Source organism: Oryza sativa, chromosome 4 (assembly GCF_034140825.1).
Source record: "Oryza sativa Japonica Group chromosome 4, ASM3414082v1".
In the NCBI taxonomy this organism is placed as follows: Eukaryota; Viridiplantae; Streptophyta; class Magnoliopsida; order Poales; family Poaceae; genus Oryza; species Oryza sativa.
Window position 1 is genome coordinate 15,605,197 of NC_089038.1, and position 122,043 is coordinate 15,727,239.

A 122,043-nucleotide genomic window follows, 5' to 3' on the forward strand; every position below is an offset into this window, starting at 1 on the left:
TTAATCTTATTATTGTCCACTCTGAAATTCATTGTGGGAATTCGATGTTATATGGTTTAGTTAAGCTGAAATTCACTATGCGAATTTGCTTGGATATATAAATTTTTAGAAAATCATGAGCTGCAGTTAGGAGTCCGTTCGTATCAAGTTAGCATGCAAGTTTTTTTACAGAGATTTCTTATATGACTCCTTCTGAATTTTCAAAAGTGAACCAACTTAAAACCTGACTTAAATACGGATCTGTATTTTCAAAAGCAAACAAACTAAAAACCGACTCATACACGGATGACGTACAAAATTAACGGTAAAAACATTTTATAGTAGTAGAGAGTTGCCAAACTTAAAAACCGAGTCATATACGGATTACGTACAAAATTACCGGTAAAAGCATTTTATAGTAGTAGAGAGTTGCCATCTGTGTTCTCGCTGAGCTCCTTGAATCGATCCCAAAGGGGTGTCTCCTACATTGTGCAGTACAATTGAACTGACCATGAATTTAGCCCTCACATCCCACAGCCAATCCATTCATTAATAAACAACGAAATCTTAGCTGCTTATATAAAAGGTGATTACTTTTTTAAAAAAGTTGGCACCTCAGGTGTAACATCTTTATTTATCATCTCACGTCATTTGAACTTAAAAAAAAATACTTGCATAAAATCTATAACTAATATAAATATTCCTATTTTTCCGGTCGTCACATCTAATTTTCGTCAATACACAATCCGATTCGGTAAGCAATAGCCATGGAAAAAATTGCAAAAAAAAAAAAAATCGGCGGCCGGCGCCGACGCCGCCTCCACGCCATCCGGGCCGCCGCCCCTCCCGCTCCGCCGGGACCGCCGCCGCCGCACCTCCCCAGGGGAGGGCGTCGCCGGCCCTCCCGCCGCTGCCACCGCCGCCGCTCGCTGGGGGGGGGGGCGCACCGCCGCCGCTCGGTGCGGGGGAGGCACCACCGCCGCCGCTCGCGGGGAGGCACCGCCGCCGCCGCTCGCGGGGAGGAGGGCGCCGCCGCTCACTGTGGGGGAAGGCGGCGCCAGCGCCACACCCCGCCATCGTCGCGCTGTGCCGGCTAGAAGGGAGGGACGGCGTCGGTGGCGGGGGAGTCGGCCGGCTGGGGGAAGGGGAGAGACGCCGGTGGGGAGAGGGAGAGGGAGAGAGGGAGGGGCGGTCGGCTCGGCTCGGCTGGGGGGAGGGGGTGAGGGGAGGGTGAGGGGGAGGGTTAGGGTTAGGGTTTCATCAATTTTAATCTGATCTGAGCTGTCCATCAAAACGAACGGCTGAGATCGATCGAGGGTTAGGGCCGCACGTGGGCCGGCGGTCCACTAAGTGAGAGGAGGAGTATGGGGGTATAAAGTAGCTCTGTTCTCTTGCGGGCTGAAGAAGAAAATGGGCTGAAAAAGGCCCATAGAGAAAAAAGGATTTTTGTTTAGATTTTTATTTCAATAAATGCAGAAATGATATTTGTATTATCAAAATTAGCAATTAAGCTATGTAAATTCCAAGATAATTTCAATGAGTGTAATTAATATAGAAAATTTAATAAAAGTTAAATCCAACCATAACATTTTATTTCTTACACTTACTTTACTTATAAATTAATTTAATTATATACCTACCTACTTAAAAAATACCTAAATATTTCAGAAAATTTGTATTTCAATTTAATATGTTTTAATTCAATTTTATCTATTTTTTTCTTTTCATTGCAACGCAATACCACTTTTGCTATAATTTAAAAGAGTGTAATTAATATTGCAGAAAATTTTATATTTCATTAAATTACAATTCATTTTTTTCATATAAATAGTTCAAATCAAATTTCAGTCACCATATCATTACCCGGTGCAACGCACGGGCATTTTGCTAGATCAAAGTACATTGAGTATAAAAATTTCACTGGTATTTTATTAGACTTGCCTACATAAAAATAAATATTTTTCTTCATGATACAAATTTTCATCCATCGTCTTTTTTAGCAGATTAGTTGTCTAAACCAAATAACAAACAATTTCTTTTGAACAGATTAATTGTCTAAACCAAATAACACTTTTTGTCACTGTACACACTTCGTAATCACCCGGTGCAACGCACGGGCACTTTTGCTAGTAAAACAAAACATAGGAAATGCCAATAAGAGTAAAGCGGACCAATTAGGGAAAATCTTATAAGGTCTTAGAAAAAATTGGTTCTTCCTTTTCACCAAAATTGGAACACCCGTTACCATATTCCATTGCGTCATTTTTTAGTGCTTAGATGCTAATACCCTTCAGGTGGCATTATTAGTTTCACTACATCATGCACACAAAAGACATAACCCACTAAGGTAGAAATATATAATTGGTTTAAAAGTTATATTAAACTTGATATTCACTTTGTTTTTTTCTTAAAAAAATACTATGGGTCTAACACATCGTAGGGAAGCAGGGTCTAGATAAGTATTCGAATTATGTCAATATGAATCAGTAAGAGGGATTGTTAACTTCATGGAACAACTAAAACATAATTATTTGCAATAATAGTTTTAAAAATTTTGTTAAAAAAGAGGGAGCCCATAAACATTCCATTTGAATAAAAACTACTTGCTTTTAATTTACACTTACCTGTTTCCAAAAACAAAGTATACTTTTCTTTTGAATGATAAGTCAGATCATAGTTAATTTCTTACCGAATGAATATTGTATAGTATGTAGTATAAAGCCAACGAATAGCTTAGAAAAAGTTACCCCAGCAATACCGATTAAGAAGGTTTTTCAGACTAGACATAATTTTGAAATATAGTATGAATAATCCAGTTGATGGTATATAAGTCTCTAAAGCTGACAATATGATACACGCCCGCACATTTGCGCGGGCTACCTTCCTAGTTTAAGAAACTGTTGGGAACAAACTCGATACAAATTGGTAGAACACCTGGAGAATATAATAAATAAACAAACTCGACAAAGACAGGGTTTTGGTGCTGTCAAGCAGCAGCATTTTCTGGTTTATACTCAATTTAAAATAGCAAATCAACATACATATCATGGGAGGGCAATCCCACACGCCAAGCATGCCACGCAACTAGACGCACTCCGGCTTGAACCAGCAAGCCACAAGCAAATACAGACGCAACAAGATAAGGAAAAAAAATAGAAAAAAAAAGAACCAACAAGAAATGTTCCATCAGAAACAAACTTCAAAACCATTAGTTCATTACAAACAATCTAGATCAGTCATATGCTGAACCCAGATAAGAGATAAACTTGATATATCCACCAATGACCAATCACTGTAGGGACTTTAGAGTTGTTCTTCCAAGTATATGAATCTTGTATGGATCGATCATCGATGTCGGTGACCGTTGTAGTCAATTGAATCTACCTGCAGTTGGAATTATAGAAGAAATATATCAGATTTGCAGAAAAGAAGCTGTGCCCTTTCAATATGCTCCATATATGATAAGTTCACAATGCACTATAAAAACAGGTTCTAGTTTTTGACCTCCTGGTATAAAAGTTTGAATATTTGGTACAAACATATAATGTCTGACATATGTACATGTCTATATAAATAGAAGGCTACTGCAGAACACTATACCATTCCAACAGAATAGATTATGTATAACGACATTAGCACGGTATCTTAGTTAGATCTGATATTTTTGATACTAGATAGGTACTAGATCTGGTACCGTGGTACCAGACACAATACCCATAGGTATCATATTTGGTGCCAATGATACCAGACATGATACTGCATGGTACTAGATCCTGCTACCTAGGTACCATGCTGACATCATGATGATGTCAACTATTCCGTTAGAACAGTATATCGTTCTGTAGTATTCTGATATAAATAGCATGCAATTAAAATATCAGAAGAACAAATAATTTTGAAATAAACATTTTCATGTTTAAATATATCTAAACTTGGTGAAAGGATTCCATAGGTTATGAATAAAAATAATATAGATGCATATGGGTTGCACACTAGTAAACTAGACCATATAGCCTTTGCTTACCGTACTACTAAGTAACCTAGTTTCTGTGTATCTTTTCTACACCTCCATCTTGGTGTGCGCATATAATTGTTGCTGATTTACTATGCAGATAAACAAGGAGTACCAAATGACAGCAGGCCGCCATTAATAGCCAGCACTCAAAAGTTAGCCACTTAGCTTCAAACAGTCTTATCATTTATTTTTTTTTGCCGAACTAATATTTTGGTGCGACTTTTCATCAGATATTTTACAGTGCTGGAACTTCAAAAGAGTGCAAAAATAGTTTTTCTAGGGGAAGTATTGAGAGTTTAAATAACTATTCCTGAATCCTGAACAGTGCCAATTAAAATGTAGGGCCTGGGTACTGTGGGCCTGCTGGTTTCCTATTAGTTGGAAAATACAGATAAGAATAGTTTGTTTCCTTGCTAATTTGGTTTCCCTCAGATATATTCACATGTATTAAAGATAAAAATTACATTGTAGATAGAGTTTTATCTTGTGGGGCCAAGCCAAGTAATCTGTACAAAAAGGTAGAGTGCTAGCATGTATAACTATTACTAGTAAGCAAGCAATGAAGATGAATTAACCTAGTCTCTCCCCCTTTCTCAAAATTGTTCATCCAAATCTATGATCTCCCATCATGTACATACATACATACACATACACGCACACACATATATATATACCTCACTATGTTACCTCTCAATTAACACTAAAAACATTTCTAGTTCCCAAGGTCCGGAGAAAACCACGCAAGGAAAATTAACACTAAACATTTTACGAATTGCACTTATATTCTTCTCTTACCAACCTGTTACAACCAAGAATCGCATGCCTAGTGGTATTGCTAGCCATGCAATTCATTTCCAATAAATCCCTAAATTTCAAATAGGACCTTTACTTTATTTCCCACTATACACCACTGTCCTCCATAACTTTATTTGGGGTTTCTCAAAAAAAAAAAACTTCATTTGGAAAAATCAACCAATGATGGAATCAGCATGATCAACAAAATAAAGAGGAAAATATAATAAAGCAGTGTTGCAGTAACGGAAACAAACTTGAAATGGAATTCTGTTATACTAGCCATGCAAATCTATAGAATATTTTTTGCTTATTCGCTTATAGAGGTATGTGGATAGATTTGACCTGAGAATAGAGCCTTTGGTCAAGGCCTTCTTATAGTATTTCGCTGACTGCCGCTTGTATAGCAATGACTGATCATAGCCACCTTCTTTCCGAGGCCACTCTAGGTTATCCCACCAATCCTTCTCACAGTATACTATGGGTCTTGGTTCATGTAATCCTTTGACGTCAGGCAGGTGTCTAAGACTACAACAGCCCCTGATCAAGATGGTCTCCAGCATGGGAGCTGACATTATTTTTGCCTCACATATCCCTTTCAAGCTGGGAAGCTCATGCAGGTGGACGTGCTTCAGCTTTGGGAAATCAATAGCATCATTGCTTACTGTCCCCTTGGAGTTTGCTGTGTTCAAAGGGAAAACATATATGAGGCTGGTGCAGTACAGGATCTGAATGGTCTCCAAGCTTGGTAAGTTGTTGGACAAGGGAAGTACATGGATGAGCCTAGGACAGGAATCCAGATGTATATACTGCAGTTTCTTGAAGGAATCAACATTTACATGCTTGACTTCCATGCTCCAAATGCAGTGGGCTGTTTGGAGATGTGATGCCCAGAATGTCTCTAGCCAAGAGAAGGCTTTGATTTGGTCATGGTCTCTGAGTTTGAATACAGAATGTAACTTGGGGCATCTCTCAATACAGCACCACTTAATCCGACCCCAATTTGATCCAGGAATACAAGTCATCCAAGAGTCATCATGCACGTTTAGAGAGTGTACAGTGTCTATGAAATTTCCTAAGATATTGTCATTCCCCTGCAATTGTTTTCTGTTTCTGATCTCTACCTTGCAGCTTCCGTTGCACTTTGACTCTAAAGGCAGCCGCGGGCAAGGACAAATCACAGGGGCAACACTAAGTGCAACAACTCTGTCAAATATATCACTGTACATATTCCCTGCAACTGTTCGATCAACATAGGCACTACTGCACTGCTTACTTTCTCCTTCATCTTTGCTATAATTAACAAAAACAGGTGAGATGCAGAAATGCACATGGTGACTTTGCATTGCAAACAACTGTAGAAACCGAAGAAGCCTAGGATCCATGATAACAACATGTGATTGGAATAATTTATCATCATCCTGGACAGGTGACAAGCTATTTTGTCGTTTGCCTTCCAGATGTACTCCAACTGTATCTACATGTAACTCATCCAATTGTGGTTTTGTAACATCTGACCACTTTATTGCACAAAGATGCAGACAACCAAACAGAAGAAGACGATTAAGTTTTTCTGCCTGCATGGCATCCAGGTCAAGTTTTTCCAATATTGTGCCGGAAAGATCCAATTCCTCAAGTTTTGGCAGTCCACTCAAGATTAGCTTTTTTAACCGGCAACATCCAAATAATGAGATTTTTGTAATATTTGCTGCCTTTGGATACTGTTCTGATGCTGCAACTAAGCTGAATTCCTCAAGTGATACCGGAAGGTTGCTATCAATGACAGAATCCAACCCAACACAACCATCAAGAGTGACAGTCTTCAGACATGTTGCCTTGGACAGGTCAGGAAAAGCTTGCATGGTAGAGTTACCTGACAAGTCTAGAATCTCCATCTTTTCCATACCTGAGAATATGAATGTGAATGGATCCTTTTCATCTTTGGTTGCCGTATAGTCTTGATCAATCATCTTGATTACACGAAGCTTCTGTATCTTGTTATGCTGCCGTTTCCAAATATGTCTCAAGTTGTGCGGTTTCACTCCCTCAACATTGAGCTCCCTGACATTGTTCATTTCCTCAATCATCTGTGGGGAGAAAACCCACTGTGTGTACTGTAGGTCTAGCACCCACAAACCATGAAAACAGTTCCAAGACTGAACCTCCTCTCCAGCATCAATGTTCAGATCAAGGCAGTTATCAAGCCCAAGGAATCTCAATCCGCGGCAACAGAGGAAAGGAGGTGAAGCAAATCTAAAAGTACAGAGGCTAAGTTTTAGCACTCTAAGGTTCTCTGCATGTTGAAACATGTCATTATAATTTTGTAAAAGATGTGCAAGGTTGAGCTTTGACTTAAAAAAATATTCTACTAGTTCCACCGTGTCTTTTGATTCTGTGTCAATTTGGTGTGCTGCCAAGAAAAATGATGACACTGTTTGAGCCACTGCTGAGGCAGCCAGGAACCCATAATTACTTGAAATCAGGTGATTTGTTGAAATCCAGTTGTCAGTGTTCCGCATCATGTGGTAAAGTCCAGGGTCGTCCCATTCTTGCCACATCTCTTGTTGTAGAGCATCAGCAATCTCCCATTCCTGAATGATCCCATCACACACCCAATAGTTTGAAGCATGAACTGCCCAGTCATAGTCAATGATGTCTCTGCCAACAAAATTAAGTTTCGATATATACAACCAACATTTGGCAATTGTTGTTGGGTGCAGCTTGGCTACTCCGGAACATGTGTTGGAAGCAATTTCTGCCGCCTCCTCACACAATATATCCCACCAATGGCTTTGATCCTGGAACTCCATCCCATATATTTTGTTATGGAATTCGGCAGCAAGAAAAACATCTGCCACTTGCACCTTGTCCTGAATTCTGGTACTCAGCCGAAACCTGCCCCTGAAGGTCCACAATATTTTGTTTCCCTTATACGGTTGATATAGAGGCAGACCAAAATTAGTTACATCTTTTATTTCATTATCACTCCCATTATGAAAAACCACAAGAAATCTTCTACTCATTAGGACATCATTAACAGCTATTCCAACATCATTGATCACGTCTCTGGAGCTTTCATCTTTTCCATTGATATCATCAGCCTCATCCTGCTCATCAATAAGATCTTTTGCTTGGGTCATCTCTAGTTTCTCTGCAATTTTCCTCTGCATTTCCCTTCTGCTTTTCCACCTCGAGCAATCAATGTGGATTATCTTTTCAAACTTCAATTCTGGGTCTGCGATCTGGACCGTTGTAAGCCGTTTGGCAACAGCTCTGAGGACAGCAGATGCACCCAATCCTTCCCAACCATCAAAGTAGACCACATTTGATACATCTGATTTCTTTAGTTTGTCAATTATACTATCAACAGCCTCAGCAACATTCTCTGCGGTAATTACCTGCAGTGGTTAACAGTAATTAACTGAGGTTAGCTCAGCTCAGCTGGGTTGCGTACAAAGTAACACGACTGTCTAGAAGAAGAAAAATCAAATGAACACTATATTCAGAGAAAAAAAAATGAAACTATATATTTAGAGGGGGGGAAATCCTTATTTGCTATACTCCACTTTGAGCTGTCACCAAACTAGGTATGCTGATGTAGGCGAGGCTGGTGATGTGGAGACTTGTTGCCGCAGCCACCGTCCCCCACCTCGTCCATGGCTGGCGCCGCCTCCCCATCCTAAGCATCATCGCCCAGATCTAGTTTGGTGTCAAGCGCATGCGAATGGCTGCTACTTGGGGCCATCAGCAACTGGATGGCAACTGTGGCGGGCTGGCGGCAAGGTCAGGAAGCCGATGGAGGCGGGAGAGGAAGAGTTGATCAGCAAATGGGAGACGAGGATGGGCGGCCAACGGCCATACTGCCCATCAGCCATGGGGATGGGAGAAATAGCAAGAAAGAAAATGAAGAGGGAGGAAGGCGATGGTTCATGGAAATTTAAGTATTTGCTACTATTCTATTTATCAATTATCCAAATGCCAATTTTAATTTTGTGCTGGTAAATTTAACGCCCCGCGCTTTGTTACGGGATATATATTAGATAGCGTAGAAATAATAAAATGATTTGGATTGAAATATCGTGAAAAAGATGATTTGGCATGTGCATATTTATTTTGGGAGTACCTATAGAACATTTGACATTTTTCTAGGAGAAAAACTTAAATGTAATTACAATCTAACTAGTATGTAACTAGAGGTTTACTCTGATCTAACAAAAAGTATCTTGAGGTATCAGTACCTCACTGTATCAAATCGTTTCCGATCGTTGGATCCAACAATGCCCATCCTGTCCAGTGAGATCCAACGATCGGAAACGATTTGATACCGTGAGATACCAGTACCTCGAGGTACTTTTTGTTTGAATAGCGCAAATCTCACGTAACTAAGATGTACTTACTCCGTTTCACAATGTAAGTCATTGTAGCATTCTCCACATTTATATTGATGTTAATGAATCTAGATAGATATATATGTCTAGATTCATTAACATCAATATGAATGTGGGAAATGCTAGAATGACTTACATTGTGAAAAGGATAGAGTAATTTATATGTAAGAAAGTTTTGATCGAAGGCGGGACCTCGAGCCCACGAGTCGCCCACGCGCCAGCGGCTCGGGGGCAAACCCTAGCCGCCGCCGCCACCCACCCTCCTCCCTTCTCTCTGCCTCGCCGCCACCGGAGTTCACCGCCGAACAACCATGCGGGGAGCCAGGATGGCGGGCGGGGCCATACCGCGGCGACGCGTCGTCACTGGCACGAGGGAGGCGGGGCGAAGCGCGGAGCGCGGTGAGCCGAGCGGAGGGCGGCGCGCTCGATGGCGAGGGAGGCCGGGGATCCGGCACCGCGGTGGCTAGATCCGGTGCTCCCGCGGCCGGATCTAGCTGCACGGCGCAGGGCGACGGCTCTATCATGGGCACGGAAAGCTACGGCTGAAGGCCGCCAGCGGCGGCGGCAGCGGCACGAGGGCCGCGTGCCGGCGAGGGGAGGACTGTCGCCCGCTTGGCAGCATGCTCGTGCCTCTCTCCGGCCGGCCTGGTGGTGTGCGCGGGGAGGAGCTGTGGGGTGGTGGACTGGGCTAGCTGGTGGCTGAGAAGATGATGTGGTGGTTCAGCGACGGTTGTTGTGTGAGGTGGTGGTGGCAATGGATGGAAATCGCTGGCGAAAGCCTTGCTTAGCACTTGGCTGGCATGACGACGGCGACGCCCTTTGGCGCCGTTTCCTTTCTTGGAGGCGTAGTTATGGCATTTTTCTTCATCGCTATCAATCTCCAGGTGAAAACTATGTTCCGGTTTCCGGACGGACGGTGGCGGCGTTTCATGTCGTATCCTTCATTGGGGCATCGTCTTGGAGAACCTTACCCTTGCTTCGATTACTGTTAGCGAACTCCTGTGTCAGCTCGAAGCACTAGATGCCTAGGTTTTGGCGAGGCCTTCTCCTTCCTGGCTCCATTCTTGTATTGGTGGCATCCAGCTTCTTCATTTGTCTCTGTCAGGTGGAGTCGAAGCTGTAACGTCGTTGGGGTGCGACGTTGCTTGGCAACGATAACATTTGCAGTTTCTCTCTAGGGATGTTGGTGTTGCCAGTGCAGGTTTTGGCGCCTCAGGGGCTTTGGCTGATGTCTAAAGTATGAGCTTGCTGTTGTTTTGCTCGTTTTGGCGGTGCCTCCAATGATGTTATGATCGCCGTGGAGTCGGAGCTCTGGGTCGCTGGGCGGCAAAGGTTGGCAACGATGACACGTGCCTTGTGATGTCAAAGTTGTATGCCGCTTCTTCAGCTTTTCGACATCGATGTTCGCCTTTGGATTCTGCCGTCGTAGTTTGGTTAGAGTTGTGTGGTGCTCAGTGTGTTGTGTTGTTTGTACCGGTCGTGGTTGAGGGGCTTGGCGAGTCTACTTGCCGAGAGGTTATTTTTTCTTTTTCTGTAACCCGTCTAGTTTTTTACTTCTGCTTAATTGAAATATAATTTGCAGTTCCCTGCCGGTTTAGTTTAAAAAAAAATTATATGTAACTTGATCATTTCCTTTTTCAAAAAACACAGCATCCCAAGTGGCTAGTGCCGTTGACTTGCAAGCAGCAAGTCTTGAGTTCGATTACCAACTTGCGCGTGGAAAATTTGTAAGTTTTGAGGAAATAAATCTTAAAATAAATTGTACATATATTTAGTATATGCTTAAATGTTGAGTTTTGTGTGCTTTACGGTAGAGCCAAAGCTCAAACGATGAGAACCTTAGCCACGTACTCCTTTCGTTTTTTAATATATGATGTCGTTAACTTTTAGATATTTATCTTATCCAAAAACTTTGTGCCAACATTTTAAAAATATAAGTCATGCTTGAATAACCTTAATCATAAAACATCATAAAAAATAAATAATGATTATAAAGACGAATAGTCAAACATATTAAAAAAAGTTATTTGTATTATATATTAAAAAATGAAGGTAATACTACTTAAAAACTTATCAGTGTTGGACAAAAATAGCAACACACATAGAAGAGAGAACAGCAGGACGTGCTGCGTCAGGTGGCATCGCGTCCAGGTGAGCCCCGTCATACATGAATCGATAAATCATCTTGTGCATAAATCATATTGAAAACAATATTTTTGCCAATAAATACCTCTCGGAGCATAATGAATTGCCCTCAAGACCAGCAAATCAGGGCAAGTGGAACCCAGATCTCACCAATCAGCATCACACCCTACAAAAAGACATGCATTCAGTGTTGGTTTCTTCGAAAAATTTAGATCGGTTCTCCAAACAGAAAAAAAGATTGAAATTTTACTAGTTAGAGAGAAGGGACAGAAGAATCACTTCTCATTTGGAGCTGGGAGAGAAAGGGAGAGAGACCAATTAAGAAATGATAGTGAAATTGAGGCAATAAGCAAAGTGCGTGTCTGAGGATATCAGGCAGAAGATAGATGGAGCTTAGCACCAGTGATCGATGCAACTGGTATGAATATATTGTCCCTAGTTTGAGTTTCGCTCCTTTTAACAAAGCTTCTAATGCGTATCACTTTTGAACAAAGCAAAAGGCAAAGCTCTAGCATCACTTGTCTGGGTAGTTTATACCTTACTTCCTCCGTTTCACAATATAAGTCATTCTAGCATTTCCCACATTTATATTGATGTTAATAAATCTAGACATATATCTATCTAGGTTCATTAATATCAATATGAATATGGAAAATGCTAGAATGACTTACATTGTGAAACGGAGGGTGTACTTATGAGCAACAGGAACAAATTGTGTATTGCCATATACGGAACACTAACACACCTTTAAGAAAGCGAATTACGTGATGTACTCCCTCCGTTTCAAAATGTTTGACACTGTTGACTTTTTAGCACATGTTTGACCATTCGTCTTATTCAAAAAAATTTATGAAATATATAAAATTATAGGTGTACATGAAAGTATGTTTAACAATGAATCAAATGATATGAAAAGAATAAATAATTATTTAAATTTTTTGAATAAGACGAATGGTCAAACACGTACTAAAAAGTCAACGGTGTCAAACATTTTGAAACGGAGGGAGTATAAAGTTTTGAGATATCATTGAACACCTCCAAAAAAATTCTTACAGTGATGCATGCTGCGCCGATGAAGAAACAAATCACAATGGTAGCTGTAGATGTTACTTTCTCCGTTTCACAATGTAAGTCATTCTAGCATTTCCTACATTCATATTGATGTTAATGAATCTTACATCAATATGAAGGTGAGAAATGCTAGAATGACTTACATTGTGAAATGGATGGAGTAATTATTCTCTCTATCTTTATTCTCTTTTCGCTTTACCAAAAGAGAATTGGCAACATGATGACAGAGGCTCGAGAGAATGAAGACAGAGTTAGGGTGAATTCTTTTGTGTTTGTGTGTGCGCGCGTTTTTGAAATCGAATGCTTTTCCCTGTTCATTGATCTAAAATTTGCAATATGCTGATGATAATCGTTCGGGATCGGATGCCTCTTCCGAATGTACTTCTTTCCATCCAACATCGAATGTACTAATTCTTATAATAAACGACTACAATCATGTTAGTTGCAGTGACCTAAATAGCACTCTAAAGTCCTGAGTTTAAATCTTCATATGAGCGAATTTCATATTGGATTGTTTGAGGGGCTAAATTCTCAATTTAAAAGGTTGCATATTTTATTTGGGCATCATTTGATTTTGGCATACAGATGGCTTTGCCCAGTAGTTTAAATTTTATAAATAACAAAAAGGGTCTAGAAATACAAATACAAATTACATGGGAAAAAAAGAAAAACTCAAAGCTTTATGAAGATTATAACCTATCTAAAACTCTCTTTTAGATCATTATATTCATCCTCCAAGATACAAGAGAATCTCATTCTTGAAACTAGCTAACCATCTGTCGACATTAGGTGCTAGGTGCTCAAAAAAAATTAAGCATTCCGCTGCTTCCATATATGTCAGCATGAAGATTATTACTATCTTCAAGAAATCTTTCATTCAAAAGCACAATCTTGCAAAAACTTTCATCTTGGTAGAAAGACAATGACGTCTTCCAGGAAATTCTAAACTTCCTCCAGTAGGGCTTACTAAAAGTGCAATCAAATACATTCTTGTTTCCCCTATCACCACTCACTCACTCAGGCAAAATATGCACATGATAAATCCGTGTCCTGTGGAGCACAATGTTGATCATGTCATTGCACAACAGCCAAAGAAACACTTTTATCTTTATGACACATTTTGATTTCCATTTGCATGATAACGGCCTTGCATGGCTGCTTAAAAAAAACAGGCTATACATTCCCGAATTTTTTTAAAATAGTAATTAATAACCTGAAAATTAAATTAATAGTAAATGAAAGGTTTAATTCACTGGTGGAGAAACCCTTTGTAGTCCCGGTTCGTAACCCCCTTTAGTCCCGGTTTCCAAACCGGGAGTACCAATCCGGGACTAAAGATCGCTATCTTTAGTCCCGGGTGAAATAACCGGGAGTAAAGATCGATCTTTAGTCCCGGTTGGTAACACCAACCGGGACTAAACACCAACCGGGACTAAAGATGGCTCAGCCACGTGGCCGGCTAAGCCATCTTTAGTCCCGGTTGGTGTTACCAACCGGGACTAAAGATCGAGCTGACCTTTTTTTTTTTTTTGCATGGCCCTGTTGCTGCATGGTTTATATATATATATATATATATATATATATATATATATATATATATATATATATATATATATATATATATATATATAAACCATACATATATATATATGTATATATATATATATTATATTATATTATATGTATATACATGCATAATATATATGTATTTATACATATATATGTTATGCAAATGCATATGTATATAGATATATATATGACCAAAATATATTTACATTATAGAAAATGTGTACACATGCATATAGAAACATATGTAGTCATGTATTAATTACAATCCATTATATGTCCTAGCTAGCTACGATTTCGACGTAGTAGTAGTCGCTGCTAGCTCAGAAGCTAAGGACCGGTGAATTGTGTTTCCGTCGTAGTAGAATTCACCCTTGGGATCAAGGATTTCTTCGTTGATGAATCCCATGAGTTGTTCTTGAACCACTGCGATAAATTCCTTGTGTGTGGTCAGGTTATCCCTCATGCGAATAAACTATATGAATGTATGAAATTGATTAGTAATTAAACAAGAAATCGTTACGTAATAAAATTTTGAATTTATTTGTACGTACATCGAGCTCTCTTGTGGTGATGATTTGGTCTGCAAGGCAGTGGCAATACTCACACACGTAGTAGCCGCACAAGTTAGTTCCCTGCTTTTGCTTTGCGCACTACAAATAAATGACAAATTAACGGCGTGAGATCTAATTAATATACAGTTGTATGTATTAATTTGAATCGGAGAAATATAAATGTAGAGCATGTGTACTCACAGGAAATTTGAACCTCCGCCTAAGTCTTTCTCTCCAGTTGCCGCGGACCAAATGACGTAACCGATACCAAGCCCTACATGGAGTTTAAAGATATGATTCGTAGTATAAATAATTAACATAACAAGAATTTCTTAATTAACAGAGAAACTTATGCCAGTACCTGTCTATAAGTTCGAAAACCTTGTCAAACGTAGACTCTTTTTTATCCATTGAGTCATATACATTGACGGTGCAGGCCGACAGGTCGAAGAATAAAAGCACCCAGTGGAATCTGCAATGTGCGTGGGATGCATTACATATGAAACACTTAGCAAGTTCGTACGGGAATGAAATTTGGTATGTAGGAAGACAGTAAAATTAAACTAACTCTGTGTTGTACGGTAACAGTATGAACGTCTTGTAATGCTGCGCCTTCAGGAGATGGACGAGATTGTCCTCTGTTTCCTGTTTCCTGCGGATATTGGTCGAGCATTGCAACGTTTACTCTCCGAGGGTCGATGAATCCAGTATCGAAAACCCTCCGCCATCGGGCCCTTTGAATCTCCATTCTACAACGATAAAAGGGAGTATTTTATTTTATATAGTCTACTTATATACAAGGACCTAATTAATTAAAGGAGACGTAGTAATTAAGAATTATAATTGAACAATATACTTACAAAGTCCAGCAACTCATAATAGAGACGTCGAGGGCGTCCAGCTGGTATACTTCGTAGATTCCCTTGAAATTGATCCAGAGAATATCATCTCCTTGCAAGAAGTCCAAGTCCCTGATCCTCGCTCCGATCATCTCTCTACCGGTGGCGCTCATCTCCACGTACAGCTGATGGAACCTGTACATTTGTGTGGGTAGGGACTGCACCAGCTTGGGCTTGACAAGCGATTTACCGAGTTCGTACATGTATTTCAATTCCGCCTTTTCTATTGGTTCAACTCCTAGCAATTGATCCGTAGTTAGACCGGTGTCAATAATAAATTCTTCTATCGTCATGTCTTTCCCGGTCACCAACGGCTCGATCTCCTGGTTTGGTTGCTCTCCAAGCTGAGGGACTGGTTTAGACTTTCCAGAAGATGCTTTCTTCAGCGTTCGCTCATAGTCCGATAGCTTGATGGCCTCCTTGACAGGTGCAGACATACCCCTGAAGAAGTTCATGACACTGGGGTCTATAGGAATCTTCTTTTCTGGACTTCGAGGCTTGAATTGTCTCTTGACTTCTGATGCAACGTGTCACACCCTGAAAATTCAAAATATATAAATTGTTGTTTAAATGGAATTTTTAGAATTTATTTTAAAAGTCTTGAAGAGAAGATCTAATTTTAATTAATAAATTCCAATATAAAATGGGCCCAGATAAAATTTCATTAAATACTTTGCTTAATTCTATAATTCCTAGATTTTTCTGGGATTTATTTGAGCTAAGGAAGTATTTTTAACAAATGGAATTGCATTTAAGAAATAATTTAAATTGAAAAAGGTTTTAAAAAGTCTCTTTTGGCTTTGGGCCCAAAACCTTTCTCTCTCTCCTCGGCCCAGTCCGGCCCAGTCCGCCGCCGCGCGCGCGCGTCCGCCCGCTGACAGGTGGGGCCCACCTGTCGGACCTATCGTCCACCTTCGGCCACCGCCGCCCGAAACTCTAGCGCCGCGCCGCCGCCGTCTCCTTCCAAATCCGGCCGCTCCTTTCCGTTTCCGGCCGAATTGATAGAGGGGAAATGATCTTCTCGATCTCCTCTACCTCTTCTCCTTTGGAAACATCGGCTAAATCGGTTTGGAAATCGATGGATTCGAGTTGGATTCGGATTCGTTTTTCCCGAAGTTTCCTTCTCGTCGCCGGCCGCCGTGGGCCTTCGCCGTCGCCTCCGAGTCCCTTTAAAAGGACCCCCCGGTGTCTCCTCTACTCGTCGCCACCCTCGCCTTCGCCTCTCGTCGCCGGAAACGCCCTAGCGCCGTGAGACCTCGAGCCGCCGTCGCCGCCGTCGCTCCAGCCGTGCGCCGCCGTCGTTCCCGTCGTCGTCATCGCTCGGGAAGGCCACCGTCTTGGTCGCCGTAGCGTCGCCGTCTTCGTCCGCCCCTTCGCCGCCGCCGGAGACCGCCGGAGCACCGTCGCCGTCGTCAAGCCGAAGAGCGCCGCCGCTTCTTCTTCGTCGCCGTCGCCGTCCGTTGATCTTCCGCCGTCGCTTTGGTCGCCAGTGAGTCCGCCGTGCCGTCCGCTACTCGTTGGTGCCCTCCGTTCGTGCCGAAGCGCCGCCGTTCGCCGGCGGGCTTGTGCGTCCGAGCCGCCGAACCGCCACCGCCGGTGGTGACGTCATCGCTGACGTCATCGGGGCCGTTCGCTGTGAGCCGGTCGTGGACCGATCGATCTCGGCCGTCCGTTTTGGATCGATTGATCTCGGCCGTCCGTTCGTGTGAACCGCCGCCGTGCGCCCGGTCCACCGAAACCCTAGCCCGCTGACGTAATAATCCTCCTTTTCCTTTTCAAAAATAATTCATTATTGCGTCATAATTCAATTAAAATCAATTTAAGTGTTTTAATCCGATTTAATCTTCAAAAATTCATAACTAATTCATCTTAGCTCCGTTTTAGTTGGTTCAAGTCTCTAAATTTTTCTAAAATTGAGATCTACATGTTAAAAATATCCACATGTACTGTTCAAGCTTGTTTATGTGCTGTTTTGGTGATTTTGCTTCTTTTTGTTTAGATTCCGTCGTTTCCGGAGAGTCCGTTTTCGCAGGAGAAGAGTTTGAAGAGTTCCAAGGCCAGCAAGGCAAGTCACACAGATCCCAAACAACCCTTTGAGCATGTTGATCCTATTTAAAGCTATTGTTTCTATTCAAATATTGCATTTGTTTTCGAATGTCATTGGGTGGAATTAACCTATTGTTTGTTATAGCCCTTTTGTTCTTGATTACCTTATTCCTTGATACCTTGGGTTATTATAATTTGACTAGTTGAGCTTTATTTATATTGGTTCAACTAGATATTAGATATAATTGCTTAGCCCTGCTTAGAAACATTAGCTCACTTCTGGGATAAATTATGACTCACTATTGCTTAATGATGGCTTAATGATAGTTCACGATGGTCAATCGTGATTGGTTAATTAATTAATGTGCCAACTAAAACCTGGTAATGGTGGGTTGTGAGCACATGGTTTTGATGGTCGTGCTCATGACAATTAAGGACCAGTTCACGAGTTTCGGTTGTGAAACATTAACCGTGCCAACCACAAGCCAGCATGGGCAACGGCTTTATCTTTTGTATAGCATGTTTCATTGCGGGGCACCAGACTGAGAAGTGGCGGAGATAAGCCCACCGGGGTCGCTGGGGAGTCCATGCCTTGTTTATAAGGGGGTGATTATGATCCAGGAAGGTGCGCTGCGGTGGATTGTGTTATGCAAGGGGTATTGTCACAACTCCTTTCCGAGGTACCGTGGTGGTATTGAGGCACATGGTGACATGATGAGGGGTTGTGTCTTGTGGGTACAGTGGTACACCTCTGATCAGAGTAAAACTATTCGAATAGCCGTGCCCGCGGTTATGGGCGGTCAAACAATGTCTTTCGTGATTAGTCTCACACTTCTCACCATAATAGAAGATGCTATAACTGGTAATAATTTGATTAGCTCCTGGTTTGGAATGGTATATTCCTGGTTTGGAGATAGAACTGTGCAGCCGGGATGGTTGTTCAGAATGGTTGGGCCTATACAACAGGGTATGTTGTATAGCGTTGGATTAATATTGTTTAATTACTTAACTGTTTTATTAAATTCTCAAATGTTTGCTAAATGTTGCTTTTGCAAATGAAACCCTACTATGCCATCCTTTGTTATCCTGTGCACTTGCATATTTGCTGCGTGGCTTGCTGAGTATGTCATATACTCACCTTGCAATCATTCATCAGAGGAAGAGTTCTACAATGAGGCTGATGGTGTGGAGGATTAGGTGTAGCCTTGGTCAAGCTGCCTGTGGAGTGGAGCCGTCTGCGCCGTTTATTTTATTTTTCCGCTGCTTAGATCTTTATTGATTGAGATGAACTATCTACCTCTGTAATGACATTTTATTCGTTTATTAATTAGAGTAATAATTGTACTCTATTATCAATTTGTTATTGTGTACCTCGGCTGATTCCTGGACGAGGGTTCACACACATGTAAGCGTTTGGAATTTTGGATAGAAATTCCGGGCGTGACAAGTTGGTATCAGAGCCCCCTTGACCCTAGGTTATGCCAAATGGTTACCCATAGAAGCCCTCTAAAAATATTGGAAAAGTAGAACTGTTCTCCTCCCTTTCTCTTTTAATTAAACCAAACTAATGGCACATGCACTTCATAATCTCTTTTAATGGTTCTCATTCAAAATTTATTCCAGTGTTATTAGTACTGTACATCTATTACTATATTAATGGCTCATTTTCCAGCAAAAGTTTTACAATGTTGTTTTATTTAATCTTGCTGCAACAAAATAAATTTAGCAAGTTGATTTTATAATTTTCTTTTATTTCTTTTGAAACCTGATGTTCAAAAGTACAAAATTTGTAACCTTGTTTCCAACTGTTTCAACTTATCTTGCAAAGCTTGGTTTACTTTATTTACTTACCTTTTTACTTTGATTTTCTAAACTTTATTCAAATCAATCCAAAAACTTGTGCTATTAATTGGATAAATGTCTTAACTCCCTCCTTTCACTTGTCTTTAGATGCCGCGCTACAAGCCTGAGTACTTGTTTGATGTTGAGGGTTTTGTCCAGGAGTCGCGTACGATGTCCTTTGTCATTGGATTTGGGACTGCCCCTTTTTATGCCCAGATTCCTCATGATCGTCATGAAGAGAAGTGCCAAGTCAAAGTCACCTTGAACAGTAATAGTGAAGATATCCCCTCAGTGATGTTCGAAGCTAGAGGAAGAAACTACATCCATGCATGTCAGGAGGTGGCAAGGATCGCCATAGGAGAGCTCCGTGATCGCTACAGTGATCAGTTGGCCGACACTGAGTATCGTTACCATCCTCGCCAACCCCAGGGAAGTGACCGTGGCAGCTACCTTGAGACTGAAGGAATTGAGAATGATGCTACTACAAGACATTTGGTTGAGATGCTGTGGGCTATGGATGAAAGTCGTGCGGAGACTGTGTTAGCAGCTCAAGATCGTGAAGACCGGAATCGTGGTAAGATTTGCAAGCTAGAAGACAAGGTGGATCGTTTGGAGAAGGAACTAGCCGCGTTGAAGGGAGAAGCACCGCCGCAGAAGGCCAGGATTCGTCTCACCGCAAGGAAGAGAGCTCTATTTGTCCCTCGCTATCAATTGGCGCCAAAGGTCCGTGTGGTGGAGAAAGAAGTTGCCCCAACCCTAGCAGATTCCCCGGTCACCATCATAAGTGATGATGAAGAAGAAGGATCCAAGCGCAACCATTCCAAGATTGAGTGGGTAGCTACCCAAGATGATGAAGACGAGCCGAACGAGCCTTCAATCGACCTCCGATGCTCGGAAGAACTAGAGTGACTTGTTAAGTCGTTGTCTTCGATCGTTGTGTTAGCTTGCTTGTTTTAAGTTTGGTTGTGTGTGTCTCGCATGTGATTTACATCAGTGGTGGGATGTAAGTGCATGTGTTTGTTTTCTTTTGAGTGTTAGGAAGGGGGGCAGCCGCCTCCGCCGGATCTGGGTGGGGCACGGTCATCCGCCGCTGAGAGCCCGCTGTTCCCTGTTGCCCGCCACCGCGAGCCCGCCTCTCCTAGTCCACTGCCGCTACGCGCCTGTGCCGTCGAGCCCGCCGCTCTTGGTCGCCCGCCGCTGCATGCACGCTGCCGAGCCGCGTGGTGCCGCCGGCTACGCCCGCACCGTCCACGCCCGGGAGTGAGAGGTAAGAGAGTTAGAGAGGATAGAGAGATGAGAGAGTGAGAGAGAGCGTAGAAAGGATAAGGATGAGGATGGGTGGATGAGATGAAATTTTGAAGTGTTGAGGAGGGAAAAGAGGAGGAAGGATAGACTTGTAGGCAGGTTTTTAAGAGGCCCGCATGTGAAAATCGATTTTCGCGTGCGGGCATTTTAAGAGGCCCATAGGCGAAAATAGGCTTATTTTTTTGTGCGCACCCTTACGAGGCCCCTTGCGAAAATCAATTTTCTCGTGCGGGCCTCTTAAGGGTCCGCACACGAAAATGGGAGGCCAATTTTTGCGTGCGGACGTGAAAACGGCCTGTCTGTAAACTAAGTAGCTCCTCGTCCAGGAAAATCGTTTCTCTAATACTCCCTCAATTCCAAATTGATCTACATATAGTTTTTAATGATCTACATATTTGTGTTAATTTATTAGGTCTATTCGTTATTTGTGCATTGGAGTAAATGAACATTGATGCATGCATCCATGCACACAAGTATTTATAGCACACATGTAATATCTTGATTTGCTATTGGCTAGGAAATAGTGGGGATGGTGCATGTATCGAGTTTGTTGCTAGAGTAAATATAGTATTAGAGAGTTATTAGTTTTTCTTGATTTTGGTGTACCTATGAAATATGTTGATCAATTTGGAATGGAGGAAGTAGTGGGCAGTACTGCCGCAGCCAAACTTTGTTTTTGGTGACTGGATTATATTCGGTAAACTATTTTCATACCTTAAGTAACATCCCCTTGTTTTTCATATCACTAAAATAGCTATCAAATAATTTGAAAAAATTAATATGATAGATCAATATGAAATACAAATTTAATAAACAAAAATAAGTATAACTGAGTTCTAAATGATATTTTGGTCATTTTGTAAAAACTACAGACATAATTTCACGTTTACCTGATGTGATGGCAAAAAAGAAAGAGTATTATTGCACGTAAGATGGCATGTTGTTGAACTATTGTCTATCAACGGTATTTTACAATCGTACACTTCAGTTCTAATTCAAAAAATTTCACATACAAAAATTTCTTCAATGGACACAACTCACCCGAATGTGAGGCTGGTGTTAGTTGATTGAGTCAGCCCATTCCCAGAGAGTTGATTATAGTGCACAAGATCAGTGACAAAGGCGCCTATTGTTGATCCACCATCAGCATAGGTCGCGATGAATGGACAAAGTAAGCTTGTGTTGCATTCTGGCTGCACATCCCTATCGGGCGAAGTGCAGAACATATCATCACATTTCACCACTTTTTAACTTACTGAGCTCCTAGGGTCATATAATGTCAGCTTTTTCTGCACACAAGAAGATGTACGACAAACCATATTATCATTCAGAATTTCACATCTATAATGTACAAAACCCTAAATGGCAAAAAGAATTTTTGCAAGGTACTGAAAAATAAACTCTAAACCTACCAATATATCGCTCTTGCGAGGGCATTGCTTGCAGGGGATGCAGTTAACCCAAAATGCACTGCTGCCAGTGTCCACCTGCACATAGTATTCCATTGCGGGTGTCCCAATCCCTATCTCCGTGTAGTATAGTCTGTGTCAAACTCTATCAGATCGTAATAAGCCAACCTACCAAGAAGAAATGGATAGAACCAAAGGAACATTGAAGCATATACCCTGTGCTGGATGTGCTGATGCCACCAAGGCCACCAAGTGAGAAGTCCGCAGCCACAAGGCGACTAAGATGGCGGTTCCTATCGTGGGTTTGTAATGCACCTATGTCACTCCCCTTACACCCACCGCCCATGATAGAGAATTTGCGGCGCACCTGGAATAACCCAATGGCCACGGTACCACGAGTAGAGGATGCTACCAATAGGGCCGAAAGGATTGCTGATAGAAACAAAGGAGCCATCTCTTCAGCAAAGTATGTACCATTCTTTTCCTTTATGTTTTTATGAAGCTTTAAACAGTAATTCTTGGTTCGTCATCTGGTCCTCATCCATCGCAGTGGACTGTTCTATGAGTTTTAATATGAAATGGGGTACGAACATGGAGCCAAAAAATGCGGGGAGCCATGAACAGGAAACATCTAGTGGAAGAAGTCAGCAATTGTTCGCTGGGAGAGTCAGGGAAAATAGGAAACTACGTGGTTTTTGCGGTTGAGAGTGGAATTGTGCATGGGGCTACGGGCATTATGCAGGCCATCCATTATGTCTGCAATTTTTGCACCTATTTTGAGAAAGGCTCCCAGGTCTAAGCTTCTTATCTTTAATTATGGTTATGAAAATGCCATGCATGGCTCTCTTTCTTTTTGGGAAAGAAACTGCTAATCTATGATAACTAAAGAGTAGTGATTGGCTGCCTAAACTAAAATCTAAACGTATTACTGCGTAGTCTATGAAGTTAGAAAACTAATCCCAAAAAAACTATGATCCTGGCAATCTGACTACCTCAACTGCTAGTTGGAGAGTGGCTTGGCTACCTGGACTGCTCAATTCTGTTCAGACCATCAGCCTAGTTACCATAGACTTGATGAGAAAAAATAATTTTCTATGTCACACCATGCCCCAAAAATTCACAAACCAGAATTCCAAGCAGAACGTGCATTAAACCACTATCCAGGAACAGCTAGGGTAGTTGAACTAAGCATGGCTAAGCAATTCCTAATCCAACATCTAGTCATGTTACATCCCAAGTTTACAAAGGAATAAGGTACAAAAATAATAGGGCTGAGAACAGTAGGTACAACATCCCATTTAGTAACATTATAAAACAATGCATAACTTAAAGGAAAACATAGAGCATTTGCAATATGGGATCAATATATTCAAGTGACAAGGATGACTTGCCTTGCTCTGCGGCTAGAGGGACCTTGGCGACTATCTTGAAATACACCGGAGCGTTGGGAGAGCCGAAATCTATGTGACATACAAGGCAAACAATACAAATAGGTTATAAGACTACTAAAACAGATAACAAAACCATTTTTAATGGATTCTTCGCTTTTTTTTTGATTTACTGAGACTTGAATGGGCTTAAATGGAGCACGAATGAATTGTCAATGAATTTTAGAAGGTTATCTGTGTTTTTACTATAAACAAAAAAAGCCTTAATCGATTTATTGCGCAATAAAGGTCCTGGATGATGTCATCGGAGAGGGGTGGCGCTGACAGGTGGGCCCCACATGTCAGGCTCATAGGTCATAGGCTCATGGTGAACCAAGTCCACGGAACCGGGGATGGGAGCACCACGTGGCGTCGACGTGGCGGCCACGTGGATGGCCTCGTGGGCGGCAGCCGAATGGCCCCGATCTACCGAGTGGTAGATCGGATGGCTGGGAACGCATGGCGATGCACGGGCATGGCTTGAGCCAGCCCGGTGGGCATGGCGCACGACGGCGCTAGTGCGGAGCGGGCAGCGGCAACCAGCGGCAAGGGATGGCGCGCGACGGCACCGCGGCTAGCGGTGGCACCATGGCGACATGGCACCGCGATGCGACGGCAACGCGCAAGCGGCTAGCGGCGGAGCGACAAAGAGAGAGGAGAGGAAGGGGAGGGCCTCACCGATCACAAACAAGGATGGTGAGTGACGGAGGGAGGTCGGCGAACAGCGGACGACGTCAGGAGAGACCTAGTGTAACGCCCTGAAAATCGCTCTAAATTTAAATCATGTTTTAATGAATTTCTAGAAATTTTAAAAGCCTAAAAGAGCCTCCAACAATTAAAATTCACCAAGATTTATATCAAATTGGCTTGTGGGTATTATTAATAAATTCCCCATATCTCAAAATGTTTAACCAATTTTTACTTGAATTTTCAGAGCATCCTAAATAATTTTAAGGCAACAAAACAATTAAAGAATTTTATAAAATGGAAAAGCTAAAAGAAATCCTCTTCCTCCTGTTGGGTTGTTTCCAGCCCATCTCTCCCTCTCTTGGCCCAGCCCAGCCGCCCCCTCTCCTTCCCTCTCTCCCCTCCCCCTCCCAATCCTTGGGCCGGCCCAGCTGCTCTCTCTCCCTCGGACTCAGAGACAGGGGTGTTCCACTCGATGACAGGTGGGTCCCACCCGTCATCCCTAACCTCCAGCCCTCTCTCTCCTCTCCGGCCGAATCTACCACATGTCCACCTCCGATTCGCCTCCTCCACTCGCCGTTTCATCAAATTAATTGAGGGGAATTAATTCCCGCCTTATCCTCTCCAATACCCCCATAATTTTCCACTCAATCCCCGTTTATTCGTGGTGGATTTTGATGATGTTCTTTAATGGTGAGCTCCACCATGGCCTGCGTCGGGCTCCCATCGGTTGCCCATTTGGCCCAAAATAGCTTATTTGGCTTATTAGAAAATTAAAATTAATTTATAAGTAAAACTTTTGTAGATTTGTTCGTAGCAACTTAAAAGCCAACATTAACCAAAATTACGTTAAAAGAATTTCAAAATCAACTTCAAAGTCAAGTTTAAAAATTCAAATTTTGGCTTATTCTTTTACTGTTTAGGCCAAACGATGGGGCTGTCGATCGCCCTACCCGGCGTCTCTCTCCCTCCCCTCCAGCCTATAAAAGGTACCCCCGACTCCCTCCTCTCTCCCCTCACACCGCCGCCCTCTCCCTCTCCTCTCTCCGCGCCGCTCTCTTCTTGTGCCGCCGCCGTCGCAACTCCGGCCGCCCCTCGCCGGTGGTCGGAACCTCATTGGAGCCCAGCGTCGCCACCATCTGCTTCGCCGCTTCCTTCTCTTCCCCGTCCTCCCCTCCGTCGAGCACGAGGACCGCGGGAACGATGACGACAACGACGACCCGAAGCTTCTCGCCGTTTCTTCCTCACCGCCAGCAACACCGCCGACCTCTCGCCGCCGCGTCTGCTCGGTGAGAACCGTCACCTCCTCCCTTTTCCGTTTTTCCTCTTCCCGTGCTCCGTTGCACCATCGCCACGCCGTTGGCCGTTGCCGGCGTGCCGCCTGGCTCGGGTGCTTCTCCTTCCTGGCCGTGCTTGTGCGCCGTGAGCCGCCCTCATGGTGTACCGAGCGGCTGCCAAATGGGACCCGCCCGTGGACCCCCTCTCTCTCTTCTCTGTGCAATAAATCAATTTCCTTTAGAAAAATAATTCACAAAATTGCAAATTTCCATTTAAACAGCACCTAAACTTCAAATGGCCATATCTTAACCGTTTGAACTCCGAATTAACCTGTTCAAATCTCTAATTTCTCCTAAAAATGAGTAGATCCCATTGATGTGCCTTATTGCTTCTGTTCATATGGTTTTTATTAGCCTTTTTTATTTCTTCGCGTTGGTCGTGTAGATCCTGCCGTTCCAGAAGATCAGCTCTTCATCGCCGTTGACGCCGAAGACTTTGTGAGCGATCAAGGCAAGTCATATCTATCTTGAACATGTTGAATCCCATATTGTGAAAATTATGTTGTTTTACTTATATTGCATTGCTTTATAAATTATAATGTTCATTATTAATATTGTTTTATTGGTTATTCCTATGCTCTTTGTTATGGCCATGTTATTGATTTCATATCCATGATTGTTGTGAACCCTAGTAAAATTATAACTTGACTAGTCTAGTGCCCTACATGATGGACTGACTAGTTGCTTTAGGTAAATGCTTAGTCCTGCTTAGTTCCAACTTAGAACTTTTGGATAAACTAGACTATGGTGGTTAACAACTAAAACTGGATTAGTATTGGACTATTGACTGGTTTGTCAATAGATGGGTGATAAAATTCTTTGTGCAACTAAAACATCTTTTTGGGCTGGGCTCGGGGTGCAAGCTGATTACTTTGGTAGTCGCACCCCGGCTAATATAAGAACCGGTCTTTGGGCCTCTGTTGCAAGGCATCTTCGTGCAACCACAAGTCTAGTGGGTAAGACCTGACTGGAAGTTTAGATCTTCTCAAAACAAAGACCATTGGTTGGAAGGGTGTGGGGCCAAGATTAAGGCCGTTTTTTCACCGGGCGCAAGGGGGGGCCTGTCTCATCCCGGGGGATCCGGCAACCTTTACCTTGTCGGGGACCGGCGGGCGGCGAAACCTCAGCAGGTTCTCCTGTTTTGGGTAGACCTAGATGGATAGTCTTGTCACGACCTCTATCCGAGTACCGTGGTGGTACCCGGCGCGTGGCAACGCGTGTTGAGGTTGTGTCTTGTGGGTAAAGTTGTACACCTCTGATCAGAGTTAAAAACTATTCGAATAGCCGCACCCAAAGTTACTTTTGTTTTACAAAACCTTGGGAGGGTGAAATCATGATGATGTAGTCATGTGGTGATTAGCCTGGGTTAAGGCAGGTTCGTTGGCTCATGAGACCTTGATGATATTAAAATATTGGCTTAGAACAGGATCGTGTTTTAAAATGAGCTTTAACCTGATTAAAATGTTTAAACTATGGCTTTCTGCAAAATAAACCCTATTAGGCCATTTTTCTTGTTTTCCCTATGCATTATTATTGCATTTCCGGTGTGACTTGTTGAGTACGGTGGTGGTACTCACTCTTGCTCACAAAAATAATCCAGAGGATGGACCTGAGAAAGATGAAGGCTTGGATCTCTAGTTCGCTCCGCCGTCGAGTGCCTGTGGCTGCTGCTGTTCCGTAGTCTTCCGCTATTTTATTTGTTTATCTTTGAGCGTGAGGACCTAGAGTCGCCCATGAAATAAAGTACTTCCTTTACGTTTCCGCAAATAATCAACAATGCTATGTGTACCTCGCCTCCTGGGACGAGGATTAATGCACTGAGCGTTTGGAAATGGTGTATATTTCCGGGCGTGACACCTAGGGAACACAATGAGAGGGGCTAGAGGGAGATTAGAGGTCCGTGGTAAGCTAGGGTGTGCCGACCAAAGGCGGCGGCCATGGAGAGCTCACCGACGTGAGGGGAGTGGGCTCCGGCGACGAAATTTGACGGCGGAGGGGTGGACTATGTGGCCCTCGGGCTTGCGAATCCGACGGCATCGACGGCACGGCCCGACGCGACGGCTAGCAGCGGCTAGCGGCAACCGGAGTGTAGGAAAAGTGGCAGTAAGTGGGTGCGACGGCGCTAGAGCGGAGGAAGGCACGAGAGCGATCAGCGGAAAAAGGAAAAAGGGAGAGGAGGAGGAGGGGTCCATTTATATAGGGGCGGGAGGTCAGGAACGGCCGGGAGTGGCGCGGATTCACCGGCAAAGTGGGGGAGGTACGGGAGGAGAGAGAGAGGTGGGATTCAAAAATTGAATCCTGGCCGTTTCCAGCGCAGGCGTGGGCCGGAGAGGGGGTAGTGGGGTGCGGGGAGTGGGTGGCGTGCGCGGGGCGAGGCCATTGTGGTGCGGTGGAGGCTGGACGTGGCCCTAGAACAGCGGGAGCGGCAGTTGTGGGAGGCGGTGGCGGCCTCCGGAGGTTGGGGGAGGACCCGACAGGTGGGCCCCACCTGTCAGCAACCCCAGGAGACAGAGGAGGGGCGCGCGGGCTGTTGGGCCTCGGCCTGAGGCCAGCCCAGCGAATGGGCGCTGGAGGGAAATGGGCCGAAGGCCCAAGAAGAAGTAAAAAAGGAGGAAAATGAAAAAGAAAAAGGGAAAAAGGAATTTCCAGGGATTCTTTAATGCTTGTGCTCGATTTAAATTGACTAGTCGCCAACCCGTGCGTTGCACGGGCTCATATTATTGATAGAATAAATGATAAAATTTTTAATCACACGCTAAATAGTTGGTTACTTACAAAATTACAGTTGCTTGATCATTACTAATTTGATGTTATAAAATGAAATTATTAAAAATACTAAATGAGAGTTTGCGATTTGTCCAACTTAGTATTTATTAATTTTGAATTTTAAAATTATAACAATTTATACAAACTAAAAACTAAACAATCCATGGTATTTTCAGTTTCATGTTTTATTTAACACAAATTCATGATACACATATGGATGATCATTACATTCCTTAGGTCATATACATACATATGCGTTTTAACTTGCAGTTATATTTTGTTGTGTCAAGAGCAAAACTTTCACAATTCGAAATTCTCTATATTTATAAATTCCAAAAAGGGATTAGAATGAACTTTATTTCACAATTTTAAATACTTTATTTAGTATTTCATTACTTAAATTACTTTGTCAAAGAAGTTCAATAGCAAACTATTGGTCCAACAGTTAAAGTTTTAGACATATTTTTTGCAAGCATATTAAAATAATGTTAGAAAATACTATATTATTTATACTTAATATATATCTTTTAATCCTTATTTAGATGCATTAATTAGCTGCTGTTGTGGAAGTCGGCCTTAATTCAATGTTTTATTTTTGTGTTGAAGGATAAAAAACTAATGCAAACAATAATTATTCTAGTTGCATGTAGAAAATTCAAGTATGTTGAATCCGTAAAAGAAAAATATGAAAAGATTATTGCTATATTCCGATCGCCCTAAATTAGAGGAGAGCAGCAGCAGCAGCATGGGCAAAAATGCGAGTATGTTGTTAGTGTGAAAGGAAGAGTAGAAGATATGATGAGTATACTTCAGCTGCATGAATATTGGCGTGGCCTAGGCCATTCAAAGTGCTTGAAATTTATGTACATTTTGGAGTGACTGAAAAATAGGCAGACTCATATATAAACTATTATAACCGAGTCAAAATCAAATAAACACTTGGTGCACTATCATAAGATTCAGTATTGCTAACTTAATCTCCATGTTTTGAGGTGGCTTTGTATGGCTCGATCTATCTATGTGATCGATGTTAGCATTTGCCAATAATCTTTTTTAAACAAAGTATGAAGTTAAAAAAAAAATTGCACGGACTAACCTTGTTGGATTAAGCCTTCAACATCTTGATCCTATACATGCACCATGTGTCTGTCTTAGTCCGTCCATATGATTCAGCCAGGCAATTAGCTTGGCTGATGGATACGGACTGAAAAAAAAAAAAGATAGACATATATATAACATCAGGGTTAATCGATAATCAATGGCCTTAACTGAAAGCATGTTGTTAACAAATTAAGGGTACATCTCTGGCAGGGATAGTCAGCCTTGCGCTGAGCCTCTCATGGTCAAATCCATGATTGTTTTTCTATGCGCTGAATCAATGGGGATACGGAGAAATTACTCACAATGAATCATGCATACATGCATTTGCCTGCAACAACAGCCTGCAAGGACATGGCCGTGTGGTCAGCGTACATCGTCACCGGCATATGAAGCAGCGGCGCCCTAGGCTCGCACCGAGATGCCACAGCTTTGGCAGGCGCGGACATTGCAGCGGCAGAAGCCGAGGCGACTCGGCGACATCGACGTCGAGTGGCGACTTGATGTGAGCATCGGCGTAAGCTGCATCGATGCTTTCCATAGACGTGAGCGGCTTGCCTGAAGAATTAATCGTCTTGCCGCGCTGGCTTTGATTCCTTTTCCATGTCTCTCTATTGACGCCCAAGGTGTTGCATGCTTCGTTGATTTTCTTCTCTTATTGTGTTGTGAATTATAGATAGATCTAATCATGTACTTAACGCTCAACAGCAACAGAAATATTATTGCCTCTCGCATATCCTCTCTTATCTGTTCCTTCGTGAGGTGGTGTTAGATTGGTTTAATTTACACGTGGCCCACAAAGTTAAACACACATGGAATTTACAATCTACAGGGATGATAATATCATTTATTTAATCAATGGCCAGATCTTTCTGATTAACGTGAGAGTTCGTAGAAAGTGATTTAATCAATGGCCAGATCTTTCTGATTAACGTGAGAGTTCGTAGAAAGTGCCCAATTAGTATAGGTATAGATGGCCAGATCTTTCTGATTAACGTGAGAGTTCGTAGAAAGTGATTTAATCAATGGCCAGATCTTTCTGATTAACGTGAGAGTTCGTAGAAAGTGCCCAATTAGTATAGGTATAGATAGATAGATAGATAGATAGATTGTATCCAATGCATACATAGATTAATTAAATTTAATTGAACTTACTCAATTCGAAGCATAATGTCACGGATCTTGCTTATCCAACAACTTGTTTGTGTTTCTTCGATTTGTCCTATGTAAGATGCTAAGCCAACAACATCTGCAAAATGAAACGGTGAAGGTTATGTATGTGTTAATTAATTTGGATGCTAGTAAATAATGTAACTAAACAACATATTACCAGATAAATATGTTTTGCTGTATACTCTTTTGGAAAGACTCTCAATGGTTGAAAATCTAAAGGTTTGTTCTAGTTTTGGTTTGTTTTCTAGGGTTTTGATCTCCTGAACTTTGGCAGTGTTTTGAGAAGTTGAGAATTTTGTCATTGTGAACTGGACGATATTCTGCTACTGAAGAAACCTTGAAATTAGATATCATGGACACTGATCCTTCTTGAATGCCCTGAACCTATTGACCTGAAATTTCTTTACAGTAGCATGCATCATGGTGTCATTCAATAAATAATATAAGTGAGAAGGCAAATGTAAATATCAACATTATTTGTGAGAAGAACAGTTATGCTAACCTCTTCATCAATCAGTATCATGTCAAGGCTAATAAGCTCGTTGCTGTTAGGATTTATGGCAACCCAAAGTCTAATTACCCATTGTTAACAGCTTTCCATGTTTCCTTTTCATTGTTAACAGCTTGAAGCATATCACATGCCATTGTAGTTATCCTTCAGTTTTGATAAAAGGAAAAATAATTTTGAATCAGGCAACCAATTTATATGTCAATGGGACCATGTAGTAAGTGAGTCTATAATCAGCAAAAGTTGATATGACGACAACGGTTTAAGCAAATGAATATAAAAAAATGAATATTTTCGGTTTTGATGAAAAAAAAACTCTCAATTAGGCTACTATATAATATCTGTCTATGGGACCATCTATTAATTAAACTACTTATTAGGAAAAAGGTGATATAAGGATCATAATCCAAATATATTTTATCTGCTTCTTCTACCATTAAACACAACCTCAAAAGTCAGAAGTGCGCTTTCTTTATTAGGCTTTTAACCTAGTAGTTTGTTAATATAGCTCAACAGCAATAGTGATAGTGTCTTTGGTCTATTATTGCGCTATTCAGAAAATTACCAGTAAATTTTAACTTCTAGTACAATTAGATAACTCGATTCATTGTCAAAATCACAATCGGTAACATAGCAGTAGAATATGTTCGTCAGAATAGCAAACAGTCCATTCAACAGGCAAAAGATCAGCAAATAATTCTTTATTAAAATCAAAATCACAAATCGAGTCCCAGTTTCGATGAAATACCTTTGTGTATTACAGATGCGGCGGAGACGGATGCAAGTATGCTCCTTTTTGCCAACGCAACGACAAATATGCGATAGTTGGGAAAACGGATGAACTGTGGAACAAACATACTGATCCCTGAAATTTATAGGATTATTAACGATGGCGAAACTGAGTCTTGTACGGATCGTATCGTTGCACATCAGAAATCAAATTTGATTAACGAAAAGAAGCACCCTATCTGGAGTTCAAATCGGAGTCTAGATCGGTATTGTTAAATATGAGAAACTGATTTAGATTAGGGAAGAGAAGCACCAGAGTTCCAGTCGGAGACGGTTCGCTCGTTGATAAAAGTCATCGCCGCGAGAACCGATGATCTCCAACTCGCGCTCGCCGACTATCCCGCGAACGGAGAGACGGAGAGCTGGATGCGGCGCGTTGAAGATAAGGTCGACCAATGCTTCTCCTGCTTCGTTGAAGATAAGGTCTCAGTCTTATCTGCCTAAAATCTAGTAAATGTGCTTGTATAGTTACGTAGATTTTGATAGAACCCGGCCCACAAAACAGTTTTTAGACGCAGCTATTAATCCAAGCCCACATATAACTAAAACTAATAAAGGCAGATCACGTGAAAAATCTACGGTTTAGATTAAATCACTTATTTAACCAACGGTCAAAATTCTCTGATTAACGTGGGAGCTCGTAGAAAGTGTCCAATTAGTATAGGTATAGATTAGAATTATCTCCAAGGTTTTGAAAATTCCATTAAAAATCATGTTAGCCTATTTTGACATGTAGAACTCAAGAAATATTCCACATGCCATTTTTTATTATTATTTGCATTTATTACTTTAGAGTTTCACTCTTGCCATTAAACAATTGATTTTCTTGCAACAATTTATTAAATTATTTTAGGCTTAGGAGAACAACTTCAGGGTGTGACAACATCCTAACCTTATTGCAATCAGTTATCATTATTCCTAAAATAAACTAATATATGCAATAACAGTTTAAATAATAATCGTTAGCGTCTAAATTTATTAACTACAATCTTGATAGATCTAACCTAACTCAGACAATATACACTGGTAGAGAAGTAGTTTGTAGTCCCAGTTTGCAACCCCAATTAGTCCTGGGTTGCATACCAGGACTACGAATCCGGGACTAAACATCACTATCTTAAGTCCCAGTAGAAATAATCGGGACCAAAAAAGCATCAACACCAACTGGGACAAAGATAGTAGTGCCATGTGAATGGAAACGCCACCGCACTCCCCGCGCGACGGCCGCGCCGGCCTCCGTCGCCTGCCACCGCCAGGCGCCGACCTCCGTGACGTAGAGGAAAAGCAGAAGGGGATGAGGGAATCGGAGGAGGAGGAGAAGGAGATCTCAAGAAGGAGTGGAGGAGGAGAGGGGATAAGGAGGAGCGGCGTGTGCACGGGTGGCGCTCGTGTAGATAAAGGAAGAGGGAGAGAGAGCAAGAGATGCCCAAGATGTGGGAGAGAGATATTTAGTCCCGGTTGGTATCACCCAACCGGGAGTAAAGTTCGTTGACCGTGTGACATGGTCTGACGGTTATTGAACCAATACTAAAAATGATCTTTCATCCCGGTTCCCGATTGTTGTTACCAACCAGGATAAAAGATCAAAAAGTACCCCTGGGCTTTTGAATCGGGAGTAAAGATATTTTTTAGTCCTGGTTCCTATTCTAACTAGGGCTAATGTGGTTTTTTGAGTAACCAAGCAAAAATGGTTTCTCCATGCAGCAACAGGGCCATGCAAAAAAAAAGGTCAGCTCGATCTTTAGTCCCGGTTGGTAACACCAACCGGGAATTCTACATATGTATTGAAACATATATATGCATACATATATATATGTATATATATATATTATATTATATTATATGTATATACATGCATAATATATATGTATTTATACATATATATGTTATGCAAATGCATATGTATATAGATATATATATGACCAAAATATATTTACATTATAGAAAATGTGTACACATGCATATAGAAACATATGTAGTCATGTATTAATTACAATCCATTATATGTCCTAGCTAGCTACGATTTCTACGTAGTAGTAGTCGCTGCTAGCTCAGAAGCTAAGGACCGGTGAATTGTTTTTCCGTCGTAGTAGAATTCACCCTTGGGATCAAGGATTTCTTCGTTGATGAATCCCATGAGTTGTTCTTGAACCGCCACGATAAATTCCTTGTGTATGGTCAGGTTATCCCTCATGCGAATAAACTATATGAATGTATGAAATTGATTAGTAATTAAACAAGAAATCGCTACGTAATGAAATTTTGAATTTATTTGTACGTACATCGAGCTCTCTTGTGGTGATGATTTGTTCTGCAAGGCAGTGGCAATACTCGCACACGTAATAGCCGCACAAGTTAGTTCCCTGCTTTTGCTTTGCGCACTACAAATAAATGACAAACAACGAGAGATCTAATTAATATACACTTGTATGTATTTGAATCGGAGAAATATAAATGTAGAGCATGTGTACTCACAGGAAATTTGAACTTCCGCCTAAGTCTTTCTCTCCATTTGCCGCGGACCAAATGACGGAACCGATACCAAGCCCTACATGGAGTTTAAAGCTATGATTCGTAGTAGCAATTAACATAACAAGATTTTCTTAATTAACAAAGGAACTTATGACGGTACCTGTCTATAAGTTCGAAAACCTTGTCAAACGTAGACTCTTTTTTATCCATTGAGTCATATACGTTGACGGTGCAGGCCTCCAGGTCGAAGAGTAAAAGCACCCAGTGGAATCTGCAATGTGCGTGGGATGCATTACATATGAAACACTTAGCAAGTTCGTACGGGAATGAAATTTGGTATGTAGGAAGACAGTAAAATTAAACTAACTCTGTGTTGTACGGCAACAGTATGAACGTCTTGTAATGCTGCGCCTTCAGGAGATGGACGAGATTGTCCTCTGTTTCTTGTGGATATTGGTCGAGCATTGCGACGTTTACTTTCCGAGGGTCGATGAATCCAGTATCGAAAACCCTCCGCCGTCAGGCCCTTTGAATCTCCATTCTACAACGATAAAAGGGAGTATATTATTTTCTATAGTCTACTTATATACAAGGACCTAATTAATTAAAGGAGACGTATAGTAAGAAATCTAACTGAACGATATACTTACAAAATCCAGCAACTCATAATAGAGACGTCGAGGGCGTCCAGCTGGTATAGTTCGTAGATTCCCCTGAAATTGATCCAGAGAATGTCATCTCCTTGCAAGAAGTCCGTGTCCCTGATCCTCGCTCCGATCATCTCTCTACCGGTGGCGCTCATCTCCATGTACAGCTGATGGAACTTGTACATTTGTGTGGGTAGGGACTGCAGCAGCTCAGGCTTGACAAGCGGTTTACCGAGTTCGTACATGTATTTCACTTCCGCCTTTTCGATTGGTGCGACTCCTAGCAATTGATCCGTAGTTAGACCGGTGTCAGTAATAAATTGTTCTATCGTCATTTCTTTACCGGTCACCAACGGCTCGATCTCCTGGTTTGGTTGCTCTCCAAGCTGAGGGACTGGTTTGGACTTTCCAGAAGATGCTTTCTTCAGCGTTCGCTCATAGTCCGATAGCTTGATGGCCTCCTTGACAGATGCAGACATACCCCTGAAGAAGTTCCTGACACTGGGGTCTATAGGAATCTTCTTTTCTGGACTTCGAGGCTTGAATTGTCTCTTGACTTCTGATGCAACGTAAGCGTCAAGCTCCTCTTGCGTGCAATCGTACCCCGGGTCCTTGTTCTTGGCGGCGTCAACTTTCGCCTTCTTCGTTGCCCTTGTGTGGGTAGGCGGTGGAGCTGGGGGGGCCCTTGACTTTGAAGGTGCCGGAAGAGGAGCTTGCGGGGGAGTAGGTGTAGGAGCATGAGGAGGAGTCGGTGCAGGATCCTGAGGAGGAGTCGATGCTGGAGCCTGAGGTGGAGACGGTGCTGGCGGAGCATGAGGAGGAGACGGTGCAGGATCCTGAGGAGGAGATGGCGGAGCCGGAGGAGATGGTGCACGAGACACCGCTTGTCGCCCAGGGAGGATGATGTACCGCCTGCGCCATAGAATAATGGCATGGCATGTGTCTCGTAGATGCGTCTCACCGTCTTCTCCAGGGTAATCCAGCTCGAGGTCCTCGTACGCGCCTTCGACCAACTCAACTTCGACCTTCGAGTATCCTGCTGGAATCGGCCTGCAGTGGTAAGTACCTGAAGGGTCCGTTGGGATGGCCATGCCCGACGCCACCTTCATGTTGTGAGAGATTATTTTTTAGTAATCAACATATATAAGCAGCAACTAGCGGAATGGCTAAATCTTACCTTTATTGATAAGTTCTTCAAAGGAATATGCAGCTCACATGGTGTCCGCTGAGTGATGTCATCAACGGGACAGGTCGATTCATCCTGTGTTTGCATGGCGTCCATGCTCTGTGATCCTACCTGCCCCGTTGAGGCGCAGCTGCTACGGTTTCCTGACGGGCTCACCATTGCAGGAGGAATGGTCGGCTGGGGATCATGGGACCGATGTGCGGCCATGCGTTCATCAACCTTCCTTGCCACCTCCTCTTGCATGTTGAGTTCATAGCTCGATACCCGGAACTCTAGCTCTGCAATCTTCGCCTCGGTATCTCTCTTGCTCCTCATCCGACTCCTGTACGTGTGGATGTCCTCCTTGAAACCAATCTTCCAAGGAATCACCCCTTTCCCCCGTGTTCATCCTGGATGCTCTGGAGTCTGCAGGGCGAGTGTCAGCTCGTCTCTATCTCTGTCTGGTCGGAACGTGCCCTGAGAGGAGGCTTCCACTGCATCTGTTAGTCGTCGTGCAGCCTCTCGTATCTGATCGCCGAAGACCAGTGAGCCATCAGCTGGGTTGAGCGTTCCACCGTGAGCATAGTACCAGAACTTCGATCGTTCCGGCCAATTGGCTGTTGCCGGTTCGATACCCCTCTCAATCAAGCTAGCCTCCATCTGCTCCCACTTCGGCATCGCGACGCTATAGCCTCCTGACCCCAAGTGGTGATGGTACTTCTTCTTGGCGGCATTTTCTTTGTTTCTTTCCATCATCGCCTGCCCTTGTTCACCTGTCTTATATGCAACGAACTCGTCCCAGTGATCCCTTAGCTTTGGGAATATATCGAAGTTCGGTGTCTGCCCCTTCAGTATATACTTCTGGTACAGATCTCCCTTGAAGCTCTGAAACTGTTCTGCCATTTTCTTCAGAGTCCACCTTTTCACTTTGTCCTCTGTACCCGCAGGAAGGGTGAATGTCTCGAGCATTGTGGTCCACAGCATCTCTTTCTCCGAATCTGGGACAAAGCTCTCATGATCTCCGCGTGCCCTTGTTCTTCGCCAGTACACCGTACTGACAGGCACGTTATCCCGCACAACCCAACCGCTGTGATGTACATAGTTCTTGGCGGCTTCGGCCGGGGCACTAGGACGTCCATCTTCTTCCACTTCCGTTATGATGTGCCGACCCTCAAGCTTCTTCGCTGCACCTCGTTGCCCACGTGCCCTCTTCTGTCCAACGGAGGGTTGACTACCACTAGCCTCCTCCTGGTTCCCCTCCACATCCCTTTCCACGTGCCCCTGCTGGTTCCCCTCCGCATCCCTCTCCACGTTCCCTTCCTCGTTCAAGTACTGGTTTGGATCCTCGTTCCCCTCTTCTTCATTCCAGTACTGGCTGCTTCCCTCCGCGATTGTATCGTACAACATCTGTTCCTCATCGCGGTCAGCCATCTGTTGATACAAGAAACATCTGCTAAGTCACGAGACATTTATGTTTTAACAATCTAAGTCATGTATGCTAAGTGTAAATGTCGTACATTAGAACCATACACAACCTTACGTGCTAAGTCTAATTACAAATCGTGATATAAGCTAAGTCTAGGTGACGTATATTATACAACCCTAGCTAGTAAATAATTATATACTAAGTCTAATTACAAATAAAATAATCTTATATTAAAACTCAAATAATATTACATGCTAAGACTAAAATAGTCATGTATATGCTAAGTGTTTCGTGCGTATATGCTAAGTCTAATTAAGACTACAATAGTCAATTGCTACTTGTCGCACCAATTCCGTAGTCAATAATTACATACTAAGTCTAATTACAAATAAAGTAATCTTGTATTAAAACTCAAATAATATTACATGCTAAGACTAAAATAGTCATGTATGCTAAGTGTTTCGTGCGTATATGCTAAGTCTAATTAAGACTACAATAGTCAATTGCTACTTGTCGCACCACTTCCGTAGTCAATAATTACATACTAAGTCTAATTACAAATAAAGTAATCTTATATTAAAACTTAAATAATATTACATGCTAAGACTAAAATAGTCATGTATGCTAAGTGTTTCGTGCGTATATGCTAAGTCTAATTAAGACTACAATAGTCAATTGCTAGGAGTCGCACCAATTCCGTAGTCAATAATGTCATACTAAGTCTAATTTGCAATAAAATAATCTTATATTAAAACTCAAATAATATTAGAACACTACACAATCTTATATGATAAGTCTAATTACAGGTCTAATAATCTTAATTAATTGCATTACAAATATAACAATCATTTATATTATTATGTCACTTGCCTACTCCAATTCCTTCTAGGGCTAGCTCTTCCACTCAGGCTTGACGGACGACTCCGACAACACGTCTTTTCTGCAAGATACAAAAAGATGTATTAGGATAAATGCGAAGTAACATATATATATATATATATATATATATATATATATATATATATATATATATATATATATATATATATATATATATATATATATATATATATATATATATATATATATATTGCATTTCACGTTAACGTTCGTCCTCGTTCGTTCGCTCGTTCACGTTCCCTAGCTCGTTCACGTTCGTTCGCTCGTTCTCGTTCACGTTCGTTCGCTTGTTCTCATTCACGTTCGTTCCCTCGTTCTTGCTTGTCTTCGTTCGATCGTTCTCGTTCTCGCTCTCGTTCGTTCGATCGTTCTCGTTCACGTTCTCGCGGCAACGTACGTTGACGTGTTCGTTCTCGCTCTCGTTCGTTCGATCGTTCTCGTTCTCGTTCACGTTCTCGCTCTCGTTCGTTCGATCGTTCTCGTTCTCGTTCGTTAACGGCGGTGTGGCGGCATCGGGGCGGCGGTTGGCGCGGCAGCGTGGCGGCGGCGGCGGCGGCGTGGCGACGGCGGCGGCGGCGTGGCGTTGCGAGGCCGTGGCGGCGGCGGCGTGGCGTGGCGGCGGCGGCATTGCGCGCGCGGCGGCGAAGGCGGCGGCGGCGTGGCGACGGCGCGCGGCAGCGGCGTGGCGTTGGCAGGCGGCGGCGGCGTTGCGCGGCGGCGAAGGCGGCGGCGTGGCGTGCCGGCGGCGGCATTGCGCGCGCGCCGGCGAAGGCGGCGGCGTGGCGTGCCGGCGGCGGCATTGCGCGCGCGGCGGCGAAGGCGGCGGCGTGGCGTGCCGGCGGCGGCTTGGCGCGGCGTCGACGGGGCGCGTCGTCGTCGTGGCGCGGCGTCTCGTGGCGGGCGGCTCGACGGAGAGAGATCGAGATCGGAGAGATCAAGATGAAGGGAGATCTGGCGGCGGCGGCTCTCACCCCAGAGATGCGGCGGCAGCCGAGGAGGCGGAGGCGGCGGCGAGGATGACGAGCTCGAGACGACGGCGAGATACGGCGGCGTCGGCGCGGGGATTTGCCCTAGGCAGTGGCGGCGAAGGAGAGAGGCCGAGAGAGATCGATCGGCCGAAAACGTCTAAGTGTTGGTGAAGAAGACGAGGGCGCACCGGGAATATATATACCCCCGTTTTTTTACTCCCGGTTGTTCTCAACAACCGGGACTAAAGATTATCTTTAGTCCCAGTTGTTGAGAACAACCGGGAGTAAATATCTTTTCCCGCTATTTCGAAATTCTTTTTAAACCCGGTTAGGGATAAGAATCGGGACTAAAGATTATAGCACTGCATATGATTTTTGCTTACATATGTGTTTATAAAATAGAGGTTAATGCATTAACATTATTTAAAGTACAAAGATTAATGACAATTACTTTGAAAAATTATTTTTGTCTGTAATAAATTAAGTGGATAAATCGCAATAAGCAAATATATGACTTATAATTAATAAAAATTCCAATATATATATATACTTAGCATATATATGAATGATATTATTATATTGGTAAAAACTCTAATTAAGATATGTATGTACATACTGCATGATTTAAAATTAATAAAAATTGTAATCATCATATATACTTAGCGTAGGAATTATATTAAATTAAATGCTAAAAACTCTAATTAACATATGTAAATGCCACATGCATGATTTAAACCTTTTAAAAATTCGAATAGTCATATATAAGTAGCATATGAAAGATAGTAAATTAAATTGTGAAAAACTCTAATATATGAATGATAGTTTTAAAAATATATTAAATTTGATACTTTTAAAAATTCTCTAGTCAATTATAATTAGCATATGAATGATAGTAAATTAAATGTTAAAAACTATAATTAACATATGAAATTGCCACTTGCGTGATTTAAAACTTTTAAAAATCCTCTAGTCAATTATAATTAGCATATGAATGCTAGTAAATTAAATGTTAAAAACTCTAATTAACATACATATGAAATTGCCACCTGTGTGATTTAAAACTTTTAAAAATTGTAAGTATCACATATAACTAGCATATACATGATTTAAACTTGTTGAAACCTCTAATAATCGTGCGTAATTAACATATGCCATACATCAATTGATTTATATGGATAATCAATACATCCAAAATAGTTTACATCGTGTACACTATAATTACGGCATTACATCGGCGGTGACGGTTGACCGCACGTACTTTCTCCTCACTATTGTTCCCTCCTTGTGATCGCTGCGTGAGTAAGGGGTGTCTTCATTTGATAGGAGGATGCTAGGGTCAATCGTCACCGTGAAAGAGGGTTGCCCATCCAACTGATCGTAATCCTCGTCAGTCTTGTCCTCAACTCCGACGATTTTTCTTTTGCCTGGGAGAACCACTTGACGCTTAGGCTCATCAGGCCCTCTGCCCTTCTTTCCTTTGCTAGACATGTCCTTCACGAAAAAGACTTGCGTTACATCATTGGCAAGGACAAAAGGTTCGTCCGAGTATCCAACCTTGTTAAGGTCAACAGTTGTCATCCCACTGTCATCAATCATTACGCCTCCACCAGTCAACCTAACCCATTGGCACCGGAACAGAGGAACCTTGAGAGGACCATAGTCAAGTTCCCATATGTCCTCGATGGCACCGTAATACGTGGCAGTTGTTCCATCGTGTCCCATGGCATCGACACGAACAGCGCTGTTTTGGTTCGTGCTCTTCATGTCTTGGGCTCTCGTGTAGAATGTGTACCCATTGATCTCATATCCCTGGAATGTCGCGATCGACCCAGACGGTCCCCTCGCCAGGAAGGCAAGTTGTTGGTTGATCGACTCGTTACCCATGAGATGTTGTCGTAGCCACGCGGGGAAAGTATCAATGTGATGCCGTGTAATCCATGCATCGGACTTACCGATGTTCCTGGCGCGAACTAGAGCCAAGTGCTCCTCGATGTAACGAGCTACCAATGAAGAGTGTTGCAGAACAGTGAAATGGGCTTTACGGAATAAATTGTTGTCTACCGTCATTATTGCTTTCCTTCCGAGAGTTCCCTTTCCCCGTAGTCTCCCTTCATGGCGTGATTCAGGTACCCCGATTGGGCGAAGGTCTTCGATAAATTCTACGCAAAATTCGATGACCTCCTCTGTTCCATAACCCTTGGCGATGCTTGCCTCTGGACGAGCACGGTTACGAACATACTTCTTCAGAACGCCCATGTACCTCTCGAAAGGAAACATGTTGTGTAGGTACATAGGCCCGAGAATACGGATCTCTTTCACAAGGTGACAAAGCAGATACGTCATTATATTGAAAAATGAAGGTGGAAATATCAACTCAAAACTGACGAGACATTGCACCACTTCATTCTGAAGGGCTTCTAATCTATCCGAATCGATGACCTTCTGCGAAATTGCGTTCATGAATGCACATAGCTTTGTTATTGTTGCCCGGACATTGTCTGGAAGGATACCCCTTATTACAACTGGTAGCAGTTGTGTCATCAACACGTGACAGTCATGAGACTTTAGGTTTGTGAACTTCTTCTCCTTCGTGCTTATTATTCGCTTGATATTCGTGGAGTATCCAGACGGTACCTTTATGCTCTCCAAGCATTCAAACATACTTTCCTTCTCTGCCTTGCTAAGAGTGTAGCTGGCTGGACTCAAGTAATGGCTTCCTTTCTCCTTTGGTTCCGGGTGAAGGTCGCCGCGTTGTTCCATATGCTTCAGATCATTACGTGCTTCCAGTGTATCTTTCGACTTTCCGTATACACCTAGGAAGCTAAGAAGGTTTACGCAAAGGTTCTTAGTGAGGTGCATCACGTCGATTGCGTGGCGTACGTCCAAGAATTCCCAATATGGTAACTCCCAAAATATAGAGTTCTTTTTCCACATCGCCGCGTGACCATCTTCGCTCTCTATATGCTGGCTTCCAGGCCCCTTTCCGAACACTACTTTAAGATCTTTAACCATAGCAAACACTGTTTTCCCGCTGCGATGTTTAGGCTTCGTACGGTGGTCGGCCTTATGTTCGAAGTGCTTGCCTTTCTTCTGTACCGGGTGGTTTGCTGCAAGGAATCGACGATGACCCATGTATACAACCTTCCTACATTGCTTAAGATACGTACTTTCTGTTTCATCCATACAGTGAGTGCAAGCCTTGTACCCCTTGTTGGACTGTCCGGATAGGTTGCTAAGTGCAGGCCAATCGTTGATGGTTACGAACAGCAGCGCTCGTAGGTTAAACTCCTCCTGTTTGTCCTCGTCCCACACGGGGACACCTTCCTTCTTCCACAACTGTTTAAGATCTTCGACCAGTGGTCTTAGGTACACGTCGATGTCGTTACCAGGTTGCTTGGGGCCTTGAATAATAATCGACATCATTATGTACTTCCTCTTCATGCATAGCCAGGGGGGGAGGTTGTAGATACACATCGTAACGGGCCAAGTGCTATGGCCGCTGCTCATCTCTCCAAAAGGATTCATGCCATCCGTACTCAAACCAAACCGTATGTTTCGTGCGTCCTCTCCAAATTCTTTAAATTTTCTGTCGATGTTTCGCCACTGCGAACCATCGGCGGGGTGTCTCAGCATCCCGTCCTGTTGATGCTCTTCAGCGTGCCATCGCAACATTCTAGCATTCCCCTTGTTCCTGAACAAACGCTTTAGCCGTGGTATTATAGGGAAATACCACATCACCTTAGCAGGAATTCTCTTCTTTGTTAGCTGCCCGTCAACTTCTCCTGGATCGTCCCGTCTAATCTTGTATCGTAGTGCTTTGCAAACAGGGCATGCTTCTAGGTTCTCATACTCCTCACCGCGATATAGGATACAATCGTTCGGACATGCGTGAATCTTATGAACTTCCAGTCCTAACGGGCAGACTATCTTCTTAGCCTCGTACGTAGTCTCGGGCAATTTGTTTCCCCCCGGAAGAATGTTCTTGACGAGTTTCAATAAATCGCCAAATGCCTTGTCACTAACCCCATTTTTTGCCTTCCATTGCAACAACTCCAGAGTGGTATCCAACTTTTTGTGCCCCTGCTCGCAACCTGGGTACAACGAAGTTCTGTGGTCCTCCAACATCTTGTCCAATTTATGGGCCTCCTTTTCACTTTCGCAGTCCTCCCTAGCGTCCTGCAACATCTGACCAAGATCATCCGCAACGTCGTTACCATCAGCAGCTATTTCCTCCTCGCCCGTTTGATTTCCTTCAAATCCAACATACTGAGCAAAGTCCGGAATATTGTCGTCTTCCACTTCATCTTCTTCCATTTCAACACCTTACTCTCCGTGGGATGTCCAACAATTATAGCTTGGCATGAACCCCGACTCAAACAAGTGGAAATGAATAGTCTTGGATGCAGAATACTCCTTCTAATTCTTACACTTATTGCATGGACAACAAATAAAACCCCTTTGCCTGTTAGCTTCGGCCACTCTCAAAAAATAGTGCACGCCGTCAATAAACTCTTTGGACCGCCGGTCAGCGTACATCCATTGCCGATCCATCTACCTGAGTCAAAAAAACCGTACACAAATAATTATTCTTACAATAATGACAGTCATACAATAATTATAAGATATCTTTATTCATACAAAAATCATAAAATATTACACCAAATAATTCTTAAAAACTATTTGTAAAGTTTTAAACTAATTTTAATGTGTTTTACTTCTTTTAATTTTCATTTTAGTTTGTTTTCTATTATTTAAGATTAACTTTCACTAGAGTTTTCCTTCTCAACTATTTTATAAAACCTTGTTTAGCAAATGAACTAAATTTCTATATATTCTTTATTCCCCACACACATTTTCTCTCTCATCAACTTACAACTAAATTTTGGAGACAAAAAAAGTGTGCAAAACATAGGTGCAAATGTAGTATGACAAAAAAAACATTGGAGGATAAAGTTGCAAACCTTTTAGGCACCTCCGATTTGTATGTAATCACCAAAATAAATTCAATAGAAATTTTGGCATGACCTCCCCTCTTTTTTGAAGAAATTTTGAAACTTGCTCGGGCAGCTGAAGGAGGAAGAAGACATATATATAGGGGTGGGACTTTAGTCCCGGTTGGTAGCACCAACTGGGGCTAAAGATCACCGGGATCTTTAGCCCCGGTTGGTATTACCAACCGGGACTAAAGTTACGATCTTTACCAACCGGGACTAAAGATCCCGGGGGGGCCTGATATGACCTGACAGCATTCGAACCGGGACTAAAGATGAGGTTGGTAACACAAACCGGGACTAAAGATCAAATATGCCCGTTACCCTTTTGAACCGGGACTAAAGATCATCTTTAGCCCCAGTTTTTATTGCATCCGGGACTATTGTGGAAATCGGCCGACCGACGAAAGAAGGTTTCTCCACCAGTGTGTATTAAGTTTTGCGTTTATGTCCAGTCTTGGTATTAACTTGTGATTCTTCGTTTTGCAGTAATTTTGTTCAAGTTTAATCCATCCAAAATTTTTATAATACTTCATCCATCGGATTTGGAAGGATTCGTGTATTTTTTTTTTCTTGATACATTATAATTTGGCTTAAGTTTGACATTTAGTTCACATTTATTGAAATTCTGAGATAGCTGGCTTTTGAGGGTGTTTTCCTTAAACCATTTATTAGTTTGCAAACCCTTTGGTGGAGTTGTTTCTGGGTTAGTGTTTGACAAAAATTTATATTAAAATTTATCGAATAAATATTTCAAATAACAAACATCAATGTGTATTAATAAAAAAAATATTTTGGCACATGCAGCGAGATTGTATGATATATGGGCCCAAAATTATCAAATAATAAACGTGTCCGAATATACCCAATAATTGGACTCGTTCTTTTCGAATAGAAAATGTTGGTGAAAACAGATTTTAAATTTGATGCGTAGTTTAAACAGTTTTCAGGCGTTCAAATAAGAGAGTTTGACTAGTATTAGTTGCTCGGTTGGAACCGATCACGTGTATTACGCTGATTATCTCCAGCGAGAAGAAATTAAAAAAATCAAATGCAGGGCCCACTGTCATTAGCAGTAATACGTGACTTTCTTTAGCAATCGGGTGGATATGCTCCTCCTTGCGTGTTATGCAGATAATCAACGGATTTCGCTGGCTTGTGCTAGAATCTCGGAAGGGATTAGGCCAGGGCGCCATCGCCTCGCCTCTGCCTGTTTAAAAGGTGCAGTAGACGGAGAGACGGAGACTTGAGAAAATACACAGCGACGAGAAAAACAGAGAGACTCGCTCCTGAGAAATCACAGCCAATCCATGCGCGCGCGCAGTGGAGATCAATGTTCAAACATCCCTTGTCATCAAGCTGATGTCGCAGGCGGAGATGATCATGTGCTAGAGTAAATTCCCTATATGCACCTTAAAACTGACTCAATCCCTTCCATGTCCTCCAATTTTGTGTGCCCTTGAGATTTCGCTGTGATCCCTCCCATGTCTCTACCGTTATTTCTCACAGCATTGACTGGTTAATTTACCTGGAGATGTCCATTATACCCTTAAGAGTCACAATATGACTAAGCATTTTAACCAAGGTTGTCATTACGCTAATTTTCTCATGATATAGGGGAAAGGTACACACTAAGTACATGTCACCACGGGAGGAACGACAGCGACAGCCACGAAAGAAGAGCGGCGGCGCTGTGCGCCGCCCGCGTCGAGGGGAGACGAGAGATTGGAGATTATTTGGGGATTTCCCGCTGTTGCTGGCTTGCTGGTTGCTACCTAGGGTTTCGCTAGGCATTTTGGTCTTTTTAAAAATTACTGACAATGTAATGGATGTATACACTGATAGATCTAACAGATACCTAATGGTAGGGACATGGGAGAGAACACAATAAAATCTCGAGGGTACACAGGGGATTGGTTAAACTGGAGGGCATGGAAGGGATTGAGTCAGTTTTGATGTGCATACAGGGAATTTATCAACGTGTGAGGTGGTGAATAAATTCCTTCAAAGATTTTGGTAAATTTGTCATTTTACTGGATGATCAAAGTACCTCTTTTCTTCATCAACTTGAGCGATCTAGAAATCAGATCATTCCTTCCTTCTTGAATTGCAAACTTAGGTATGTCTAATCGGCGGATCGGACTATCCTCGTGTTTTTATGGTGCACATGTCGGGAGCGAGTCCACTGGCAGATATGTGTATATATCGGGATTAAAAAGAAAACGAAAAAACCTGGTCCCAAATCATCACACGTAACTGCAATTTGGAGACTGAAGAGACTGACACGCGCCATTGCATGTTCAACTTGACTACTCGTTTTTCACCTCCCCCGCAACTCCTCTTTTTTCGCCGCGCCCTGCTGCCCGCTGCCCGCAACAGGAGAGCGAAGCAAGTCCACGAGGCACCTCGACTCCGCGAGCGCCGCCCGCGCCTGCCTTCGCCCACGCCCACCGCTGGTCGCCGCCGCCGCCTGAGATAAGACGATGAGTTCGTTGTCCGCCATGCGCCCGCGTCGCGTGCCCACTTCTCTGACTCTCCCTCCGTCTCAGCGTCCTCGGCGGCCGGCGAGCCGGCGACCGCGCCCATTACTCCTCTCGTCGATCGTCATCATCAACAAATGAGTCATGCTGTCACGAGCGTCGAGCGATAGCGTCTCAGCCTCAACGGCCGAGCGACGACCGCCATCGACACTCGACCGTCGAGTCGTCGACCCTGCTTCTGACCATCGAATCAACGATCGGTGACTCGGCGCGTTGGATGGCATGGCATTGTGTATCGGAATCGGAGGCCGCTGGACGACTTCTGTTTTAGTTCTTCTACTTGTGTAGCCTTTTCAATTTTCAGTTTTAAATTTTAATTCTTATGCGTTGTGAGATTAAATTGTACTACTATATTGTAGATTGCTAACTGTGGAGACATGAAGAAAGATGGAGATATTGCATCCATTTTAAAAAAATACACAACAAAGAAGAATACTTTTAAATTGTCTTCTTCCTCGATTGTGGTAAAGGAAACACACTGAAGAGCAAGACGTCAAGGTATATGTTTGATCTATTATATTATCTATACTTGTATGGTATTTATTAACATTGTTACATTTACGATGTTTAGAAAAGATTTTTAAGTAGGACCACATATCCTAAATTCTAGAGGAGCGAGTCCCAAATTCCTGAAGAGAAACATCCTCCGTACAAAATAAGCAAGATGCAAGGAGAAGTGGAGATTAAAAATACATAATTGACTCTATGTCCGAGACCGATGAGACCAGACGATGCATTGGCTAAAGCTGACAAAGCTATGGCCACCACATTTTTCTATTATCGACAAAATTATGACCGAGCGCTAGCAATGCTAGGTTGCTATATTATTTATACGTCCAAACAAACAGGAACAGATGCACCGTTGCTAGGCACCAACGAGGCAAAAGTCATCCCCTCATTCCGACACCTGTTTCATACACCGATGTAATAATAACGTATCGATCATGACCGGGTTTGGCAAAACAAAGCCACTTGTTCTGCCATACACCATTAAATCCGCACCAACCTCAACCTTCGGCGAGCAAATAATTTGGAAGACCATGATCACAAGTGCAACTTAATCAGAGGTGTTCCGTAGGCACTGGGACTTAGCGGACTGAACGTAATATCCAGTCAGTGTACCTTTCTATTAAGTATCCTCGTGAAGGCAACATGAGAACTCGTGCAGGAGCCCTCCTATTTTTTTATACATTCATATTAATCAATCGTGATTAATAAAATATACAGGGTTTCTCTATTTCCGTGTGTTCGTTATTTTGTTTTAATCAAACAATTTGTATTGTATATTTTGTCAAATTTTGGGATCGATCCAACGATTGGTATCGAAAAAACACATATTTTTAAAGAAGTATTGACTTGTTTTTAGACCGATGGTCAGACCATCCAGGTCTCAGTCAAACCGACCCTAGAAGGTTGGATAGGCTGCTCGACGTGTGTTCTATTGGCTTTTGAGATTGGGTGTGTTTTAATCTATCAAAGTTTGATTATTATACTTATGCTCACATAATCTACCATGCATCTCGTTTTGTAGGCTTAGTTAATTGTATTCGAACCTACACAAATACTATGTTTAACCATTTCAATTCATGGATTTCCCGTGGAAGTGATGAAATGAAAGTAATTCCCATTCTGATCGCATGGAGAGGCTAAGAAATTGTATTGTCGATGCATGTATAAATCCGTGAAGTATTAAATGTTTGTAGTAAGTGTAATTGTTGGATCCAATACTTGTTGGCACTAGGATATGATGCACGGTAAATGGAGTCATGTACTCACGACTTCACTAGCACAAATTTTGTGCTAGCCCCCTATACAATTCTACTGTTCATACTATATACTCCCCCCATCCTAAAATATAAACATTTTTAGCATAGTAACAAGTCAAATATTTTTAACTTTGATTATTAATAGAAAAAAAATCAATCATATAAAATTGATGTTACTAGATTTATTATTAAACAAATTATCATCATATGTAACTCTTTTTTTAAAACATTTTTCTTTTATAGATATTATTGGTTAAAGTAGCATATCGGAAACCATGTCAGAGTCTAAAAACGATTATATTTTGAAACGGAGGGAGTATTTATCAGTGTATAGCATGTGTACACATAACCATTGGATAAATGAAATGGAGCTGTGGTGCATGCACACCTGGCGAGATACATCGAATGGACTCTAGCCAATCGACAAAACACACTAATGTTCAATCGCGTAGGAAAACTAGAACAGTAGAATTCCATATGAAAATTCATTATTGTTTCATATCAAGACAGATATAGTGGAATTATATCTTCTATGCAAATCAAATACAGATCTTATCAGGAAAGGAATTGGAATCATAATAATTGGGTGAAAATAGAGTGTACGTTGTGTTAGAAAAGTAGAAAGTTCCACACCTTTGTAACCAACAACATAACCAGGGGCATCGGCCATTGAATTCTCCATCCCGAAGAATGGTAACCTCCTTGAACAGTCTATATTGCCCCTGTCTTTTCGTCCTTAATTTTAATGCTAGAGGAACCTAGAAACGAAGAAACAAGTCAATTACACATAAATTAAATTAGTTAACAAGTCATTAGATATTATTTTCTCTATCCCATAATATAATATTTGTGCGCAATTTAAGATTTAATTTTTAAAAAACATTTAACTAACAATTAATATAACATGAATTGAATTTTATTTGCTGAAAATAATATCATTCGATTAACATTTGAATTTAGGTTATATTTCTGTTGGTATAATACAATATGAGAAAATATAAGCTAAAAATTAATTTTAGAGACCGTACCGAGTTTGATCATACCTCATATTATATAAGCTAAAATATAGATAAATGACACACTAGTAAAGATTAGGAAAGAAATACGAGCCTACGTAAATGACGGCAAATGTATTATCCCCCTCCCGCTCAACTTTCCAGCCGTGCATGCCTTCACTCTTTTGTATGGATGGAGTGCGAACAGCGGAGAGTAGTTGACGGACAGCGGCGGCAGCGGTTCCAGTGACTACAGCTTTGGTGGTGGCATTGGTGATTGCGATGTGCTGATGGATAATCACATTTTGTGAAAGGACATGTCATGTTTTGTGTGACGAACAAGTGATTTAATTATGAGAAAATCACTGAAGATTAAATCAATTTCTTAGAGATAAGGAACAATCTATAGGAAAATTATAAAATATTAAATTTCCAAAACCTAGGAAATTAAAGCAAAATATAAGATGTGAATGGTTCAAATATAAAACCTAGTTAGGAACTTCCGATGTTCAAATTGGAAGTTCAGATTGTATTAGCACTATCAAACGGTGAGCTCTTTATGATCCCAAAAGTCAGAAGTTTCCACAAGTTCCAATCAGAACTTCCGGTTTTTCTTAATGTTATTAATTAAATGCTGTATTTCTGCACAAATTTCTTCTTCCGACCCATCAAGGAATTAGAACTAGGTGGAAGTGCACCTGCAATTTTTTTTTATCAGAGACAAGTTCTGATTTTGCCCTGCGATTTCTTCAAATTGCTACACAGGCCAACTGCTACCTGTGTCATCACTGAGCTCCAGTTCGCACCAATATACCCAAGAGATTTCTCATCTGAATATGATTATTGGAGCGTTGTTGGTCGTGCCTAAAATTTGGGAGAGGGTTTTGGTACCTGTTAGAGAGCTTTGTTTTTGATTTATACCAAAGAGTAAATCTCACTTAACCAAGAATATTATTATGAACTAAGTTGTAGAAAATCACACGATTTTTGTCATGTAGCACGTAACTTTAGATATTCTGGCCATAAAGTTTCACAAAACCACGGTATTGATCATTTTGACTTTGACCAACCACACTTTTAAGTTCTACAATCACATCTTAATTAACTTTATGAGTGTTTTATCCATTATATAAATGTTATATGCACGTAAGTAAAGCTTTTTTAAATATGAATATAGGAGTATACAAAATTGGGTTCTCTAAAATTTTAGAACTATAATTTATAATTTTTGAAGTTATATGTCATGTACTAAGATCTTATGGTTTTGTGCAACTTGGACCATATATTATAGGAGGGGTTTTATGAAATTTAACTTTTGGGAACATGTTTATAGGACTCTTGGAGATGTAGTAGCTTTTCTTTTCCTAGTCTTATTGCATTCTGCGAACCTTATGTACGAAACAAAAATGTAACAGGCTGTGTGTAGTCGACCATCCTTTAATCTAAAATCACACTTCTTTTTAGCAATTTTGGAAAAGAATTTGATATATGTCGCACAGAAATTAACCTTTCAAAGCATAATTCGGATGGATGATCATGCACCGTACTGTACATGCATTGAGTTAATTGATCTCCATGAAACAGTATATTATATATATGTATTGCATTCTGTCGATCTTTGGATAAAGTGGTGGTGGTTGTTATCAATCGATCGGTTTATTAGATTTTACTATATGCCCCTTTAAATATGTTATAGTGCGTAGCCCGGCCAACCAACCGTGAGCCACCCAGGTCACATTGGGCCTACTCCACCACAGGCCCAACCGGAGCCACAACTTTAAGTTCTAGGGCTAAACCACCCAAAAGACTAGTCTGATGGGTGAGGACCGTCCCCACCTTATAAGTCGTGCTCCCCCATCATTAATTACCGATGTGGGATTAAACCCAACAATCTCCCCCGTCACACATCGGGCCCGACAATCTCCCCCGTCACATCAACCCATGCGACCTCAAAGACTTGCTACCTGGCCTCAGGCCCAACAATCTCCCTCGTCACATCAACCCATGTGACTCCGAAAACTTGATACCTGGCCTCTCCACCATGTGACCAATGGAAATTGTGCCGGATTCCAAATATGGGCTCTGATACCACTTGTTAGAGTGCGCAACCCAAACCACCAACCGTGGGCCACCCAGGTCACACTGGGCCTGCTCCACCACAGACCCAACCGGAGTCACAACTTTAGGTCCTAGGCCCACACAACCCAAAAGACAAGTCTGATGGGTGAGGACCGCCCCCACCTTATAAGTCGTGCTCCCCATCATCAATTACTGATGTGGGACTAAACCCAATAAAATACATTCCTACGGGATTTATAGAAAGAGAGAGAGGGAGAAAGTTAGTTGCTTTCGTTTATATATATATATATATATATATATATATATATATATATATATATATATATATATATATATATATATATATATATATATATATATATATATATATATATATATATTACAAAATACCCGTGCGTTGCAACGAGTGAAATCTATTTTAATCATATTATTGTTATATGGTTTAGTTAAGATGAAATTCACTATGTGAGTTCGCTTGGATATATATTTTTTAGAAAATCATGAGCTACAGTTAGGAGTCCGATTGTCTCAAGTTAGTATCTGATTCTTTATAAATAGATTTCTTATATGATTCCTTTTGTATTACCAAAAAAGTGAATGATCTTAAAAACCGACTCAAATACGGATATGTATTTCCAAAAGCAAACGAACTTAAAAACCGACTCATACACGGATGACCTACCAAAATACCGACAAAAACATCTTCAATTTTTATAACCGACTCAAACACGGATGACAGACCGTGGAAACATATTCAATTTTTATAATAGTGTGTATATATATATATATATATATATATATATATATATATATATATATATATATATATATATATATATATATATATATATATATAGAAAAACTATTCTACGCCCGGATATAGAATAGTTATTCTATACCCCCCGCCCGCCAACCCACCACCCCTCTCTCCAACGGGGCAAAACCCACCCCCCACCTCGGTCAAAGGTCCCCTACCTCGGTCAAACCAGCCTGGTGCTTTCCCCGCCACCTCCACTCTTCTCAGCTCTCGTCTCAGAACAACGTAGTAACGTGATGTTCATCGTGCAGTAACACCATGTCTTACTTGAAGTAACGATACTCCAACCCACCTCCCCTCTCTCCAAGGGGGCAAAACCCACCCCCCACCTCGGTCAAAGGTCCCCTACCTCGGTCAAACCAGCCTGGTGCTTTCCCCGCCACCTCCACTCTTCTCAGCTCTCGTCTCAGAACAACGTAGTAACGTGATGTTCATCGTGCAGTAACACCATGTCTTACTTGAAGTAACGATACTGAAATATCATCATAATATAGTCATGACGGATCTACTTTTGATAAACATTTTTTTTTCTAACATCATGGTGCAAACGGGTTTTAAAAATAGTGCATGATGTGAGAGATATTACCCTTCAAAGATTGGTTTTTTAAAATTTAACTCTCCACAAGCAGTAATACTATAACATAATTATTACTATTGTCTACTATGTGTTACTGCAACCACATCATATCGTTACTACAAGATGTAGTAACGAGTATAAGTTGCACAATAACATAGTGTGTTACTGTAATTACTTGATAACGTTACTGCAAGGATATATATAGTAAGAAAAAAAGTGCAGTAATGTAGAGAGGGGAATTGGCTCGCTTTACTCGTGGGGCAAGGGTAGAGCGAACCTTCAAATATTGGTCTTTTGAAATTTAACTCTCCACAAGTAATAATACTATATCATAAGTGTTACTACTTCCTGTTGTACGTTATTATAATCCCATCATGATGTTACTGTGAAAGTGTGGTAAATACTATAAGTTTTGCAGTAACAAAACTTATTACTGCAATTCTTGAATAGTGTTACTACACAAACTTTGTGGTAACGTGTACCTGCCATGTAGTAACACTTACACTTTTGTGCAGTAACAAGTATATGGTTAGCATGTATACTTTTAACCCATACATTTTTGTTTCGATTCCTTGTTTACTACAATTTCACCATGATGTTATTACCAAAACTACAGTAACGTCCTATATGTTTGGTAGTAACATATACTTTCACAGTAAATGAAAATTTGAATAGAGGGTGCGTCGGGAGGGTGAGGGGAGAGAGGTAAACCATCAAGTAAATCTCTATGGAATCGTTAAGCAGATGTAACATTAATCTTGTGAAAATTGTGTAGTAACAATAGTTCTTACATGACGTAACAACATATGTGTTTTGCAGTAACCAAGCATGTTACTGTAATTATTTCGTGATGACTTTACTACGAAAATGTAACATGATTGATTTGCATCTTTGATGGTGCTAGAATGAATCTACCATAGGTTATTCTTGGTCAAACCCCTATGCGGACACAACGCTCACCTAGTTAAAATTGTGTAGTAACACTAGTGCTAGAGAGTAGTAACGGCTTATGTGTTTTCCAGTAACTAAGCGTGTTACTACAATTCTATAGTGATGTTACTACCAGGTGCTAGAATTAATCTATCATATTTTTGTCTTGAATAATATAAACGATAGGTGATATCAGCAGCAGGATTTAATAGTTAATTTTAATGAAGCTTGAAAACAAATAAGCGTTAACTTTTTAATAGAAATCTCTACTGGATCAAGTGGTTAGAGTTGCATACTATGAAATAGGAGGTCCTGAGTTCGAACCATAACTTCTCTGTTTCTATTTTATTTTTCCACTAGGAGAGGGAGGACCGACCGCTTTTTCTGGAGGAGGGCTGACCGCCAGTTTTTTTATTTTTCCACTAGAAGAGGGAGGACCGACCTCTCCACTAGGAGAGGGAGGACCGACCGCTTTTTCTGGAGGAGGGCTGACCGCCAGTTTTTTTATTTTTCCACTAGAAGAGGGAGGACCGACCACTTTTTCTGGAGGAGGGCTGACCGCCGGTATTTTTTGGAAGATGAGGCCGGCGATTTTCTTTGGAGGGAGGGAGGACCGACCGCTTTTTCTGGAGGAGGGCTGACCGCCGGTTTTTTTTGGAAGATGAGGCCGGCGATTTTCTTTGGAGGGAGGGATCGCGACTCGCGAGATGGCTGGTCGTGGGGACGACAAGCTAGCTTGAGCTGAAGTCATGTCGCCCATGCCTTATTTCAACGCCGGCAACACCAAACCCGTTGCGCTGCCCACTGTTGTGTGCTTCTGTTGTTGTTTTTGCTACTATCAGCCAAGGACATAGGAAGGCTAGGCAAGGAGTAGGATGAAAGGAAATATCGAGCAGAGAAGGACAAGACGAAGAACAAATTTTGAGATTTCTTTCGGTTCTCCAGTTCGATCACGAATCAATGGGTAAACCTCCGGGGAGAGGGCTATGCGTTGGACGTCCGATGCTCTAGGGAAAAATCGGACGCTACTTTTAAACTGATTTATGTGCAAAACTACTTTTAAACTGATTTTTCTCTTAAATTACTTATCCAAATCATGATCCGATTACACCATTAAATTCGTTGCAATTAAATCTTCAAAACAAGACCACATATGGATATATTCCGATGAAAAAAAAATTTAGCTTATTATTGAATTATTTTTAAATGTTGCACGATGTTCCATCAGGTATATCGGAATTGTTTCACTAAGTAGATCAAAAATGTTTCCCTCGTTTAAATCTGGTGTTGTTTCACCTTATGTAAAAACAATGTTTCAGCAAATAGCGGAATAATGTTTCAGTTCACTACAATATTAGATCTATACATAGTGAAACATTATAAGTACACTAGGTGGAACATTTTTCGGTGAAACAAAAAATGAAACGAATTTCTTTAATTGGAGGTTTCCAAAATATGTGGGTTTTTTTGTTGCAATGAAATATTTCAGTTCACTGCAACATTAGATCTATCCATAATGGAACATTGTGAGTGCACTAGGTGAAACATTTTTTGTGAAACAAAAAATAAACCAAATTCCCATAATAAAGGGTTTCCAAACTATGTGGGTGATTTATTGCAACGGCACGTTCCACTGCAACATTTGATCCGTACACAGTGAAACATCATGAGTACACTAGCTGAAACATTGTAAAACTACTAGTTGAAACATCAAAAGAGACCACATGCAACATTAAAAAAATCAATAAAAAAAATAAAATACTTTTTTGTCGAAATATAATCATGTGTGGTTTTGTTGTAAAGATTTAATTGTAATGAATTTAGTGGTGTAATCAGATTGTAGATTAGATAAATAGTTTACGATAAAAAATCTTTTGAAGAAATAAGCAAAGAAAAGATTCTTTGCATGCTGCAGTGGCAGACGGCGTCCGATTTTTCTCCACCCGTCGGTCGTCCAGGTGCGAGCATTTTCGTAAACCTCCTGCTGCTAGATGCATAAATTTGAAATAGGAATGGCTATTGGTTGCTAAATAGTTAATCAAATTCATTTTTCCATATAAAGTACTGTTTTGAAATATGGTATTTATTCACAGAGAATTATGATTTGTATTCTAAAAAGAAGTTAGTCCTTTTTTTTTACGGGAGTTAGTCCTTTTATTGATGATATATTTCTAGCGAAAACTGGCTTCTTTCTATTCGGTAAGTGTTTTAAAAGTTATAATTGAAACTCACAGGATCCAAAACCTGGTAGCAATTCTTGTTGTTAACTCTTTACACGATTGATATAAAATAGAGTTAACAAAATGAATTGCCTCTATTTTATATTGGATATCCTCTTAGCACATTTACAACAGAGGAGTGGCCTCTGGGAGAGACACTATAAAAACCGATTTTTCTGAACATAACTTTTTTTAAAGAGGACATAAAAACAGGCCCGTCTGACTGCTGCCACAGTGCCAGTTAGACCGACCCTGATTCCGAGTCTGATTTAGTGGTTCACGGGTTTTCTTACTTGGGCTTGATATTATATATCTAATTTGACGTGAAAAGGACCCTGTGGAGCAAGTCCAATCCTCCTATAAATATATGGGCTAAAGCCGATTGAAACAACAACCAATCAATCGTCAAAATCAATTTATTACCCAAACCCTATATATTCTTCATTTGGGCTAAAGCCGATTGAAACAACAACCAATCAATCGTCAAAATCAATTTATTACCCAAACCATATATATTCTTCATCTCCCTCCTTGCTACCTATACCAAAGTCTATTCTCCTAAACCCCCAATTATTCATCGTCTCTTGTCTCTATGGTGTTATAGGACGTCCTGGCTAGCCTGCTGAGCCTAGGACAAAACGGTGCACATGCACCCTGACAGGGTCCCTCCCAAGTGTTTGTTCAGCGGCATCTACCCAATCTCTACGTAGGCACATCTCAGGGTGTTGCTGCAGGTTGCATATAACGTGCTCAAGGTGTCGCAGCGTAATTCTACATCAAAAGCAGCCAGTATAAATCCCTATGCAAAAATCCATTTTCACAAACAGACCTATTAAGAGACACTCCTTAAAAAATAGGTCTATTTTCGCTGATGGTCCAATTAAGAGGCCCGCCTGCAAGTTTTCACACCCAGCCGGTTCATACTTCCTTTATGATTTACTCCCCCGTCCATCACCTCTCCTCCCGCATCTCCTCTCCGTACTCCCCCCTTCCTCTCCCTACCACGTTTGGCTCCTCTCAGCTCTACTGATGATGGGAGCGTGCAAGCAAGCACCAACGGGTGGTGGCACCGTCCTTAGGAGCGGCAGGAAGGGGTGACGATGACTAGGGCGATAGTGATGGAGGTGGCGGCCTCAAGGCAGCGGATTAGGTGGCACCGCCCTTGGCCCCGGGAGAGGCGGATCCATCATCACCGGGCAGCCCCGCTACGGGATCCGCCTCTGCCGACAACACGATGGGCGACAACAACAACTGCGTGGCTACGGTGACTACGACAATAGTAAAGGCTTCAAGGGGAGAGGATCCACTCGTCCCAGTCTCAGGAGCGATGCTGGTGAAGGAAAGGCAAGGGATGGCAGTGGAGGTGCAGGATCCACCGCCCCGCCCTGCGATGGGTGGATCTATAGAGGGTGGTAAAGGAGTGCTGAGGAGAGGCGGCAACGGCTTCTGGGGCAGCGACGATGACATTGGACTGTGCCGGCGACGACGACAGTACGAATGGGAGCTCAGGTTTCTGGATTTTTTTTTATTTTTTTGTAGATGGACGGCATTATGCAAAAAATCTGTTTTCGCACACGGTTCAGCCACCTGTTTGGGAAAATACCAATTTTCATAGACACCTCAGGGCAGGTGGGCCTCATAGTTGTTTACAAATTTATGTTTTGACCGTTTGTAAATATGGTTTCTGTAGGAGAGAACATGACTCGTAGAACCGTAGATGAGACTATTGCACAAGTCACTTCCTCTATAAAATTTTGCATTCCAACCCTTAACTATTTCACCCTTTTAGTCCCTTTATTTACTAAAAATGTTCAAATTTTACACTACAAACCTTATGGCACTAAGTACTATCATACATGTACCATTTCCTTACCCTTGTCCCACTGGCCATTCTCGAAAGCATCACATTTTCCTTACCCTCATCTATCTCCCTCACACAATTACTCCACTCACCGCACATTGGACACTGATCCCAAATCTGCCTACACACTAACACCATCGCCATCCCCATTTCCTCCAAAGCACCAGCATCGTTGTTGTCCCTTATTGGTGATATGCCCTAGAGGCAATCACAGAGATGATTGTGAAACATACTTTGTCTAGAATTATAATGAAGTGTTCCTTGAGATAGATAACTTACTATTGATCAATGAGTATGTGACTTATTTGTGATACTCTTCATCTAATATGCTACTATTTCTAAATCATCCTTGATTGTATATCAAACATGGTATCATGATTCTCAACAAGCATATTGGCTAACTTTAGGTTGTTAAATGCTACTGCACGTAACTAGATGGCTATAAAGGAAGTCTCTAGGTCTGTTATGATATATGTAGTGTGTGTACACGAACCTATAGGGTCACACACTTAATGTATTGAAATGACTTGATTGGATAGAGATCCAATAGTGGCTCCATATGGATAGGGATCTAGGTAAGCGTCCTAATGGTCCTTGGAGGTCCAATTAGAAGTTCTATGCATTCAAGGGCAACAGTTGAGGGGGTAAATGAGACATGCAAGTACATGAACCATCATGATAAACCCTAGCCGCCCTTGCACTCATGAGCCAAACACTAGCTGCAGGTAGACGTGTTTGCACACAACGTTCCACGCCTAGATGTGTGGATAGCAGTAGTCACTCCTATGGAGTGTGAGGTGCGAGGAGAAAATGTTAATGCGAGGAGGATATGATCAAGTTGTTGGGATTGACTACATCAAATATGTTGTCCGACAGTTTGTTGAACCGGTTTGCTGTGCTCCAAATCTTGTTCCGCTGCTCGGCATCTCGTGGTTCCTGGTTTATATGGTAAGAAATTTTCTTTTAAACTATCATAGCCTACCCATAACCCTGCATACCCATCTACTCTCACGTCAGGACCGTCGTTGTCCTCCTCTACTCCCAAATCACCACTGCCATTGCCTCCAACTACTTCGATTCACTGTGAATGCTGCCATCCTCGTTTACTTCAAAGCTTTGAGTCATCACTCTTCACCAATCACCACCACCTCCCCACACTAACCGTCCCCTCCCATGATTGAAGGTCTTGTGGTAACATGGATGACGGATCGTGAGCAGCACTCCATGGAGTTTGTGCATCGGGCTGATGAGCTCTGTGGTGCCGAGGGCTGCTCGGCTGAAGGACGATGTTGATGGCACAGATCAGGCGATAAGCTTGGCAGTGGTGTGTCACGCTTGACGGCTGTGGCACAGATCTGGCAAAGAGATCGGCCGATAAGCCTTATATCAATGCAGATCCAACAACTGGCCCAACAATGGTGCAGATATGGTGTCAACGTGAGCAGCAGGGTGGCTGTGGTACTGATCCAACAATGAGATAAACACCTGGAGATGCTTGCCCCCACTGAGCTCTCCCCGTGCCGTTTCCTCTGTGGTGTTTAGCATCGTTTTATTCTCCAAAGGAATGTGCCTCAGTGAGTGTACCCTGACACTACTGCGAGCCACTGCTTCCACCTCCCCTCTCCTCCATGACAGCATGCCTCCTACATGGACTTGTGAGGCCACTCGCCAACATAGTGCAATGTAAATTAATATATATAATTTGAGTGGTTTAAAAGTTATGACAAGAACAATAAGTGAACATATATAGTTTTGCTAGTTTCTCAGAACTCAGGTTTTTGGGCTTTCAAAATTTATATTGACCATTTTAGATGTAATATTTTTCACGAGCCTGACAAGAAGTAGATTTGTTCTTTAAGTTTGAAGGGTTCTGGTACAGCTGATAAGACTTTGGGATATTACCATCTTTAAGTTAATTGTGACATGAACTTGTTTTATGTGTGATCATTCAGCAGTTTTACTCTATTCAATTCACAATATCTATTTTATGTTTTTAACCGACCTAACTATTTTATAATCCATATGTGTATCATTATTATTGTTTATTATTGTTGCATGCTATTAATCCTCTTATATGTCCATCTTTTCAAGTTCATGATGTTATTCTCCTTAAATAAATTAAGTGCCACTTATAGTCATGGAAGTGTATCTTCGGTTCTTTATTTATGTTCATGTTGCTAGGCACTGGGAATGTTTACTTGACTTCAACGGTAAATGCTAAAATACAAATCAAGATTGTCCACAATAGAAACTACTATTTCAGTTTATGTTTGATTCATATAGAAAATATTTTCTTCTAATTCATGTTTGTCTAGGATGGAAACTACTATATCATTAACTTCCGTCTTTTTCCACTGAAGGAAAAATGTTTCACATAAAGGAAATTCAATTGTCTGTTGTTATAAAGGAAATAAGAATCTTTTTATTTGTCAGTTGTTTATTTGTAGGTCATTGTGCGTATGTTTCAAAATACTGAATTATACTTGCTATTTTTTTTTTGATTTTGCAAGTTATTGAATACTTCTACATATAATTTTGTAAAGTTTTAGGAATTGAAAATGTTTGTCATATTTAGGTCTGGAATTTGTTGTTTGAACTTTTATCCATATGAAAGAGACTATATTTTGACTAATTAAGAGTGGAGTTATTAGAACTATAGGATTGCCACCCAAGGAATCTAAACAATCCCTTTTAATAAACTCTAGACATACATTGGTTTTCTCTTTGTTATTTGGTGGCTACCAGAGGCAGGAAAGCCCGAATTCAGCGAGCCCATGCTCATGTATCAGCGCGAGGAGGTTGCCCTTTCTTTCTGGGCACCACTTTTTTTTCTCTACATGCTTTCCTAATTTGGAATGTTTGTACAGCTAAAGTTTATACAATCAAAGTTTATAGACCAAGTTTATACAATCAAAGTTCATACACCCAAAGTTTATACACATAAAGTTTATAGACCAAATTTTAAATGTCTGACAATTGGATTCAAATATTTCATACAGAATTTTGCTGCATTGAATGTTTATACACATAGATTTTATGTGTATAAAGTTTATACACATGAATATGTCTGAGCAGATTTTTCTTCTTTTGTTAGTATTTTTTTCCTTTCTAAAAATATATTAAATTCTTTCTTGAAAACCATATGATAAGAGGGGGGGGGGGGGGGGGCAAAGCCGTGCGTTGGGATGGGGGAGCACGTCTGTGCACGGTTGATCACATGTTAGATCCCCATTAAAGCATGCGTCCAAGAAAATATGGGCAACCGTTGTTGCGAGTGGGTATGCAGCCTAGTATTTGCACTTATATGCCTGGTAGCACCTACTAGCTCATGGGTTCAACTCCGGTGTGAATTTTCAGAGTTGGTTTAAGAAAAGGTCATTCGCTGATCCCTTGAACTGACCTACATATAATTACTTGCCGCCGTCGCAAGCAGCAATCCAAGGGCACACCGGGTGCACCAGCAAGTTTCCTTTTAGTTTGTCATATCCCTAGTTGGTAATTTCCTGTTAATTAGGTTATAATTTGATGTACTATTGGACAATAAATAAGGAATAAGAAGAAACTATCTCCTTCCTTGGACGGTGTTCACAGCATGATGATCCCTTGTCATCATGCTGGTGCCTCAGCATCCTAGGGCACTAGGGACTAAGCCTCCTATTGGACGCTCGTACAACATTTGCAACCTCATTCACCACCTAAATTCTATCCATAATATATTGGTATTAGAGCACTCTTTCGCCGCCACCATCTCGATGTTGACAATTGAAGGCATAGTACCCCTCTTCGCCGAGATGGATGAAGTCTTGAGTTAGTTGTCCACCATAATCTACATACTGGACAGCCATGATCTCCACTTTCACAAAAGATGGATGAAGTCTGGGGGCATCTATCCACCATTAACCGAATACTAGAGAGCCACGATCTCCACCTTCCACACATCAAGAAGCATGGCTCTGGTAGCGGCACAGGAGAGGAGTCTTTTGTTCCAAACCAAGATCAGAGCACCAGTGGCAGTGGTGTTCTGCGGAACAACGAGTTAGAGTTCCTGGACTTCGATATGTGAGCAGTTCCTCCACGGGTGCAAGGTCATGGAGGAGGACATGCTATGGCTGGGTTCTTACCATACGATTGGCAATGCTCAATGTTAGAACATACACTTCGACAAAGAGGAGGGCGAACCATGCTGGCCACACTTCTCAGAAGGGGTGCGCCACATTTTCACTTCGGACTAACAGCCACAGATCTTCATCATTGGTCTTGGTGATCCCCTAAGTTATGAGTATTGACATCCATCTTCAAAAACTAGACAATCTGGGGGAGACAACCACCAACTGCACACGTCATGACTAAGGGCACGTTAGCGACTTCATCAGCATCATGATCGTTGACCAAACTAACGTTGTCGGCTGTCAGTGCAATAGCGGTGGACAGCCAAGCTGTGACCGGGGAATCAGCAGCATGGTGGCAGCGACCACTGTCGTGACTGACATCTACGACTGCACAAGCGGGTTCGTCTATTTTGGTATATTTTCACCATTTGTAACCCCCTCCCACCTCCCTCCGAACTAAATCCACATTTTTAGCTATAGTTCGTCTATTTTCACCATATGTACACTCTCCTCCTTCAAAACCCAGGCACCTACATAAGCCTAAACTCAGTCCAAAGCAGAGTAAAGAAGCAAGTGGTGACCCCCCCCCCAACCAAATTTTGGTGTAGCTTCGCATGGGAAAAGCATGTTGCTCGAGATTCGAATGCCACACTACAATCCTTGGTGGATTTTGGTTAGGCGCATTGCTTCCTGTTCACGGAGGCCAAGGCTCGTCTCTTCCTGTGCACGGATTTTGGTTAGGAGCATGTCCATCAACGTTTCAAACCAAGAAGGTTGGCATGAGTGTCCAAGTCCAAATGAACAACCAGGGGAGGATAAGACATACATGATATTTTAGTGTTAGGCTTGACGGGGCCCACCATATACCAAGTATTATACGGAGTCAAGCCTGATATACGGAAGGTATTCCGAATAAGGAAAGAGAAGCAAAGTCCTACATGGACACTATAAGGACTAGTCGGATTGCATCCAAACTTGTCTTCCTAGTTCTACTTGGACAAGGGGCACCCAGGGATATAAATACAAGACCTCCTAAAAGGAGAGGCGGCACATCTAGACAGATCAATAGGAGTATGGCTATTACCTGTCTGTTAAGGTGCCTGAACCTATATAAAATTCCTTGTCTCCCATCTCTTTTACCTCAATCTCGCGTATACACTAGCATCAACGATCTGCATACTCTACAAAATATCGTAGGCGGGTATAGTCCATTAACAACGTCCATGTTACTTCAGCCCTTATGAAGTCTCGGGCATTTCATCAACAAGGTGGCCTACCACCTTTATCTGTTAGCTGACATCGCAGTGTGCTGAAGTGCTTCCATTGTTAGAATTACTTGCCACCATTGCAAGCTGCGATCCAAGATGCACCAGCCACCAACGGCATAGCCGTCACATCCAGGATCAAGCTTAAGTTCATTTTAATTTGGTGTCCCTAATTGGTATTTTTTTACTATTAAGAGTAACTCCACCCCTAAAAAGGAATGGATTGTGGAGGATAATCAAAGGGATAAACAAAGGTTTTTCTCTTTCCATTCCCTTCTCACTCTGGCCTGGTGCCTCAGCTTCCTAGGGTGGTAGGGCCTTGGCCACTAGTTTGGCAATTGTACAACCTTCACAACCTCGTTCACCTCCTAAATTGTAGCCGTAACACTATCATTGCCATGGCTAGCACAACCAAGATGCAGGGGTATAGCTAGTTCAGCATCCAATGCATACTCCTTACTCCTTGCCAATGTCTTTATTCGTTGCCTCCATCTACAAGCCTCCATGCATCCTTCCTAGTGGGCTGAGGCCCTCGCTACCACACTTTATTGATAAAATTTGAACGAGTTGAAACTTACAGTTGTGCTCTGTCCAGCTAATGGCTTGCTTTTCCATGTCATAGACGACCACCTTATTTGAGATGATCATGTCTGAAAAAAAACAGAACAATGGCTCTAGCACAAAAAAAAATATGAAAAAGGAATTTTCTTTTGGACAGTGATATATGCAAACCTCCCAAAAGGATCTTATCCTTGTGTCCCTGTTTTCCAGCATCTTGGAATCCAAAGCAATACTGGTTACCCTGCTCCAAACAAGTCTAAGTGTGATGAACATATATCTCTAGACTTGCACTATAAAATATTAAGCAAAAGCATGTATACCAAACAGAGTAGCATGCATGACTGAAATAACTAACTGTCAGTTGATTGAGAATTGCAGAAGTCAGAACTCTTGTCCTCTACACATTTTCATGGAGATTATCAATTGGTTATGTGGTGCATCTAGTTACTTGGACCAAAATGGGACTCTTCACGTATGAAACAAGAACTAAAATTTGACAGCTGAAGGTGAAACTCTAAACCGTACAGTTACTTTTGGAGATATCATCGTCTATTTAATGTATATAGATTATTTATTATCTCTCTTGTAACTAATTAAACAATTCTCTACATTATACTGCCAATGGCGATGAGCCTAAGTTACTCTGTCAGTACAATTAAGAAAAAAATATGACACGAAGTGCATATATATTCAATTTAGCGAATGTTTGTTAATGGGTACCCATTATATGACTAGCACATATATCTATGTAGCACAAGATGTGGCCCGCAATATGTATGGGATATAATCCATGGTTGGACTCTGAACTATTTTAGCATCATATAATTGTTTCATGTTTCATTTTTGTGATGTGTTGATAAATTCATCCCAAATTAAAGAGTCACATTCTAAAATGAATAATAGAAATAATTAAAAGCTTAAAAGAAATATCATACACTAAAACATGTTCAAGAAAAGTTTGAATGTGGCTTAGAGTACCTTTCTTAAATCCTCCATGCTCTAAAATGTCACCTCAGTTTTTCCTTGATTTTTTCAGAGCATCCTAAACTATTTTAATGCAACAAAAAAATTTCAGAGTTTATGAAAATAAAAAACCTAAAAACAAGCATGTCCTCTCTTTGGGCCAATTCTATCCATCTGCTTCCTGTCCTCCTCCCTCGGCTCATGAGCAAAGTCCCCTCCTTCTCCTGGGCCTCCCTTGCTCGGCCTAGGTGGGCACGGCCCAGCTAGCCCAGGAAGTCGTTGCATCATCGTCTTCCGCCTCCAATCTGCTAGTTCAGTTTCCCTCTCCTAGCTAGCACTAGCACCACCACCGAGGTTGATCTGCCTTGCCAGACGTCTCTCCTCCAAATTGATTTCAAAAATCATTTCCCTACTTGCATCTGTCCAATTCTGCCATATTTTCCCCACTATTAATTTGGCTTTATATCGCGGATTTGAAACCTCCCAATTCATAGCCGCCGTTAATGGCCTATGGCTCCTCCCACGACCATTCCCCTCCTTCCTCTCCCAGCCTATAAAATGGCGTCGTCTTCCTCCCTTCCATCCATTTTCGCAGCCACCTCGAGCTCTCTTGCTCTCCTGGCATCTCGACTGCGCCGGCGAGCTCCGGCGCCCTTTCCAGTAGACCGACCCAAGCCACGTACGGAAGACCACAGCGCTGCCACCCCTGGCCGCGGATTAACCTCCTATAACCCAGCAACCCCACCATTTTGCCTGGAGATCGCCGGAAGTTCCTCCTTGCTAGTGATCAGAGAAGAACGCCGTCTTCTTCCTCCTTTGGCAGTCCCTCCCGCCTTGCCAGAGCACCGCCCCGCTGCATTAACTTGTCTCCCTTCGATGTCAGCCTTCGATTCCCTTGTCATCCTCTTCCTCAACCGTGCGTTCTTGTCAAGTGAAGACCATCGGAACGCACCCGCGCCATCGACCCGAATGACATCACCACTATCTTCCTCTAGCCACTGTCCCCTCCTCGTCCAAGTGCTTCCCGTCGTCACCCTCACCACCATCTCCCTCAAGTCCGCAGCGCCAATCCCTCCGTTGTCCCCTCGTCGTTGACCAGTTGCTGTCGTGGCTGCTCAAGCTCGCCATTGTCTTCCTCGCCAACAATTCCCTCCTCGCTATTTCGGTTGTCGACATGTTTGTGGCGAGAATCTGGTTTCCGCTCTTTCCCTCCTATTTTCCTTGCCTTAGGTGACTACCGGTCATGTGCCGCAGTCGCTGGTTATCGTCTCCATCCACATGTAGCTGCGTTTTCACGCACGTGACTGCTTGTTTGGTGTCATGTGGGATCCAGTCTTCAGTCTTTTCTCTGAGGCTTACACGTAGGTGCACTTTTCCCGTGGATCGTCTCGGTGAACCTGATCCACGATGAACTAGCCGTCTGACCCGTGGGTCCTGGTTGTCAGTCACTCAATTCTTTCTCTCCTCGAGCGATGTTGTGTTACACATAATTTATGGGAACAATAATAATTAAACAATTCGGAAATCTTAATTTAAACTACAGTTAAATTTTGGATGGCCGTATCTTGGCCATATGAGCTCCAACTTGACCAGTTTAACTTTTGTTATAACTTAAATTACCCATGTATGTTGCTTTTATGTCTTGTTATCATTTATTTCTTAGAGTTGTGGCCTTGTTTTGTTGCTCCTATGGTTGTTGTCATTTCGGAGGTTCCAGTCATGCAGTTCATGTTCGTTGCTGAAGTCTCAGAAGTTTGTTTCGTTGAGCAAGGGAAGTCACACTCTCCTTATCAAATCCCAATTTACGGAAAGTATTTTAATTTAAATTTTTGCATTCACTTTTGTCGGTGACATGGGGCCGGGGGTATCGTGACTAGAGGCTTGGGTAGCCGCGGTCGCCTACGTGGCCTGACCCCCTCGGGGGGTCGGGCCCGAGGGTGACGTGGCCACCCCCCCCTCTCTCTGTCTCCCCGAGGGGTCGGGCTGCTCCCGTTTCGGCCCCGAGGGCTGGGGCGCCCCGACCCCCTGCGGTGTTGGCGCCACGTGTGTAGGTTAGGTGAGCAGCAGCGCTCACCTAACCGCATTTATAGCAGGTTAGGCGAGCGCGCTACGCCGCATTCAATGCGGCGCAGCGCATGCTTACCCGGTCCGTGACCAGTCGCGGTATGTGACCGGTCACAGATCGGTCAGATCGCGGGATGGGTGGCAACAGGCGGCCTGTCGCGCGCCTCGCCCTGTCCCGTCAGAATGATGAGAGCTTCCTGGCTCTCGTCTCTAGCCGGAGCTGGCGTGCTGACTCCTGGAGTTGGTATGTCAGTCCCGGTCAGATCCATTCTAGGCTTCAGCACAAGCATGGCAAGGAAATCGCTGGCCATTAAATGAAGGTTGAAATGGGCGTCCCCCGGAAAAGCGGACGAGCGGGGCAAGAGACGTGCGCTCTGCTTGTCAAAGGTCACTTCCGGCTGTAGACTAGCCCTCATTATAAAAAGAATGTTTCCTTTCTTAGGCAGCTAGAGGCCCATGTGGTGACCCCTAACCAGATAAAAAAGGAGGCCCAGGCCTAAGGAGGAGGGAGAGGGATTTTGGGAGGAGCCTGCACTCTCGCTCGCTCTCGAGCTCACTGTAATCCTTCACACACAGATCCACCAGAACACAGGAGTAGGGTATTACGCTTCTCAGCGGCCCGAACCTGTCTACGTCGCCCGTGTCTTGTGCGATTCTTCTCGCTGACGTTCCTCAGATCGAGGGCGAAGAACCTCACTCAGCGCCCCCGGCCGAACCGACAAAGGGGGGCCTGCGCGGTCTCCCGGTGAGGAGCCCTAAGCTCCGTCAACTTTATTAAGTTTATTGTGTTATAACTGTTTTACTTAGCCTTTCCTATATTTTTTGTTATTGCCTTATTTATTAAATATTGAGTAATTACCTTTGACAACCCTAGAAAACCATAACTATCTAGTGACTACTCTATGTGCGGTGCTTATTAGAGATTTTAGGATTATGCTTAGCAATGCTCTAAGAGAAACATATAGTTGTTTCCTAATGATCTAGACTTTGGGAATAACCATATAATCTTGATTAATGGTGGATTAGAGGCTTGTTGTTAGCCTGCACATGTTGGACTTCTTTTCATAATTCTCAAACTTGTTTTAGGTTGGGCTCAATGTGCTTGGTTCTGTTAGTCGCACCTTGGCCATCATATATAAGGATCGTTCTTCGGACCTATGTTACAAAGCATATTCCTTACAACCACATGTCTAGTGGGTAAGGCTTAACTCATAGCTTAATATGGTCAGAAATAAAAAGACATGGATGATCAGAGTATAATCTATTCGAATAGCCAAGCCCTCGGTTATGGGCAAGCTTAGCAATGTCCCAAGTTAGAGATTTTATTTAATTAAACTGGAATGATTGGAACTGCAATTTGATGGCTTGGGTTAACGCATGTTCGTGCAAGTGTGCAGCTTGACTAAAAAATTTGACTAGATTGGGATCATGCTTTGAAATGTGTTTTAAAACTAAACTATTTAAAAATGGGTTTTATGCAAAAGTCAACATGTATCATTATTCCTTGTACCCATTTGCATTATGTGTGCATTTCTTGGTGTGGCTTGCTGAGTATGGTGGTTGCACTCATTCTTACTCAATCTTTCATCCTGTAGTCAGACAAGCTTTGAAGAAGTCATAAGTGGAGTCCTAGCTTATAGCACTGTTGAGCGCCTGTGAAGATGGAGTCATACATCCTCTAGTCCGCTGTTGTTTTTCTTTTGTTGACAGACCTAATGTGCCTATATAATAATATAGATATCATCGTGATAATTAATAAAGATGTGGCTTTTGTATCAAGTCTGTTGTGGTGACCACGGATTTTCCTACGACGGGGATTAATGCACTAGCGTTCGGAAAAGGTATTTTCTGGCCATGACAAGTTTGAAGTGTTAAGTTGTCAGAATTAATAAGACAAGGCAATACCAATTTGTGAACAAATTGTTATACCAACTTTGGTAGAGCATAGGGGTGAAATGTCATTACCTCATATTCAAGAAGGTAATCATATGGATACACGTCCAGGCTAAGATCATTCTCGAAATTGAAAGTTATCTTTGGAAATTTATCATCAACACTGCACAAGAAAACAACAACATAGTTAGAATAATCACAAAGTAAAATGGAATAATTATATTCTACCATCTGAAGACTAAGTTGCATATAATATACCCCATCCCTCAGAACTATGGAACAGTCTAAGTAATCCCAACATAAATAGGAAACCCTCTAAATAAACCCCTACTGCACTTTTGACATAGGTTTTGCTGCTGTAGCAGATGAAATAGCAGTTTATGTGTCTTTTACCGAGTAAATCGTATAATGAAAACAATTTCCACTACTGCTTCTCCATCGTACCTTATATTTTGTCTGAAACTCATATAGAAAAGCGAAAGTTTCTTTTACTTTTATTTTTACTCTAAGGTTTTGGTAATTTGGGCAACTTCACCCATTTAGAGTATTATTCAAGACTTAAAATTGTACATAACAAAGCTTCGGTTTGAGTAGGCAGCGTTCTTTATTAGGTTATGACCCAATGGGAATTTTTAGAGAATTACTGGTTTTCCTCACGTTCAACAAATGGATAGGATACTTGGGTATCAAAACAGTGGTAATGTTAGCGGACTACTAACAAATTGGAGTTATTTGATGGATAAAGTGGAATTCAGAGGCATTGAAAAGATTGAATTAACTCAATATGAATCCAATGAATCTTCTGGTATATAGTCCATTGGTGAATATAATGTCTCTGCACTATAGATTTTGTGTTATAGAGTATACCTTCCAAGAAAATGAAAACATTCAAAATTGTACATAGCACCCAAGGTTATATCCGGATGCTTGGCAAATACCTGCAATTGGTTGAGAGTTATATGTAAACGTAATTGCAAACAATTCTACCACTAGAAAAGAATAGCAGGTCTTTTGCCATACCGCAAGTATTGTTGGAATTAATGAATGGGCCTTAGCCCACTCGAAGATTAATTCTTTGGAAAATCACAAAAGCCCACCTCATGGGATGGCATGCATGTGGAGTTTAGTACCACCTTGCTTATTCTAGGAGAGGGGGACCTCCTTAAAAGGGAGGATGCCCTCCTAGCCACTTGAAGCATGTGTGGTGGAGAGAAGAGGGGAAACACACGCGCGCACTCGCTCGCCTCGCCTCGCCTGGCAGGGCAGGCGGCGCGCGTGCACGACGTACGCGTCGAATGGTCCGAAAAAAGTTGGCTCCTCACCCTTGCGCAGATGCAGCCTCCTTTTGCAGTTTTGTTTTGCTGCAAATTCGGATTCGTTTTTGTTTTGGAAACGTTCCGAAAAATCCGGTGCGTGCAAACGGCGTGGAGTCCGGATAAGTTACGCGCGACTTATCCGGTTCGGTTACGCGCAGTAGAGATCGTGCGGGCGCCCTGATCAAGCGACCCTTCTCTATATAAACCGACCCGCCGTCTTCACGCAATATACGCGAAATCAATCTAGGGTTTGCCTCCTACTCTGTACTGCGCCGTCGCTCGTAGACTACTCCATCCCGCTCGCCGGCGTGCACCAGCGATCGGGAGAGCAGGTCTCCGGAACCTCTGCCTTTGACGTCCTGCACCGGGAGAAGGCGGCAATAAGGTTTTTGGGAAGCGCTTCGCGCGACTGCTCCCTGTTCGTTCGCGACGGCTCGCCTTCCTCTTCGCTCGCGTGTTTCGTGCCTTCGTAGACACCTGCGAAAAGTTTCGACCAAGCAGCCGGTCTTTTCGTCACCTCGGTACGTGTTCAATATGTTGCGCATATTTGATCTGTTCATGTTATACTGTGTAGTTTACATGTGTAGATCTAATGATGCGTTCATGCTAGTTTTCATCTGTAATGTCATGATTTATTTATGGAATAAATTAAATCATTATATGCCTATAATCTCAACAGTCCAAAAACCTTATTATAGGCACTGTGATTTTACTATGGCTGGTTTTGCCGATGCACTGAGGCCGGATAAATTCACCGGTGTGCATTTTAAGAGATGGCAGATCCGGGTCACTCTGTGGCTGACAGCTATGAAATGCTTCCGGGTGAGTACTGGCAAACCTGAAGGAGTTCTTACTGCTGAACAGCAGAAGCAATTCGAGGAAGCCACTACTCTCTTTGTGGGATGCATTCTTAGCGTTCTTGGCGATCGTCTGGTCGAGGTGTATATGCATATGACCGACGCTAAGGAGTTGTGGGATGCACTGAATACTAAATTCGGTGCTACTGATGCTAGCAATGATCTGTATATCATGGAGCAGTTTCATGACTACAAGATGGCTGACAACCGTTCTGTAGTCGAACAGGCTCATGAGATACAAACCATGGCTAAGGAACTCGAACTCCTTAAGTGTGTCTTACCCGACAAATTTGTGGCTGGGTGCATTATTGCGAAACTACCTCCATCTTGGAGAAGTTTCGGTACTGCACTCAAACACAAGAGACAGGAATACTCCGTTGAGGGGTTGATAGCGTCTCTTGATGTTGAGGAGAAAGCTCGGGAAAAAGATGCCGCGTCTAAGAGCGATGGTGGGCAGTCCAGCGCCAATGTTGTGCACAAGGCCCAGAACAAGAGCAAGGGGAAATACAAAGCTCAGCAGACCACCAACTTCAAGAAGCAGAAGAAGAACAACAACAATCCTAATCAGGATGAGAGGACTTGCTTTGTGTGTGGCCAAGTTGGTCATCTGGCTAGGAAGTGTCCACAGCGCAAGGGGATGAAGGCACCTGCAGGGCAGACTTCTAAGTCTGCTAATGTGACCATTGGCAACACTGGAGATGGAAGCGGGTATGGTAATTTACCTACTGTTTTTTCAGTTAATCAATCTACTAATTGGTGGGTTGATACTGGGGCCAATGTACATGTTTGTGCTGACATCTCATTGTTTTCTTCTTATCAGGTCGCACGGGGTTCCACCGTCCTAATGGGGAATGGGTCACATGCTTCTGTTCATGGTCTTGGCACGGTAGATCTGAAGTTTACTTCGGGAAAGATCGTGCAGCTGAAGAACGTGCAGCATGTCCCTTCTATCGATAGGAATCTTGTTAGTGGCTCCCGTCTGACTAGAGACGGATTTAAGTTGGTTTTTGAGTCTAATAAAGTAGTCGTGTCTAAACATGGATATTTTATTGGTAAAGGTTATGAGTGCGGAGGCCTGTTCCGCTTTTCCCTTTCTGATTTCTGCAATAAGTCTGTGAACCATATTTGTGGCAGTGTGGATGATGAGGCTAATGTTTGGTATTCACGTTTATGTCATATTAATTTTGGCTTGATGTCTCGGCTTTCCAGCATGTGTTTAATTCCTAAGTTTTCCATTGTCAAAGGTTCTAAGTGCCATAGTTGTGTGCAATCGAAGCAACCTCGCAAGCCTCACAAGGCTGCCGAGAAGAGAAACTTGGCACCACTAGAACTCCTACATTCAGATCTTTATGAAATGAATGGGGTGTTGACGAAGGGTGGAAAACGATATTTCATGACATTGATTGATGATGCTACTACATTTTGCTATGTGTACTTGTTGAAAATGAAAGACGAGGCTCTAGACTATTTTAAAATTTATAAGGCAGAAGTTGAAAATCAACTTGACAGAAAGATAAAAAGGCTTAGGTCTGATCGTGGTGGAGAGTTTTTCTCGAACGAGTTTGACTTATTCTGTGAGGAACATGGCATCATACATGAGAGGACGCCTCCCTATTCTCCCGAGTCTAATGGGATTGCTGAAAGGAAGAACCGCACACTGACTGACTTGGTGAATGCCATGTTAGACACCGCGGGACTGCCTAAGGCATGGTGGGGGGAGGCATTGTTGACCTCAAATCATGTGTTAAACAGAGTTCCTAACAGAAATAAGGACAAAACACCATATGAGATATGGATTGGTAGAAAACCATCACTTTCTTATTTGCGCACATGGGGGTGCTTGGCGAAAGTCAATGTACCAATAACGAAGAAGCGCAAACTTGGACCTAAGACTGTGGACTGTGTCTTTCTGGGATATGCTCATCATAGCATTGCCTATAGATTTTTAATAGTTAAATCCGAAGTACTGGACATGCATGTTGGTACAATTATGGAGTCTCGTGATGCTACCTTCTTTGAGAGCTTTTTCCCAATGAAGGATACACATAGTGGTTCGAACCAACCCTCTGAAATAATTCCCAGTTCAATCACACCACCAGAACAAACTGAACATACACATGAACTTGTCTCTGAGGAGGATGTCAGTGAAGCTCCTCGAAGGAGTAAGAGACAAAGGACGGCTAAATCTTTTGGTGATGATTTCACTGTGTACCTCGTGGATGACACTCCTAAGTCAATTTCAGAAGCATATGCATCTCCTGATGCAGACTACTGGAAGGAGGCTGTCCGTAGTGAAATGGATTCCATTATCGCTAACGGGATTTGGGAGGTGACAGAGCGACCCTATGGGTGTAAACCTGTGGGGTGCAAGTGGGTGTTCAAGAAGAAGCTTAGGCCTGACGGTACTATTGAAAAGTACAAGGCTCGGCTTGTTGCTAAGGGCTATACTCAGAAAGAAGGCGAAGATTTCTTTGACACTTACTCACCTATTGCTAGATTGACCACAATTCGTGTGCTACTTTCCCTAGCAGCCTCACATGGTCTTCTCGTTCATCAAATGGACGTTAAGACAGCTTTTCTTAATGGAGAGCTGGATGAGGAGATCTATATGGATCAACCTGATGGGTTTGTAGTTGAAGGTCAAGAAGGCAAAGTGTGCAAATTGTTGAAGTCTTTGTATGGTCTGAAACAAGCTCCTAAGCAATGGCATGAGAAATTTGACAAAACATTGACATCTGCAGGCTTTGCAGTCAATGAGGCAGATAAATGTGTGTACTATCGCCATGGTGGGGGTAAGGGAGTTATTTTGTGCTTGTATGTTGACGACATACTGATATTTGGGACAAACCTTGAGGTGATAAATGAGGTTAAATCATTCTTGTCTCAAAATTTTGATATGAAGGATTTGGGAGTAGCTGATGTTATCTTAAACATTAAGCTAATTAGAGGTGAGAATGGGATTACACTCTTGCAGTCCCATTATGTGGAGAAGATCTTGAATCGCTTTGGCTACATTGATAGTAAGCCTTCTCCAACACCTTATGATCCTAGCTTGTTGCTTCGCAAGAACAATAGAATTGCTAGGAATCAACTGGAATACTCCCAAATTATTGGCTCGTTGATGTACCTGGCTAGTGCAACTAGGCCTGATATCTCCTTTGCTGTGAGCAAGTTGAGCCGATTTACCTCTAATCCGGGAGATGATCACTGGCGTGCGCTTGAGCGAATAATGCGCTATCTGAAAGGTACTGTGGAATTGGGGCTTCACTATACTGGGTATCCTGCGGTACTGGAGGGTTATAGTGATTCTAACTGGATCTCTGATGTGGATGAGATCAAAGCCACTAGTGGATATGTTTTCACACTGGGTGGTGGTGCTGTTTCATGGAGGTCTTGCAAACAGACCATTTTGACGAGGTCAACCATGGAAGCAGAGCTAACGGCACTGGATACTGCTACTGTTGAGGCAGAATGGCTGCGTGATCTATTAATGGATCTGCCTGTTGTTGAAAAACCGGTGCCGGCTATCCTTATGAACTGTGACAATCAAACGGTAATTGTCAAAGTGAATAGTTCTAAGGATAATATGAAATCGTCTAGACATGTGAAAAGACGATTGAAGTCTGTCAGGAAATTAAGAAACTCCGGAGTTATAACGTTGGATTACATCCAAACAGCGAGAAACCTGGCAGATCCCTTCACGAAGGGACTATCACGAAATGTGATAGACAATGCATCGAAGGAGATGGGTTTGAGACCCATGTGAGTTATACTATGGTGGTAACCCAGTCTATGTGATCGGAGATCCCGTGAATTAGATCCTGGGAAGAACAAACCATTAGTAAACTAGAGGAGAGTACCAATATATATACCCTCTCCAAGTGAAGATGCATGTACTCTCGTGAGCTGCAAGGCAGGTTGGCTATGCCTTAATGAGTTCTGTTGGCTTTAATTAGCGAAGATGTTGTCCTGCAGAGCATTCTTGAAAGAACTCACCTTTGTGAGCTTGACTGTTGGTCGCAGTCTATGAAGATTTTGGGTGAATCTTCTAGGAAGCTTACTAAAGACCTAGGAGTATGACTTATATGCTCTACCCGAGGGGTAGTCTACAGACGGTCTAGTACCAGATAAGACTTTGAGTGAAACTTGCTTGCACAAGACTTGCAATTCAAGGCGTAGTCCATTGTTCAAGTTGTGAGTAAGTGTAGCTTGGAGTTCTAGGTGGATGTTCAACCTTAATTGGTCTCCATCGAACCGCTGGTATATAAACAGTACATTGGAAAAGGCAAATCTCAGTGGGATTTTGAGATTTGGTGGGGGATTGTTGGAATTAATGAATGGGCCTTAGCCCACTCGAAGATTAATTCTTTGGAAAATCACAAAAGCCCACCTCATGGGATGGCATGCATGTGGAGTTTAGTACCACCTTGCTTATTCTAGGAGAGGGGGACCTCCTTAAAAGGGAGGATGCCCTCCTAGCCACTTGAAGCATGTGTGGTGGAGAGAAGAGGGGAAACACACGCGCGCGCTCGCTCGCCTCGCCTGGCCTGGCCTGGCAGGGCAGGGCAGGCGGCGCGCGTGCACGACGTACGCGTCGAATGGTCCGAAAAAAGTTGGCTCCTCACCCTTGTGCAGATGCAGCCTCCTTTTGCAGTTTTGTTTTGCTGCAAATTCGGATTCGGTTTTGTTTTGGAAACGTTCCGAAAAATCCGGTGCATGCAAACAGCGTGGAGTCCGGATAAGTTACGCGCGACTTATCCGGTTCGGTTACGCGCAGTAGAGATCGTGCGGGCGCCCTGATCAAGCGACCCTTCTCTATATAAACCGACCCGCCGTCTTCACGCAATATACGCGAAATCAATCTAGGGTTTGCCTCCTACTCTGTACTGCGCCGTCGCTCGTAGACTACTCCATCCCGCTCGCCGGCGTGCACCAGCGATCGGGAGAGCAGGTCTCCGGAACCTCTGCCTTTGACGTCCTGCACCGGGAGAAGGCGGCAATAAGGTTTTTGGGAAGCGCTTCGCGCGACTGCTCCCTGTTCGTTCGCAACGGCTCGCCTTCCTCTTCGCTCGCGTGTTTCGTGCCTTCGTAGACACCTGCGAAAAGTTTCGACCAAGCAGCCGGTCTTTTCGTCACCTCGGTACGTGTTCAATATGTTGCGCATATTTAATCTGTTCATGTTATACTGTGTAGTTTACATGTGTAGATCTAATGATGCGTTCATGCTAGTTTTCATCTGTAATGTCATGATTTATTTATGGAATAAATTAAATCATTATATGCCTATAATCTCAAGAAGTATTAGTTCTGAATATACAATCTCCGGAAGGTACACCAAGGTTGTACCGCTATCAATGAATGTACCCTTTGTTTTGGTCGTTTCAAAAATATTGGCTGGAAGCTGAAATGTTGTGCCAGCAACATCGATCGACTTGAGGTTCACAAGGTAATATACCTCACTATGTGATAGAATAGTGAATTGATGTGAGTTAGTGTGTGTGGTGTGTGAGTGGGCTCAAAAGTTCCAGATGCCTTGCTGCTTTTAATTTTCAGAAGATACAGATAAACATGATAAGTACTTCTATAAAAACTATACATATTCCCACAAATTTGTAAATCCATGCTTTGGGTCTAGTGATTATTATACAGATTCAAAATGGATACTATAGCATTAGTTTGGTGGAAACAACAATAGAACCAAACAAGGTTGGTTATGATCTTTGTGTTGGAATCACGAGCCTGGGTTACACGCAGAAAGACATGTATTCTCAAAAGGTTACAACATGTAAGAAGGCATACGTGCACTACAATACAAATTGATATTATATGCATATATCCCTACTTGTCATAAACCCAACATCCAACAGGGACTGGTGGAGAGCCAAGATCATGTACTAAAGTATATAAATAGGTTTTTTTTAAAATTATAGTTTAAGGTTCTAGCGATTCCAGCCTAACAGCACCCTTCAGTCCATGTTGAAGACAGCCAACATAAATTTTCACATAGCTCTGTGCATTCAAAACTTTGAAACATTGCGCCTAAAAAGAACACTCAAGAACAATAACACATAATTTTTTTTCACAATGTTTGTACCAGAGATGTACCACTTGACACAGTTCATGTTTAAGTGGATAAATGCATCATATTTTAGGGGGTTGATAAATGCTTCTTAAACAAGTATACCAGAAGAAGCTATAACCAGGGTAAAATTATATGTATTTAAAGTAGATCCAAATTAAATTGTGACCATAAAAGAAACATAATAATTAATAGCAGAGAAGTACATGGTTAACTCACTTATTCTTTACTATAGGTGTTGTTTTTACTTTTGGCTCCACCACTTCTCCTATAGCAAAAATTCCACCACCATTTGTGGAATCAAGGCAATGAGAAAATATTTTCTTTGTCTTCCCTGCTGCAGCCAATTGTGATAGCAATGTCTGATTTGAATTGCCAAAACCAATAATTCCATCAATCGCTAGTTCTGAATTGTTTAAGCTTCCAGTTTGTTGTTAAACCACACCTAGAAGCACAGGGGAGCCATTTCGTCGAATTATTATCACGGATTTGCCCCACGTCCCTAAAAATATGTTTGCTAAAAAATATTCTTCTACTGCATAGGATAGATTACTTTCCAAGCCATTTGTTAAGATTGTTTCTCAAGTAGACAATCCACAAAAATAATCTAGTAATAATTTGTTTCAAACATGGCCTTAGTGGGCCAACTTATATAGTACACATTCTTAGATAGCACAGCTACGATAAAACACAATTAATACAGCCTACCCACCTTATGGAGAACAAGGCATAAAAAATATCAAAATATACCTATGACCGCCATAACCAATTATTGTCATGTGATGAGTTCATCAGAGATTTACATGAAAAGAAAATAAATATATTTACACAAAACCCATAACCGGCATCAACGCCAATTTCTAAACCAGCAGAGGCCAGCCGACACTAGTGATCTCGGCTATCAATACCGGTGGCTGAACCGACAGCGATGCTCAGGCTATCATAGTGAATTCATATAGATTTGGTAAATGCCCAACCCGGCTGGCATGAAATGGCATTAATAGTCAATAATTGTTGGAACTATGCATGGCAACCCGTAGTGATGGGTGATAGTGATTAGCTCATGTGTGCTAGTGCAATAAAATACCATTCATTTGAAAAAGAACTAGTGTGTTGTGTGATGCAACATCCAATGGTAGCCCCCCACAGGACCATTCATATGAAAAAGAACTAGTGTGTTGTGTGGTGCAACATCCAATGGTAGCCCCCCACAGGAGCATTAACTTATGCCATGTCTCTTCTGCTCCTTCTCTGGATTATAGCCATGGATTTGCTCAACGCCTCTAAAATTGAACATTCCTCTATTGCATGTATACTTATTGGTCCACTTGTTCTAAGCTATCTGTTGAATATATTTCTCAAAATATTTAGTCTATCCCTATAATCAAAGTAGATAATCCATAAAAAAATACAGTCAATAATCAATTTCAAGCAGGGCCTAAGTGGGCAAACTTATATAGTACGACTTCTTGAAAAGAATATCTACAATAAAAGACAATCAATACAGCATACCCACCTTACAGACAATAGTGAACAGAAAATATATGTATGGTTTAATTATTGCCATGTGATGCTGTAAAATAATGCTTCAGATTTAATAAGACAATACAACTACAGAAACTCCAATCACCATCGGTTCGTAGTTGATGCATCACTATCAGTTTTTGAACTAGAAGAGGTCATCCAGCAGTGGTGGCCTCACCTACCACTACCGGTTGATGAACCGACAGTGATGCTAGGTCTATCATAGCCCATACACATGGGTTGGTAGGGAAAAAATATCCAAGCCAGCATGAACCGGCATTATATATAGTTAATCACTGCTAGTCTATAGTAACCGTTAGACCGGCAGTGTTTGCCTACTGTGTACTAGTGCAATGAAATGTCTTTTGTATGAAAAGGAATATTGTAAGTGCCATCAATATGAAAGTGCTCGACTCTATAAAATGCCATCAACATGCAACCACTCGACTCTATGAAATGCCATCAACAAATATGAGTCAAATTTGGAAGGAGTCCAAATTTGAAAAGATTGGAGTTTGATTTGTAAAGGGATAAGTTGTATACTTGTTCGGGTAGGTTTTCTATGAGATTAGAATTACTTATCCATGTTGAATTCGTGGCTTTGTGCAGCCACTTCAAGGTATAAAAAAAAGAGGGGTTGAGGCCTCTTGGTACCATTTTGTGAGATAACAGTTTTGAAAAAAAAAAGGGTTTAGCCTAAATTTTGAGTATAGTCGAAAGTTGATAGATGAGTGTTACTGTTACACTTTGTGAGCACAATTAGAAGCAATAAAGTTGATTTACTTCTAAAAAATTGTTTGATTTGTGTTTTTCTTTGTTTCGGTAGTTAGACTAGTAGCATCCTTGCGGTCTGACTGGCGGCGCCACAGCGGTGACACAGGCAACTTTTAGATGGTTGGACCGGCAGTGTCAGGCGAAGGGAGAAGCAAGGCGATTGGACCGGTGACTCTACACCGGTCAGACCGACAGGACTAGAGTGGTCAGACCGGTGCACACAAGTTAGTCAACTAGACTTCATCGTGGACTCTGTAAGGTTAGAGGATTATTTTTATTCCATTTTGGTTTTTGGTGTATGTACCATTCACCACTCTCTGGTAGGTTTGGTTATTGTGTTTCGATCTTATAAATATGAGTTATATGTTATGCCACCATACATGTTATTTTTCTACCTTTTCTCCATCGCTGTGAACTAACCATTAAGGGGCCTATGTTGTCCTCTAATGGAAAGTTCATTTCACCATAAACAGCAACAGGCACTCACGAAAGTCTGTCGAGGGTGTAACAGAGTTATCAAAGGTGTTTTGGTCACTGTGTAAAAAACAAAAGAAGTCTGTCAAGGGTATAACTATGTTCTCAATGATATTTTGGTCATTTTATAAAAACTAGAGACATAATTTGATGTTAACCATGATGTGATGGTAAAAATGAAAGAGTATTGCACGTATGGAAAACATATTGTTGAACTATTGCTTATCAATGGCATTTTACAATCGAGCACTTCTGTTGTAAATCAATAAATTTCATGTACGAAAATGGTTGTAATACATTGATGTGTCATGCTATGAGTGCATCTAGATTTTTTATAACTTCCATTTAGCTAAATCAAACGGTTGTGATGATTGTCAGTAAAAATTTAGTAAGAAAAACTTAGTACGTGTAGCAGTGCTATTTCTTTAATAACTCACCCAAATGTGACACTGGTGCTGGTTGGCTGAGTCTGCCCATTCCCATACAGTTGATGATAGTGCAGAAGATCAGTGAAAAGGATGCCCATTGTTAAGCCACCATCAGAGTACGCCGCGATGTACGGACAACGTAAGGTCATGTTGCATGGTGGTCGCGAAGTGCATATTGTATCATCACATTTCACCTCTTTTGAACTTACTGAGCTCCTGGGGTCATAAAATGTCAGCTTTCTCTGCACACAAGCAGATACACATACCCATGACAAAAACAAAAACATATTACAAAGCAATTTTGCAAAGCAGATTTTGCAAGCAGATTAATGGACTGAAACTAAAGAAACACTAGAAGGAAACCTACCAATATGTCGCTCTCGTGAGAGGGCATTGCTTGCAGGAGATGCTGTTAACCCAAAATGCCTCACTACCGGTGTCCACCTGTACATAGTACTTCACGGCGGGTGTCCCGATCCCTATATCTGTGTAGTATAATCTATGCCAAGATCCATTTGTTATCCCTAATAACCACACCAACCAACCAAGCAAACACAGACATGACCAAAGGCAGAGATGATTAAAGCATACCCAGTGCCGTATGGGATGCTGAAGCCACCAAGTGGGAGCTCCGAAGCCATAAGGTTATGGCGACGATGGCGGTTCCCATCATGGATTTGTAATGCACCTATGTCGCTCCCCTTGTACACACCGTCCACGATATGGAATTTGCGGCGCACCTGGAATACACCATTAGCCATGGTACCACGAGTAGAGGATGCTACCACCACTAGAGCCGAAATGATTGTTGATAACAACAAAGGAGCTGCCATCTCTTCAGCAAAGTACGTATCATCCCTTCCCTTTTGTATTTTATGGAGTTTTAAATGGTAATTGTTGGTTCGTCATCTGGTCCTCATCTATGGCAATGGGCTGCTCTATGAGCTTCAATATGAATGGGTAGGGGCATGCTAGCAAAAGATGTGGGGTACCGTGAACAGGAAATAGCTAAAAGTGGAAGCAGTCACCAATTATTGCCGGGAGAGAGTACGAGGAAACTGGAAACTACATGGTTTTTGCTGTTGAGAAAAATGCACGTGCGTTTTTTCAGATAATGGATATATGTCTAGGCTCTATGTCCATATACACAGCCAAAAAAAAATGCACGTGCATATGTTGCTACGTTCGCATTCTCAAGTCCATCCATTATTTTTTCTGCGGTTTTTTTTTTGCACTTATCTTTTTGTGGCTATGAAAAATGCCATGCATGGCTCTGTTTCTTTTTGGAAAGAAACTTCATATCTACGACAGCCAAAGAGTAGTGACTGGTTGTGTACGTAAACTAAAATCTAGAACTATTAATATGTACTCTACGAAGCTAAAACAACTAGTTCCAACTCAGAATCTAAAAACATATGATCCTGGCAATCTGACTATCTAGCTCAACAAGTAGTTGGAGAAGACTTAACTAGCTACTTGGACTGCTCAATTCTGATCAGACCATCAGCCCTGTTACAATAGAATCAATGAGAAAATTAACTCTGCACTATAGAAATGTCATGTCAGGCCCTGGTGTTTTAGGACCATTAACCTTCTGCATTAACAGCACACACATACATTGCTTGGTGCCTTCGCATAGCAGTAGATAAAACCACAAATCCATCCCACTGGAGAACTGACCGTAGCGTATTAGCTGGTAAGGTATCTTGTGGTGGGACCTGTCCTCTTAGATTCAAATCCCAAACTTAGCATGGGTGCTTGTTGATGGTCCTTAAATCATAATATTTGACCGTCAATACTTACATATAAATAAAACATGGTATCTCACTTAGTGGTAGATATTATTACTAATCATTTCCACTAGTGTAGGTGAAATATGCGTATGCAGGTAATTTGAGGAGAAACCACATCAGTCATGCGACAAAATGCACCTCCGCGCATTCAGGACGCGTTTACACGGATTGGAGGCCCAATAAGTCAATGAAAACCATTTAGGATTGGGCCAAAACAAAGCACAGGTTATTGGGGGCCCATTAAGCAATCTCCCGGCCGAAGAAGAGGCCGGGAGGAGTGTTTTTGGGTTCGGCCGAACCCACCAGTTCGGCCAAACCTGTTCTGGCGCTGTTGATCACCATTTTCCATGTGGACGGCCCTGATTACTTCCTGATGGCGATTCTAGGGCATTTTGGACATTTCGCATAGGCTGTAACCGTCATACCTGCCTATAAAAGGAGGAAGCTCACTCTCATTTCCAGTACACAACTTTGATCTGAATTACATGAGACTCTATTGTATCTTTTTTACATTAGAATAAGGTAGAGAGTGAAGGGAAGCTCTGGAGGAGTGCCCGGAAGTTTGGCGCCCTCTCCGACTTCTTTCTTAACGAGTGTAGCTTCCTAGGAGGAATTCTAGAGGAGTACCGGAGCTGTCGATACACTCTGCTCCGGGTTCGAAGAACTTCTTCTATAAAGTAAGCATTCGTGTTCCTTTCTTATATTATTTAATTACTTTGTCTGAGTAAGATAGATTTCCATCTTTGCGTGTACATTGTTTAGTATTCATACTAAGTGCTCTAGTACTAGGACTCTGGATAAAGAAGGAAGTTCATGTACAAGTATTAGAGTAGTAATTAATAACTTAGACGTGGTGTTTAGGTTAGAGATTACCTTTGTTTGTTGTGTATCCCACGGATTTGTCAGAGGTAGGCGGCAAGTGGTGACAGCCCTGAATCCCGTCCTAGTAATCCTCCACGTTTGGATACATCATAGAGCTATAGCCGGAACCACGCTAGCAGACCAGTAGGGGTCGGTGCCCGAAGCAACAGATAGGGAATTACCTTGCTTAGCGTAGATAATTAAAGCACATAGAAAGTCCTCTCTAGCCTGCCTGCCTATAGTTGTCCTTGGATTCTCTTAGCCTTAGGTAGATTACACACGTTCCCTGAGTTCGATATCCTTTTGGGGTCACCCGAAGGTGAAGTGCTACAGCGGTATTCCGTGTGCTTGCAGATTTATCTGTGGTCATAAGAAATACCAACAGTGCTCTTATTTATGACAAATTATTCTTTCAGTGGTAGTGGTAGGTGATATACCCCTCAACACCGAGACGTTATGCCGGTCTAATCTTCCAAAGTTGAGAATAGGATGGGCATCTTTCGAAAAAAAATTGATACCACTGAAATATAATATGTTGCATACACACAATTACTGTGGTTTTTATTTTGTGTTAAGTCTGATAAAGTTGAAAAGTCTTACACAGTTTACTACTTCCTCCATTCCAAAATGTTGCTACCTAGAATGAGATATGTTATTCATCCTAGAATAACTAATCTGAACAGTCCTAGCCTTCTAGGTAAGAACATTTTGGGACGAAGGTAGTAGAAACTGAAGAAGCTACGAAAAAAGAAATAATAGCATCTGTCTAAGGTATCATAGGCAACTTATAGGGTTAAGACATCAGGCACAATCCTCAAACTCGGCATTACCCTTGTCGGTTTCGGATAATATTTAAGAACAAAGGGTGAGTACTTCTGTAACGTCCCTAGTTTAATTTACCTTGAAAATAGATTAGCCTTGTGAAGTTGTGATGTGATTGCTTGTTTATGAATTTATGTGGCTGAATTAAAATTTACAACCAAATTTCAGTTAGAAGACAAGGCAATTAGAATTGAACCTTTCAAACTTTTGTTCTACGAAATACTAATCTAAAATTTCAGGAAATTATACCAAAAATAATGGATACCGTACCGCCAAAATTTCATGAATTTAGGATGCCGAGATCCACAAGTACTATACCGCTGACCTCTCTAACATGTGCCATCACATTATATTTGATAGATGGGATCCATAAAAAGAATAGCACCCATCCTCATCATGTACATGACCTAGAACAATTAATGGTTTAACAAGCACAGTGCCAAACTAGGACCAAAGGAGATGTTTAACATATGAGCATGTTAATGCCCTACCGAGGCATGCACCGCCTAATCATCAACTCGATGACAATGACCCAAAGCGCATACCCTAGGAGACCCTTCTCATGCTATTTTGCAAAAATCTCAATTGTTTCAAACCCATATCCGCGCGATAGTAATTAGTTATGCATTTTCACCTCAAGCGATGACATCAAGAAATATTTATGTAAGTTCTAAACATAGACAAACATAAAGATAATACTCCCTCCGTTTCGTTTTATTTGACACCGTTGACTTTTTAGCATATGTTTGACCACTCGTCTTATTCAAAAATTTTAAATAATTATTAATTCTTTTCCTATCATTTGATTGATTGTTAAATATACTTTTATGCATACGTATAGTTTTTCATATTTCACAAAAGTTTTTAAATAAGACGAACGGTCAAACATGTGCTAAAAAGTCAACGTTGTCAAATAAAACGAAACGGAGGAGGGAGTACATCTTTAGATTACACAGTAGCCGACCTGCTAAATATCATAGACTAAAAGCAAAGGAAACGTAATTGATTACCGATACACCCATCTAACCATCCCACGGGCAACCGACTAGGGACGACAGCCCTTATTTAACTAAGAACCATCCTGAAAATCTTCAACACCCATAGCAAAGCACTTATCACTGGGTATTAATTTTATCATCGGCATCAAAGTCAACCAACAACAATAATTACTCTCTCCATCCAATTTTGATCAGCACATAATTAAAACCCAAAACAAAATCAGAAATTGATATGCGTATAAAAATGTGAGGACGGTTTTTGTCGGAGTAGAATCACAGAAGAACACACGTGTACGCTGAAGGAGCTGTTGTGCATGGAACCTTATCAATGTGGCTTATATTCACAATGGAAATTATTTTTATTATCCTTGGTCAAAGTAGACAAACCTTATGCGCAGATCAGATCAGTTGGATGAAGGGAGTGGAAAGTAAGAGTCAGTACTAGGGGCTATCAACGAGCCAAGCTCGAGGAAGCTTCCATATGTAGGCTCAAGCTCGCTACAGACTTGAGTCGAGCTCAAGTCAAGCCCTGGTTTGCTGTGAGCTTGAAGCTGAGCTCAAGCTCGGCTAGTTCGAGCTTCGAGCTCTTCTCAAGCCTGCCTGGTGGTGCAGTGAAATACTATAACAGATTCATCCCATTCACTTGAAAAGTTGACACTGTGATGCATGATTAGATGGGGAAAGTAATGCTAGTGATCCTACGTTAAAGCAAGCCACACACTAGTACCAGTACTAGCCATGCTCTTTTTGGGACATGGAATAACAAATGCATGCTCCCTCCATTAAAAAAAAAAAGACAAACCTTGGTTTCCGTGCCCAACATTTGACCGTCCGTCTTATTTTTGAAAAAAATATAAAAAAATTAAAAAGACAAATCACGCATAAAATATTTATCATGTTTTATCATCTAACAACAATGAAAATACAAATTATAAAAAAATTTCATATAAGACGGACAGTTAAAATTGGACACGGAAACCCAGGGTTTGCCTTTATTTTGGGACGGAGGGAGTATGCCCTTCCGCCCTGCCAGTCCTAGTGCTACTCTGGTAGATATATAATTTGAACGGGCAAATTAAGAGAGAGGAGGGAGGAAAAGCCTGCTAGAAAGAACATGCGCTGGATGCTGAGGCTCGCCCAAGAAATTCGAGCTTGAATCAGGATCATAACGAATCAAACTCAAGTAGCTCGTGAGTCTTGAGCTTTTTTGACAGCTCTACTCGGTACATCTATGTACTGGCAATCTCTTACTATCGAATTATGTCCAACACCAAAAAATAACTTAAATGTAAAATACCATTTTGAGGGAGTAAAATGCAATTTGCATAGTCAATTGCCCTCCCTGGAAGGGTCTTCACTCTTCCCTGTCTATCGGCATGTATATCGATCAAAACGCCTTTCAATCTCCCTGTCATCTGTCAGATTTCAGCAATAGGTCATCACTCTCATCCTTCACTTCCACCACCTCCATGCTATCGGCTTCCACCAGCGCTGACATCATACTATTTGCTTCCATTAGAGCCACCATCGTCATCCGCATCCAACAGCGTCATGTCGCCTCTATGATTTCAACAATTGGTTACTTTTCTTACTACTCCCTCCGATTCATATTATTAGTTAAATTTTTTCAAGTTTGATCAAGTTTATAGGAGAATTTAGCACCCACAATGCCCGGTCACCAATACTCCAATCCACCATCCAGATCTAGGATTCTATGGCTGGGAATCAAGGGAGGGAGAGATGGAAGAGAAGGAAAGAGATGCTTTTCATAATTCCATCTATACTATACACCATTTTCTGGAACTCAATGCTCATTCGTTTACTTCTTTCGGATGCTTCTCACTGGTCAATATGAAATATGTTATACTTGACCAATATCGTCTGAATATCGAGCACCTTGTCTTCATCAGCTTTATTGAGATGGTTAAGCTAGCAGTCAGCAGTGAATTCTCAGATAAAACAACAATTAAGAGCTAAACACCAATAGAAAATCAGAAAGTTCTATACTACTTCATACTTCAGAATGAACTAAAAAAACTTCAAATTTTCAACCAGCAAGCTTAATGCTGACTTGAATGACAATAAAGGGATAACATCTTTAAAAGTTTTGTTGTTATGAAAACAGGGAAATGAATTTCTAGATTAACTTGCAGTACAATCACATCCAAATTCATTAAATAACATCCGCAAGAGTAGTTGGGCTGAATTTAAGATTAAATTAAAATACAGTTAAAACTTAGGACAAATATGAGTGGCACAAATATGAAAAAGAGCTCGAGTTGATCACGTAATTTTACCTTTCTATTTGCCTATAGGACCACAATTCACAAGATTCATACATGCAAAAGTGGCTATGAAAGAGGCCATGCTAGCTAGGTAAATCCTACTCGTAAATGTTAATTTGCAAACACTGAATACCTTGCTTCATCTCCAAGGGAATATCAATGCCACACATTCATATGCATTTTGCACTAAAAAAGGATCTAAAATTCAGAGGCAATGCACCGACACCAACAAAGAATGTTTAAATAAATAGATAAAAAACGAAGTGTTTATAGTAGCACCTTTGCAGCATAAGGATCACATTCACATACATTGGGTTTTGCATAGCAAGCATAGAGTGCATGCACCCAGAAAGAAATATTGAGGGGAACATGAAGAGGCTTCCTTGAGGTATAGATATTGTCCATAGCTGGTGCCTGGAGGACGAGAGGAACTACCAATCTGCAAGGCAAACATATTGGTAAAAAGACAATTTTCCATCAGATATATGATTCTCTAATTTTGATTCAAGCAAATGGATTCTCTAACAATGGACATAAAATTCAATTTGTGTATCACATATGGTTCCCAGAAGATACATAGAATATTTTCTTGAATAAACAACAGATGGCTATGTGGGATAATTTTCTCTATACAAAATAGTTTTTGACCTCTAGGCTCTAATATTACCAATACGTAAAGCATTTTAAAGCACCAAAATAACTGTAAGAGAAATCGCATGTGCATGTGCAGACCTATTTGTGCACAGGAACAAACACCACCTAAAAAGAATCAACAAGTAGCCGACAACGTTCAGTAGGAACTATTTTATACTCCCTCCATCCCAAAATATTTGACGCCGTTGACTTTTTTAAAAATGTTTGACCGTTCGTCTTATTAAAAAAATTTAGTAATTATTAATTCTTTTCCTATCATTTGATTTATTGTTAAATATACTTTTATGTATACATATAGTTTTACACATTTCATAAAAGTTTTTGAATAAGACGAACGGTCAAACATATTTAAAAAAGTCAACGGCGTCAAACATTTAGGAAATGAGGGAGTAATAAACATGAATAGCAAGTCGATCATAAAGTTGAGTGATTCTTTATCTTGGTTATAATCTGAAATTCCGAACTGTGATCTTCTCCCAAACAATATGCTTACGTGTTCACTTTCATTTGGTGGCACTATACTGCTGCAGCAGTTCAGCAAAAATAGGAAGCCTTGGCAAATAGCAATTTCAGAATCACTGCATTATAGCCAATAGCAGTCATCTGATCATGCACACGACACATGACTGGATATTTGCACATATGGTTTATATTGTGATCATGGATTATTTAATTAAAGTAATCAGAAAACAATGGTTTCAAACACATGACTGGAAATTGACTGCAACTTAAGCCCAGTTTTTGCACCAATTAAGCACTACATCCAGCTCAGGACCAGTCAGGACACAATTTACCCAATAAAACTCAAATAATGACATGACACAACCAAATAACAGGAAAAAATGGAAGAATATTTGACTCATAAAACTCAAATAATGCTGGCGCCTCGTAAGATAAAAATACCGTAACTCTAATCAAGTCCCATGTCACTTTTTTATCTGTGTACAAGTTACTCATTTCAATTTATCTGTTTGAGATCAGTCACAGATCAAGCATAAAAAAATACTTACTTTGCTGGATTCAAGGGCCATTGGAGCATTTCCTAAAACAAGATATGTGTAAGTGCAACTCGATCTGTCAATTAACCTGACATAAAGAACTGAAAAGGTTACTTGGAATTTTTAAAGAACATAAGCAAGAAATTCGAAGCCTAATTATAACATTATATATAAGGCAGATTTTGCTCTAAAACATAACAAATATCAGAACATTGCAGCTTGCAACTATCTGTAGCCAAATCCCTGTAACGTAAAAATAAATAGCAGTCTAGGAGTGTTTCTTTCAACCACCTGAGCTGAAGTCATCGTAAGTGAGCATAATCAAGAGATTAGAGGGTTGGATAAGGACCAATGTCTAACACAAATCAGTGGTGCCGCACTGCCACCACCAAACCAATCTGCTGAACATTATCACCAATAAAAAAGTTCAGGAGCAAGAATTGGAATCGAATTACCAGCCTGATCCATTGTATGAACCACGATATGTTATGATGTTGTTACTGCTACAGCAAAGCAAGATTATAGGGAGTGCGAGACACGTCGGCCTCGGGCGCTCCGGAGACCAGTGACGGCCTGAATGGTTTGTGGAGCACCATCGTCGGCGAGTCGCGGGTGAGGGAGAGCCGACGGCGGGGCAGATGCCACTGGTGGTCGCAGGGAGGCAGAGAGGCCGACGGCGCTCCGCTGTTTTTGTGGATCAGGATTCAGGAGCAGGTGGGGACCGCGATAATAGGGAGGATATACGCAGGGCAACCGTCAGTGGTGGAGAAGCAGCAGCGGACGACGTCGTCTCGACTCGGGATCGGCAGCGCCCGCGCCCGTGCTGACGCCTGCAACGACGACGATGCATGGTGCTTGAGGCGGTGGATTGAACGGCGCGGTGTCAATCTGGCTGCGAAGGGGGCGAGGAGGCGACGCCGTCTCGACTGGGGAGGGAGGCGGTGTGGTGGATGCAGGCGAGCAGGGGCGACGGGGCGGCTGCGACGATGGGGAGGCGGTGCGGCATGGAGGAGAAAGGGATTGGGAGTGCCGGGGAGGACGGCAGCGACGGTGGGGAAGGAGGAAAGGGGGAGAGAACGGATCGGGGATGCGGGCGGTTGAGGGGGTTGCGGTGGCGTGGATCAGGGGGTTGAGGGTAGGGGAGAGGAGAGAGCGATCGAGATTCGAGGGAGACGCGTGCGCTGGATGCGTAGGAAGAGAAAGGCGATCTGAGCCGTTCGATTAGGCGATCCGACTTTCTATATTTCGCGTATCTGTCAAGGTTGGAGTCACCGTCACCACTACGGAACTTTTAAGTAGCAGAGATATATCATCTTGATAAATGGATCTAGACTTGTTGACGCGAAAAACATACACTGGCCTGGGAGATCTGCTTAGCTCCAGTGCAGAACCAAAGGTTAGTGAGATGCGGGCGTGCCAATCAGTTTGACCCTGCAACTGACAAGATATACAAATAATAGATCAATGAGCCGATCGGCTGACAAGCCGATGGAGTAGTTCCAGCCGATGCCGATAATAGCCAATAACGATTGGATTTAAGCAATCGGCTATATGTCCAATATAGATAATGATATAAAGGCAATCGGCTGATGATGATGTAATAAAATAACAATATAATCTAGTATAAACCAATCGGCTAGCAATACAATATGATAGAATAAGCATTGATCCGAAGGTTAAAGCATACATCGGCTGGAGGTCCGATGTCATAGAATCCAAACGATTAGATAAACAGTGAAACCTTTGTTGTAATCGGCTAAATCCAACTTGTATGTAATCCTTATAAGCCGATGCAACGTCCAGATAACTTATCGGCTAGCACCCCGATAAAACACTAGCGTGAACCTATCGGCTCAACAAGATTTATATTATCAACAACAATCTAGTAGGTCGAACCTAACCGATACAGCACGAGATTGTATATGATAATCTAATGCTTGATGAGCTAGATCTGTCTAATGTGATGGATATAACAAATCTATTTAGAACAACATTGTGATTGCAGAGATATATCGGCTAAGACAGAAGATCAGACCTAACCGAGACAGTCCCAACTAAACCGATGCGTCTCTAAACACAATGCAATTAGAGATAGAATTGAGATATCAGGTAGGCAAATATATCAACCAAACCAGAGCGATCCAAGAGATCGAAGCAATGCAGCCTTGAACAACACCAATATAGCCAATAGATTCACCAGGGCCGGTGGAACGTAGGACTTACTCCTTCGCCAGAGATCGAACTGAACCAATGCAGCCTCATGTCAGGTGCCAAATTCCACCGGAAGATAAGTAAAAAACCTCGGTAAAGAGGGTGGCGATGCGCCGAGAGTAGTTGTATTGATCAAGAGAGATAATTTACAATGACCCCGGGTGCACATATTTATACCCATGGGTAGATACTAGTCTTTGTAGGACAAGAAAGAAACTGTCCTAAAGATAAAAGGAAAACATAAAGTCCTTATAGGACACTAAACACACTTTCCTTAAGATAAAAGGAAACTAACAAACTACTCCAAATTAATAGATATATTTGCCATGCCGCATCCTCCTTGAACTCGGACTCTTCTGGATAAATTTCCTCTAATTGATCCCACTCCACCAAGAATACAACTGCTGGCGATTTGACGACTCCCATCGGCTGATTCCAAGACTCTAAAGCCGATACTGACTCTAGGCCGATGATGACTTTGGGCTTACCAAATTCTGGCGTTAACAAGACTGTTCGATTAGGATCCAACGTGTCGCGACCGAGAAAATTTACATTTTCCCGAACGCTAGTGTATTAATCCCCGTCCCAGGAAAAGCCAGGGTACACCACACAAACATGATATAAAAGACACATCTTTATTATATCAATAATATTTCCATTATTACAAAGACACTTCAGGCCTGACAAACAAAAGTAAACAGCAGCGGACTAGCGGGCCTACGGTTCCATCTTCACAGGCGCTCAACTGGGGCATAAGCCAGGACTCCACCTAGGACTTCTTCTCTAAAGCTTCTCTTACTGAAGGGGGGAGAGATAGAGCAAGAATGAGTACAACCACAGTACTCAGCAAGCCACACCGGGAGATGCATGATTAATGCAAGGGGTACAAGGGGCTAATAATAGGGGTTAGGTTTTGCAGTAAACAACATTTAAAAGTCACTTAGTTGCCCAAAGCTATTTTGCAAACACGATCCTAGAGCTACACAATATTATTAATCAAGGCCGTGAACCCACACGAACCTGCCTTAACCCAAGGCCTACGATGATTCAGACCGAACTGGCAACCCGACCTGGGTCCCAGCTCATCCCAAGCCAACTCAGGCCAATCATTCCACATTTTAGTTGTTAAGCAAGTTTTAAGAAGCAAACTTCTAACTTTGGTACATTGCTAGGCATGCCCATAACCGAGGGCACAGCTATTCGAATAGATTATAATCTGATCAGAGGTGTACATCTTTACCCTCTAGACACATCTTTACTCTGCATTCCACGGCCGTGGAACCCATCGTAAAGGATGTGACATAACCCCTTTACCCATCCTAGCCGTGACAAAAGCACCGACCCAACCTCGCCTATGGCCGAAATCCCGAGACAGGTAGGTAAGATTGAGCCCCTAGCAGCAGGACACCGGCCCTGTGCCATGACATCTCGACTACCGAGCCGCAGCTCGTGTAGCCTTCATTTGCCCTAGAGATGTCCATCGAGCCCCGACTTCGTCCATCTCCATCCGTGTACTCTTGCCAGGACTAGACTGAGCACCGGGTTAAGCCTTACCCATTAGACATGTGGTTAGTACAGTAGTGCTTTGCAACAGAGGCTCGAAGACCGGTCCTTATAGTGGCCGAGGTGCTACTAGCAGAACCATGCACCTTGAGCCCAGCCTAAAACCATTTTAGGGGTTTTGAATAGAGGGGGAGGTGTGTGTCCAATTCCAACATAAGCCAACCATTCCATACTGTCCAAATGATATAAGAATTCCCAAAGTCTAAAGTTATAAAACCACCTAGTGTTGCCTAATTAATCAGCGAAGCATCTACCTAAATTCATACTAGTGGAACCGTTAATAGAGTACCCACTAGTTGGGGTTTTGTTTATCCTAGGGTGAACAAGATAATAATAACAATAGCAATAATAATAAGGTCATAACAAAGGTAAATAGGCATGGCTAAATAAAACAGTGATAACGCGGGAATTTAAGTAAAGCGGTAATGCAATAATTTAAATCAAAATAATTTTATAAACTGGGATTCAATATGCTCAAGGGTGATGCGACTTGCGTTGCTCAGAGAGAACGGCACTCCGAACCTTCGGCGACGACCGCGAAGCATGCTTCGGAAACCTCCGGAATGACAGAAGCTACGCGAAGCACACAAGCAAAACTACAAGCCTAAAAAGAAGTAATAACAATACATAAAAAGAAAGCACACGGTTCTTTAGGTTATGACAAACATTAAGAGACTTGAATGGGTCGATTAGGAGTTCGTATGACCAAGATATGATCATCCAAAGTTTAATGCTGTTATATGAAGATTTACGGATTATTATGATTAGGTTTTGCAACTATAAAACATGTGCAAGCGCTAGCCTGGAAAAGACAGGAAGGCTGCGCTATTGACATGCGGACCCAACATGTCAACCTAATGGACCACGGTAGACCGAATACATAGAGACGGTCCACGGGTCGACGGAAGCAGACCCCGTGTGTCAACCAAGGCGAGTGGCCGACAAACGGACTCCACTAGACACCACGCGGGCTGCACACGTGGAAACCACGCGGCTACCGAGTGGGCACACAAACACGGTCACCACACGCACCCACGAACGACTACCGACACCGGTACACGGGTACCAGGGTCGACAACCACACAATGGGCACGGGGCGACACCGAAAGGACGAGGACGGGGGCAGCGAAAGGACGGACCCTTACCACCACGCGACGACACGTGGGAACGAGGACGGCGAACGGGCGGCGGAGACGGCTCGGGGACGACGGAGACGAACGGCGAGGGAACGACTTCGGCGGCGATCCTTGGACGAAGGCGAGACGCGGTCGATGCAACGCTTGACGATGCAGAGCCGAGGACGAAGACGACGACGGGGCTGCAGCAACCTTGACGAAAGGCGGGCGACGAACAGCACGGCTTGACGGAGAGACGAACACCACGACTACCGGGAACGATGGGAGGACGACGATGGGAACCGGCGAGGAGGCGACGACGAACGCCGGCGGATTCAACTGAAGGGGAGGCGAAGCCAAGGACGACGTTGCTGGCTCGCCGCTGTGATGCCGAAGGTGGTGGTTGCGCGGCCAACGGCGCACGAGTGGAGGAAGGGCCGACCGGGGAAATTCCGGCGAGGCTGATGGAGAGGCCGGCGCGGCACGGCGGTGTTCTGGCGAAATACGGGCGACGCCGTGGCCTGGCCGGGCAAGAGGACGGCTTTCCGGTGCCGGGAGAGGTGGTGGCGACGTCGGCCGGTGCACAAGAGACGCGGCAGAGGCGGCCGGAGGCGGAACAGTGGCGGCAACGCCACTGTTGCCGGCGGGGATGCACTTCCGGAGGTCTCCACGGGAAACGGAGGGCAGGCCGGCGTAGAGGAGGCACCTGCGAGGCCGAGGAAGATGGTGGCGCGGCCAGCCGACGCACTGGCGCGGCGGCACGGGCGGCTGGAAGTGGCCGGCGGCATGGGAGGGAGAAGGAGGACGGCGGGGAGAAGTGGTGCGGCCGTGGGGGAGCTCGGGAAGAGGCAAAACGGGGACAGGAGAGGGAGGAGATCCCGTTTTATAGGTCACAGAGGGGAGCAGGCCATGGCAAGGGCGGGGACGGCGCCGGGAATCCGGCCGGCGGCCATGAATGCCGGTCAAGGGAGGGAATAAATCCCCGGCAATTGGGGACAGGATTCAAGGGGAAAAATTAGGGGAATTGAAGAGGGAGTAATGGGGTTTCCATTCCCCTAATTTAATTTGAATGTAGGCATTGGATTGAGGCGGATTTGGGGGGAGGAAGGAGCTATGTTTGCACGGGAGAGAGAGAGAGGAAGGAGGCCGGGCGGCTGGAGGTTGACGACGACCGGGGGTGGGACCCACGCGGTCGCAATCGGCGCGCGTGCACGCGGCTGGTTCGGCTCGGCCTGATTTGGGCCGGGCGTCTGGGCCGAGAGGGAAGGAGGGAGGGGAGGGGCGGCCCAGAAGGAGGAGGAGAGGAGGGAGTGGGCCGGGAGGGGAAGGGGAGGCCCAAGAGAAGGAGGGAGAGAAGGAGAGGGAGAGAAAGAGAGGGAGGAAGGGAGGACTTTGGCCGCGGGCCGGGAGAGAGTGGGAGGACTTTGGACCAGACTTGGCCCAAAGGGAGGAGGGGGATTAATTTTAGGTTTTTCTTTTTAATAAACTCTGATAATTGTTTTTGTTGCTTAATAATATTTTCGGTGCTCTGAAAATTCAAGTAAAATTTGAGGGCTCTTTTTAGACCACGGAGAATTTAACAAAAAATCTCCGGACAACATTCGAATTTTTCTTGTACGTATTTTAGTATTTGCCAATTTCTTTTCGAATTTTAATTAATTCTATTATTCCATTTAGAGAATGATTTTTATTTCGGGATGAATTTATCACGGGCGTGACACACGGATGAAACTTTGGTGGCACATGATGGATTGGCAAGTTTTACCAACACATAGTCTGACTTTAAAGTTAGTATTACCGACATATACTTTGACCTGAAGTTATATAGAATTGCTGACAGAAATAGATTCCTACTCCTATATTGTAGCATTGCTGACATATGGTCCATTCAAACCTTTTACCAACAGGTAGTTAGTAGATAATTCTATATTTTTGCTAATACACATCTGCCGGTAATTTTATGTCATGGTGTAGTATTCCTCGCCTACTCTATTGCCGCCGCCTAGCTTTGGTGAGAGGCATCAACGTTGGCAGTCGGCAGTGCTCATCACTTCCGAGCTTGAGGGGTGGCGCTGGCTTAGGTAGTGCTGGTCACTGCAGCGCTAGGGAGGGGAGAGGCCATTGCCACACCCGTCAGAGGGAACCACAGCCCTGTGCATGGTAAGGAGGGAGAGATGAACCCTGTTGATGGTCCTTAAATACCAAATCCGACCATCAATTCCTACATATAAGCAATTGAAATAAAACATCAAACCTAGTGGTAGTGGCTATTACTAATCATTTTCACAAGTATCGGTGAAATATATGTATGCAAGGATTTTGTATGAAAACCACTATTGACAGTTCTTAAATCATAATATTGGACCATCAATGCTTGCATATAATGAAATAAAATATGGTATCCAACTCAGTGGTAGGGATTATTACTAATCATTTCCACTAGTGTTGGTGAAATATGCGTATGCAAGTGTTTTAAGGAGAAAACACACCCGTCATGCAACAAAATACACATCCGCACAATCAGGACACGTTTACACGGATTGGAGGGTCCATATGTCAATCAAAACCACTTAGAATTGGAAAAAAATCGTAGTACATGATGTTGGGGGCCCAATAAGCAACCTCCCAGCCGAAGGAGAGGCCGGGAGGAGTGTTTTTGGGTTCAGCCGAACCATTCGTGGCGCCTCCTGCCATCTGTTCCACGTGGATGGCCATGATTACTCCCCAATGATGGTTGGAGGGTATTTTGGTCATTTCCCATGGTCATAACCGTCATTTGGAGCCTATAAAAGATGAGAGGCTCTCATTCCAATACACACAACTTTGAGCTGAATTATAAGAGATTCTATTGTATCTTTTGTACATTAGAAAATAGGTAGAGAGTTAGGGAATCTCTGGAGGAGTGCCCGGAAGTTTGGCGCTCTCTTCGACTTCTACCTCGGCGAGTGTAGATTTCTAGGAGGAATTCTTGAGGAGTACCGGAGCTGTCGGTGCACTCTACTCCGGTTTCAGAGAAACTTCTTCTATCAAGTAAGCATTCAGGATCCTTTCTTTTGTTATTTAATTACTTAGTCTAAGTGAGATAAATTTTCATCTTTGCGGGTTTATTGTTTAGTATTTGTACTAAGTGCTCTAGTACTAGGGCTCTAGATAAAGGAGGAAATTCCTGCGCAAGTATTAGAGTAGTAATTAATAACTTAGACGTGGTGTCTAGGTTAGAGATTATATTTGTTTTTTGTGTATCCCACGGATTTGTTAGAGGTAGACGACAGGTGATGATATCCCAGAATCCCGTCCTAGTAATCCTCCATGTTCGGATACATCATACAGCTATAGCCGGAACCACGCTGGCAGACCAGCAGGGATCGGTGCCCGAAGCAGCAGTTAGAAAATTACATTTACTTAGCTTAGATAGTGAAAACATATAGAAAATCCTTTCTAGCCTAGCTATCCTACCGATAGTTGTTGTCCTTGAACAGTCTTAGCCTTAGGTAGATTACATACGTTCCCTGAGTTCACTATCCTTTTGTGGTCACCCAAAGGTGAAGTGCTATAGCGGTATTGTTGATGTTTGGTATCACGACTACGGTATTTTGCATAGTATGGGGATCGTTGGTACCAGGTTATATGCGAGATTGAAGTAAAAGAAATGGAGACAAGGATTTTTATACAGGTTCGGGCCCCTTATTTGTCAGGTAATAGCCCTACTCCTGTTGGCCGAAGCCGGTGTTGCTCTTATTCATCATAATCACACTAGTGCAATATTTAGGATAACCTATCTAGCCGTTGTCAACTTGGCGGCCTAGAAAACCATCACGTAGTCGACAACGGGGTAGTTTTCCTACTCGAATCCGCACTCGGCAAGATCAGAGATAGAGCTAGATCCCTCTCGTTGGCCTCTGCAGGCACCAGATTGAGTCTGTCTAGGCATATCTCTGATATCGATATCCGGCGGCATGTCTTGGCGTGTGTTGGCTTGTATATGTCTTGTGTATTGATTGTCCTCTCCCCCTCCTCCTAGGGGGTTTATTTAAACCCATAGATGTCCCCTTGTCCATATAGGACTAGGGAGACCAATATGGCTACAATCCGAGTAGTCCTTATAGTTTCTATGTAGAACTCTATTCGTACTTCCTTATCCGAAACTCCTTCTATATACGAGGTATGATTTTGTATAAGACATGATATGTGGTGGGCTCTGCCGAGTTTAGTCAACTACTATTAGGTATGTGGTATCCATAACCATGAGCGAGTTGATGTTCTCGACCGAAAACCTTGGAACAACTGTTGTCGTGCTCTCTTGACCATTCTCGGTGTGATCAGAGATAGCGCTAGATCCCTCTTATCGGCCTCCGCAGGCGCATGTTGGTATTTCTTAACGTCACAGATAAAATCCTCAAGCACGGATATACCGATGTAGCACTTCCCCTACGGAGTATTCCAAGGGTATCGAATCCAAGGGAACGTGTGTGATTATCTCTTCCTCTGGTTCATCCAAGGACACAAAGCTAATGTGGGCAGAGGGCAGAGAGGATTTCCTAATGAGAAACAGTGTCTAGGGAAAGCTTAACATTAATCCTAACGCAATACTTTAGGCACTGGCAACCCGCTGTTCCCAGATGTCGCTCTACTATGTACCCGGACAGGGAGGACTTAAGTGCTCTTGAGGGCTGTCACCACCTCTATACCCACCTCAAACGTACTGTAGGATATGCAGCAACCACTGGAGATTAATTACCCAGACACCGCGTCTACGCAATTAACTAACCAAGAAGTAATTCTCACTAAGCAAACCTTAATTGCTCAGAATAATGTTTCTATTAAAGCAGAGTAATTAACAAGATACAAAAGTAAGAGGAGATAACAGACAACTCCGGGATTCCTCCGATTCCTTCTACCTTTCTCTCTCCCTATTCTAATATACAATAAAGTACACTAGAGCCTCTTGTAATTCAGCTCGTGCTTTGGTGTGTGTGAATGAGGGAGAGGAGAAGGGTATTTATAGTGTGGAGGTGACTTGAGAGAGTGGAGATCCTCCAAGCATCCAATGAGCATCTTTATCCTCCTAGTGCCATGTGTCCAGCAGATGACGGTTATTCAAGTAAAGTCGGTAGAAACTGTCGTGGCAAGTCGGTAACTGCCGGCCTGTGAAGTTTGGGGCCGAACGGCGCAGCTAGGGGTTCGGCCGAACCACTTGGTTCGGCCAAACCCTTTCTAGCCCATTTTGCTCCGAATTTTCTCATAGGCTTTGGTGGATAACCCCTTAGCCCAAATGTACTTGCAATTGGCCCATTTGAATGTGTTTCATTAGGTTTTTGGGTCCAAAGCTCCATAGGCTGGAATATGGATGTTTAATTCACATCCTCCTCTATGTATTTTTTGTCTCAACTTTGGTGGTTCGTCACCTGCATCCAAATATACACCAACACTCGTGGAAATGGTTAGAAATAAACCCTACCACTACATTGAATGTTTTACTTTTATGGTTTTATGCAGGTATTGACGGCGTTAATTTGGTACTTAACAGCCATCAACAGCGCCATACTGGTTTTGTCTAGGTTAATCACGATGTCAACTGAGAAGGTATGGAGCATGCGACTAAGTCTCCTGTCTTATCGTAATCGAGAATTTGGATTGAAGTCAAGAAATTTTATCTCAGCGGGTACACCATCGCTTCTTTCCATATTCCTTGTCGAGCTCCATCAACCGTCCTTGAGTAATCGAGTAGTCGTAAAGTGTGCGACAAAGCCCTGAAATTTGACTTGACTGTTCTAATGTCCGACTTTCCTGAAATCAATACTCAAAACATTTGCTGAACTCGCTTTAGTCGATCCTGATGTAAGATCATAGAGACCTAGAGTCCTCGACAACGTTGAATGGAATTTTCCTGAAATCAATAGAACAAAATATTAAACAGAAATAGCCCCCGAGCGAACGATCAAGGGTATCATGGTATAATATGTATGGAAAATTTGAGAATAAATTGAATCTGCGTGTGGCAATAAAAGAGTATTCTCGCCAGACTTGTCCTCAGCAAACGGAGTTCGGTACTTGTCACGCCCAGGAATTCCTAAATAGAATCCCAAGCAGAATGTGCATTAAAATCCCTGTCCAGGATCGGCCGGGGTACACAAACGACAAAGTTGACATGCAGATCCACGTCTTACAAACATTATAAAAGTCTTACATAAATGCAGCGGAAAAACAAAAGATAGCTGGAGCTAAGCCTTGACTTGAACGGCAGCGGAAACAACACTCCACAGGCATCCTCGACGGCACGGACGAAGCCTACTCCTCGGAGAAACCGCCATCTGACGCATACCCAAACTCTGGGGTTGGGGAAAAATAGAGCAAGACTGAGTACTACCCACTGTACTCAGCAAGTCATACCAGAACAGAGGTATGATGCAGGATATTACCAAAGGGTAGCTAGAGAGGTTCTTTGGCATAAAGCGAGCATTTATAAACAGTAGTTGAAAGCAGTAAAACAGTTGTAATAATTAATCAATATTAACCATCCACCGTTCAACGCTACACCACGTTGCAACAGGCCCAACCAACCACCTGAACTAATCAGTTCCATCAGACTACACTAAGGTGAGCTAATCACGGTGAATTTGGTTGACCGCCCATAACCGCGGGCACGGCTATTCGAATAGTTTTACTCTGATCAGAGGTGTACAACTGTACCCACAAGACACAGCCCCACGACACGTTTCCGTGCGTCGACATGGCACCACGACATACCGGAAAGAGGCCGTGACAGGACCTTTCGCATAACCCCCTCTAACCAAGCACACCACACCTCAGGTTTCACCCCCACTCCTCGCAAGGTAGCGGGCAGTCCCCTCTCGTGCCTAGGTGAATCCGGAAGCCGGATAGGCCGTCGCAGGGCCCATCCAAACTCCATCACGCCCACCCTTGCCTGGATGCGTCAGCTAGAGGAAAGTTACACTACGGGCCAAGCCGTTGCCCACGCTCGCTTGTGGTAAGTACAATAAGTTCTTCCAAGGCATCCCGCGAACCAGTCCTTAATTGCCATGGGCATGACCATCAAAACCATGCACCCACAGCCCACCATTTAATATATTTTAATTAACCGACACCGGAGCGGTGGCATTAACCAACATCATTACTAGAATCTAATATCTATGCATTAATGTAGTCCCCCATTGTGTGCTAGTTGAACTAAGCAAGGCTAAGCAATCCCTAGTCCAATCTCTAGTCATGTTATATCCCAAGATAATAAAGGAGCATGGTTGTAACAGTAGGTAAACATCCCATAGTAACATTTTAAAACGATGCAGTATTTAAGGGAAAATGGTAGAGCATTTGCAATATAGGATCAACATGTTCAAGTGACAAGCATGACTTGCCTTACACTGCTGCTGGAGGAACCTCGGCGACTATTTCAAGGTACACCGGAGCGTCGGGAGAGCCGAAATCTAAGCGACATACAAAGAAAATAATACAAACATGCTATAAGACTACTGAAATAGAGAACAAAACCATTTTTAATGGATTCTACACATTTTTCTTGATTTACTGAGACTTGAATGGGCTTAAACGGAGCTCGGATGAATTTTCTATGAATTTTAGAAGATTCACTGTGTTTTTACTATAAAAAGAAAAACCTTAATTGCGCAATATATCCCAGGGCTGACGTCATCAAGGAGGGGGGCGGCGCCGACATGCGGGCCCCATTAGTCGGTGACACAAGGGGGAAAAGAGGGGCACTGACAGGCGGGCCCCACTCGGCACCGGCCCAAGGGGAGTGGCGAGGCATCGGCCGGGCTCGGCATCAAGCCGGCCGGCCCGCCATGGCAAGGGCGGCGGCGCACGCGTCGCCGGTGACGGCAACCGGCGGCGGGAGGCGGCGGCGCGAAGGCGGCGACGCGAAGGCGGCGGCGCACGGCCGAAGCGGCGGCTCGGCCTGGCTCGGCGCTAGGAGGGAGAGGGAGGGGAAAAGAGGAGGAGAGGCGCCTCACCATGAGTTGGCCGGCGTGGAGGAAGATGACGGCGAACGGCGACGGCGATGGCCGGGGAACGACGGCGAGCGGCCGACGGGTTCCGAGACTCCCTAAGAGAGAAAAAGAGAGGGGTTAGAGGGGGAGAGGGAGTCCACGGCGAGCGGGAACCGTGGCCGACGGCGGCGGCTAAGGAAAGGCTCACTGGCGCACGGCGGACGGCGGCCTCCGATGGCGGAATTCGACGGAGGAGGTGTGGGCGAGGTGGGGTTCGGCCACGCGAACCCGACGGCGGCGACGGTGCGGTGCGGCGGCGACCCTAGCGGCGGCTAGAGGCGACCGGAGCAATGGAAGAGCCAGCGGCGGATTGGTGCACGGTGCGAGAGCGGTGGAGAGCTCGGGAGAGGCCGGCGAAAAAAGGAAAAATGAGGAGGAGGAGGTGGAGATGGATTATATAGGGGCGGAGAGGTCGGGAACGGTCGGGAGTGGCTCGATTTCGCCGAAGTTTGCGGGGGAAGTTGGGGGAGGGGAGAGAGAGAGAGAGGCGGGATTCGAATTCGAATCCCGGCCATCTTGCGACGTGGGCGCGAGCGGGAGTGGGGGCGTGGGTGCGGTGAAGGCGGGGTGTGCGGGAGTGGGGGCGCGGGGAAGGCGGAGAAAGTGGGCGGCGCGGCGGTCGCCGGCTTGGGGAGCGGCTGGAGGTTGGGGAAGGGGCTGACAGGTGGCCCCACCTGTCAGCGCCCGAGGGAGAGAGGGGGAGTCGGCCTGGCCTTCGGGAGGAGGAGGGAAAACGGGCCGGCCCGGTAAGGAAGGGGGCGCGGGAGGTGATGGGCCGACGGCCCAACAAGAGAGAAAAAGAAAAAGAAAAAAAAAGGAATTCCCAGGGATTAAATATTGCACTTTGATTATTCTAATGGGTTAAAATTATTTCCAAGGCTCTGAAAATTCCACTAAAAATCCTGTTAGCATATTTTGACATGTAGAATCCAAGAAAAATTCCACATGTCGATTCCGTTTATTAAATGCATTTATTAATTAAAGATTCAACTCTAGGTTAAATTAAATCATTTCTTCGGAGGATTCATTTTAAGGATTTTAAAGCAAGGAGGGGAACTTCAGGGTGCGACAGTACTCCTAGCCCCCAGCTGCTTTTTTGGAAAAACCATTTTCCACAAAGGCAACTTAAATCTTATAACGAACCAAGCTGAGGATGGCAAATCCTAGCCCCCAGCCGTGAAGTTGGGAAAACCAATTCTCGATTACACGGCTTAGTTAATACACATCCAGTGAGCACTCTGACATGGTCGTTTGGCTCTGCAGCATCTAACAAAGCCTTATCAACTCTGGGCGTCCCTAGCCGAAATCCCCTTAGGTTTCTCGGAGGCTCTGTCAGAACAGCGTAAAGGAACAATAGGACTGACTTCAAGACGAGGCGATGTAAGAAAAGAGGATCAACGGACAAATATTGTACATATAAACACTTACAGAAATTGACGTAGATGATGACACAACAAGCACACTAGGCGAAGACCAGGTGTATGGTTGTACTTAACAAATTGCATAAGTAGTGGGAGAATCGCTACACCGTTAGTCGAAGTCCAGTTATAGTCATAACTTGGCCATTTGAAGAGAATCCAGAGTAACAGTGTCACATCCTGATTTTCGTTTTAGGATTTATAAATTGTTATTAGAATTTATATTAATTATTCATTAATTTACAAGTGAAGTTAAATTTGGGAAATAAAATTTCCTAAATATAAAGCTTTGCTGAATTTAATTTTTATTAAATTCTCTGTGGTTAATTATACTCTCTGGAATTTTCTCGGATTTTTCAGAGCTCAATTACTAATTTTAATAATACAAAGAGCAATTCAGCAATTATTTAAATATTAAATTAATCATTAAATGGTCTGTTCATAATTTTTTAAATACTTATAGTGTTCAAGTACTTTCTGAATTTTTCTTGAAATTATTCGAGAATTGGAAGTATTTTTAACAATTCAAGCATTATTTTAGTGATTAATTTAATTGGAAAAGTAAATTAAATTCCCTTTTCCTTTTCGTGCTGAAACTGGAAAAGTCTATCTGTTGTCCTCAGCCCGTCCTTCCTCTTTGCCTATCTCTGCTTCCTTCCTGTCTCCTTCTTCTTCAGGGAAGTCTATTTCTTTTCCCTTTCTTCTTTTCTTTTCGGCCAAGCAGAAAGTCTACTATTCGTCCCCGCTCTACTGTTCATCTTCCAGCTCCAGACAAAGCCAGGTCTCCTTCTTCTTCGGGGAAGTCTATTTCTTATCACTTCCTTCTTTTCTTTTCAGCCCAGCAAAAAGTCTACCTCTCCTGCCCACGCTACTGTTCATCTTCCAGCGCCAGACAGAGCCTGAGCCAGCCGTCCCGAGCCTGTGCATCGCCGCCTCCTCCATCAAATCCGGCCGATAGTGTGGCTCATTTCGAAAATTGGTTGAGGGGAAATATTCCTCTTATCCTCCTCTACCTATGGCCCCCAAAATCTGACTTTATCCCTTTGAATCCGGCGCGAATTTGGATTCATTTTCGAGTTTATCTCTCCGCCAAACCCTAGGTTTTCCCGGCATGGTTCCTTGCGTTCCAAGTAGGAATCCATCTCCCCCTCTGCCGTGCCTCCCTCAGCCCCACCTAATCTTATTCAATCCTCCCCTATATAAGCCGTCCTCTCCCCTCCTGTTTCCTGTTTTTGTTGCAGCCGCCCCTAGCCTCCTCCTCCTCCTGTTTAGCCGCCTCCTGCACCCTAGCCGCCGCTGCTGCTTGTCGTCACCCCTCGCCGTTGTCGTCTTGGTCATCGCCGTCATCTTCTCCAGTGAGCTCTCCTCTCTCCCATGTCGTTTACCGGTGTAGTTTATCCCTAGGGACTTAATCTATTCTAATCTTCCCCGCAAAAAAAAAATCTATTCTAATCTAATCTTGTTTGGTCCTAGCGTCGTCATCATCATCGTGTGTTGCCACCGAATCGTCGCCGTCTTCCTCTTCGATCTTCCCCGGTGAGGCCTCCTTTCCGTTCCCTAGGTTTAATCTTTGTGTAGCTGCGTTCATGTCTTCGTGTAGTCGCTGTTGTGCCGCTGCCATGCGCATCTCTTGTCGTGTCGCTGTGCCACTAGATGCCGCCGCCTCGCTGCTCGCTGTGCCACAGCTGCTGCACGCCGCCGCCTAGTGTCGCCGCTGCTGTCCAAGCCCTGCGCCGCTGCCAGAGTCCGTGCCGGCTGCCGCCTTGCCACGTCGGCCGTGTCGCTTGCTGTTGCCGCTGCTGCGGCATCGCCTTTGCTGCGTCATCGCTGCCATGTCGCCACTGCTGCGCCTGCACGTCGTGCGGCGTTGCCGTCGCTTTGCCGAGCCGCTTGTAGCAGCCACCGCTGTCGTGCATCGCTACCGCTGCCACTGTTTACCGCTTTGCCACAGCCATGCCTATCGTGTTGTTGCTCGGCGCGTTGCTGCCCTAGCCCGTGCACCGTCGCTACCGGCTGTGCCGTCGCCCTAACCCTAGCCACGTGATGTTGCTTGCCGCTTAGCCGCCTCGCCAATGCACCGTAGCCGCTGCCGCATTGCCGGCTCAGCCGAGCCATTGCTACCGCTCGGTAGCCGTCTTGCTAAGTCGTTGTTGGGTCATTGCCGCTGCCGCGCCTTGCCGAGTCGTTGCCGCAATCGTGCCGCTGCTAAACCGTGTCACCGTCGCTCCCTAGCCGCTGCCCCAGACCATGCAACACCACCGCTATCCCGAGTCGTCGATGTTGTGGTTTGTTCATTGCCCGTAGCCCGGTAGCTGAGTTGCAAAGCCGTAGGTGCATCCCTAAATTCCTACCGACCTATCGTTTGTAGTACCAGGGCTTTATCGTGAATCGTGTCTAGCTCACCGGTTTAGCCGCAGCCATAGTTGAGCCGTTAGCTCGTTCGTTCGAACGAGGTGTTTCTCGTGTTTCGTTCGTTCATCCACGTTGAGTCGTCCTTTAGTTTAGAGCCGTTCAGAGCTGCCGGTTCCGTTCGCTGGTTTCGGTTGATCATTTGGGTGATCCCGTGTCACGTAGAATTGACTCGTTGAGGTTCGCTTGCCAGATCAATCCGAGCCATCCGATCTTGGTCAACTCGGTCAAGTTTATTCTCAGCCATCCAAAAATCAATATAAATCCTGTTATCCCTTTTCGATGGCATATTAGTTCTTTTTACTATATGTCGTTTACTAAATTCGTTCCAATAATTTCTGGAGGTTGTTTTAATCTTTAATCTCAGTTATAAATCGTTTGTAAATTGTTTAATCAATTTGGAATAGTTTTTTCTTTAATAGGCTTTAATTGGAATTAATTTTGTAAAATTCATAACTAATTCATATAAAGTCGGAATGAGGCCGTTCAAGTCTCATAATTCATCTAAAATAATGATCTACATGTTTTTTTACTTTTTATGTACTGTTTATTTGGAGTTTCTTAGTCTTTTTCCTCATTTTGTGTGTTAGCTTGTCGTTTCCGTTGTGTCGAAGGTTCGTGAGTGCATCGGAAGTGTTCCAGAAGACTAACTGGAGACCGATTATTGCAAGGCAAGTCACACAGATCCCAAATAACCCTTTGATCATGTTGAACCCGTTTAAAGCTATTGTTTTATTTGAACTCCTACATTATTTTCGAATGTCATCGGGTGGTGAGCCTTTCCCAATTAATTATGGCCGAAGATGACTTTATTTTCGTATGGGTTATAATTTGATTAGCTTAAACCTTATATATTGGTTTGGTTCAGCTATATGCTTATAATAGATGCTTAGCCATGCTTAGAAACAATAGCTCATTAATGAGATAAATCATGTTTCACTATGACTTATGGATATTTAATGGTAGCTCACGATGGTCAATCGTGATTGGTTATTAACTAATTGTGAACTAAAACTTGATTAATGGTGGGTTGTGAGCACATGGTTTTGATGGTCGTGCTCATAACAATTAAGGACCAGTTCACGAGCTACTGTTGTGAGACATTAACCATACTAACGACAAGTCAGAATGGGCAACGGCTAGACACTTTGTATAGCAAGGCTCATTTTGGTGCGCCAGACTGTGAAGCGGCGAGAAGTCCGTGGGGGTCGCTGTGGAGTCCATGCGTCTGGTTTTTTGAGGGGGTGATTATGATCCAGGAAAGGTGCACTGCTTTGAGTTGAGCTATGTGAGGGGTCTTGTCACAACTATACAAATGGTGACATGTTCAGCATGGGCACATGATGATATGGTGACATATTGTGGAGTTGTGTCTTGTGGGTAAATTTGTAAACCTCTGGCCAGAGTAAAACTATTCGAATAGCCGTACCCGCGGTCATGGACGGGTTGAGCAATGTTTTTCATGATTAGTCTAAGACCTCTCACGATAATTATTGATGCTATAACTAATAATAATTTACTTAGCTCCTGGTTTGGAGTTAGATCTGTACAGCCGGGTATGGTTATTCAGGATGGTTGGGCCTGTGCAGCATGGGTGTGCTGTTCAGTGTTTTTTTTTACCGGAATTACTGCCAAGGCTTTGCCCAACATTGTAATTTTATAAAGATTGAAAAATATTTACAAGGTTACAGAGTTACAAGAGGAAACCGCAAGAAAGACTATATGGTTTGTACCCAATTAAAAACAAATTGCTTTAAGGGATCCTTCATTCTGCATATATGCAGAAGAACTTCTTTGACAAAAAGTGATCTCTAGGCTTGGAAGGAGGGTTGAACGTTTTGAAAGATTAAACCATTCATTTGCTTCCATATGTGCCAAGCTACCAAAAAGAAAATCTCCAGGAAGCCCGTCTGAGCAAACTTGATTCTTGCTAGGGCGATCATTTGGAAAAACTCCAAATTATGATTCCACTCAATTCCCAGGTGCTGCCAACAACTGATACTGAACGGACAGGAGAAGAAAAGATGTAACCTTGTTTCTCTGCAATCCGCATTGCACAAAACACATGTGAGGTCATCATTTTCTTTGGCACAATGTCTTCTATCCAGCATATCTCTTGTGTTGAGTCTGTCACAGAACAGGAGCCAAGCAAAAACTTTTATCTTCATGACACATTTTGTTTTCCACAACCAAATCATGGGTCTGGAGGGTTGTAACGCAGAAAAGTTAAGCTTATAAAATTTCTTAGCTGTGTACTTGTCTGAACCCCAGATAAAATTCCAAGCATCCCCCATTCCTGACTGTATGTTCAGATTGATGTAGCTGCAAAAATTCAAAATAGGCCACATCTGAGAGGGGTAGGGTAAAAGAATCTTCTAAAGGTCTTGAACACATGGCTTTCACTGAATCAGTTTTATACATGGTCACAGCAAAAAGATTGGGGTAGCTAGTGCATTTAAAATCATCATTCCATAGATCATTCCAGAAAAGGGCAGTTGTTCCTGTCCTGATTTCACATTTGGCTATTCCCTTGAAGATGTCTGCAAGAGATGTGATATCCCTCCACCAAAATGAATCCTTATTCACGATCAAGTGTGGAACTTTAGAATCATAATATGTTTGTGAGATCAGCTTTACTCAGGGTAAATCAGCACCATTATAGAATTTGACCATGTGCTTTAGGAGGAGCGCTGTGTTTTGAACTCTCAGATTGATCACTCCTAAACCTCCTTTCTCTTTAGGGGTGCACACCCTGTCCCAGGAGGTTAGAGATTTCCTTGTAGAAGAAGGGTTATTCCCCCTCCACAGACAGTTCTTTCGAGCTGTGTCAATGGCCTTGATGACTAGAACTGGTAGCTGCAATAAGGACATTAGTAGGTTGGGATTAATGAAAGGACTGGATTGATCAATGTTAATCTTCCTCCATGAGGCAGAAATATGGAGCATGCTGTCAGCCTTCTTTCTATGCTGTCTACTAACAGAGCAAAGTCCACCACTCTAGGCCATATGGTGCCCAAAAGTAATCCCAAAGAAGGTAGAGAACCAATCTTACATCCCAGAATGCCAACTAACAATTCAACTTTATCCTGTCATAAATTGAGTGGGTACAAGCCTGTTTAGTGTTGATTAATATTAATGATTAATTACTCTACTGTTTTACTACTCCTGAATGTTTGCTAAATGCTGCTTTTGCAAATGAGCCCTATAATATACCATCCTTTTGGTATCCTTGTGCACTTGCATATTTGCTATGTGGCTTGCGGAGTATTCCATGTACTCACCTTGCAATAATCAATCAAACCTCAGTTGAAGAAAAAGGATCCAGAAGGAGAAGACGTTTGGCTTATACCCCAGTTGAGCTGCCTGTGGGAGTGGAGCTGGAGCCATCGCTAGACTGTTTTTCCGCTGCTGTTTTCTATTCTTTTGTAAGTATATAACGTTATTATTATGATGGATTTGTATATTAAATTGTCAGTTTGTGTACCTCGGCTGATTCTTGGACGAGGATTTTATGCACAAATAAGTCCAGAAATTACCAGTGAATTTCCGGGCGTGACAAACAGATGGACGGCGTTCTCGTGACCTGCAAGAACTGCCTCCTGACGATGACGAAGTCGATGAGGGATTATCGTAGTCAGAGGTTCAACTCCCGGACCTACGGCCTCAACCTCGGGCCCTCTGGAAGTCTTGGGATCTGGAGTTTCGTCGTCGCCATGTGATGTCATGATGTCGTTAACCTTGTCCGTTGTCGCCCTAATCTTGTTAGTCCTAGACGTTGTCGTCCGGGTGACTACGGCAATCCTGTCAGTCTCGGTTGTTGTTATCATGACCATGTTGACTGTCGCGTTAGGTGTCAAAAGATCACTACGACCATCTGGTTGAAAACCTGGAGTAGGCATCGCTCGATCACCTTGGGGCAACTGATAAGCATATGGAAACAAACCGTATCCACAAAGGCATCTCTTGTTGTCGAAACATGAATTCGGCAATAATAAAAGGGGGTAGCGCACGAGACCTAAAAGTGGATGGATGCGGAGACAAAGGATTTAGACAGGTTCAGGCCCTCTCAATGAGAGGTAATACCCTACTCCTGTTTGGGGATTTGAATCCGCCGGGTGTGTATTGATCTGATGATCAGGTTATGTCATCTGCCCCCTAGAGGGCCTCCTGCCCACCTTATATAGGATGGGGGGCAGGATTACAAGATAGAAACCTTAACCAATACGGTATCGGTTTCCTAAATCTACTTTACAATATTATCAAACCAGGACTTTAGGCCGTTCCGTAATATACAAGGAAACGTAATACCCGAGTCATGATCTATTACATATTCCATAGATATAAGTTATCCCCTATGACTAGTCGGATAACCATGCCGTATGGGTATGGGGTACCCACAATATCCACAGTAGCCCCTGAGACCTTCGCAGTCGAAAAGATAATCTTCTCTCGAACCAGATTACTCCAAAGCCGAGTGCTTCAATCATCTTTGTCATGGTCTCCCGAGTACTTTTACCAAATCTGAAGACTGTGGAGGGCTGGAAAATAAAGTCAGGTGCACCGACTAGATACACCTAATAGGTGTAGCCCCCGACAATGTGGTTAATTGAACAAACCAAGCATATAGTCAAGGAATAAATAATCCAACCAACCGAGTGGTTTTGATAATCGTAATCAACCAAGTGACTTGATATCAATATATAGCATATGCGGTGTGAATCCTCCAAATAACATGATCCGAGTGATATACCAACCGCTTTGTAAAATATGATGAGTGATATAGCAAAATAGCTATAAAGAAGCTTGCATATTGTGAATAAAGAAATTTCCAAAGTATTGGGCATACGCCATGCGCACACTGCTTTAACAGATGTACTTAAGTCCCTAGAAGACACATGGTTTCACCACACCTGGAAATATATGGCATATGTGGTATAAAATCCGAGTAAATAAACTCATAAAGGATTTACCAACCGCCTGAAAAATGACCACAATATATAATCAGCCTAAGCCATAATATTGGTCAATAAAAATGCACACTTACGTGGCAAAAAGCAATGATATTGTATCCAATCAATTGCTTAAAAACCCAAACAGCACCATGACTATATAAAAAAGTCAGCGGGCCAGCTATATAAAGCTTTACTGTTTGACACCTTTTAAGATGCATTGTACCAACTCCTAAAAAGTTGAGTAACTGCGGTATAAAAGGATTTTAAGGTATTGGGCACTTGATCACGCGCACTTTGGCCTAAGCAAAAAGTGCCTAAGTCCCTAAAAGAACGTGACAGGCCACACCTGAAAATATGGGCTGCAGACATATTAGGCCTAGGCCAAAAAATATGCCTTCGACACCCTTTAAAGGATGACGCGTGTAACATGCTCCCGAGTAATAAATCTTCCGGGTAATATAGACCAAGTGTAGCTCATATGAATAGCTTCTGATCTGAATGATTATCCCTTATGGGATACTCCAAAATAAATATAATAATTGAATCCCGACTGGCGCAAGTATTCGGTTGATAGCCCTTACGGGGAATAATAATTGGTCCAGTCTTTGAGCATAGAAAATAGACTCATGACTATGAATCCATGTGGAATGTATCCGGAACAAGTCCAAATTGGAGATATAATCCTCACGCTTGAGTTGATGAGCCCCTGAGCATATAGCTTGTCCTTCTGTCATAGTCAAAATTGTCTATTGGCAATAACTGACGCATTCGGCATGGAGATGAAATGACCAACATGAAGACGAAATTGCTCATCAGAAGTAACGGAAGATGTCAGTGGTAGTAAAGATGCCGCCAATCAAATGTAATGAAGTTGCATAACTATGGAGGTGAAGAAACCAGTCGGCAACAGTCAGGTCAGCTAGCAGTGAAGATGTAGGCGCCCAACAACAACGAAAGAACAGTCGGTGGTGACAAAAGCAAACCAACGATGAAGACGTAGACGCGCATCAACGGTGATGGCGAAATCCACCAATTATGAAGATGAAGAAAATAGTCGGCGATGGCAAACGCATCCGACGGTAATGATGATTAGCGGCAACAGAGATAGCCGGCTATGATGACGAAGTTGCCCATCAACGGCAGCAGAGTAGGCTATGTTGAAGAGACTTGACAGGATGTTGATGAAGATAACCATGTCGTTGATCCAGTCAATAGTAATGTAGCAGTCCATGATAACGATGAGATCCTCTATCGGCAGTTGCATAGTAGGCCAACCGTGAAGACGAAATAACAAGTCGGCGATGAAAGTCGGTGATGACAAAAGTAACCGACGGCGAGGACGTAGTCACCCCTTAGCAACGGCGGAGACGTCAGGGCCGATGAAGTAAACGTGCTGGTGATGATGTCAGTGACAACAATCCATCAAACCATTGAGAAGATATCGAAGCTTGAGAAGTTTCCTTGATGTGAGCGTGTGCATAAAGAAAACTGATGCAATGCTTCTTGATTTACGAAGATGACTGTAGAACTTAGTGTTACAGCTGTTGTAGATGCTTCACTTGGAGGAAAGTAGATGTTGTTGTCCAACTCGTCTAAACCGAGCTGATTGGTTGATAACTCCAAACTCCCGAACATGTAGATTAAATCTTGAACTTGATACTTGAGAATTTTGGAGTAGATTATGGCAGCGCTGAGTAGATATGGGATATCCATAATCTCCAAGTTGCTGAAGTAGAACATCTGCTCCGAAGCAAAGATGAAGATAAAGACTCCTGGAGTTGACTCATTGGCTGATTAATTGATTTCTTCAGCTTGACATAAAATTTGTCAAATTTTGAGCCTTATATTTGTGTAGCCCCCGACTCTTTGGTTAGTTGAGAAACAACTGAACATAGAGTCGAGAATTATAGCTTCTTGTCGTCGAGTAGTCATTGCTTGATTGAAGATATGTGTTGAAGGTGTCCAAGTAGAAATCCTGAATATTGGAGAGTCACTTGTTGTAGTAAAATATCATGGCATTGCATGCCGAGATGTCGAGGTTCACAAAGACGTCGTGGTTGGTGAAGTAGTAAAACTTGCGAAGTAGCAGCAATAGAGTTTGCCGGTGCCGAAGATAATAAAGATGAAGTCGCTCCACCATGATGACAAAGTTGTATTGCCATAATGAAGTGAACACAAGTCGGCGGCAACAGAAGCAAACCGGTAGTGAAGACGCGTAGTTGTGAAGATAAAAGCACCAATCGACGGCAGCATAATCAGTCGGCGACGGAAGATGATGATGTCCATCAGTAGTGGTAGCTGTATAAACCAGACGTAGAGGTAAGGGCACTAGTCAGCAGCAGACGAGACGACCGGCAATGAAGATGTAGATGCCCAACAACAGCGGCATAATAGGCCAATCAACACTGGCAGAATCATGCAGCCATGGAAGTGAAGAAACCAGTCGGCAGCCATGGCAAACGTAGGCAGCTTGTGTTGAAGATACTGATGCCTATTAGTAGTGACAGCGATGTAGCCAGCCGTGAAGAAGATAGCATCAGTTGGCGTTATAACAGGCCAGCCGTGCTAGCGGTGACATCAGTCAGTGGCGGATGCGGCGGCCGGCCGGTGAAGACGTAGACGCCCAACAACGGCAGCATAATAGGCCAGCCGTGCAGGCGGAAACACCAGTCGGCGGCGGCGAAGGCAAGCCGGTCGGTGACGACGTAGACGCCCAACAACGGCGGCATAAAGGCCAGCCGTGCAGGCGGAAACACCAGTCGGCGGCGGCGAAGGCAAGCCGGTCGGTGAAGACGTAGACGCCCAACAACGGCGGCATAAAGGCCAGCCGTGCAGGCGGAAACACCAGTCGGCGGCGGCGAAGGCAAGCCGGTCGGTGAAGACGTAGACGCCCAACAACGGCGGCATAAAGGCCAGCCGTGCAGGCGGAAACACCAGTCGGCGGCGGCGAAGGCAAGCCGGTCGGTGAAGACGTAGACGCCCAACAACGGCGGCATAAAGGCCAGCCGTGCAGGCGGAAACACCAGTCGGCAGCGGCGAAGGCAAGCCAGTCGGTGAAGACGTAGACGCCCAACAACGGCGGCATAAAGGCCAGCCGTGCAGGCGGAAACACCAGTCGGCGGCGGCGAAGGCAAGCCGGTCGGTGAAGACGTAGACGCCCAACAACGGCGGCATAATAGGCCAGCCGTGCAGGCGGAAGCACCAGTCGGCGGCGGACGAGGCGGCCGGTCGGTGAAGACGTGGACGCCCAACAACAGCGGCATAAAGGCCAGCCGTGCAGGCGGAAACACCAGTCGGCGGCGGCGAAGGCAAGCCGGTCGGTGAAGACGTAGACGCCCAACAACGGCGGCATAAAAGACCAGCCGTGCAGGCGAAAACACCAGTCGGCGGCGGCGAAGGCAAGCCGGTCGGTGAAGACGTAGACGCCCAACAACGGCGGCATAATAGGCCAACCGTGCAGGCGAAAACACCAGTCGGCGGCGGACGAGGCGGCCGGTGGTGATGTTCTGACTGATCCATTCCTAGAGCGTAAGAGATAAGCTTAAAGCCATGAATCCCTTTTATGCATATCTGGATCTGGATCCTGCAGAACAAACATATAGGATGAGTAGTATCTGATATAAATATAATACTCGAGAAAAAATCAAGTATTTTAAAATATTTATAAATATGTATTTCTCCTCTTGTCAATTTTGATTTCCCCGAGCAGATGACTCATTACGTTTAAACGCTCTGCCCAACTAGTCATAGCCACCAAGCACTGGGAGTCGGCCTAAGCACTTCCCAAACATGCATATGAGTGACATGAGTTCGTCATTAATGGAACAAAGTTTCACGGATCGGAGTTTACTACTCGGGTACTTTTGCAATTATTAAGAGCAGAAAATAAATTTATCTCATCTCTATGCTTTTGATTTATTCCGAATAATACTTAGCACCTTGCGTTACTCGGTCCATCCAACGAGCCCCCGGGTGCTAGGAATCGGCCCAAAGGCAACCATTCATTGGCAAACCAAACGGAAAGTATAGGAAGATAGAACTCCATAACTCGATAGGTACTTTTGTACTCAGATTATGTCGCAAGCAATCAAGATAAATATTATGAAAAATATGATATAACATCTGTAGCCCCCGACTCACTACTCAATGGAAGACCAATTGGTGTAGTGAGGCAGAGGAAAAGGAAAAATATCATATAAAGAATAAAATAAATGATGACTTAGCTTTGTAATATTCCCCTTGGTGATGGCAGAAGTGGCCAATGTGGGAACAAAGTCGTCCATCAATAACAATGAAGACACCAGTCGGCGGCGACGAAGGCGGTCGACGGTGAAAGCGAAGATGCCCACTAATGGCGGCATAATAGGTCAGCCGTGTAAGCGGAAACACCAGTCGACGGCAACGAAGGTGAGCCAACGGTGAGGACGTAGACATCCAACAACGGCGGCATAATAGGTCAGCCGTGTAGGCGGAGGCACCACTCGGCGGCGACGGAGGCAGGCCGGCGGTGAAGTCGTAGACGCCCAACAGCGACGGCATAATAGGCCAGCCGTGCAGGCGGAAACACCAGTCGGCGGCGGCGAAGGCAGGCCGGCGGTGAAGTCGTAGACGCCCATGAACGGTGGTGTGACCAACCAACCGTATAGGCGAGGACACCAGTCGGCGGCGACGGAGGCAGGCCGGCGGTGAAGTCGTAGACGCCCAACAGCGGTGGCATAATAGGCCAGCCGTGTAGGCAGAAACACCAGTCGGCGGCGACGGAGGCAGGCCGGCAGTGAAGTCGTAGACGCCCATGAACGGTGGTGTGACCAACCAACCGTATAGGCGAGGACACCAGTCGGCGGCGACGGAGGCAGGCCGGCGGTGAAGTCGTAGACGCCCATGAACGGTGGTGTGACCAACCAACCGTATAGGCGAGGACACCAGTCGGCGGCGACGGAGGCAGGCCGGCGGTGAAGTCGTAGACGCCCAACAGCGGTGGCATAATAGGCCAGCCGTGTAGGCTGAGGCACCAGTCGGCGGCGACGGAGGCAGGCCGGCGGTGAAGTCGTAGACGCCCATGAACGGTGGTGTGACCAACCTACCGTATAGGCGAGGACACCAGTCGGCGGCGACGGAGGCAGGCCGGCGGTGAAGTCGTAGACGCCCAACAGCGGTGGCATAATAGGCCAGCCGTGTAGGCAGAAACACCAGTCGGCGGCGACGGAGGCAGGCCGGCGGTGAAGTCGTAGACGCCCATGAACGGTGGTGTGACCAACCAACCGTATAGGCGAGGACACCAGTCGGCGGCGACGGAGGCAGGCCGGCGGTGAAGTCGTAGACGCCCATGAACGGTGGTGTGACCAACCAACCATATAGGCGAGGACACCAGTCGGCGGCGACGGAGGCAGGCCGGCGGTGAAGTCGTAGACGCCCAACAGCGGTGGCATAACAGGCCAGCCGTGTAGGCGGAGGCACCACTCGGCGGCGACAGAGGCAGGCCGGCGGTGAAGTCGTAGACGCCCATGAACGGTGGTGTGACCAACCAACCGTATAGGCGAGGACACCAGTCGGCGGCGACGAAGGCAGGCCGGCGGTGAAGTCGTAGACGCCCAACAGCGGCGGCATAATAGGCCAGCCGTGTAGGCGGAGGCACCACTCGGCGGCGACGGAGGCAGGCCGGCGGTGAAGTCGTAGACGCCCATGAACGGTGGTGTGACCAACCAACCGTATAGGCGAGGACACCACTCGGCGGCGACGGAGGCAGGCCGGCGGTGAAGTCGTAGACGCCCAACAGCGGCGGCATAATAGGCCAGCCGTGTAGGCGGAGGCACCACTCGGCGGCGACGGAGGCAGGCCGGCGGTGAAGTCGTAGACGCCCAACAGCGGCGGCATAATAGGCCAGCCGTGTAGGCGGAGGCACCACTCGGCGGCGACGGAGGCAGGCCGGCGGTGAAGTCGTAGACGCCCAACAGCGGCGGCATATTAGGCCAGCCGTGTAGGCGGAGGCACCACTCGGCGGCGACGGAGGCAGGCCGGCGGTGAAGTCGTAGACGCCCAACAGCGGCGGCATATTAGGCCAGCCGTGTAGGCGGAGGCACCACTCGGCGGCGACGGAGGCAGGCCGGCGGTGAAGTCGTAGACGCCCAACAGCGGCGGCATATTAGGCCAGCCGTGTAGGCGGAGGCACCACTCGGCGGCGACGGAGGCAGGCCGGCGGTGAAGTCGTAGACGCCCAACAGCGGCGGCATATTAGGCCAGCCGTGTAGGCGGAGGCACCACTCGGCGGCGACGGAGGCAGGCCGGCGGTGAAGTCGTAGACGCCCAACAGCGGCGGCATAATAGGCCAGCCGTGTAGGCGGAGGCACCACTCGGCGGCGACGGAGGCAGGCCGGCGGTGAAGTGGTAGACGCCCAACAGCGGCGGCATAATAGGCCAGCCGTGTAGGCGGAGGCACCACTCGGCGGCGACGGAGGCAGGCCGGCGGTGAAGTCGTAGACGCCCAACAGCGGCGGCATAATAGGCCAGCCGTGTAGGCGGAGGCACCACTCGGCGGCGACGGAGGCAGGCCGGCGGTGAAGTCGTAGACGCCCAACAGCGGCGGCATAATAGGCCAGCCGTGTAGGCGGAGGCACCACTCGGCGGCGACGGAGGCAGGCCGGCGGTGAAGTCGTAGACGCCCAACAGCGGCGGCATAATAGGCCAGCCGTGTAGGCGGAGGCACCACTCGGCGGCGACGGAGGCAAGCCGGCGGTGAAGTCGTAGACGCCCAACAGCGGCGGCATAATAGGCCAGCCGTGTAGGCGGAGGCACCACTCGGCGGCGACGGAGGCAGGCCGGCGGTGAAGTCGTTGTTGTTATCAGCAATGGCGGTGGCGAAGACAAGCCGGCAGAGTGGACTCGCGGCCGATCGACCGGAAAGCTGAGACGCCTCGACTCCATGACCAGCATTAATCGCCTCAATAGTGCCGCGTAATTATATGCGAACAACAACAAAAAATAGCAAGAGATTAATCTGAGATTAAAAATCAATATGATAAATAATGATAAAACTAGGCGTCCGGCGCTGGACGAGTAGTTAGCATGAGCAGATATAAAAAATTGCTCAATGGAAAATATTACATAAAAAGGAAAATAAAGACACTTAGCTTTGTTCTCAGTGTCCTCCTCCGTATATGTGTTAATGGATGGACATGGGATCATATCGGCAGCTTGTGACAGACATGCACTGTATGTGGAACATGCTGGATTATACCGAATTGGAAACCATCTGTATGTGCAGTATGGCTTGTGCTTGCATGCTGCGTGCTATGCGTGCGTGAGTCCGCCAGCCATCTGGGCAAGATCCAACAGATGCCGACTGCTTGCATCAATATAATGGCAATGTGTAGTGGCAGTCGGACATGCAAATCCTGTCACGAGTCGGTGCTGATGGCTGAGTTGCTTTAATTAGTCATGGTTGATCAGATCCCAAGTCGGAGAAGATTTTGGAAATAATCGTCGCGACGGTCGCGTGGGACTTGGCTTGATAGTGATCAGGTTCCTCCGATGGCAGGGCATGTATTTAATGGATGATCTTGAACCGGTGATGTCGAAAACTAAATCGTCGAACTCCCAGAGATTGATCTCAGATGGCAGGGCATGCAACGACGCAAACCTTCGGGCGTGTTCATGCAACATCTCGACTGATATTTCTTTTTTAAGATTAATCTGACCACAGGATGGTGTCGACGAACATGGCGATGACCAGATGAGAACAAAGCCGTCTTGAGCCTTCCCGACTGATTTGAATCTGAGTCAGAGAGAACTTGTTGAAGTTGTCGGCGACGAGGAAGCGAAAACTCCCAAAGCGAAAACGAAGTCGGCGACTCATGAAGTTGATTCCATCGCACTCGTTGATAGGAAACTCGACGCAACCCCTACCTGGCGCGCCAACTGTCGAAACATGAATTCGGCAATAATAAAAGGGGGTAGCGCACGAGACCTAAAAGTGGATGGATGCGGAGACAAAGGATTTAGACAGGTTCAGGCCCTCTCAATGAGAGGTAATACCCTACTCCTGTTTGGGGATTTGAATCCGCCGGGTGTGTATTGATCTGATGATCAGGTTATGTCATCTGCCCCCTAGAGGGCCTCCTGCCCACCTTATATAGGATGGGGGGCAGGATTACAAGATAGAAACCTTAACCAATACGGTATCGGTTTCCTAAATCTACTTTACAATATTATCAAACCAGGACTTTAGGCCGTTCCGTAATATACAAGGAAACGTAATACCCGAGTCATGATCTATTACATATTCCATAGATATAAGTTATCCCCTATGACTAGTCGGATAACCATGCCGTATGGGTATGGGGTACCCACAATATCCACACTTGTTATCCACGACTCCCCTTATCAATATTTGTCGTACTCACTTGGTCGATCCCGGTGTAAGACCGTAGAGACATAGAGTCCTCGACAACGCTGGATGGAGTTCAACGGTCCACAAGTGAATTTAAACTGATCGGCAGCGAGACGTCGCTACAACAGTCTAGTCATTAACCAGGAGCAAGCATCTCTCAATCACCTATAGGGGCGCTAGAGTTGGTTATTACATGTGCATCTCATGTGGCCAGCATGACTCACATACCCAACTTATAGCATATTCGGATATCTGTTCACAATCATGCCGGGTGATCAAGCCGACAACGTTCGCGAGGAATTATCCGTTAACCACCAATTTTCAAATAGTCCAGCCATGGCCGACGCGCGCTATACATGAGATAGGTCGTCGGTCTCCGTTGGTAGGTTGAGAGCGACAACTCAGCCTTTACCGAGAACGTTCTCGATAAAAGGGTGTACTCGACCACAACCTACTCGAGTGCTTGATTGTTCCTGAAAAATATTTTGTAGAAGACAAGATATATAGTAGATAAAATCGAGTGCGTACTCAAAAAACTGCATGAATCTTGTAGTATTATCAGGATATAAGGAGCAAATTAAATATCAGGCATTATGTAAACCATAAACAAGCATGATTTATTTAACAGGAACAATGTTGGTATTTCTTACAATCACAGATAGAATTCGCAAGCGCACGGATATACCGATGTAGCACTTCCCCTACGGAGTATTCCAAGGGCATCGAATCCAAGGGAACATGTGTGATTATATCTTCCTCCAGTTCATCTAAGGACACAAGATAAATATGGGCAAAGGGTAGAGAGGATTTCCTAGTGAGAAACAATGTCTAAGGAAAGCTTAATTTTAATCCTAACGCGGTACTCAAGCAATAGCAACCCGCTGTTCCCAGATGTCGCTCTACTACGTACCCAGACAGGGAGGACTTAAGTGCTCTTGAGGGCTGTCACCACCTCTACACCCACCTCAAATGTACTATGGGATACGCAGCAACCACTGGAAATTAATTACCTAGACATCACGTTTACGCATTTAATAACTACTCTAGTGCTAGCTAAACACTAAAGCAATCACTATATAATTAATTGACTATAGTGAACAATGATCCCGTATGCTAATTAGGAACTAACCAAGAATAATTCTCACTAAGCAAATCTTAATTACTCAGAATGATTTGCAAATCTTAATTACTCAGAATGATTTTTCTATTGAAGCAGAGTAATTACCAAAGTATAAGAATAAGGAGAGGATTACCGACAACTTCGGAATTCCTCCGACTTCTTCTACTTCACTCTCTTCCCATTCGAATTATACTATAGAACATATAAAGAACCTAAAGTATACTAAGAGCCTCTTGTAATTCACCTCTACATATTGGTGTGTGTTGGAATAAAGGATGAGGAGGGGTATTTATAGGTGGAGCTTGCTTGGGAGTGTGGAGATCCTCCATGGAATCCTATGAGCATCTTCCCTCTCCTCATGCCAAGCGTCCATTTGGATGACAGTTGGAGCGCCGGAAATAATCATAACCGTCATCAGGAAAGTGTTATCGACGGAACGCAACTTGGGTTTGGGCCAGCGGCCTCCATGAGGGTTCGGCTGAACTTAGTGTTCGGCCGAACCCGGGGTGGCTCCATTCGCTCCGGTTTTTGGCCCCTCAATCCATTGGTATGAATGTTTGGCCCATTTGGAGGTGTTTAATTGGGTTTTTGGGTCCAAAACTCCATAAGTTCGGATACGAGTTTGATTCTCATCCTCCTTCATGTATATTTTTCTCAATTTAGGTAGTTTATCACCTGCATATGAATATACACCAACACTCGCGGAAATTGTTAGAAATAAACCCTACCACTTTGTTCGATGTTTTGTATTTATGGTTTTATGCAGGTATTGACGGCGTTAATTTGGTACTTAACAGCCGTCAACATACCCCCACACTTAGCTAAAGGTTAAGGATTAATGTGGAATAAACTTTTCCTAGATATAACTCAAGTACACAAATTATTCTAAGCTATACCTGTACCTGTGAACTTTGCAGTGTCTAACTTACCGTCTTGGGTAATTGATGAATGGAACGGTCATAACTCAAGTCCTTGTTCCTCTTGTCAATATATTGGGTTTTTATATATTTTCTCAAAGTAGCTATACTCCTCGAATGACTTTCTCTCGAGTTACTCATGTGGTTTGATTTGTGGATCCTCACCAAGGCATAGTTTGCCGAATTGTCCCTATTCTACAAGGTTGTATATGTGGAGCTCGGTAGGGATCAATCGGTGCATACCTACATCACATATTTTGCAAAGCCAAAAGACTGGACCCAAGGAGATCGCAAGTCATACTCTTTGATCAAGAATGTGCATGTGTGTGATATGTCTATGGGTATGTGTATGGTTGTTTTGTGGGTGGGAAAAGAAAAAATGAAAGATAACAACTCCTTTGACATACCTCCTCCTCCAATTTTCTCTCATTGGAAATTTGAGAGAGTGCATGGCTATATCTTTTCTCCTTCTTTTTTTTTCTTTTTTTTTCATGCCCCATACTTTGTATGAGCAAGATTTTCTCTTTTTTTTTCAATGCTCCATTTTTCTATGAGCAAAATTTAATTTTTCTTTCTTTTGCATGGCCATGCCTCTCTCTCTTTTTTTTCTTTGAAAGAATTTTGGAGGATGAGAAATAAATGACATGAAGTATTTATTTTGTGGATAATGGATAAAATAAATGATGGACAAGGAATGCTAGCTTCCAGTGTAGAATTTAGCATACGTGTGTATGTGTGGAGTGTGCGTGCGACCTTAAAGTATGAAAAGCATCTCACACGAGTCACAATAATTTGACAAAGCTCAATGTAATGTCAAGCAGCCTAAAAATATAAATCAGGATTTTGCAATGAGAATCATATATGGCCTTGGTAGGTAATAATATAGTCACCAAGGAGTATTGCTCTAAAATATATTTTTTTTTATTTTTCACATAATAAAATCCCAAGTATCATGACAGTTGGACAGGAATTTCTTTCATCATAACCATATCATAAATATTAATTACTTAGATGAGCAAGGTTCCCTATATAGATAGTTGTTCACAAGTGACAAGTGTCAG

At 43.5% G+C, this 122,043-nt stretch overlaps 2 protein-coding genes, 2 long non-coding RNA genes, 1 other non-coding gene and 1 pseudogene across 12 annotated transcripts; 1 reads left to right on the forward strand and 5 right to left on the reverse strand.

The window, feature by feature from the left end:
* Nucleotides 1-2,954: 2,954 nt before the first annotated feature.
* LOC107278506 (uncharacterized) lies at nt 2,955-11,726 on the reverse strand. Of its 2 annotated transcripts, none has more exons than XR_010740562.1 (4): nt 11,599-11,726; nt 11,405-11,485; nt 5,132-8,184; nt 2,955-3,363 (listed from the first exon to the last, which is right to left on the reverse strand). It is a non-coding gene; the product is annotated as an uncharacterized protein (transcript). The 2 variants fall into 2 exon arrangements; XR_010740563.1 differs by having other exon boundaries at nt 11,570-11,712.
* A 2,419-nt stretch (nt 11,727-14,145) lies between these two features.
* LOC4335497 (aspartic proteinase nepenthesin-1) lies at nt 14,146-32,202 on the reverse strand. Of its 4 annotated transcripts, XR_010740883.1 has the most exons (12): nt 32,050-32,202; nt 31,756-31,872; nt 30,482-30,575; nt 23,403-23,471; nt 22,015-22,144; nt 21,644-21,891; nt 15,371-15,946; nt 15,079-15,259; nt 14,872-14,982; nt 14,712-14,784; nt 14,511-14,609; nt 14,146-14,431 (listed from the first exon to the last, which is right to left on the reverse strand). XR_010740883.1 is itself a non-coding variant. In XM_015781128.3 (6 exons), exons 1-6 carry the CDS (start codon nt 32,090-32,092, stop codon nt 21,850-21,852), a joined length of 495 nt encoding a protein of 164 aa, XP_015636614.1. In that variant the 5' UTR covers nt 32,093-32,202; the 3' UTR covers nt 21,499-21,849. The 4 variants fall into 4 exon arrangements, 1 of the variants encoding a protein (XP_015636614.1); XM_015781128.3 differs by lacking the exons at nt 14,146-14,431; nt 14,511-14,609; nt 14,712-14,784; ... (1 more) ...; nt 15,079-15,259; nt 15,371-15,946 and having other exon boundaries at nt 21,499-21,891; XR_010740884.1 differs by lacking the exons at nt 14,146-14,431; nt 14,511-14,609; nt 14,712-14,784; ... (2 more) ...; nt 15,371-15,946; nt 21,644-21,891 and adding an exon at nt 22,227-22,443.
* A 6,195-nt stretch (nt 32,203-38,397) lies between these two features.
* Nucleotides 38,398-42,909, reverse strand: LOC136356193 (uncharacterized). Its single transcript, XM_066309783.1, has 2 exons — nt 42,470-42,909; nt 38,398-38,441 (listed from the first exon to the last, which is right to left on the reverse strand). Exons 1-2 carry the CDS (start codon nt 42,897-42,899, stop codon nt 38,398-38,400), a joined length of 474 nt encoding a protein of 157 aa, XP_066165880.1. The 5' UTR covers nt 42,900-42,909.
* A 20,859-nt stretch (nt 42,910-63,768) lies between these two features.
* Nucleotides 63,769-81,297, reverse strand: LOC9267642 (aspartic proteinase 36-like; annotated as a pseudogene).
* A 5,213-nt stretch (nt 81,298-86,510) lies between these two features.
* Nucleotides 86,511-89,919, reverse strand: LOC112938592 (uncharacterized). Of its 4 annotated transcripts, XR_010740520.1 has the most exons (5): nt 89,323-89,919; nt 89,159-89,246; nt 88,880-88,955; nt 87,495-87,654; nt 86,680-86,840 (listed from the first exon to the last, which is right to left on the reverse strand). It is a non-coding gene; the product is annotated as an uncharacterized lncRNA (long non-coding RNA). The 4 variants fall into 4 exon arrangements; XR_003241749.2 differs by lacking the exon at nt 89,323-89,919 and having other exon boundaries at nt 89,159-89,276; XR_003241748.2 differs by having other exon boundaries at nt 86,511-86,859; nt 88,880-89,919.
* Nucleotides 89,920-104,033: 14,114 nt separating this feature from the next.
* LOC4335500 (uncharacterized) lies at nt 104,034-107,135 on the forward strand. The gene is made up of 4 exons (XR_010740953.1): nt 104,034-104,328; nt 104,440-104,553; nt 104,672-104,734; nt 106,198-107,135. It is a non-coding gene; the product is annotated as an uncharacterized lncRNA (long non-coding RNA).
* Nucleotides 107,136-122,043: the final 14,908 nt, after the last annotated feature.

Bases quoted from the DNA above. Each gene is read 5' to 3' on its own strand.
- LOC136356193 (XM_066309783.1), bottom strand. From the start codon at position 42,899: ATGAATCCTTTTGGAGAGATGAGCAGCGGCCATAGCACTTGGCCCGTT. The intron at 38,442-42,469 runs TACAGAAGAAAG...CTTGCAGAAAAG, and splicing joins CCTTGCAGCAAACCACCCGG to ACGTGTTGTCGGAGTCGTCC.
- LOC4335497 (XM_015781128.3), bottom strand. From the start codon at position 32,092: ATGACTTTTATCAACGAGCGAACCGTCTCCGACTGGAACTCTG. The intron at 30,576-31,755 runs GTATTTCATCGA...TTCATTTTGCAG, and splicing joins CGCATCTGTAATACACAAAG to ATGTTGTTGGCTTAGCATCT. The intron at 22,145-23,402 runs GCAAGTCATCCT...AGTTTGACACAG, and splicing joins CCCTCTAGCCGCAGAGCAAG to ACTATACTACACGGAGATAG.